General features: G+C 40.7%; 4 protein-coding genes and 1 long non-coding RNA gene across 10 annotated transcripts in view; 1 reads left to right on the forward strand and 4 right to left on the reverse strand.

The window, feature by feature from the left end:
- The first annotated feature begins 667 nt into the window (after nucleotides 1-667).
- Nucleotides 668-39,655, forward strand: acbd6 (acyl-CoA binding domain containing 6). Its single transcript, XM_037770386.1, has 8 exons — nucleotides 668-1,307; nucleotides 3,378-3,442; nucleotides 4,077-4,173; nucleotides 7,390-7,463; nucleotides 12,380-12,485; nucleotides 16,684-16,773; nucleotides 35,725-35,755; nucleotides 38,767-39,655. Exons 1-8 carry the CDS (start codon nucleotides 1,029-1,031, stop codon nucleotides 38,919-38,921), a joined length of 897 nt encoding a protein of 298 aa, XP_037626314.1. The 5' UTR covers nucleotides 668-1,028; the 3' UTR covers nucleotides 38,922-39,655.
- Nucleotides 39,656-46,792: 7,137 nt separating this feature from the next.
- lhx4 (LIM homeobox 4) lies at nucleotides 46,793-61,097 on the reverse strand. The gene is made up of 6 exons (XM_037771180.1): nucleotides 60,376-61,097; nucleotides 54,875-55,046; nucleotides 52,092-52,294; nucleotides 51,336-51,490; nucleotides 50,526-50,697; nucleotides 46,793-49,690 (listed from the first exon to the last, which is right to left on the reverse strand). Exons 1-6 carry the CDS (start codon nucleotides 60,452-60,454, stop codon nucleotides 49,302-49,304), a joined length of 1,170 nt encoding a protein of 389 aa, XP_037627108.1. The 5' UTR covers nucleotides 60,455-61,097; the 3' UTR covers nucleotides 46,793-49,301.
- A 1,097-nt stretch (nucleotides 61,098-62,194) lies between these two features.
- On the reverse strand, nucleotides 62,195-67,472 carry LOC119487924. 5 transcript variants are annotated; one of them, XR_005206818.1, is made up of 6 exons: nucleotides 67,058-67,472; nucleotides 66,269-66,395; nucleotides 65,951-66,056; nucleotides 65,553-65,768; nucleotides 65,171-65,288; nucleotides 62,195-63,086 (listed from the first exon to the last, which is right to left on the reverse strand). It is a non-coding gene; the product is annotated as an uncharacterized LOC119487924 (long non-coding RNA). The 5 variants fall into 5 exon arrangements; XR_005206819.1 differs by having other exon boundaries at nucleotides 66,269-66,475; XR_005206821.1 differs by lacking the exon at nucleotides 62,195-63,086 and adding an exon at nucleotides 63,426-63,455.
- Nucleotides 67,473-72,348: 4,876 nt separating this feature from the next.
- On the reverse strand, nucleotides 72,349-107,781 carry qsox1 (quiescin Q6 sulfhydryl oxidase 1). The gene is made up of 13 exons (XM_037770053.1): nucleotides 107,252-107,781; nucleotides 103,416-103,516; nucleotides 101,234-101,282; nucleotides 100,958-101,060; nucleotides 99,286-99,376; nucleotides 98,871-99,016; nucleotides 94,566-94,700; nucleotides 94,353-94,482; nucleotides 86,775-86,897; nucleotides 84,425-84,563; nucleotides 82,562-82,738; nucleotides 75,303-75,464; nucleotides 72,349-74,323 (listed from the first exon to the last, which is right to left on the reverse strand). The coding sequence occupies exons 1-13, from the start codon at nucleotides 107,547-107,549 to the stop codon at nucleotides 73,542-73,544; spliced, it is 2,436 nt and encodes an 811-aa protein (XP_037625981.1). The 5' UTR covers nucleotides 107,550-107,781; the 3' UTR covers nucleotides 72,349-73,541.
- Nucleotides 107,782-110,121: 2,340 nt separating this feature from the next.
- cep350 (centrosomal protein 350) overlaps nucleotides 110,122-144,179 on the reverse strand; it is a 37,748-nt gene continuing 3,690 nt past the window's right edge. Inside the window, exons 2-38 of one of the 2 annotated variants that reach the window (XM_037769177.1) lie at nucleotides 142,732-142,817; nucleotides 142,546-142,589; nucleotides 142,264-142,372; nucleotides 142,014-142,179; nucleotides 140,112-140,767; nucleotides 139,831-139,944; nucleotides 139,183-139,311; nucleotides 136,927-137,046; nucleotides 134,913-135,640; nucleotides 134,654-134,772; nucleotides 132,501-133,531; nucleotides 132,106-132,247; nucleotides 130,995-131,164; nucleotides 130,634-130,820; nucleotides 128,813-128,997; nucleotides 128,538-128,701; nucleotides 127,999-128,109; nucleotides 127,707-127,847; nucleotides 127,401-127,540; nucleotides 127,176-127,283; nucleotides 126,874-127,076; nucleotides 126,440-126,654; nucleotides 125,936-126,214; nucleotides 125,697-125,846; nucleotides 124,520-124,680; nucleotides 122,246-122,368; nucleotides 120,385-120,629; nucleotides 120,085-120,284; nucleotides 119,637-119,787; nucleotides 118,945-119,105; nucleotides 118,616-118,749; nucleotides 118,046-118,107; nucleotides 116,057-117,942; nucleotides 115,099-115,623; nucleotides 114,322-114,468; nucleotides 113,754-113,876; nucleotides 110,122-113,481 (exon numbers count right to left, since the gene is read on the reverse strand). In XM_037769177.1, the coding sequence (XP_037625105.1) occupies nucleotides 113,311-113,481; nucleotides 113,754-113,876; nucleotides 114,322-114,468; nucleotides 115,099-115,623; nucleotides 116,057-117,942; nucleotides 118,046-118,107; nucleotides 118,616-118,749; nucleotides 118,945-119,105; nucleotides 119,637-119,787; nucleotides 120,085-120,284; nucleotides 120,385-120,629; nucleotides 122,246-122,368; nucleotides 124,520-124,680; nucleotides 125,697-125,846; nucleotides 125,936-126,214; nucleotides 126,440-126,654; nucleotides 126,874-127,076; nucleotides 127,176-127,283; nucleotides 127,401-127,540; nucleotides 127,707-127,847; nucleotides 127,999-128,109; nucleotides 128,538-128,701; nucleotides 128,813-128,997; nucleotides 130,634-130,820; nucleotides 130,995-131,164; nucleotides 132,106-132,247; nucleotides 132,501-133,531; nucleotides 134,654-134,772; nucleotides 134,913-135,640; nucleotides 136,927-137,046; nucleotides 139,183-139,311; nucleotides 139,831-139,944; nucleotides 140,112-140,767; nucleotides 142,014-142,179; nucleotides 142,264-142,372; nucleotides 142,546-142,589; nucleotides 142,732-142,813 (9,582 nt within the window). In that variant the 5' untranslated portion in view covers nucleotides 142,814-142,817 and the 3' untranslated portion in view covers nucleotides 110,122-113,310. The remainder of the gene's footprint in view (nucleotides 113,482-113,753; nucleotides 113,877-114,321; nucleotides 114,469-115,098; nucleotides 115,624-116,056; nucleotides 117,943-118,045; nucleotides 118,108-118,615; nucleotides 118,750-118,944; nucleotides 119,106-119,636; nucleotides 119,788-120,084; nucleotides 120,285-120,384; nucleotides 120,630-122,245; nucleotides 122,369-124,519; nucleotides 124,681-125,696; nucleotides 125,847-125,935; nucleotides 126,215-126,439; nucleotides 126,655-126,873; nucleotides 127,077-127,175; nucleotides 127,284-127,400; nucleotides 127,541-127,706; nucleotides 127,848-127,998; nucleotides 128,110-128,537; nucleotides 128,702-128,812; nucleotides 128,998-130,633; nucleotides 130,821-130,994; nucleotides 131,165-132,105; nucleotides 132,248-132,500; nucleotides 133,532-134,653; nucleotides 134,773-134,912; nucleotides 135,641-136,926; nucleotides 137,047-139,182; nucleotides 139,312-139,830; nucleotides 139,945-140,111; nucleotides 140,768-142,013; nucleotides 142,180-142,263; nucleotides 142,373-142,545; nucleotides 142,590-142,731; nucleotides 142,818-144,179) is intronic. The other variant, XM_037769178.1, reaches the window with a different exon arrangement.

Below are 144,179 nucleotides of genomic sequence, written 5' to 3' on the forward strand. Positions count from 1 at the left end.
CATAACAAGACTCAGACTGGATCACACAGGTCTTAATGGCACTTTGGCTTTAATGGGGAAAAGGAACAGTGACACGTGTGGGGATTGTGGTGTTAAAGAAAATGTGCAGCATATCCTAATTCATTGTAAAAAGTATGAGGCTGAAAGAAAAAGACTACAGGACCAAGTCAGAGAGGAGGGACGTGATTGGGATCTGATGGGGATACTGGGAACAGAGGGTGAGGGGGTTGAAGGCACCAGGAAGGCATTATTAATGTTCTTAAGAGACACAGGATTGGTGGGTAGAATTTAAGAGTAGGAGTAATGTGTAAATGACATGATGTTACACACTCTTGTACAGTCCAGCCCATCCCCCCCCCCCCCCCCCCTTTGTCATACCTCTCAATATTTGCACTATCTGTTTATATCATGTTTATTTTTGTTTATAGCTTATTTTGTAAATTGTACATTTTATTCTTATTTCATTCTAACGTTTTATCTATTCTTTTGTTATTATACTGTTTGTCTTGCACCAACAAAGCCAAAGAAAATTCCTAGTGTATACCTCTTACACCTGGCAATAAACACCTTCCTGATTCTGATTCTGATTCTGATTCTGATTCTGATTCTGATTCTGATTCTGATTCTGAGGAGGTGGCGGTATGCACCTTAAAGTTGGTTGCGATCCGCCAGAAACCGAGAGAAGAAGAAGAAGAAGAAGAAGAAGAAGAAGAAGAAGAAGAAGAAGAAGAAGAAGAAGAAGAAGAAGAAGAAGAAAGGGATGCAACCGGAACCTTTCTCTTAGCGAGCAGGAAGTTTAGCCGGCGGTTTTATGTGACAGTACCAGAGACGGACCAACGATAGAAACACATCCGACCTGTCACGGATTTCTTAACGATAACGGATTAAAAAGCGGAAATCTGCGCTGAAATACACAACAAATCTATTGAAGCCGGCTCCTCTCTGTTCGTCTTTACCGTTCTTCACTCGGATCTCCGGAGATCGTCGCCTCTGACGGTTCTCTAACGTTATAAACAATAACAACAACAATGGCTTCTGGGTCGCCGTCGTCCTCTCCGGACACTGCGACGGGATCAGGAACAGACCCAGCTCGGCCAGACACAGGGGAGCCTCTCGGTGGAGCCGGGTCAGACTCGGACTCGGACCTGGGTCTGGGTAAATTTGACTGCAGCGGTATGGAGATGGGGGACCGGCTGGAGGGAGAAGATCTGGAGCGGGAGTTTGAGTCAGCAGCTGACCGAATACGAGATCTGGTCCAGACGGCCAGCAGGGACCAGCTGCTCTACCTGTATGCGAGATACAAACAGGTGAGTGTCGGATTAACATGGCAGAGAGGTCAAAACACTGCTGCTGGTTTACAAAGCACTGAATGCTTCAGGGCCAAAACACATTTCTGAACTTCTGCTATTCTCTGAACCATCCAGACCTCTCAGGTCATCTGGATCAGGTCTGCTTAGTGTCCCCAGAGTCACAACTAAACATGCCTAACAGAATAACAATTAAGTAAGATATATTTAGTAAAATTAGTAAATAAGATAAGTAAAATAAAAAGGTAAAGTAAGCTAACAAACAGAAAAATAAGTAATATTGCACACAGTGAACAGTGATATTGCACACAGTGAACAGTGATATTGCACATGAGAATGTAAAAAGTAGTATTGCACATTCTATTGATATTATATTTGTACTCAGTGTCCAGTGTTTTCAGCTATAGGTGTACATATGAGCAACACTGTCTCTACACTGGCTCCCTGTCTCTCAGAGAATTGATTTCAAAACACTGCTGCTGGTTTACAAAGCACTAAATGCTTTAGGGCCAAAATACATTTCTGAACTTCTGCTATGTTCTGAATCATCCAGACCTCTCAGGTCATCTGGATCAGGTCTGCTTAGTGTCCCCATAGTCAGAACTAAACATGCCTAACAGAATAACAATTAAGTAAGATATATTTAGTAAAATTAGTAAATAAGATAAGTAAAATAAAAAGGTAAAGTAAGCTAACAAACAGAAAAATAAGTAATATTGCACACAGTGAACAGTGATATTGCACACAGTGAACAGTGATATTGCACATGAGAATGTAAAAAGTAGTATTGCACATTCTATTGATATTATATTTGTACTCAGTGTCCAGTGTTTTCAGCTATAGGTGTACATATGAGCAACACTGTCTCTACACTGGCTCCCTGTCTCTCAGAGAATTGATTTCAAAACACTGCTGCTGGTTTACAAAGCACTAAATGCTTTAGGGCCAAAATACATTTCTGAACTTCTGCTATGTTCTGAATCATCCAGACCTCTCAGGTCATCTGGATCAGGTCTGCTTAGTGTCCCCATAGTCAGAACTAAACATGCCTAACAGAATAACAATTAAGTAAGATATATTTAGTAAAATTAGTAAATAAGATAAGTAAAATAAAAAGGTAAAGTAAGCTAACAAACAGAAAAATAAGTAATATTGCACACAGTGAACAGTGATATTGCACATGTTGGACATTAATATTGCACACAGTGAACAGTGATATTGCACATGAGAATGTAAAAAGTAGTATTGCACATTCTATTGATATTATATTTGTACTCAGTGTCCAGTGTTTTCAGCTATAGGTGTACATATGAGCAACACTGTCTCTACACTGGCTCCCTGTCTCTCAGAGAATTGATTTCAAAATACTCCTGCTGGTTTACAAAGCACTAAATAGTTTAGGGCCAAAATACATTTCTGATCTTCTGCTATGTTCTGAACCATCCAGACCTCTCAGGTCATCTGGATCAGGTCTGCTTAGTGTCCCCACAGTCAGAACTATACAGAACTATACATCCAAATATCTGGAACAAGCTCCCAGAAACCTGCAGGACCAACTCCAACTCTGAGTTCTTTTAAATCAAAGCTTAAAACGTTATTGTTTGCTGCTGCCTTTTATTAAACCAGATAATGATCTTATACTGCACTAGAGCTTTTACTCTTGTGTGTTATACTCTATTTTAGCTTCTATCCTAGCTTTTATTTTTAGCTTGTTTTTATTTTCTAATCTTTAATGTTTTTATAACTGTTTTAATTATGTCTTAATGTTCTTTTGCACTTTGTCGCAATGTTATTGAATGTTTATGTAAAACACTTTGAATTTCCCTGTTGCTGAAATGTGCTATACAAACAAAGCTGCCTTGCCTTAACCCCCTCAAATACTGGCACCATGTGGTTTTAGATAAGAACCCCATACACTGAATGTATATACAACGTCCTTGTCTCATCACTGATTTTTGACAGATGAGGTGAGGTAGGCCCAGATACCTCTAATGTTATGTTATCATCTGATGTAATTAGATCTGGATAATACTGGATCAGAGGAATAATTCAAACTTGTTTTCTTTTCAGGCCAAAGTGGGAAAGTGCAATACAACAAAGCCTGGCTTCTTTGACTTTGAAGGACAGAGAAAATGGTATGCATGTAGCCTCAAATTGGAAGACAGTTTTCAATAAATAATGTGTACATTTGTATAAAATGTTACAGGAGAGAGCACTTAGATAGATAGATAGATAGATAGATAGATAGATAGATAGTAACTTTATTGATCCCGAGGGAAATTCAAGTTTCCAGCATCACAGTTCCATAGTGCAAAACATGTTAGTAAAAAGGCAGTAAAAAGGTTAGTAGTGTAAAGTACAAAGTACAAAGAAATATACCAGATATAAAAATACAATGAGATGAAGAAAACTGTTAAAACTGAATATAGTGCAGGGTAACAGCTGTGATACAGGACTATTAAAAAAGTGAAAATAGTGCAGGGTAACAGCTGTGATACAGAACTATTAAAAAAGTGAATATAGTGCAGAAGAGACTGTTAAAAATGAATATAGTGCAGGGTAACTCCAGTAGCTTAGTCTATGAAAGTGCACTGTGTCCTGCATTCCTATACACATTTCACATGAGTTAATGTGCACCTGCTTGCATGGAGAGCTCATATTAAAGTTTCTTGTCTGTTATTTTGATGTTTTTTTCTACTCTGAAATACTTTGTAAAACATTACGACCCATGGTACATATAACGACTGCAGGTTTATGATTTCATTACAGGCAAGCCTGGAAGCAGCTTGGAGACATGGAGGCGGATCAGGCAATGCAGGAGTACATTTCCTGTGTCAATGTGTTAGACCCTGAAGGTTGCACAAAGGTAATAAGAACAATTTCTGAGAAGTCAAAGCTGATTCCCAACACCAATATTGATTATAAACTACTGTATATGGTGTATACAACTTTGTATTGTTTTGAATCCTATTATAGTGGATTCAGCAGGGTGGGAACCTGGAGGTTTAATAAAACCTTCTTAAGTGAATGAACATCACAGACGGTAAACTAGTTACAGATTTGGTGAAATGAAGTCAGATCTTCTTTGCAGCGCTCTTTTTGTCCTGCTTAAAGGTCGATGTCGGTGGAGTTTGTCACTTGTGATGATACTGAACTGAAGGTCAAATTCATCCAATCAGGTCAAAGCTCCTATGTTCAGTGAGTTAGTTATACATTGCCCACCAGATAATAATAACATCTTGCTAAATGGCAAATCCTACCCACCGTCATGTTCATTAAAACTAGCCTTTAGATTTGTTTCAAATAAGTATTCGACTCAGCTCTGCAGGTAAGCTGAAAAGGATGACAAATATAGAAACATCCAATGTCATTGAAGCCCTTTTAAGATGCAGTGCAGTTGTTTGCCAGTAGAGGTCAGTGTCACAGTGTCATTCTGTCCCAGGCCTTTCAGTGGCTCTTTATTCTGGATATGAAGCATGAAAAATACATGAGAAGGTTATGTTGTCTTGCTCAATAGCTGACATTTTTGGATATGAATAATGCAAATAAGTGTCAGGGTATGGCCGTTGAGATGTGCCCGTGTGTATGCCGACATAAGAGAGACAGTTTACATCTCTACACGCTCCCGTGTCATATCATTCATTCGTGTCAGGAGAGTTGTGTTGCCATGGACAGGCTGTCCTTTGGGGCAGCAGCAGGAGCATTCAGTTACAACAACAAATGTGAACTGTCTGCTTAGCTGGGAAGAGTATTATTATTGGAACATTAACAACAAGCTGTGATTTTCACATCAAAATGTGTGCTGAGTAAAAATGAATTTAAATATTAAACAAGGCAGACTGAAGTAGTTTTGCTTTGTCTACACATTAAGGGTTTGAGATGGTTGCCATTAGGCCAACAATAAGGAAATTGTTTTCTGAATTTAGTCTGCATTGTTTTGGAAAAGACTGGACCATTCTGCTAAGTTTGGGGAATTTTCATTAATTACTAAAACCAGATAAAATTTGATGACCTGAACCTCATATTTATTCGGTATTTGAGATCAAAATTATTACTAGAAAGAAACTGAAAAACAGATTGTTGTACCACATTGCCATATATGTCAAGGTTGTGAGGCTGCAGCTTTAATATAAGTTGAAAGGTTGAATTATATATATTTGAGGGCTGCAACTAATGATTGTTTTCATTGTAGACTAATCTGTTGATTATATTCTCGATTAATCGATTAGTTGTTTGGTCTCTAAAATGTCAGAAAATGGTGAAAAATGTCAATCAGTGTTTCTCAAAGCCCACATGACGTCCTCAAATGTCTTGTTTTGTCCACAACTCAAAGATATTCAGTTTACTGTCATAGAGGAGTAAAGAAACCAGAAAATATTCACATTTAAGAAGCTGGTATCAGAGAATTTAGACTTTTTTTTTTTTTAATTACTCAAACTGATTAATCGATTATCAAAATAGTTGGCGATTGATTTAAAAGCTGCCAACTAATCGATTAATCGATGCAGCTCTAGATTTATGTATATATTTTGTATACCTAGTAGTAATGGTAGTAGCCACTAACACATGTTTCTTTCCAGAAAGTAAAGAGATTTTGATGTTTAAAGTATTGACATATTTAAAATAACTAGAAGAAACTTTATCTAGCTGGTCCCTCGTGTTGGGGCTACAAGTTGCCATAGGTTGTAATTCCCACCTGAATGGGAAGTGTGTGTGTTTCCTCTACAAGTGTAGCATACGCTCCAAACAGAGGGACAGATTCACAGTCACATAATGCTCTACAAGCACAGCCCCAGAGAGATGGAAGTAGGTTGTGTTCTCTAGAATTGAAAGGCCAAAGAATACATTTATGTGTGCCTTAAGAGGCCTGTCATGTCCTGTGTGACCTACTGTACTGTTCTTTCCATTTTCTGCTTGTCCTCTTGTTTCCCTCACTTCTTCCTTACTGCACCTTTTCCTCTTTGTTCTCCACCTCTATGCTACTTGCTTTTCCTCTATTAATCTTCCCCCCACCCTCTTGTCTTCTGTAACCCCTCCACTCTTTTATTCCCCCGCTTTCTTTCCTCTCCTTCCGCATTTATGTCTCTTTAATAGCGTCACTGTCAACCACGTGTTCAATCCTGACACATTCTTTTCTCTTCGTCCGTGCTGTTGGGTAATACGCGGCACTGACTCTGCCCCCCAGCTGCACAATGCCAGCAGAGAGCCCGGCAGACAGGCCAGCAAACGCACAAATGCCCCCCTGAAAAGAAGCTGATTGTATTAGTGTTAACAAAGCGCCATAGCATGGCAGTGGCTATTCTTTTGGGGAGCACAGTCAAATGGTGTAAGTAGGAGTGCATAGACAGAGGAGAAGTGGAGAGAATAATAGCCAGAGTTTGACCTCTGTTCCTGCCTCAATTGTTGAGCAGACACTGGCTTTATATTACATTATGCTGCAGAGGAGCAGGGCCAGTGCATCAGCGAATATTCTGAGTTTCTGAAGTGAATTAGGCCATCCCCAAAAGTGCACGCACAGTTGTTTTGCTTCGCTTGTCATGTTCTCCCCACTCTCTCTATTTTCTGAAATCAGATTTGTGTGGCTTCTTTTGTGGGTTGAGGTTGGTCCAGCGAAGAATAGGGTAATAAAGTCTTGGCTGAACTGAATGTAAAACACAGAAGATTAACAAGAGTCACAAATTATATATTTTATATTGGTCTTGTGCATATTGTTGGGCATTTTATTACCTATGAGGTCATGTCTAAAAGCCCCAGAGGCTTGTTTCAAAATGACACATTTTGAACTTCATCTGTCATGCATTCGCTTTGCAAAGGCTATAGGTGGAAATCTATAGGTACAGTGAAAAGATGAACCTGACCCTTTTGTATTGCATTGAGCGCACAGAACAATAAGGCCACCTCTGTCCATCTGGGATAGCAGCACAGGCTGCAGAACTAGACTAGTTTGGTGTTTCACACTAGCTATTATTGAACAAGAAGTAAGTTTGTGACCAACATCTGTATTTAAAATGTCATATTTCAGTTTTAACTGTATGTAAGGTGGATATTGTTTGTTAATGTGTGATTGTCTTTTATTTGACAGGAAAGACGAGGAGCAGAAAGAAGATCGGGCTTTGGAGCAGCAGTCAGCTCTCTATACCAGGAGGAGATGATCAAGTATTTACATCCAATCCAACCATACATCAGAAACTGCCTGTTACATTGATTATGCAAGGAAAGCCTCTTGTAAGGTTTCCCAGACACACATTGTGCATTGTTGACTCCACACACATCTCACACACTCTCTTTATTTAACTCTGCGTTATTAGGTTGTGTTTTCAGAGACCCAAAGCATCTAAATGCAATCCCCCACTTCTTGATAGTGCTGGAACACACTCAGCTTTTTCCAGACTCAGTTGTGAATCACTACTCATTTAATGCTAAGGTCAACTCAATCCAAGTCTGGCTTTGTTAACTGCTGGTCCTGATGCTGTATTTGACTCTATTCAACAGACCGTAACTGCAGTCAGGGCCCGGAGACGTCATACAGTTCTGATTTATGTTAATGAAATATATTCTCCATTTACTTCTGCCTGGCAGACTTACTCAAGCTTAAAAACCTCATCTTCATTTCAATGAAAAAAGAGCTCTTTTGGAGATGAAAATGAGATGTGTGAATCCTGCAGGTCTTCCTCCTAAATGGCTGTATGTCATTAGTATGCACGGTCTCGGGAAAGAGGCGGCCAGAGTCTCCCCTTTTTAATTACGTTACGATTCGGGGGGTACTTTTGGGGGGAGGAGGGGTGATGAAGACGTGCCGGGTACAGCGGAGGGAGGCAGGTACAGCAGGTTTCCCAGAACGATGCTCCCCTCGGTGATATCCAGTAGCAACGACGCCCCGCGGGGGAAACCAGCAAGGAGGAAGTCATTAACACGGCACGTACACACACTTATGCACACGTGTGCACACACAAACATACAACTATACGTCGACGCGATTGCATCCGAATCCATGCATAACCTGCCGGAACTGTCACACTCACTGCTCTGCTGCATTTCAATTTCCTCTCTCTCTCTCACACACTCTCTCACACACACACACACACACACACACACACACACACACACACACTCCATATTAAACAGCTAAGCACCTGTTAACCAGACAGAGAGTTAATTGCATTGCTCATCTCGATCTGTGTGTGTGTAGTGTGTGTGTAGTGTGTCTATCGACAACAGCAAAAAGCAGGATTGATTAGCAATATCCCTGGGCTACTGAGCTGATCAGTGTGTGATTGAAGAGGCTTTGAATGCTACATTTGTAATTCTCTCACCCACCTTGAAAAAGGACTCTGATAAACACCGGAGGCTTTGTTGTCCGGACACTTTGCTGGAAGCTGCCGCTGAGTTATTTGAGTTCTCATTGTTTCCCGTACTTCCGTGGAGCTCGGCCACGTTGAGAGCGTTAACCGGGGTCCTATAGGGGATGTGATGACAGCTTGTGTAGGCCCGTGTGTGTGTATGTGTATGTGTATGTGTGTGTGTGATGGATGGTGTGGCCGTGGTGTTGATCAGCGAAGCTCAGGCCAGGTAGATGAGTGTTCTCCACCACTGTGGCCAGTTTAGCCTGATGGATGAAGGACATATCTGCCAGTACACCAGACTGGACACACACACACAAGCACACAACACTCTCTCTCACACACACACACACACACACACAAAACCCTTGGTAACCCTGCTGTTGTGATGACAGAGTAGCCCGTGACCTTCCCAGCATGCATTGCGGTGCTGTTGATGTCACGTCGTTTATAGGACCCACATTAATCATTTGTTTGTTTATAGCCTATGTGTGTGTGTGTTACTCTCACTGTGGTATGGACTAAATACAAGGTGTTGGTTGTGTTTGTGTACATTCACATGTGAGCTTATTTTACCAATTGTGCGTATTATACAACCTCACACCACATTAGATGTGTACTCGTGCTTTATATATATGTAAGGACGTGTCATGCGCCCGTCAGGCCGGCCCTGTCCCAACCATCGACGAAAGACTGATGAGCTGGCCTATTGATTAGTTGCCGGGGAGACGGATGGCGGCCACACATCAGGGACACTCGGGGTCACCATGGCCATCAGACAAGGAAGTGGGTGTGGCCCAGCGCGGAGACTCATGAATAAACATTGTGCCGGTAATCAGGAGTATGTAAATGAATGTGCTCATACATAACCCAGCAGTGATAAAAGTGTAATGAGTTATTCATAATTCATCACAGGCTGATGAGGAGATGGCGGGAAGAGGGAGGGGAGGAAACGAGGGAGAGCCGGGAGAGATAAAGCGTGTAGATGAAAAGCTGAAGAAAGGGAAGTGCAGAGGTTCATTAAAGAACAAACAGCAGACAAAACTTTGTTTGGGTGTCCTCGCTGTAAACAATAAAATGTGTTCATTATGAATCAGAAGGGTTTATCTCCCCTAGAGGTAGCTTTAAGTTGTAGTTGATCCAGCTGTGTATGGAGGGAGGGGGCAGATGTTGGAGGGCAGTGGGTCACAGTGGAACAGAGGAGCTGTGCTAGTAAAGGATTCTCTGATTCAATTGTTGTTCTTTGTATCAAACAGATACACACAGCCTATCAAGCACTTACACATTACAGATATCTTGCTAGTGATGCTGCCAACCGTTTTTTTGTTCCTATTCGTTGCAATTTTAAGTTCTGCAAGTAGGTAAACACAGCCTCCTCCTCTTCATGCTCAAAGAAGTCAGGATAAAGACTTTTGGAAATGCTCAGTAAACCATTTGATTAGTTGTGAATTTGAAAACAAGTCCAACAGTGACTGTTCGTTTTTTTGGGGTTGGCACAAACAAGGATTTCCCAAAGGAAGTTGTTTAGCAGAGGTGGTAAGGAGCCCAGATAGGGCTGCAACTAACGATTATTTTCATTGTCGATTTAATCTGTTTATGTTCTTGATTAATCGATTAGTTGTTTGGTCTATAAAATGTCAGAAAATGGTGAAAAACGCGATCTGTGTTTCTCAAAGCCCAAAATTACCACCTCAAATGTCTTGTTTTGTCCATAACTCAGAGATATTCAGTTTACTGTCATAGAGGAGTAAAGAAACCAGAAAATATTCACATTTAAGAAGCTGGAATCTGAGAATTGACTTTTTTTCTTAAAAAACTACTCAAACTGATTAATCAGTTATCAAAATAGTTGTTGATTAATTTAATAGTTGACAATTTATTAATGAATTGTTGTAGTTCTATAAGTAGCCCAGATAGGCTGCAACTGAAAATTATTTAAATCATCAATTAATGTGTCAGATATTGCCTCAATTAATCGTTTGGTTGATAAAATGTAAGAAAATGGTGAAAAATGGCCATCACAGTTTTCCAAATCCCAAAGTGATGTCTTCAGATGTCTTGTTTTGTCCAACGAACAATCCAAAACCCCAAAGATATTCAGTTTACAATTGTAGAAGATGAAGGAAACCTTTGGCATGTTTTTCTTTTATTCAAAAAAGGACTTGAACAGATCAATTGATTATCTAAATTATTGCAGATTTGATATGTTGATAGAAAACTTCAATCATTAAATAAAACACAATGTTGTGTGAAATAGCCCCTTTGCTCTTTTAACCTTGAAGGTTTTCACAAAAGTTCGTCACCTTTTTCAATATGACTTTTGTGCTTGAATTTTCATAGCCAGACCTCTTTATGTTCATGCAGAGTAAGGTAACTGATCCCCTAACTATAAATGTGTTAAGGCCACATACTCAACATAAAGCTAAACAACATCCCCAGCCCGCGGTGTTTCCTGTGTGACCGGAGCCAGGTGTGTGTTGTGGGATTTTTGAGGCCCGGTGCTGCAGAGCGAGACAGGAACTGGGGGATTTGGCCTTGGGGATGACTGACTTACTGCGTGGGAGTGGTAGAGCGGCTGGTATGCGGGGTTTCTGTCAGACAATAGAGCACCAAATTCAATTAATCTGAATGGCCGGCATTGGGTAAGAGGGGAGGGGAAGGCGTAAAGCTCTAAATGAGATTTCGCCCCTTCTCTCCCCTTCACCCACCACCACCACCGCCGCTGCACCCTGACTCCCCCAAGCACTCACTCCTGTCCCCAATGCCAGGAGGTGATTAGAGACACACAGATATAATCAGAGGTGGGATGGGATGTGTGTGTGTGTGTGTGTGTGTGTGTCGCGTGCCAGTGTTCCCGAGGGATATGGCACGTGTGGCTGCTGCTTGTGTGTGACACAGAGAGAGTAGTTATGTGTTTTGCGTTATCTGTTGCGTCGCTGTGTTTGATGACTAAATGATCTAGTAGCGTGGTGTTTGCTTTCCTGGACGTGCACACACTTCACACATAAAGCAACTTGAATTGACACGCAAGGCAGTTAAAGGGTTACTTCACCCAAATTACAGAAAACACATTTTCTCAGTGTCCCTGTTACTCTGGATCATGGGCTACACATACTATACTATACTATACTATACCATACTATACCATTTTTCTTTGGTAACAAAGTAGTTCCAACCGCTGCCGACCGGGTGATATCCTCTATGTAAAATCATTGTAGATGTATATTTGAGGGGGTACACACCTAGCCTAGTGAATAATTAGTGTGGATAGATGAATTATGATTGTAAACAACAACAAAAAAAGCTTCCATCTCACCTGTATTATCTGTAAACTGGCAAGAGAGGTCGAGTGGGCAAGAGGATGGCTCCTTGCTCCTCTTTTTTTGTACATATGTGTCATTTGTATATCTGTATGTTTACGCCATCTTGAAAGGATGGCATGAAAAATAAGTAAAAAGAAAGTACTTCCAATGAGAACTGTTCATTGTGAGGTCTGGATTATTCAGAGCAACCAGGACACTGAATGTTTAAAGAAATGTTGTGTGCACTACAAACAAAATCCATTCACCTCCATTGTGTTGGTGTAGAGGCTCCTGAAATCTAAGACATATATCTCAATATCTGAGCAAGTTAAACCAAAGAAAGCAAAGTCTTGTGATTGTTTAATCACAAACAATGGTCCATAAAGATACAATTGACTGAATCTTTTCTCTGTTTCTGTTTCACTCTCAGGGAAGAGGATAAGAACATCTTTGACTACTGCAGAGAAAACAACATCGACCACATCAGCAAGGCCATCATCTCCCAGAAAGTGGAAGTCAATACTAAAGACGAAGAGGTAACTACACAACGCAGTGCTTGGAGTTACAGTATGCCAACTGAAACTGTACTGTTGGCATGTGAGAGATGCTATTAATAGTGCTACTGTACATGAATGTATTGTTAGCATGACAGCACTGTAATATCATAGTCTTGGTATGTGGCAACAGGGGGCAGAGAGAATAGCATCCATCTTCAACCCCTATGTCAGGAGATCTTCACCTTGCTGAAGTGCCCTTTAGCAAGGCGCTGAGTCTGTATACCAGCCAAAGGGTTATTGTTATGTGCTCTGACCCCTGGTGCAGGAGGGCAGCTGAAAATGATCAGCGCAGTATGATGGAAAATACAGGTCACTGGGGGATGGTTCACGCAGCTCTTTTTGCAATCGTTACATAATGGTTTCAATGATCTGAACCACAAACACATGGGAACCACTCCTCAGGCAGAGATGAGTAACAGCTATTACCATCGCGAGGTGTTTTCTGGATTGACCCCGAAATCCATTCATCTGTCCCCGATTCATTATCGGCCGGGCCAAATGGCTCGCTCCCTGCCTCCCTTTCATCACGGCCGTCCTTCAGATAAGCAGGCGGCGGCCGGTGAGTTCCCAGTCAGAGAGGCCAGATGGTGGAGGGACCTCGGCAGAGAAAGCTTTGTCTGGCGTTGTTGTGCTCCTGCAGCGCAGCTCGCTCAACAGCAGAGGGCAATGGTGAAGTTTCACATCAGCAAGAAGCCTGATCTGAGAGAGGCAGGAGGAGCCCCTTCCACAGTACTCACTCTGTAGGTGTGTGGCCTGATTTCCACGTGTTACATGTTTTCTAGTAGTTGCCAACAAAGCCAAATAGACTGCAAGTGTGTGGATGATTTTCAGAACACTACAGGACATGCTTGGTTAATGAACTCATCCTGTCATTCATGCAAACTCCACATTCCTCTGAGGTTGCTCAGCCTCAAAGGCTTTTGTAAACTTATAATTAATAAACAGCCATCTAGCATCACAATTATATTCAAGCAACAATAAAACAAAGACAAAAAAATCCAGGGAACCAAAGGAATACAATTGTTTCATTGAGTCATTGAGCTAAGATTATTGTTTATAAAGTCACGTGTACTTCAAAAAATCATTATTGGGGGAAAACAGAATGGGAGTTGATCCTTTTTTTGTATGTAATTCATATAAATTGGATATGATGATGTTTTTTTCTTAAACGTAACGAAATAATTCTGTTTCTTTTTTTTGTTTTGTTTCAATTTCATAGTGATTTTAAGCCAAACCATGATGGGTTTTCTTTTACTAAAACTAACCAAACAGTTTTTTTGCGTTTTTTTTTTTCTGTCTCAATTTACAACGTTAACCACGTGTTTAAAACGGTGACTGTAATCCGGGAGAAAATATGTTTCCCTCGACACGTAATTGAGAATGCATTTTAGTTGTATGGGAACATAATTTTTTAGGAGACAGGGTTGATAAATTTGTGATTAGTTAAAGAAGGTTACAGTTTCTAATTGAAGTCCTAATCACCTCTGGAGGGCCTGACAAGATGCACTGTTTGGATATAAATGAAATAGTTTCATTATTTATTGCTTCCCAAAAGAGAGGACACGGGTGTTGACCTCAAATAAAACCTTTTATTAACTATTCTGAAGCAAGGTAAATATAATTTATTATTTTGTGTTGCATTCCTTCACTTTGGGAGATGCTAGCCCATTTATATAATTACTTTATTTGTCATTAATATGTTCTTTTTGATCGCTTTAATCGTTGTTGCTCTTCCAAAATCATCCAAATGTTTGTAGTTTATAACCATTCCAATCTAATTAGACTTTTTCTATGAATGTGGTTCATTTCTAAATCAGGAACAATTACTCAAACACCAGAGTATTTGACTCTAAAGTATTAAACTTTGTATTTGTTCATTGCTGCCACCAACCAACTTGTAGGTGCGTGAGAGCCTGAATAGTCTGAATACCGCTCCAAAGCAGTACTAGGAGAAGTGTGTGTCATGTGTTGGTTAAGTGAACCTGCAGTCAAGGCAAAGAAGTCTAGAGATGTTTATTATTGACCAGAATTGTGGAAACCCTCCATAAATCTCCAACAGACAACATCTATACACATCTGTACAGAAACTGAATATAGTCTGTTTGGTATTTAAGATTGGGATACATTTGTATGTGTATGTATGTCTCTAATGTGATTTTACCATTATATTATTTAGAGCTGCAACATTAATTTTATTAGTTGTCAACTATTAAATTAATTAGTAGCTATTTTGATAATTGATTAATTGGAGTATTTTTTAAGAAAACAAAGTCTAAATTCTCTGATTCCAGCTTCTTAAATGTGAATATTTTCTGGTTTCTTTACTCCTCTATGACAGTAAACTGAATATCTTTGAGTTGTGGACAAAACAAGACATTTGAGGACGTCATCTTGGGCTTTAAGAAACACAGATCGACATTTTTCGCCATGTTTTGGCATCTTATAGACCAAACAACTAATCGATTAATCGAGAAAAAATAATTAACAGATCAATCGACAAAGAAAATAATAGTTAGTTGCAGCCCCAACATTACTGCATGTTGGCATCTTTCAGACGTGCAACACAATTGCATCCTTTTTTTGCATACTTGCCTACACTACATACTTAACGTTTCATACTAACTCAAACATACAAAACCACAAGTGTGTATCGGGGCACAGCCAAGAAGAGAGGACAGAGAGAAGAAGACACTTACATACATTTAGAATTTTGTGACCAGGTGTGCATGTTGTGTTTCTGGTTAGAGATGTTCCTTCCTTTACCACAGTAACTGCTAATCTTTCCATACAATAGTGTCGTCCTTTTCAAAAGAGCAGAATGGAGGCTTTTACTTATCTGCCCACTTGAGCAGAGAGTGCTTCACATTTATCACCTGTGGTTTTCCTTCCTGGATGGGACTATATCAGCCCTAATCACAACAGACCCTTCTTAATGGCCTAACTGGCTGGCCCGAACTCTGAATGTTTCTGTTAATGGTGTTTTCTCTGCTTTGAATGCTGCACTTATTCTATCTGACACATTCAATGTTTTATTAATCACTGCAACTCACCAAAAAGCCCACTTAATTTGTGTGTGTGTGCAGTATCCCATTGGAAGTAGTAAACTCCGGTCTTCAGCAGGCAGCAGAAACACCTGGAAGAGAGCAGGAAAGAGAGAGAGTGAGTGAAATAAAGAGAGAGAGCAACTTATTGGTATTCTGGCACGGCTCATAAGTATCCATTTTAACATGCAGCCACGGTGATCAATATGATTTAAGCAACAGAATTGAACTTGGAGAGTTTGCTTTACCTAATTGGCCTCACTGAAAAATGAGCTTGCGTGGTTTTATTAGAACAAGGATCTTGGACCTAAGGAGTGGATTGTGTGTGAGTGTATGTATCTATGTGAGATAGGGGGTTGCTGGTCAGGGGGTTGCTCTTGTTTTGTGCACAGCGTCCCATCAATCAAGCTTTACAGACTGTGTGCAGGTTACTGCGATTTGTCCGTGAGCCCTCCTCAGTCTGTGCTTGAACCACTTTACTGCTCTTCTTTGCACACACGTTATGCACCGACACAAACAGACACACACACACACACACACACACACACACACACACACACACATGTCATCACTCTGTCCAAAGATGATTATGGACCTGAGGCCCAAAGGCTCTGAGTTCTGAATGGTCGTGCATAATTTATTTTGTCTGAAAGCAAAGAAACGGATTGAAGTGGAAGTTAACTCTAAGGAGAATAATGAGGAGGAGGAGGAGGAGGAGGAAGCCAATTTAAACATACCAGTGGTGGTAAATGCTGAGTTGTACTTTCAAACTTTTTTACATGCCATTTAACCCCCCCTCTTAGTCGATAAGTCGTCTAATCGGTCGTTTTGGTCTTCGTCAACTAAGATTTCTTGAGTCAATTAGTCATTTATGCTTTTTCATGCTGAATGTCTTATTTCTAATAAACATGTGTGCACATGTCTGGTAAACACAAGATTTAAAGTGGTGCTTTTGTGTGATTCTTTGTGGAGAAACTCAGTTTTACAGATCTGTCGATTTAAATCAACTTATCAATTAGTCGACAAATTCATATGAGTGTTAGACGACTAAGAATTTCTTTGGTTTAGGACAGCCCTAATTTAAAGTACGCCAGTTCCTACAGCAGTAATCATCTGATGTGTGTTTGTATCTGCAGGGCCGGGTTCTCCTGCACTGGGCCTGTGACAGAGGACACAAGGAGCTGGTTTCTGTATTACTGCAGCACAAAGCGGACATCAACAGTCAGGTGAGCAGCATCTGTTTCTCTTTCTAAGATAATTAATCAGTAAACAAATGAGAGGACGCCAAACAAGGCCCTCTTGATTGAAATTGTGGGATGGCCCGGGCTGCCTCCACTTAGTCGACTAATTGGTTGTTTTGGTCTTAGTCGACCAAATTAGTCAGTTTTAGGCTTTTTTTCATGCTGAATGATTCCAAGAAACTTGTGAGCATATTTCTAATAAACACAAGATGTAAAGTGGTGCTTTTGTTGATTCTTTGAGGAGAAACTCAGTTTTACAGAGCTGTTGATTAAATCAACTAATCGATTAGTCAACAATATTGCATGAGTGTTAATTGAATTTCTTTGGTCAAGGACAGCCCTAAGAGCGACTTTTTATAAAGTATGTAACCAGAATGTCTCATTTGAAGTTATTGGCATTAGAGAACAGTCCCGCCTCCAACTTCAGGCTGTTTTATATCCTAGTTTCTGTTTTATTTTTCAGATTACATTTCTCATTTTTAACAAACATTTGTTTTGTTAGCATTCAACAGCTGCAGCTCCTACGAGTTTTGACCTATGTTCTCCTGTATGGACTGGAAACACCAGTATTGTTTCAGCTTTTCAAAAAGATCGATGAAAGAAAGCCTCTATGGGGAAATACATTGTGGAGCAGCGACTTGCCCAGAACTGGAACGGGACTTCAGATCTCTATTACGTTATTAGATTATACCTCTATCATTGCATAAATTACTGAGCTTGAGAGCTTGAGCCAGGGACACTTATTTTAGGTGGCGGAAGAACATAAATGTTCAGGCAGTGCAAAGTTTTTTCAATAACAATACTTCAATGTGATGTGATGCAACATTTTCTTGCTCCAGGACTTGAGTCTAGTGGCTGTATTTTGTTCTAGAAGTCAGTACAGAGTATGAAGATGTGTGTTTGAGTGTATAATAGATGGATTTAGGGTGTTGTATGAAAGGAAAGTCACAGGAGCCTTCTCATTCCTTCTAACACTGCTATGCACACATGTGCATGTGGCAAGGCAAATAGTGACATCTCCAGCATCCCCATTGCCCGTCTCTTTTCTCTCTCCATCCCTTCCAGAAGGTCACCTTTAATTCACTTTGTGCCACAGACAAATCCCCCAGGGCTTTAGCAGACAGAGTTAGCCGGTAGCTAGCCTAGTGTTTAGCCTCGCCGAGGTTTAGCAGCATCCAGGAGGCTTTAGCTTTTGGCGGTAAGCTGGCTCAGCTGCACATCGGAGAAATTACTCCTCTTCCCTGCCCGGCGGCACGACACAATGCAGTTCACTATCGGGGCTGCACACTGAGGCTTTAACTGTAAGGCCGAATCAATTGGAAGTAATCAGGCAAATTGTTTTACGTTGCACAACCCACATAATCAGGACATTTCACAAATGACTTTCTCTTTTGTGGTCATGCATGGCCCCTTTTTGTTTCAAATGCTCGCAGCCAGGGAGGGGGGGTGGATTTGTGGCGAACGGTTCATGAAAGACTTAACAGTGGGATAACTACGAGAACACTTCACTAATGATTTAGAGCCATATCAAGATAATAACAGCAGAGGAGGATTGATGTATAGACGGAAGCTTTTGTCCTTTTGGAAGATGTAGATGTATTTACAGTCATGTACCTATCACGAAAATATAAATTGATATCTCAATGTGCCAAGATTTGTCAGCAGTCAAAGAACATAAATCTTTGGCCAGGTAGTGATAATGGGAGGCTTTTATAGATGGAAATAATACAACTTTTATCTTGAATAATTTGTAATAGAGCAAACAGAGACACAATTACGTAATCTAGAGACGGGTTCCCAACCAGGGGGTCCCAACCCCACGGGGGTCACCTAAGCTTCACAGGGGGTCCCAAGGCCTTCTTGGGTTTTAGGTTTAAGGCGTGTAATGGTGCCTTCAAATGAAACTCGTGAGCTTGTGTTTACAACATGGGAAGTTGTGTATATACTATGCTTGGTGTCCCATTGGGCAAAAAATCCATAACAACCTTTCAGCATATTGTAATTCAAGTCATCTAAGAGAAAACTAGACTTCTGCACCTCCTCATGGCTCTATTTTCAGGCTCCCGTGACGGGAGACTTTGGCCAATCACAGGTCATTTCAGAGAGAGAGAGCGTTCCTATTGGCTGTGCTCCGGCTGGTGGGCGGTGCTTGGTATTTCCTCAACTGATCTCAACATAGCTGCCGTGTCACAAACTTTCTCATTTTACAGCTAAACAGTACACTACAAGATGTTTCTGAAGACATTTGAGTGGAGAAATAGACATTACAGTAACAGAATATTAGTTCATATTTGATCAGCGCTGCCTAGTTTGACCGTTTGATGGGAGTTCACGAGTGATTGAGACAGCAGACTCCAGATCAGCTCTGATTGGTTGTTTTCCTCCAGTCTGTGAAATCCTGCAGGGTGACATTATGAGCACCGGAGGATACAGAGGAACATGATTTTTTTCAGATTACCTGTCTCATGCACTACTGTTAGGGTATAGTGACCGTTTTATAAACATAACTTTTTTTAATCAAATTTGCTCCATTTCTACCCACTGCTGCTTTAAGTCATGAGAACAACGCTGCTAAGCAACGGCAATATTAACGCTACTGTCGGCTTCTAGAAGCCACAGAAGCTAACAATTTAGCAAGCTAGAAAGTGGGTAACATAATGCAGTAAACACGACAGAGGAAAAAGTTGAGGCTGTCGGGAATATCAACATTTTCCTCAGACATATAAAATTACGAAGAAAAACAATATATGACTAAAATTACAATATAATAACTTATTATGCACCGAAAAATGTACTTCCATGGCCTCCGCCATTTCTGACAACGTCAACAAACACGTCACAAGTCTTGAACTCGGGGGCTTTCAGAAACTTTCCACTTACGAGGTAGAGGAGGCGAGACGAGGAGGAAGAGGGGTGTTCATATGGACTTAAGGAACGAGGTTGGGAACGACAGATCTAGAGATTTCAGGTCATTATTTAGTCCTGTTCTGCTTTATAAATGTGCCTTTTTGAGCAAATATGTTTACGCCAAGGAAGGAAAACCTAAAAATTCTGTTTCAGAGGGAGCGCAGACATCCTAAACTCATGCATCAGGACCTCATCACCTGCCTGTCTCTCAGGTGTTAGAGGAAGCTGGCCATGGAGTCGCCTGAGTATTAAAGACACTGGACCTCTGCAGCAGAGTTACTGGTAGCAGATTTATGAGGTGGCAAAGAGGTGGCTGAGAGAAAAATATAGTCCGCTAAATCATACCACTCTGTCGCAATGCCAAATTATCTCACTATGTAAAGCTTACAGAGCGATACGCTTCTCATTAGAACCTGCTCGAACATCCTTTTGTTTTGTTTTACTTGGGGTTAAGTCGTCGAGGAAAGGAAAAAGGAAGAGGAGAGGGAAAAGGAAAGTTCGTTATATTAGAGAAAGATAAAAACTTGATGGAGCAGCTTTATGTGTCTGTCCTTTTCGCCCTAAGCCCCCGTCACATGAAACAAAGAGTGTTCATGAGAGGAATAGAGGAATGTTTGGGTTGTTTGCAGGCTATTAGAGCGACCAGTAATCTCTCTTGACCTCTACCAACTGCCGAGCAACCAGTAAATAAAGATCAAACATGATTTATGCTTAATTTGTTGATTAAAAAGGGGAGGGGGGACTTTCAGAGTTAAAACAAAAAGTATTATTATTTGCTTGGCAGAGGAGGAAAATCGTTTGAAATTAATCAACTGATTGTTTTAGTGAATTGTTCCCAAACCCTGGTAACCTGCATTAAAGGCTCGTTTGATAGTTAATCCTGGATCAAGGCGGGGAGGGAGGGACTACAATAGGTAGCTCTGTGTGTGTGTGTGTGTGTGTGTGTGTGTGTGTGTGTGTGTGTGTGTGTGTGTGTGTGTGTGTGTGTGTGTGTGTGTGTGTGTGTGTGTGTGTGTGTGTGCGTGTGCGTGTGCGCGAGTGCGTGCGTGCGTGCGCGCGCTCTGCCACCTGCCAATTGTAGATGAGGCACCCGGGGTCGGTGGCGTACATTAACCCCCGTCCTCGCGGTATCACTGCTCCCTCAGCTAATACATCCGGAGAAAGTGGGGCACAAACTGTAGGAAAGCCGACAGTAAAACCTCACTTAATGTAATAATGGAAATTAAGGCTTAAACACGGGACGTATAGTGTGTGTGCTAGAATGTATTTAAGAGTATTAATAAGGCCTCAGATTAAGTTTAGGACATTCCATCATATCATGAAAACAGATCCCACAGCACAGATTCATCACTAATTAGGGTTTAGTTTTGTTCAACTATAAGAAGTATAATTGTTTTAAAGACATTACAAATAAGGCAAGATAACAGACTGCAATGTTTTATGGGCAATGACCAAAATACGTCTCTGTAGCAAAAGCTGACATTGAATGTTGCGTCTTAGTTTCTTAGTTTGATTTACTTTTTCTCCGATCAGATATAATTAATAATAATTTTGCTGTTGTCAAGATAATCTCACTACAAGGTCTGTTTAGTTGCTGTTCTGGAGCTTTCAATCAGATCACATGATCTTCTTCAGCAGATGGAGTTTGTTTGTTTGTGGATGTTTACATTTTTTTCTGCGGACATTTCCACTCTAATTAACTAGACTACATTATTATTATTTTATAGAATTAAACACAGTTGCATTCAAGAAATTTGGCTAATTGTGTTAAATAGATTTAAAAAAACAAAAACATGTTTTAATCCTCAAAGAGAGGCTTCAAAAAAGGTGTTTTGATATAGCAACCGAAACCAGCTGTATTACAACTGGTAACAAAAAATGGCAATACCCAGCACTGATTACAAGTAACTGATTCAGTTAAAATGTGTTTTTACAGGTGGTGAAATAGTGGTGAATTATCATTTTTACACTTCATTTCCCCTCGTTTCAAGTCTTTGTGCTAAGCTAAGCTAACCGTCTGCTGCCTATTTACCGTACAGAAGTGAGAGTGGTATCAATTTTCTCATCTAATTCTCTACAAGAAAGCATTTTCCCCACAACGTTGAACTTTTCCTTTGAGAAAAACTTAAACGACAAAAATGAAAATGGCTCAGATATTTGGTGATTGTTTGTTTCCGTTTGTGTGACTAAGAGTTGAGGATTAGGTCCTGTCATTAGTTTAAACATTTGTTTCTGTGTGTTTCCGCTGTCCCTGTGGTCATTCTCTGTCCAGACGGTGTAATCCCACACCGACACAGGTGGAAATCCCACCTGAAACCCTCCTCTAACCCTCCCAACAAGCTGTACGGTTGCCATGGAAATATGCATTTATAGAAGGGACATGCCCATTCATGGGAACTGGAGTCAAAGAGGCAGGGCTTTGGTTCGGAGGTGCTGCAGAGCTAAAACAAAGGTCAGGAATGGTCCTGAGTAGATTAATACAATGTGTGGTTCACTGAGAGGGTTAGAGACAGAGAGGGGATTAGAGGAAGGACAGGTGAGATGCAGGTTAACACAACACAAACACAATAGGAAACATTGTTAAGGTTTAAAGTAGGTGATTGGAGGAAAAGGCAGTGCAGGTTTTTTGGCCATGTCTCTCATCCTTTTACTTGACTCATATCTGCTTTTTTTCCCGTCTTTCTGTCTGTCTTCATCTCTCCCCTCTCCTCATCACTCTCCCCTCCCCCCAAAGCTCCCGTCCCCTTCACTCCATCCCTCCCACGCCTCCGCCTCTACTTTGTATTAAAACAACATGATCCATGAGGCGGGGAGGGCGACTCGCAGCACCGCTAATTCTAATTAATCCAGCGTGGTAGCACGGCCGCGGCAGGCCCCAAGCGCTCCCAGTCTATCAGATAGAAATTCATAACTTAATTGAGGTCAGAGCCTCGAGCCGGCAGAACAAAAGTCTCCAGCCAGGACCAGCTAGATCAATAGTAATAAATATCTGACTGGGCGGGCTACAATTGGTGGCTAGAGAGCACAAAACAAGTCTCATGCACACAGTCTGCATGTAGAACCTGCAGGGATATCTGTTTGTTTGTGTGTGAGGAGTTCAAGACCGGCAGACTAGCATATCTTATTAAATTTACATGTTCTTTCATTTCTTAAATGTACAGTTTTATTATTTTAATTAGATTGTAGAAAACTATTCTCTTACTGGTATCATGTTTGTCTGCTTGTGTGTAAAATAGAGCGAGGGAGCTCTGTGCATACATGATGTGTGTATGGCTGATTTGTAGTGGCATAGTTTCTGTTAAGGTATGGATCCATTGATTTGATATTGATGTGAGTGGCGTGTGTGTGGACTCGGGCTGTTGATTTATTTATATAATGGAGTAAAACAGTGAATTAACGACAGTGTGAGATCTCAGCTGATAAATGTTAACAGATGTCAGTGAAGAACTTTGGGAATCTTAATAATATAATATATTATATATTTCCTCTGATTTCATGTAAGTTGACCGGCCGGCCTCGCATGCCTTTTAGTGCGTTTTCATGCATGTCATCGTACCCCACTGGCTATCTCACGGCCGCCGCTCTGCATTGCGCTCATACGGCGTTTACCGCTGATAACGCTGCCCCGACCAACTGCGCCATTGTTGAAGCACCACCCTCCGGTTCCCCCTCAGGTTAACACTGTTAGCGCTGTCAGCGTTGTTGCCATCGTTACTAGTCACTGTTAGTGCTGTTAGCATTGATAGCTGCAAGCCGCCGGCTCAGCCGTCTCCATGTTGAGAGCCTTGTAGAGGCAATAGAAATGCTCCCAATCTCGCCTTCAGCACCTTTAAAGGATCCGTATCAGAAATGTTTGTATATGTTGTGTATTTATGTTTAAAAAATGAAAAGTATTAAAAGATTAAAAACTCAAATATTGACATATACATCAATACAGACAGACAGATACCAGTTACCTACCAGTTAGTTACAATTAGCATACCTCTTCGGTGCCACTTACTGTAGTTACAGTTACCTACTAGTTACCTATGTAGCAGTTACAGTTAGTTACCAGTTAAGGCTACAACAAATCATTATTTTCAATATCGATCAATCTATCGGTTGTTTTATGGATTCATCTTTCCGCCTATAAAACATCAGGTATAATTTGCTTGATTTATAAACCAACAGTCTAAAAACTAAATATATTTAATCCACAAGTTAAAGATTCAAGATTGAAATGACGATGACTCTACTATCAAAATGTTTACACATTTGTTTAGATTAATCGTCATAAATCACTGACAGTTTGGTAAGATGTACACAAGTTAGTACCTGTCTTGAAGAAAACCGTTGTATCTTGCTAATGAGTTCAATAATCTGGTGTTTCTATAAAATAATGCAGATGTACTTCATGGGAAATGAATGGGAAAAAATATAAAACGTCAGACTGTCGTATAAATATGGACTACTGCCAAATAATTACCAAATAGCACCAGGCTGCTCTTACTCAAAGGAAAAAGTGTGTTTCCTAAATAAGATGTTCATGGTTGTGCCAAATCCCCGGCTCACAAATCACAGAAAATATTCCATTTTAATCAAACTGAACAAATCGTAAGCATTAGCATCCGTTCATGCTCATTTTTCACGAAAAAGCATAGTAAACCTGTATCAATATTTATGACATTTCATATTGAAGTCGCAGCATTCAGCAAAAATTAAATGCTGCAACCTTTTATTGTGGATATTATGCAGCTGTGAGCATTTTAGAGCTCAGCCAGCAAACAAAGAACACTGAACCATCTCATCTGTGTCCTCTACTGTGGTGTCAACTACTTGTGTGATAGAAACACACACACACACACACACACACACACACACACACACGGTGGTTGATTGAAATTCTATGGTGGAGGCATTATTACACGTTTGTATCCCTCCCCTTTCCCAGCACTGCCTCCTATAACTAATGGCTCAGTCAGGCCAGTCATAACAAATATCCAGCAAGATTCGTCATAATTGTGTGTGTGCGGCGCGCATGTGTGTGTGTACGTGTGTTTGTAATTGTGCAACCTATCCCCCAGAATATATAGGGTCTTTAAGAAAGGGAAGGCAGCGAGGTGGGAAAGTAAGAAGACGGAATATATCGAGGATTCGAAGAAAAAAATTTGAGAATAAAATAGGATGGAGGCAGAAATAGAGCAGGTAAACAAAGATACGAGACGGACATATACTGTTTATACCGTAGTGTGTGTCCTTTTCACCTCACTGGGTGTATTAGGACATTATCGACTATCTTACAAATCAATCAGCATGACGTTTTTATGGCAGTATTATATGATAAGACAACAACTTTATACATCAGGTATTTAATTCACTGAATAAGCCCAAAATAGACATTCATATCTGGTTATTTTCGCCACAGTTTCTCAACAGATTCAACTTTTTCCAGAAATGGTATCATGCTATATATTGATACCACAATATCAAATTACATTTAGTAGGGTTGGGTGATATGACCAAAATCTTCTATCACACGATATGCACGATTTTGAAAAAATATCTAATTGCGATTATTTTGACTGTTATTGCAATTGCGATATGGTTTGCGATATTAGAGGGTATGATCATTTTTACATAATTATTCTCATTTTCATTGAAAAACATACTAAAATCCTCCTGCGGTTTGAACATTGTAGTAGGCCATATTGTGATTTCGATCAAATTCCGATTAATTGTGCAGCCCTAATCACGATATAGGTACTTTCGTATTTCGATAATGATATATATCACGATATAGCATGTTTTATGATATTGCAATAAATAAATAGTCTATATGAAATAACCACACGGTAAAGCCTATTTTTGTATACACTTGTGTGAATTAAATACTTGAAAAGTACGGAGCTTTAGTGCAAAATGAACAAAACAGTTTCAAGTGAAATTATAGGGGAAAAAAATTATAAATATTTCCTGCTATACACTGACTACTGTATGTTTACATGCACGCACACAAATACAGAGTAATCAGATTAGGACAATAGTTTATTTAACTACACTTGGGTATTACCAGAATTCTTAGCAATTCAGAAATTCTGAGAAATTTGAGATTGTATGTGCTTATAATTATCATTTAGACCAGTAGTTCCCAACTTATTTTCCCTCAAATCCCCCCACTTGTGTCTAAGAAAAGCTGAGGACCCCCCCATATTTTCTGACGTCATCACCCAAATTGTACAAATCCTTGAACAAAACCCTCAATTTGAATAAGGTGTTTCAGTGTATTAAATGACTGTCTTATTTTTATTAAATCAACTGTCTGTAATGAATATAACTCGCCAGCTTAACGCCAACAAACATGGATATTTCGTTAGATAAAAACATGTTGTGAATTTTGGAAATGACTACATCTGTCTTTTTCCAATACATTTTGACTTTTGGTCTTTACAACGCTCTGGAGTTATTGGAAATGTTTGGATCACACGAGTCAGAAACAATCCTACGCGGCCCGGACCCCATGTTAGGAACCACTGATTTAGGCAACGTAATTGTGCATCACGATATCTCGATATATGATTTCATCACGATACGATTCCATTGAAAGACTATACATTATCATATTGAATTATCACCCAGCCCTAGAGATTTGTGTCCATATTGCCTAACCCTAGCAGAGTAGAAGCAAGACAATAGGCAGAATGACTGCGCACATGCATGTTCCTCTGCATGTGTCCACAGCTTGCAGCATATAAAATGGTACCCATTTAGCTGGACATAGTGTCCGAGCTACAGTGAGCACCTTCACACACTCTCATGTCTCTGCAACAGATTAATAGTGGACTCTGAGACACTCCCACAGCTTAGTGCACACATTAATGCAGATATTTAAAAAAGCCATTCCTTGCTTCCTCTTTATAATAGGCCCAAGAGTAATTTATTGCTCCTGCATTTTCCAATGTGTGTGTGTGCCTTCAGTATGTACCCTTCTGTTAAAAGTAGAGGAATTGGAACACACCTTGTTATACTACACACACATAAAGGCACCACACACACACACACACACCACTTGACGTTTTATACGCCACACTGTAAGCCGCTCTTATAGCATTCATATTTAGTACTTGCCGCACATTAGCTGGACTCGATGAAATGAAAGCTGTTGCCGCGCTGTGTTAAAAGGGGCTATCGGACATAGATACAGTTATGAATCTATAATATGAGCACTCAGAAAAGAGCCAGAGACTTGACAGTAATAGTGCGGCCTAAAGAGCCATTCCAGCAGGTAACAGTCCTCTTTGCCATCATCAGCTGTTGTTTCTTTCTTATTGGCCACTCACTGGGCCTTGCCTACACTCAACTATTTGATTTCCATCGTTCTTAACCGTCCACATAAATTGTCAGGAGCATTAAAGCTGTCCTCGACCGTTTCAGACAGAGGAGGGGGGGAGAGGAGTGAGAGAGTGAGAGCTGGATACAGACAGCGAGGGGAGGGGACGGGGGTGAGGAGAGAGAATAAACAAAGTAAGTGTTTTGCCTTCCATCAGTCTCCCGCAGTACTCAGCTTTATGAGTCCCTCACTCCAAATGCCTCAGCCGCAGCCCCCGCTGCCCGGCCAATTGATTTTCATATTACACTCTTTTATGTATTTATTTATTTCATATATTTCTTTTTAAACATCATCGATGAGACGCAGGAGGACAGACGGGAGCCTCCGGCCGATGTTAATTCCCAGTCTCAACCTCATCCTCCTCTCTGATGGCTTTAATGGAGGCTAAGGTGTCCCACGGGAACAAGCAAGCTCAGCGACACGGGGAGGGGAGGGAAGTGTTGGAGGGGGAAGAAGAGAACAGGGATTTAGAGAAAAAGAGAGGCTTCTTTTGTCTAGTGTGACAGAGAGGCTGGAAAAATCAGGCTATTGTGGGCAAAGGTATGTCCAGCCATTTAAAGGAGCTTTTACACTCAGATCGAGCTTCAGATACTCTTATTACCCTTTGCTCCAGACACACAGGAGTTGTTTTTGGATGGACGACCTGTGCTGAAGTTAAGGTGTGTCACACTTTTAGGCCTCTTGAGATCTCTGACATTATAAATATCTATAATCCCTGGCATCCTCCAAGACCCTCTGTCAGTTCTGGACATGTGAATCAGGACATAGACAGGATTTCCCCCCAAACTGTGATGTTACTGATGGCAGCTATGGGCGTGAGGGAGAAGGGGGGGGATCACCTGAAGGACACTCCCAGGAGGTGTGAAGGACGGGGAGTTTGGCGTCAGGCTAATTTGACCGTGGGTTGCAGTGCTCACACGCTGAGTGGCAAGGTTACCTCTCCCTGCTCAGAGAGGAGACCCAGATTCAATTAGGGCTGGCCCCGGTCTGCAGATCCTTTTATCACGGGGGGTCTTCCCAACACACACACACACACACACACACACATCTGACGGTTAACACACACAGCAAACGCAGGGGAAACACAGGCCTTTACGTACAATACCTACTTACACACAATACATATGTTTGTATGATCATTTCTTGCTTCATCTAGGGATTTCAATGACGATTCTACATGTACAAGTTTTTAGCTTTATATCCTACTTTCAGGATTGCTGCTGGTTTCATGAGATGGATCCATCACAATAGACTTTTTTTCTACTTTTGCCCTTCGTCAAAATTAAGTGATCATAATGCAAGTTGCTGTAGACTTGAAAACTCTTCCTCATTGTTGCATATGGTGATGATTTGAGAGTTAGCTGCTGTGTGATTAGAAAAAAACAGATTTACAATAACATTATGAAAAGTATTGTGTGAATTTGGTGGATATTTTTGCATCCGACTTCTGCTCTATAGACCCTTTTTTTGACGACGTCATGATTACGTCACAGTGTTAGCTGGAGGCAAAACAAAGGAAAGACTGGAGGCAAACACAAATCACATCAGAGAAGTTGGCTAAAGTTGCATCAAAAATGTCATCTTGCTGTGTTGTTGGGTGCCAGAATCGATATTCCATGCATTTGAGATGACAAACTGTGATTCGAGGCTCTAGCGAGCTAAAATATCCGCGAAGCCTTTCAGAGATGGAGAGAAAATGTTGCTAATAGTTTAGCCTCCTGCTAACCGTAGTCGTCACGCAGCGGTGAGCTCACGCTTCCCTCTAAACTATTAGAGGAAATGTTGGAAAATGTTTCTAATACGCTAAACTATTAGACAGATTGGGAGAAAATGTTGCTAATAGTTTAGTGAGTGACTGTACACATTCAGAGAAAAGAACTATTCTGCCTACACTCCACCATAGCTGACTTTAAAGTCTCAGATGTTAAAGTTTCCTTAAATGCAACAACAAGGGAGTATTTTCAAACTGCACAAATATGTAACAATGACTTTAATAATTAGATATAGTGGACCTAATGTTCTCTGTTATAGATTACCTACGTCAAGCAGGTTTCAAGTTGCTGCAAATAGATTTTCTCACCAGATCGCATGCATCAAAACAAAACAAAAAATCAAGGTTCTGTATGTTTGGGAACATGGTAAGCAGAAAAGTCTGCAGAATTAGTAATAAATGTTGTAAAAAGTGCTGTAAGTTGGTCGTGTCTGGCCCGTGATGTCTGGTTCCAGATGGGACCCTCCATCTTACTCAGATCTGTGTTCTGCTCTCTGATTAATGGCACCTGCTCATCATAATGCTATCTGCTGGAATCTGCATACCAATGATCCCAGTCGCCTATCGATTCACCCCTCATCTTCCCCACACACACACCCTGGAGACTGATCCACACACACTCGCATCCCCTCTCCCTCCCCCCAACCACTGTCATTATAAAAGTCAGCAGCTGCTGCATGCATTGATCATAAATCATAATTGCTTGTCCATTTTTCCCCACTTGTTTAATGTTGCTGTCAGGGACAGTAGGGGGGAGAAAAGGGGGAGGCGGGGAAAGGATGCGAGGAAGAAAAAGCCCTGAGAAGGTTTAGTGAGACAGAAAGATGAGAAAGAGAAAAAGAGGTGAAGGAAAAGTTGGAGAAAGAGGATATGATGGTGAGGAAGATTTTAATACAGCTAGTGGCCATTTGAGGAATAACAGCTCAGGACGTCTACATTAGCTTTTTGTATTCAGCTATATTGGTTTCACCTTTTGAGGAACATGTTGAAAGTGTCTTTCTTTTAGTTTTGCAGATAACCCGCTGCCTCTGAAAGTGTTGTGCTGCTCACTCTCGGAGAATAAAACCCTCCTCTTGTATTGTGACGTAGCCTAAATGTTTGCCAATCATCTTGGCTAAGGTCTTGTGTGTTTATAGTAATTACACTAATGTCTCAAAATGACTGTAGCGATGATTTATCGATGTTAAATTCCAGGACCTTTAAGTAGTATTTTTTATTTCCAGACAAAACATTTGTTAGTGAACGGCAGTGATGAAGCCATTATGTGCCGATCATGTTTTGTCCATCTTAAAATGAACACCACTTAAGTTATTGTTACTGTTGAGACTGACAGCGTTCTTATTACTAAATATTAGAAAGATAATGGGCTTGATTACCCACCATATACCAAGAAGCACTGGAAGTTGGATTGGCTGGTATTAAACAACGTATCCTCATTTAACGGCTCGTATGATATCTTACGAAAAGTTATTCCTCATTTTTCATGCGTTTTACTACGAATGTCCAGCAACACGTGACAATTTCCCCCTGTTACATGCATACAGTCTTTTTCAAAATAAACTTCCATCTTCACAGGAAACAACTTGGTTAGGTTTAGGCAGCAAAACTACTTGAGTTAGGTTTAGGAAAATGTTTGGGTTAAAATAAGTACGATAATGGCGTTACTTAAGTACGGAATGACAAATAAGTCAACGTTTGGGTTAAAATAACTATGGAAATGGCGTTACAGAAGTACGTAAGTTACATGACAAATAAATCAGTGTTGACTTCTTGTTTCACATGGGGTATGAACACCGGTCTCCTGGGCGAAAGTCCGGTGTTTTTTGACCCACCCGTCCACTCCGACCTCCTCCCTATGCGGCGTTTGTCGCTCTTTATACTTTCTGGTTCACAATTACGTGGATTACATACAAATTGATTTTGTGTGATATGTACTGTACCTACTACAGTGCATTACTTTTTGTAGGTATAGCTTCGAACGGTGTATGAAACACTCATACACACTGTGCTTTCTTCAGCCTCAGACCTAAGACAGTGACAGACCTTTAACTTCTAGCCACAATCCCTCCTCTGGCTCGGACACAGACAAACAGAATGAAAGACAGACTGAAACCTAGTTTCAAGAGGAGATGTACTCAGGGGACCTCTGTGTCCTATTTGTATCCCTGACTGAGTTGAGTATCCGCCACAGATATGCCCTTGATCCCTCCACGTAATGCTGGTGTAAACAGCTTGGGCTGAATGTTTGGAGTATTCTTGTCCCGTCGTCCGAGCTCCGTGAAGGCGGACAGATGGAGAAAACAAGTTAAACCACTTTCCAGAAATGAACACAACATCTGTGACAATCCCTTTGTGTCGCAGACAATGTTTTATTTGATCCTCGTTGGCCTCAGTCTGAGTCTGGTCGTTCCTGCCCTCTGTTAGGACAATCTGACTGAGAAAGACACACAAATGTACACACACACACGATCATCTTTCATTGGACCAATTTTGGAGCAGTTACAGTATTATTTTGATCTGTAAAGAAATACGACTGTGTGCCTATAATCTCCCTACATCCTTGATTTGCTGTATTTCTCTTTCATCCATCTTGCTTCACATCATCTGTGTGGTAGAAATGATAGATCGGTGTAAGTTAAATTCAGCAAAACTGCAATTGTACTAATAGATCAATCCCTATCCATGCTGCTCCTAAGCATATTGCTCCACCCCATTAGGGTGATACACTACACAGTGCTGGATCTCTGCTGCTGCTGCTGCTGGTATTGTGCAAGCAGCGGCTTTATTGAGCACTCTGCTGACATCCAGCCCAGCATTTCTGCACCGCAAGGGGAAACTTTGGATGACATGTAAAAGCAGGGGGTTCGGTGTGACATGCCTCCGTAATGGGATGGGAACAGGGGTGCACCAGATAGAGGGGGGGAGGTGTGGGTGTAACTGCAGGTATTGGGGGAGAGTGGTGGGATGGGGATGGGGAGGGGAGGGAGTGTCTCTTCCAGGCTGCTTCCAAAGCAAATGGAAGACAATCCAATTTCCTGTGATTCCATCAAGCCTCCGTCCTGGATGAAGGGGCATTAGGGAACACTGAGAGGACAGGCCGCTGACCCCTCACATGAACATGCAAGAAGCATGTACGCCGCGCACACACACTGGCGAAATGTTTCCTAACAAACATGCACGTTTTGCTTCAAGTCTCACTGCACTTTAAGGCATCTATATTTTGTGCTTGTGAATTATTAACCATTCATTCATACTTTTGTGTATGTGTGTGTGTGTGTGCTTGTTGAACTGCAGATTAGCGCTCGCCGCAGATTAGGGCTTAAACCCCTTACACTTTAATTATAACTGTATGTATTTATGGGCATCAAGGTCTTTCACTTGGCCCCCGGCTGTAAACATCTGTCACTGCCCCATTGTGCCCAGTCTTTTGTGTGTGTTTGTGTGTCTGTGAAAATTAGTTAAGTATGTTTTTCCCTCCATATGGCAGAGCATGCCCGTTTTATTTTTACAGAAAATGCCCAGACAGTAAAGTTTTACCCTTCACGCAACTAGGGGTGTAAGAAAATGTTGATACACACGAGTATCGCAATATTATGTTGTGCGATATTGTATCGATTCTCCAAAACGCTTTATCGATTTTTTTATTAACCTCTTAAAAATCTGACGGCATCATATGAAACTAGAAAACCTAAGGAATCCATTGATACTGTCATACTAGCTTGTCGAGAAGGAGGTTAAATAATGCTCCAAAGTTACGCTAAATTTTGGCGAGGAAAAACTGACATGGCCATTTTCAAAGGGGTCCCTTGACCTCTGAAATGAATGAAAATGGGTTCTATGGGTACCCACGAGTCTCCCCTTTACTGACATGCCCACTTTATGATAATCACATGCAGTTTGGGGGTAAAACCATGTAGTTTTTTTGCATGCAGTGGTGGTTTCTGGTGTGTTCTTTATACTATGACAGTTTTCCTAAAATTAAACTTGAAAAAATGCAATATATTGCCTTACTTACAATATCGCATGATACATGTCATATCGCCAGATTCTTGCCAATACACAGCCCTACACGCAACTCTATATAAATTTGTCAATTCAGTTTCTCTCTCTCTCCCCCTCTACATCATCGTGAGAGACAGACATAATGTCCTCAATACATCACAGGTTGCGATTTGACTCGCAGACAGACAGCATTGTTGTCTTGGGTTAACTACGGCACGCTTTCCACGCTGGTGGCGATTTGCATCTGTGCTCTGTGATCCACCCAGAGGGAATAGAAAGCTCTAATCCAATCAGCAGGTCCCTGAAGTGCTGCCCCGGAGAGAGAGACACACACAACAATAGGATCACTCTGCACCGGGCCCAGCTAGAGAGGGAAGACAGGAACAGGACGAAGAAGGAAAGGAAAAGGATAAAGATTGAAGAGGAGACTGAATGGGAAAGAGAGAGAAAGGTGGATGTGGTAATGAAAGGAGAGAGAAGAGGAAAGAGAGGAGTGACGGTGGGCGAGGTAATGAAAGAAAAGGAGACGAGGGAGGTGTGGTTTGGAGGAAGGGAGGTCAGAAGAAGAAGAAGAGGAGGAAGAATTGGAAGAGAGTAGCAGAAGGACACAGAAGTAACCAAAAACAGGAAGGTGCACGAGAGGATCTGCTGTTGGAAGGGCAAAGGTGGAGAGACTAATGAATAATTTCGCCATAACAGTTTTAGTAATTTGGAGGTATTTCCACTGCGGTGACATTTTACGGTAAAGAAGGAAATGTCACTGCGCCTGCTGGCTTTTAATCTGTCTCTGAGCGTTGGAGACCAGCTTTGTGCGTGGCTCAACGACTGCTCTTGTTCTGGGACTGGAGGCAACAGTTTGACCATTTATCATCATTATGAGGTGCAAAGGCAGGCTGGAACAGTGATTAAGAACTGAATCTCCTGTTGATGATGCCTGTCATATATTGTGTCTTATTTTACCTGCACACACACACACATTTCCTCATCCCTGTCCCCAATCCACAGTACGAACAAGAATTATATCTCTACCATTGACCCCTTGCCCCCAAGTATCATTTTTACCGCACCCCCACAAATCCACATGCACACACAATCACACACACACATGCACGCAAGAGACTGATTTTCTGGTCACCCTCTGACACTCCTGAGCTGTTGTGTGTCAGGGTCACATAGCCTCCATGGTTAATTAATTTAAAAGATTAAGCTGTAAATATTCAATGTATTTCTTATTGTTAACAAATCACACGAAAAGACCAAAACCAACAATGACTACTACTAACAACTTATTCCTCTGTGCCATAGACCTCCATTGTTGTCATCAAAAACACATAAATAAGCCACATTCTGTATACCATCCTGCTGCTGTAAATACTCATTAATCCGCAGCTGAAAATAGTCCCTAAAAACGACAGTGCCCAGCTGTTTTAGGAAATGACTGAGCCTTTTTTTAAGATATACTGTAGGTATTCAGCGGGGCTGAGTGCCACAGACAGTATAGGGAAGTCAGAAAGTCAGATGGACTAATGCTGCATTCATGTCATATTGTTCAGAGGCTGAGCATCATTACAAACAGCTGCATGGAAAAAAACTGCTCACAACCGAGTTAGATATCTCCCAATTGATGTCTAAGGTCCAATTTTAACACTAATAGAATCAATTCAGTTCATTGAAATGAAGCTACACTGTTTGTATCTGCTTTCACTTGTTAACAAACCACTACAGATTCGTAACACAATAACAGTGTGTCTATTTAATAATGCATGAACACTACCCAAGCAACAGGATGATGGGAGGTTTTCCTGTTCCTCCCATTCTGCCCAAACTAAATACAGCATATTGCATTGTTGTTTGGTGACAATTAGAAAAATATGGAATCACCAGCCTTAGGACCCTATTTAAACCATCTATGGCGCAGGTGCATTTAAGGCGTGTCCAACTCCTCTTTTGCTAGTTAAACGGCACATAATCTAGGCTCAAAGTAAGGTGCGAATGGGTTGTATTAAGTCTCTTGACTAATCATAGGTGTGTTTTGGATGTAACATGAATTAAAGGTGCAATTGCACCTGGCACATTGCTATTTAAATGGCAGATTCAACAAATTGGAGAAGCGAGTGGTTTTCTGCTGAGGAAACGGACCTGCTTGTGCGCGAAGTGAAAGCGCACGAGCAGATGTGAACCTGCCCATGTAGGCACATCTTACTATTTGAATAATGCGGCCTTTTAAATAACAGGAAGATACGGCGCCAGACTTTAGACCAGGTTTTTGTTGGTCAATGGTGCAATCGCTTTCTGCTGCCTCAAGATAGCAATGTGCCAACAATGCAATTGCAGCAATTGCTACTTACACAACGTGGGCGTCGGGCATGAAAATGACAAATGCGTCGGTCTAAAACTAGCAATGATTGTTGCGCTGTGCGAGTGAGTGTAAGATAGAGCCCTTAATCTTAAAGACTGTCTAAGACCTTCCATCTAGTTTCAGTTCTGACTACAACATGTGTCGGGGAGCCGTTGACATGAGGTTGAGATGCAGAGTTGGGACCAACACTGGTCTGGGGTTTTGGAGCATAGATACGTACTGCTGGAGGCCCCTCCACTGTAATATGTTGAGTTTCAGTAGCTTATTGGTGCAGGTTGATGAGAGCTGCAAGTTGAAAGATTTGATTTGCAGGTCATGTGTTTCTCAAATCAATATCTAATCAATGTCTCATAATTCGCCTTTTGTACAATGAAAACGTGGCACCTTTTGTCCACAGCCAACCAGTAGGAGGTGATTGGTATTTTAGTAGCTGAAAGTTTTCCTGTTGACTCTTGGGGAGTTTGAGCAAAGTAATTTCTCTCATATATATTTTGTTATATGATATTATTAAGACTTGTTTTTGTCTTACAGGATAATGAAGGACAGACAGCGCTACATTATGGTAAGAAGGCCCCTCTTATTAATCTCTACAGTCCAAAATGTTGTATACTCACTTTAAATTTATTTTCTTTTTCTGCTATAAAGCTTTTTGTAAGTGTATTTATGTCTGTTTTGCAAATGGTAAATATCTCATTTTGGAACTTCACATCTATCGTACACTGACATCATTATGTTTTGTGTGTGTGCACGCAGCTCTTTATATACAGCAGCTTGTTTTTCGCTCTTTGCCAACATTTGTCATCTTTCCCTCCTCTTCCTCCCACGCTCTCTCCTCCATTCCTCATCTTTATTTTCTACAGTTGTTTTTCACCCAGTTTCTCTTATTCTGTGGGTGCATGTGTGTGTGTGCGTCCTTTGGTATGCATGTGTGGATTCCTGTCTGGTTTTGTTCTGCGTGTGTGTGTGTGTGTGTGTAATAATCAGCAGGCCTCCCAGAGGAAATCAGCACCGGTCCTTAGACTCCCCTGACCCTCTCATGCCCCAACTCACATGTCCCTGAGGGGCGTTTCCCCCGTCCTCTGAGTGTGTGTGTGTGTGTGTGTGTGTGTGTGGCTGCACCATCTGTCCCCCGGCTCGGTGGCGTTGGCAAGTTGCATCACCCACCGGCGATCTGCACACACAAACACACTCAGCAGAGGAAGCCCCGAGGATGAGGCATAAAAAGATGACTAATAAACATAAGCGATGAACTCCGAGAGACAAATAGCAGAGAATGAAAATTCATTCCCACCTCTCTTTGCACAGGGCCACAGTGGCTGGCAAGTGATTAATTGAGGGTTTACTGCTCACCATAAATTGTTCTCCTCCTCTACGGCTCCCCCGGGGGCTGGCCACTTTTTACAGCTCAAGGCCCAGGCGAGACACCCGCCACGCGCACACACACACACACACACACACACACACACACACACACACACACACACACCGCTGGCTAAATAAAATACTGTTTAGAGCAACAAGAGGAGGACTGCAAGCGTGGCTGGAAAAATAAGCCAAGCTTTGTTAGTCTAAAAGATAAGTGGTTGTTGTAGTGTTTGATACACACACACACCTCGTGCTATTCATAGAGCACACACACACTTGCTTACACATTCCGATGTATCATCATATCTCATGCACACACACTCCCGCCAGCCACCCCTGGGCTGGAGGTTAAAAGGCCTGGCTGTCAATCACTGTGGCTGCTGACATCAGCGATCATGGCGTAGCACAGAGTCCGCTCTTTAAGAGGAGCGAGCGATTGACACCGACAGAGAAGAGCACTCTGAACAAGAGAGGAAGAGAGAGAGGATGAGGGGGGGGCGAGGGTGCCAGAGGGGCGAGAGGTGCATCGGGAAAGCAGGAACCTGCTAACTGGGTTAAGAAAGTGCAAGCCTCCCCCGCTTCCTCCCCCTCATACAGGGAGAGAGAAGACCCTTTTAGTGGGGCACAAATTGCCAATGGGGCAGAAATGAAGTGTTTGAGAGAACCACAGGTCCAGGCCGGTGTCAGTGCCGGGCCTGCAGATGGGCTTTTCATTAACTGCAGCACTGTACATACTGTGCTGGACTACATTACATAGAAGAAAAGGAATGAGGCAAATTTACTCAAACCTGGTTCACATCATCATAACAGCCTGAAATGAGCTGCAGTGATCCATCAAATTCCCAATTATGACATTTATCCAGGTAAGAATAAATGATAGTCACAGTGTAACAACACTCCTCTGCTGATTACAACTCCATTGTTCACTCGTACTCAACAGCTGTACTATCGTTCAACATACCTTTGTGTGAATAAACGGTAGAATGTATTGGAGCGGCGACATGGAGCCGGCTTTTACGGGCCCACCGAACTTTTACCCACAGTAACACTGTGCTTCACTCCACCCACACTACGTTCCGATCCGACCCGACCTGCCAACAGGTGCCTCTTATCACCTAAACACTGCCAGTGTCCTGCATCACAGGTCCGGCCGGACCAACCACCACCCAACGTCAGTTCCACCTAGCTACACCAACATCTAGACCAGGGGTCTGCAACCTGCAGCTCCGGAGCCACATGTGGCTCTTCAGCCCCTCTCGAGTGGCTCCCTGTGGATTTATAAAAATGGAAATGAAAAACTGTTTTTTTGTTTACATTTTCATTTTTATTTATCATTGTTGTAGGTCTATGGTACGACGGTACGACGGAGTTTTAGGGCCACATTGAGGAAAAAATAAATCTGAGATTTAGAGAATTAAGTCATAATATTACGAGAATAAAGTCACAAGATTATGAAAAAAAAAGTTGTAATATTATGAGAATAAAGTCAATATTATAAAGTAGTAATTTTATGAGTTATTATCTTTTTTTCTCGTAAAGTTATGACTTTATTCTCGTAATATTACGACTTCTTTTCTCGTAAAGTTATGACTTCATTCTTGTTATTACGACTTTTTCCCCCTCAATGTGGCCCTAATACTCCGTCGTACATTTGCACTTTGGCCCTCACTGCATTAGACTTATATACTATATACTTAGACTATAAACTGTGTTACCTTCATCACACTGATCAAATGTTTTGCGGATCCACATATAGTGGGACACGTGGTCACCCTACTAACATCAGCATGCTAACATGCTCACAATGACAATGTTAAAGTGCAGCTGAGGTTGACAGGAATGTCATTAGTTTTGCAGGATTTGGTCATAAACCAAATTACTGGACAAAGTACTTTTGACCTGATGGTGCTAGATAAGAAGTCAGAAGCTCACCAAAGGATTCATCCTCCATCCTACCAGGATTCATCCTCTGGGAACCAAATTTCATGGCAATCCATCAAAGTGATGGACCGACCAGCAGGCCAACATAGCCATCCATACAGCCGTACAGCTGCTACATGTAGCATGGCTAAAAAGCTAAATGCTTTGCAGAAAGTTTGCATAAATATTTGCTTTTTTTGTCCTCTACTTATTTTTTTTTCTCTTCTTAACTGTTTTCTCCTCCTTATACTGTAACTCCTTCATTATTATCCTCTCTTCTTTTCGTAGCATCGGCGTGCGAGTTCGCCGACATCGTGGAGCTCCTGCTGAACGCTGGAGCCGACCCGTCCATCAAAGACCTGGAGGGCTCTCTCCCCGAGGAGGTCACTGAATCCAGCGCCATCTCCTCTCTCCTGCGTCAATACACGGCTCCGAAAGGCTAGATGGCCCAGCCGCCACCACCCCGGTCCCAGCCCCCTGTCCTCGTCTCATCCCCGCTCCACTCGTTCTCCCGTCCTCCTCATCATCATCCCTGAAGAGACTGTATTCATCCCCAACAATTAGTCGACTCAGATTGCAACAGTTTTATTTGATTATATTTTCAAATACTTGAGGTGAGTTTGGTTTTGTTAACTACAGGGTGTAAACTTTAGCCCTTCCATTTGATGAGACACATGAAATTGAAGCACACCACATTTATTTTCATTCATCTAAATACTGTTTATTGACTTTATATGCCCAGTAGGGTTGGGTGATATGGCGGTTACTGTGAATACTGGTGGGGATTTTGCTATACTGAGTTAGTTCTACCTTGAATATCTCTTGCTGTATTCGACCAATGTTGCAGATCAATGAGCAGAACAGCTTATTGGCAATATTGGAATGACAGGATTTGTGCATCATTGTGATGAAATATCTGAATTTGTCAGGTATTTAAATCACTGGACGAACCAAAAAACAGACATTCCCATCCACTTATTTTATCTGTAAACGGAAAATTCATACTGTGATAAAATATTTTATACATATCACCCACTCCTACTGCCCAGGTCTGACAATCAGCCAGGCCTTTTAGTCTGGGTCAGCCCTCTCTGACCATCTGTTCACGGTTCAGTTGTTACGTTCAAGGAATGCTTTAATCATTTGTCAATCATTACATTAAAGTCTTCAACAAATACTGACTTGTTCTCTGCTCATTAGATCAGATAATGGTGTGGTATATGCTCTATTGTATTCTAACATTCATAATACAAACACACACTGCAAGCATACAGTGTATACTGCTGCCCTTGTATGAGTAAAACCTAATCTCACATCCCACCTTAGTGAGCACCACATGGAACCTAAAGCAAACATTATCCATACAGATTAAACTAACTGAGCCAAGTTAGCATTGATGTACCTTTTTAGAGCAAATGTAGTTTTGAAACACAGATACTTTATGATAAGCTTTATCAGAATAAACATTTGTGTTAGAGTTTAAATGCTTTACAAAATATGTAAGTTGCGTAAAGCATCCTCCACAAAGCAAAGAAAGAAATTCAGAAAATGGAGGAAAACTTTGGGGGATCAGACAAAAGATACCCAGGACCAATACCTGCCTTAAAGACAGCAAGATCAAAAGTCCAGAGAGAGAAAATAAACGGGAAAAATATATAATTGCATCACAACAATTAAAACAGGAACTCTGCTGAGACCAATGATGCCTCCCACAAGAGTCTACGACAAACAGTTCATGAGATTGGCCATGGTACGTGAATCCATTTAGAAGTTATGCGCCTTTTTCATATATAGGCCACTCAAACTGCCATTCCCCCTTTTTGCCAATTGGCATGGCAGACAACTTCACACCCACACACTTGACCTCCACCCTAATTTCAGCCTCCAAGGGTGAAAACTGTGGCCATCAAAGGGTGGGGAAATTTTGTGGACCAACCGACTGACAGAGTGCTATATAGCTGCTGGTCGCAGCTAAAATGTTCAAACATTACCGTGTTCAAAGGCCAACCAAGTGGTATATTACGATACAAACACAAGTCCAGTGAGACCCCAGTTATTTGGCCTGTCTGTAATATAGTGCTGTCAAACTAATGATAACACGTGGCTGGAAATCGTCCTGCTAATTAACTATGTGACACATTAAAACATGATTAAAAACTGCCTAAAATGGAAATACTTGTTTTGCAGTCCTGACACACAGCACACTGTTGTTTTAATCCATAGCTTTAATCCACACTTCGACCCAACTGGCCCATCTTCATCGTCCATCACAGCATACGCACAGCATACTGTTCATTGAACACAGACCTCTACAACCTGCCTCCGTAGTGTTATGTCATATAGGAGAGATCTGGATGTTCTCCAAAAATAACCAACACATGGTCTGAGTCTAAATCTGCTTTACTCGTCCTCAAGCCCCTCTGATCAGCACATTCTCTCCGCCTCAGCTCACACACACACACACGCACACACGCACACACGCACACACGCACACACACACACACACACTCCACCAGATGAGAATACACTAAATCTGGATCCTGGATCTTAACTACAGCTTCACCAAGATGCAAATGCACAGTTAGTACACAACAGCAGGGACAAAGCTTAATCCTTTACACTCTAACACGTACACTCCCTTGCTCCACGCCTGCCCTCATCCCCCCAATGTTTGAACTAACTGTAAATCTGCCTCGACACAAGGCGTTAGATAACCGCCTCAACATGTCTGGATGCAGCCTGTCACTCACTCACAGGTCTATGACAGCAGTAGATGGTCTAACCGGCATTGGTAGTCATCGCCAGGGGCACCACTTCAAATTCAATTCTTGTCCTGACAGCTGTTGTACAGTGGCTTCACCGAATTGAGATGCGAGTGAGCTGTGCTATACATGAGGTGAATTAAAATGTCTCCGCATGATGTCTGTATCTGCATCCTTGTCCTTCCCTCCTTCACAAATCACACGGAAGAAGAAGAGAGCTATTTTTTTTCTGAAAGTATCATCATACACATTTACAAACTCCAGCCACAGAGCCTTCCTCAATGAAATTTTCTGCCTCTCCCGTCATGAATTTTGAGGAGGAACCCTGCATGAGTTGAGAGGAAACCTTTTGAGTATTCAACCTGAGTCTGAGACATGATGCGCTACAATCCCACAAAGAGACGACCAGAGACCATCTTGTTGTTATGAATTCCATCCGCATGCAGCCATTAGGCAGTTGGTGTATCTCTAAAGCCTGTTTGGGGCGCGTTGTTGTCTCCTCGTTGCTTCCTAAACCCCGTTATACTGGCTAGAGGTAAGAGAGGGTGACGGCAGTCGTGCTTCCCCCCCGGCTCGTCTGCAAGACTCTGACACTAAGCCCATTATGCTTCCATTATGGGGCTTCAATTTTCCTCTGAGCTTTTCACTTTTGACACCGCAGCTCCCTCCCTCTCCAAACCGCAGACTCGCCCCCCCCCCACCCCCCCAGGCCCAATATTGTTCAGCCGTTGTGAATATTTATGTATTTTTCGGAGGTGAAAAGTAATAAACTTCATTTTCTCAAGTAGTAAACTTAGATACAGTTTTGAGGTACCGGTACTTTGCTTGAGTGCTTCCATTTTGTGCAACTTTATACTTTTACCATAGATGTATAATGAAACCCGGATACTGTGCCGCCGTTGAGCCTTGCTTTCATTTGTTTTCAGTGGCCACTCACGGTATTGCAGCTAAAAGTCTCCCATTTTCCCCGTAGACCACCATTGTAAAAGAGACGTCTATCAAACTGTTGACAGGACACCTCGAACTGCAAACAAGATCGAGTATGACTCTTTCTATTATGAAGTTTTGATCCATGGAGGTTTTATATTTGTAAAACTTTCCTCAAGCAGAGAAAAGCGATTTTAAAATCGGTGACGTCATCACAATGTGAAGTCTATGGGCCGAGCGTGAGCTCGTGGTCGGGGCCAGCAGGAGAAATACTACTGCTCATATTCAGTGGGTTGCATAACCCGAAAATAAACCTGGAAGCTAGAAAACTTTGGGTCATGTCTAGAAGAAAACCCACAAAGTTGTGAAAACTTGCAAAAACGTGGAAAAGCTTGCAAGTCTCACTGCCCGACGACCAATCCTAACGTTAACCATTCGTGGTCAATGCCGAACCTTAACCATCTTGCGAGAGTTTCCCAAATTGTGGGTTACCTTCTAGACCACATCCATGTTCTAGGCACAACCACTTTTTTGGCGTATGTGCCAGGTGACCAATTCCCATTGGAATGAATAGGCATCATCTTGGGGTCCGGTATCCAGTTCTTATAAATACATCCATTACTTTTTTCTACATTATATTTTGGAAGGAAATAAGGCTTATTATTCCCCAACAACTCTTTATCCCTAAGATGCATCCCCATGTTGAATAGTAGGCATATTGCTCTTGTATATATTAAATTAATTATCTAATTAGGAGATGATAACTGGACATGTTTCGTCACTTACTGTCTATAAGTAGGGCCACATTTAGCTGTATTTATGATCAAAACTTAGCAAGTTACACATTTCAGTTCACATAAAAAAATAGAAGAGCAGGGAATGAGTGTGTTTACATGTGCATGAGTATCCTGGTTATGATCAGGTTTTTGGAGTATCCCTGTATATTTTGTGCATGCGAACATCGTATCCTTGTTTCAGAATCCTTGCTAAACTCTTATCACAGTTTTGAGAAGCTTGAATATGCTAGCTGGAGTATATACAGTGGCACGTAGACACCTTGTCCAGGTTTCTGATCCTTCTCTGCCAAGTTACGTCGTAGTAAGTCAGTAAAAGAAGAAATATGACGGTAAATGATGTAATGTAATGATGATCAACAAGCTGAAGTAAAGGGAAAGGCTGACCTCAGTAATGCAATGCAGATCATAAATTGTGTTGTCACTCTTGTTTTCCATTACCAGTGATCAGATGCAGGCTCTAAATACAAAAGAGTTCAGACAGCCGGACGCCAAAACGCGTTCAACTGTTGAGGTAACTCAGTCAGTGAAGAAACGAGTGGCTGAGATGTTGAGAAATCTGATGAGAAACCTGGTTACTGTCAGAATAATGAGTTCAAGGATATTACTACTAATTCAGAGTATTTTGTTCTGTTATTGAAAGCTGTGTTTTGTTGTCCGGAACCTGCGATGTATTTGCGGATGTGTGTGTGCACCTCTTAAACAATTCCTCCTGAGGGACTCCTCCATCTCTCCTCCTCATCACTCTCATCACTCTCCTTTTCATCTTTCTCTCACCGTCATTCTGCATACTGGCTCTCTCTTATCTTTTACCTCTCTACTCCTTTCTCCCTCCTGTAAAAGCAATACCATGTCGTTGCTTTGGCCAGCTCTTAATGCAACCCTTTACCCCCCTTTTCTCTTTACGCTGCACCCTGAGCAGCTTGGGTGGGAACCCAACAGTAAGCAGAAATCCCTCTGCTGCTGAAACACTTCCCACTAATATCAGAGGCCCATTCACTGGTGGCCAGGACTGTGTGTATGTGTGTGTGTGTGTGTGTGTGTGTCAGCTCTAAAGCTTTATGTGTAGTTTATGGTGATGAACAAGCGTTTCTGCCATCCACCAACACTGAGGACCGGAGCTTTCAGACTTCAGATAAGCCGACAAACAGTAAAGACTCTTTTTACAGCATCTGTGTCACACATACAGACATGAAAACCACTAGAGGCCGAGGCCTTCAATACAGCACATATATTATCATCACTCCAGTATTTATCATGGTTTCCTCAGGGTCGGGAACCCTCCTCCTTTGGTTACGTGTCATCTATCCGATATGTGCAGCAGGATAATTATTGAGTGGAAAAAGGCCCAGTTTCACATTAAAACAGCATTGAGCTCACAACCTTGAGGGTGTCATTGAGAGGCCTCTGTTTGACTCCAGCGTCTCTTTAAGACTCACTCCGTCATCCTGCAGATCATTGTTCACCGCGGGCCCGATGGAGTCGTTTGGGGAGAAAAATGCCCTGTCTTGATGCTGCGAGATTGACTCTCGGGCCAAAACAAATCCTCTCTATTTTGCATGTTAATTTATTCCCTTTCTGCTTCAGACGGAAAAAAAAACTGTTTCCTTCAGGAAGTTTGTAATAAAAGCCTTGCGATCGATGATAATGGCATTTGTGCTTGTGTTTGTCATCTTCGCAAAAGCAACAGTGGTGGAGTTCCCACAGATTTATTTGTATACTAGTGCTGTAAGTGGCGTGTAAATTATCCTAACTGTCTGTGTGGCTTTTTATCTTTGTAAGGCCGTACTATTAGAGCCTATCCATTAATGCCCGTAGCCCAGCCAATCAATGCTTAAATAAAAATCAGCTCAATTTGTAGCGTTTTATGCAAACGTGCAAACTCCGACCAGGCTGACTCTTTGCTTTTTGTTTTTATAATGTAACAGGAATAGCTAAAACACAAAGGAATCGATAACACTTAAGTTTGGGTTAGGTTGGCCTGCTCTCAGACAAGTGCTGCACATTGCTGCATACAAATGAGTTTCATACAGATGTACACTGTGGTGTAATTTCATTATAATTCTATACATAGTTAGCCAACACCATAGTTACAGGGAATAAATCCGCTGTAACCTGAGAGGTTTTAGCGATGCAGCGAGAACAATAGCAAAGGCCGAGCAGCCACACACACAGTTTATGGTCAGGGCCATAACTAATAATGAGGTCATGTCCTCCGTATTGTTTCAGGAAATTTTAATAACACGTTTTTCAGTTGTTATTATCAGGGTATTTGATGCCTTTATTAGAAAGCAAACAGTAGAAAGATTGCGGGAAGTGAGGGGAGAGAGAGATCGGAAATGATGGGCAACAAAGGCTGCCAGCTGGACACAAACAAGTAACATTGTGGTTCATGGTCGGTAACTTAAAGAGAGGACCTATTATGCTTTTGTGCTTTTTCCTTTTCTTTTAGTGGGTTACATAGTTTTTTGTGCATGTAAAAGGTCTGCAAAGTTGCAAAGCTCAAAGTCCACACCAAAGGGAGTTACTCTCCCCCACAGAAACACTGCTCCGGACCTGCCGGAAACGCCTTGCTTGAAGTCCCGCCTTTTCTTCCGTAATGTGGTGATGTCAACAAGTAACACATCTGCAGCTGCCCTTACAGACTATACATTGTTGCATGCAGTATGCGCCTTGACATTGACCCTCTTGCTCATATATCTGCTGTGCAGAGGATTGTGGGTCAGAATAGCCAGAAAGCATGCTGCAAAATATGACCGGATGTATTAGGATATCCTGGTATTTATGGCCTACTGCATTTGACATACTATGTATTGGGACATACTAAATCTTTTCCTGGCAATACTATGATAGTATTGGTATTGGAACGCACAGTATGCCCGCTAACATCTGCATGCTAGCATTGTCATTGTGAGCATGTTAGAATGCTGGTATTTAACTCAGTACATCCTCACAGAGCCGCTAGCATAGCTGTGTAGATATTATCGAAATTTGATTTTTTTTTTTTTTTTTTTTAAATGAAAAACAAATATTAAAATTAAATTTAAAGTATTTGGTATTCCTCCACCAGAATGACAAATGTGGAGCAGCAGTGGAGAGCTTTGAAACAGCCTCAATAATACAAAATTATAGAAAACATCTTTGGTTGCTAGTCAAAGTATTTCCTTAGGGGTGTAAGAAAATGGTTCTCATGACCTCAGTGGTTAAAAATTCTGGCTACAGCCCTTCATTATTGTCTGTTTAGCAGCTTGACATATTGACATACAAGCTAACTGCCGGCATATGGGCCATATTCCCTCTTTGCCTGACCACAAAGTATATTTTCCCATATTTCACAAAGCACTCTACAATTAGTTAACAGCACAGGGATTAAGGATAGATTTGACGGTGCAGCGCTGCAATCTGCTGCTGCGTCTCTTTAGCACTGAGAGGATCAGTGAAGCCGGCGAGGCATCTGTTTCTCCACTTGTTTTATTTTTTCCTCTCTTTCTCCTCTCTCTTCATGCATCTTTCTTGTCACCCCCCACCCCGAGAGCGAGAGAGGAAAGCAGCATCAATCACTGTTAACTGACTGACCACTGTCCGCTGGTGGTACTAAATGGATCTCCACAATTGAATAGAGGCCTAAGTGTGTGGTAAATGCTCTCAATGGGTAAATGAATTTGCGGGTTAACTCGCCCTAAGAGCGTTTAGATAAGGCAAAAATAATAAAAACACCTACAGCAGATATTTTTCTTTTGATATATTGAAAACAAAGTTCAGCTGAAAATCTTAACTCTCACATTCATCACCACAGAGCCAAGTCTATTATTAAAGAGAAATGCACTCGAGGGTAACCCAAAGACAATTCAGCTTTATTTTCCTCATATAGATTTGACTGTACACGGTTCATACCATTACACAGAAGGCATAAATGAATAAATTCAGTGCTCTCTTTTACATCTTTTTCAAAGACACATGGCAATAATAATAAATAGCGCTCATGAAACAAGACGATCAACACGTTTTCAAACTGTACAAAATTTACAACAATTAAGATGCAAACTTCTGAGGCAACACAGACTTAACAAAACTGTAGTGGTAATGTGTTACTGTATGATTTTCACTTAACACTTTAGATTATAGCCAGCAAATATTGCACTGAAAATAGTTTGTACATACGAAGTACCAATGAAACACTTACTGGGTATCTCTGGAAATAATGGGTAACAAATTTGCATTTAGAGTAGAGGAATAGAAATATCTTCCACAGAGATAAACAAAACATTAATTTTGGACCCGTCAAAAATTTTAAAATGATTAATTCACAATCATAATAATCTTTTTTAGGAAAAGCAATACTTTCATTTGACACCTTTCTAAAAGCTTTGTGGATGAATTATTTATTTTTTAATTGTTTGTCTATGTAAAAAAACTATCAATAACACCTTTAAAGTATAACATACTTTTAAAATAAATTATACCACAACTAATGTCATTGAAATATCAACACTGTAACCCTCTTATTCCTTAACCTATTGTCATTTTCCCCTGTACTTATATTTCAATCCCAGTATAGATACACAGTAAGTATTTCATTGATACCATGTATTTATTTACTACATAATTACGCTGCAATTTGTGGGCTGTAATCCAAAGTGTTACCTGACTTTCTTAATGGTGTCACTTTCTGTTTGTTGATTTGCTTTCTGGCTCTTAAATAAGATGCTCTGGTAAAAAAAGAACTTGGCAATTTTTCACGAAAAGGTGACCACATAGATAAGATTTCTTTTCTTCAATTGATAAAACAGAAATTGTAGTAAGGATGTGTTTTTAAGCAAACCTTCCCTCTACTGGTTTTGACATGCTCAACAGGTCAAATCAAACTATTAGAAGAATAGTTTGCATTTCAGGAGAATCAGAAACTTCTAGTGAATCAGTCTTCTATCTCTTAAGATGTAGCTGATGTAGCCTGAACTATAAGAAACATATCAGTCATGCCAGCACTGCAGCGACAGTAGGGTATCGGCCCTGATAATGGGGGGCTCTGTGGTAATCCCTCTGACATGGAGGCTAGGCAGAGGGAGAACAGATTGACAACACATCTGGGGTCAGTAAGTAGGTTGATAGCAGGCAAAGCTAGAGCTCTGCAGTAGATTACCAAGAGAAGCCTGGATCAGACTGAGGAAACACAAGAGCCAACACAAAGGGACTTTTTATCTGCGTTCCTGCTGCTAATACTTGTTGGTGTTTTCTTGAATGTCAAATTAAATGTTTTGTATTTGTGTAACCATTTCATTTGCTTAATAATATCTGCAAAGGAGTCTTATAAATGGACATCTGCTTGTCTTACATCTGTGCATTCAACAAAAATAAATTAATAATTTAGATGTGTGACATATTAGTGGTGGTTAGAGTTGAATTTGTCCAAACCCTAAACTTCTTGACTGTCCTCCAACACATGAGCTTTGATGCCTGGTGTGTCTGGATCATTTAATACTGACAGACGTCCGCTCTCAGACAGCTTTTACACAGACGAGAACAAGTCAAGCACCTATAAATATAGAAGAGAGACCTGCTGTGTAGCAAACAGTGTTCGCCCTCATTCAAACAGAGGAGACATCAGTTTCTACGGACGGACGGATAGACGGACGGACAGATAGACGGACGGACAGATCAACGGCCATCTACTTCCTAATAACTTGTAAGCTTCAGCAATACATTAAAAAAACATCAGCATGGTTCAAAATTCACACTTGTGCCACTGTTCTTGTAAATTTCTCTCCCAATGAAACACTGTGTTTTTGCCTTGTGCATATGTCTCTCCTCTTTCTCTCTCTTCCTCTCTCTGCATTGCTGTCCATATGTGTAGAAAAAGAAGAGGAGAGTAAAGTGCATTGCCAATGTAAAAGGCTTCGATATGGCCAGACAGCAGTCCTACTCATCGTGAATCAGAAGCATGCAGGTGCCTCCTGGGTCTCATAGGGACTTTGATCTAGATTGTAGCCCTATTGTTGTAGCTGGGATGGTTTATTTTGGGGGACAATGTTACCTCCCCTGTGAGCGTTAATCCACCGAAATCCAGTCTCATTCTCAGAGTGAAAGGACAAAATAAAGTCAGGTGATACCAAAAAATTGTATGATACAGTGTTGAGATTGAACATTCAACGGCGCGGAGGTGTTCTTCACTGCTTTTGTTCGGACTACACCGATACCTCACCGTTACGACTGCTGAGGGACTGAGTCCTTTCTCCTCTTCTTCACCCAAAATCACAAAACATACCAGTCTTGGAGGGTGATAGAAAGAAATGTAAAAATGTTTTGCCGTATCCCCACAGCGATCTTCTGCCGTGTTCGAGACTCAAAACTGGGAATGGTCCATCTCGTCCAGCCAGGAGGCGGGGCTGGTGGGGAAGTCGGGGTATCCTGTACTGCTGCCTGTGGAGAGGTCTGAGGTCGGGCCCCCCGCCATGGCCCTCAGAGCCTGCCCCACGCCGCCCGGTCCGCCCTGCACCACTAGACTGTCCATGCTGAAGCCCAGGTTGTTGAGGAGAGGGGTGTGGCCGGGTAGAGAGGTGATGGAGGAGGGCGACTGAGGGAGACCGTAGGGGCTTCCCGCCCGGATGTCGTGGTAGGGCTGTCCCGCCGCGTCGACAGAGAAGCCGCCGTTCAGCACCGCGCTGTTGGTCACGTCACCGACGCTCCCATATAGTCCGTTGGCGTGGCCGAGATCCGACAGTACCTGGTCGTCTGTGGAAGAGACGCCATCACATAGCATGAGGGGTGTAAAAACTTTGACACATCAACAGTGCTGTCAACCGCAAGAGCATTATATAGTTGTTATATTTCAATACAGTTAAGTGCTTTTATGGGTGAGATTTATCGTGGCAACGTTATGTGGATTTCACAGGTACAGTAAGTGGACCACTAAGTATTTGATAAGCATTTGAGTTTTGTTGGTGAGAAAGGAGGTGCTTTACTTTCTTCTCTGACAAAGGAGATCTGTATGTGTGTGATTACTGCAGCACAAAATATTTGTTTCCATCTCAATCCGTCCCGAGTGGCTTCAATAACAACAATGCCCCAGAGCGCTTTCTCTCTAATTGACTAAAAGCCTCACATGCTTTATAGAGTTTCTGTCACCATGTTTTCATTTCTCATAAAAATGGCCTTCTTTTTAAAAGTGGCTGGAAGACTTTTACGACTACCCAAAACGGGTTTTGTGAACATTAAATAACACAGGGATGTCTAAAATGTCGTTTGCATCCCACTAAGGACGCTCTCTCTTTTCCAATAAGCTCCATCATGGCAACAAACGGAGGCAGGAGGATGCGTCAGCGGCCACGGCGAGGTGTGAGGGGAATGAGAAATGAGAATGCCGTCTTGGATCTTTCTGACACCGTGCATTGAACAATGCAAGAAAACAAATGAATGGCCACAAAAACGCATTCAATTGCTGCTGCAGCGTATCATTTAGCAGCTTTTAGGCTCCCTTAATCCCATTAGCACGACAGCATGACTGACAATTCCCTTTCAGGAATCTCTCTCTCAAGCACTCAGTTGAAGTTGCCCACACATTACGCACCTCTGAAGCTCAGTTCACTGTCACTGAGTCCTGCGTCGTCGGCCGAGCTTTCCTTCTCCACTTTAGTTCCTCCTCGGCTGCGTTTAACACTTTTATAAAACTGAGTCCAGCGATGTCGACCTGCATCTTTCTTCAGACGCTTTTCCTTTGCTCGCCGGTTCTGGAACCACACCTGATGGAGATAATACCAATTATTATAGTGACAATAATAACTAATATTGTAATTCATCATTCAAATCATCATGAATAATATTTTTTCAGTTTAATCAGACATATTCAACGATTCATGGTATTTCATGAAATGTTAGAAAACCATTTTCTTTGACACAAAATAGTTGTGAACACATTGGAATACATGGTGGAATACATAACAAACTAAAATTGACATTATAACAAACTAAAAAAATTACTGTTCAAAACGGTGTTGTATAAATATTCACATTTGAATATTAAATCAATAGAAAAAGCAATAAAATCGTGGAAATGTTAAAGCAGAGAATAGAGTCCTAAAAAGAGGCTCAAAAACAATTAAAGTTACCTTTATTACGTTTAATAGAGGTAATGTGTTTGCATCGTGTCTTTGCATCACCTTTCAAATAAAAAAATATAATCTTTTTAGCTCCAAGGTCTGATAATAAAGGCCATACAGGGCTAAAACATAAAGTGATGAAGCTTAATTATTAAAAATCGTAGGTAGTTGAAAGATGTTCAAATCAGGATGATATGATGTTGTTTTTTTGCTGCTTTATACAGGTTGCAGATAACGGACAGCTTTTTGCAGGAATATGGACAAAAGACGAAGCCCTCTACCTGCACAACTCTCATGTCCAGCCCCGTCTCCGAGGACAGCTGCTCTCTGACGTGGCGGGCCGGCTTCGGCGAGTTTTTGTAGGCACTTTTGAGGGTCTCTAGCTGCTTGGCCGTGATGGTGGTCCTCGGCCGCTTGGTCCCCGCCTCTGAATCATCTGAAAACATCATTACAAGTGTGAGTGACTTCTTCTTACATTCGTCACGTTGCCTTAACAGTCGTTGCCCCCTCGGCCTTTGCGTGGAGTGTATGCGCGTTAAATGAAGTGAATGGTCATGTATGGAAGTGTATTATTGTCCTTGTGCATCTGTCCCCCTCCCACAGCAGAGGACATAAATCTACACAGCCGGAGTGCCAGAGGAATGGAGTTATTGGAGCCACACCATATAAGAGCATTGCTTCACTTTACATAATCAATCAAAGATGCATGGAAATCTCAGAAGAGAGGGAGGGAGAGAGACAGCATACACACCCAGACGACAAACAACATAGATCCACAGTCAGTAGTCATTTCACTGCATTACACAGTGTACACAGCTGGATCTGTCACATCCTCTACTGTGATTCTGATGTAGTTAAGGTAAACCAGGCTGAATCACACAGGCTGTGTCTGACTGTATGGATATAAATGAGTCATGATTGTTGAAACAATTCGAAAGTAAAGTTTCGACCTGTGTTTTTCTTTTAAATTGGCCTGATTTTAGTTAAGTATCAGCTAATATTGTGTGGCTAGTATTTTGGTTGCATTGCAGACCTACCGTTTTGTTTCGCGGTCTCATAATCCACCTTGCACACCAGCCTCCCGTCCTCCATGAGGTAAAACTCGTCCCCGGTGGCCAGCTGTCGGCTGCACATGATGCAGGCGAAGCAGTGCAGGTGATACACAAAGTCCTGTGCCTTTCGCACGACCTGCGTCGGAGGGATCCCCTGTTGGCATGATGCACATTTTGTTCCAAAACGCCTGCAGGAAAACATGAAGAAGAGAGCTGCCATTAGAACATTTGATGCAAAACACCAGCAGGGTAGACTGACATCCGTCTCTTATTTTATGCCCATTTTACAGGCTGGTGGAGATAGCGAGACCAACCAAGATTAAAATTTCACATGCCAGACAGATATTTCCTCAACTGTAGCCAAGAATGATGGCACCGTGTCTGTATTAATAGAAGCTCCAGCTGTTGTAGAGGAAAAAAATCGGCACTGGAATGCATTTCTGTTAACGATAGACCTGTCCGCAGGTTGATGGATGGAGAGGATCAATGCACTGTGGGGTGTGTGTGTGTGTGTGTGTGTGTGTGTGTGTGTGTGTGTGTGTGTGTGTGTGTGCATGTTTATGTGTTTGCAGATGAAGTACTGAGAGCTGAGGAGGAGGAGGAGGTGAAGGAAAAGGAGGAAGAGGAAGAGGAGGAGGGGTGCTCACAGTAAACACACCCTGAGGAAAACCAATAAAACACTGACTCAGGAGAGGCTTTATATCACACAACCAACCCATAGAAATAAAAAAGAGCAAGGTGAAGCCTCCAAATCATTACTGGGAAGCATACACCACTGAATCTGTGCGTCTACGCATGTGTGTGTTTCTGTGTTTATGTATGTGCGTGTTCTCACAGCACAGAACATGCAACCGTCCCCCTGCCGTCCCCCGGGGTCGGCTAACACTGTTAGCGCTCAGTGAAGATTCCAGAGCTCTTTAGGTCTCATTCAAGCTTTGAGCATTAAAACCTTTCAAACATGATTTAGTAAAAAGCCCCGGATCTGCTGATCCTGTTTTGGATAAATGTCAAACTCAATTTTCTTCTGTAATGCCTCAGAAATCCAATCGTTTGAGAGAAAGAAAGGAAAAGGAAAAAAGGGGGAAATGGCAAAAATATTGAAAAAGAAAAGGAGTTTTTGAGCTCTTGTTTTGAAATGCTGCTTCCGCTCATGATGTCAGCACAAAACAGCCAATTATGAAGGCTTATTATGGCTATTATGAATACCATCAGCTGAGTAATTGGCCTTTCTCACAGCAGATATTTCCACTTGTCAAAGTAGAAAAAAGCAAAGGTATAACTAATAACAATGGCGCTGTTCAATTCAAGTGTCCCAGTGAGAGAGACAGTGAGCCAGTATGCACGATACCTGAACCCTGAAATCAAAGCAGCTAAATGGTATTCAGCCATCATTAATTTCATAATTTGCACCTGTGCTTTCCCTACTGTGACATGTCAAAATGTCTTCCTAGAAAAAAAGGCCTAACCCATTTATATCAGACCAGCAAAGTGATAGGTGTTTAATACAAAATCATATTAACAATTTAGACAAAAATAATTATTAACTCAACCCAGACAATAATAATAATTAACCAAAATATTATAAATATACTGGCTCTCCCTGTGGATGTTTTGGTTTAGAAATAGATAATAATGTCAATAAAACCTTTACATTTTTTTAAATAACTGGATTATTTTTCTTTCATTATAATAAAGCATGACTTTTCAAAAAATGACAACAAATTCTTAGACAATAACATATAAACGAGAAACACTGGATTAATGCTAATATACTACTTGTTTCGAAGTTGCTATTAGCATATTAGCATATAGACGAGAAACACTGCATTTATGCTAACATGCTAATAGCAACTTTGAAACATGTAGGCTAACGATTTAAAGGTCCTATATTGTAAAAAGTGAGATTTTCATGTATTTTATATTATAAAGCAGGTTTAAGTGATTTATAAATACTGTTAAAGTATCAAAATACTCAATGTACGGAGAAATACACATAGCCCCTATTCAGAAGCTGTGCATTTGAAACAAGCCGTTAGGATTTCTGTCCATTTGTGATGTCACAAATCGACAATATTTAGACCATTTCACAGTTTTAAACGTAAACATACTAAATGTGTCCCAGTTTATTTCCTGTTTTAGTGTATGTGAATAACATCAACTGACAGGAAGTAAACATGGACCCAAGCTGTTGCCTAGCAACGTAATTCTGTTGCCATTCAGTTGAAATGCACTAAAACGGAGTGTTTCAGACAGAGGGTAAATACAGGCATATTCAGACAGACAGTTTTGGAAAAATAATGTGTTTTTTAAACATTAAAGCATGTAAACATGTTCTAGTAGAAACACAAAATACAAACATGAATCTGAAAATGAGCATGATATGGGACCTTTAAGCTAATATTGCTAGTTTGCTAATTTAGATAAGAGATATATAAACCAGTAATGTTTTTTTTGTAAATATCAAATAAAGACAAATTATTCAAAGACTTGTTCCCGTCAGAAATATCCCATTTAGTAACATTAATTAGTGAAAAGTAACCAAAATCGTACTTTCTCTGGGTGCAGCTAAACTAAATGTTGCAGTTAGCCGTTAACCGTTAGAAGTTGACCGTTAGCCGTTAACCTTTAGAAGTTAACCGTTAGAAGTTAGCCGTTAGACGTTAGCCCGTGTTTGCTCTCACAGTTCAGGCCAATAACTTAAACAGAAAGCCTTTTGGTTAATTATGAACAAATGTTTATGACTATGAGAAGAGAAATGAGAGACTGACTTGAAGAAATCGTCCTTGCAGTAGACGCTTCCCGCCCGGGAGAAGCATTTGTCCGCCAGCGGAGTCTGACAGTCGGCGCACTTGAGGCACTTGGAGTGCCAGTGACGGTCCAGCACCTTCAGGATGAACTTGTCCAGGATGTGTTGACTACAGCCGGCACACTGAGGGATCTCTGCGGGTTAAGGGGAAACAGCACCGTGAGTAAAACACCTGATATCTATAGTAATACATGTTATCAGACAAGTGTTGTTAAACGGTAAAATAACAGTTTCATACATGTTTACATGTTTACATGATTTAAATCACAACTTTGCACGTGGGTTTTTTTTCATCCATCATATCCCAGCATGCAGTTCGGTCTTGAAAAGCACAATTCGTCATTAGTGTGATTTGTCTCTACATTAAACCTAGATTTATACTATGGATATTATACAATAATTATGATATTCAAAGATACAAATGTATTTTTAAAATTGTTGTTTTATTATTATTATTACTATTATTATTATTATTATTATTATTATTATTATTATTATTATTATTATTATTATTTTATTATTTTATAAAGGTTTGTTTATTTTATTTGTTTATTTATTCAACAATTAGTGGAGTTATATTTTTTTCAATTATTTTTTACCCACTTTTATCTCACGAATTTCTTATTTTTAATCATTTTAAATTATGAGAGTTATGAATTAGATTTTTTATTTTACCATCTTTGTTAAACAATAAAAACAGGATGCCATGTTAAAAAAAAAAACAATTTTCAGTCACTCAACAATTAGTGGTTATTTTTTTATTTATTTTTTTTACCCACTTTTATCTCACTAATTTCTTATTTTTAATAATTTTAAATTATGAAAGTTATGAATTTGATTTTTGATTTTGATTTTTACCATCTTTGTTAAATAATAAAAACAGGATACCATGTTAAAAACAAACAACAAACAATTGTCAGTCTAGTTGTGTATTTGAAGCGCTTTGTGAAATATGTCCGTCATTGTCCAAGGTGCTGAACTCGGAGCTGTTTCCCAGCAGAGATAAACCTACTGTACTTTTTGACATTCATATTGATTTTTATTAATTTTGTTTAACCGGTTCTGTTCCTCTGAAGCCTGACCATCTCTCTTGATGGTTTTCTGGAGCTATCAGGGTCAAGACGAGATTCAATTTCATTTCTTTTTTTTGTGGTTGTGAAAAACACAACTGGGAAGCAGCAGACCACAACCACATGTGCACATACTGTATATACAGAAACAGGGAACCAAACCGATTCCTTAATATCATCTAATTCTGCAGCGACATCGATCATCTACAGTAAACTGCACATTTCAAAAAGTGAAATTGAATTAATGAATCAATGAGAATCAAATGTTTATCCACAACAAAATGCATATTTCCCCTCAAAGCTGGACCTTAATAATAAACAACCAAATGCCATAATTTGGAAATGTTGTACAGGAACTGTCGGTTTATTTTATACACATTAATCATAATTAAACTTATCATTTTCATTGCATTTAACAGAGAATCAAACCGTGATTTATATTTTGACAAAAAGGCCTCGTCCTATCATATAAAAAACAACATTAAATCTTCTTCAATTGTTCTGTAAATAACTGTGCAATCTTTTTCTAAATTTCCTCTCGCGGCTTCACTTAGTCAAACATCCACATGATATCCGATAATGAAAAATCAATATCGAGGAGAAATGGAAACGCCAGTATAATATAAACACACACACAAGAGCTGCGGCAGCGAGACAAAACATCATCTAACAACAACAACCGTCTACAGCTCAAGATGCCTTCATCTCATCACAGCATATACAGTCTGCAAAAATACAAAGCTGTCGGGTTATGCAACATGGAAGCTGTCTGCACACACCCACATTTAATATATATAATTTAAAATGCATGTTCAGCCCTTAAAAATGCAGGATATGCAATAATTTTGTGCTATTTTTTGCAGCTTTAATTTGTGACATTTGTGACTAAAATGAACGGTTAAATGCACAGTGAAAAAAACAGACTATATAGAATATTTTCGGGTTTTTATGAGGAGATAGAATTTCATAACTTGCAGAAAATATCCGGCCTATCTTGCAGCATAAAAACCACCAAATGACAGCGATGCACACAATAAATAGAGAAACATTCCTGCACACAGGATTGCAGGCTGGACTGGCTTTGTTTCACCTCGATAATTAATTAATTCGTACAGGGATGATAGAAGAAATTATTAAGAAGGGATTGCACTTAAATCTGTGTCTTGTTCTTTTTTGTTTTTTTTTTAAATATGAAGAGAAATTAGAGGCGTTTTAAATATGTGGAGATAAGTGGTGGGTTGGATGAAGCTGAGCTGAGAGAGAGGTGGTGCTGAAAGGAAAGCAGCACGATCTTGGCAACGACAGAGGGTCCACCGTCCAGCTTCAGTGTGTGTGTGTGTGTGTGTGTGAGAGAGAGAGAGAGAGAGAGAGAGAGAGACAGAGAGAGAGAGAGTAAACCTTGTTCATTCAGGAGGTCTTCATATCTTGCTATCTGTTGCCACTCCACTCTTTCAATCCTCTCTCTACAATCCAGCCTCATCACCTCCATCATGAAGTGAAACACATTTTCAGTCCAACAGCCAAACTGCTTTAACAGTTTTTTTTCCCCCTATATAAGAATAAGTGCAGTCTGGCAGCCCTCTCATACTTCCAATTGTCAAATGATTTGTGGTAATTAAACGTGAAGTAAACACTTTATATCCCAGACTAATAGCCTGCAGGTTAAGGTTTTTAGGTGTAATTGCCCTGAGTCAGCAGAGCACTCTGTCCACGGTATAAAATACATGTTTAGATAAATTCTCTGTTGCTTTTATATTCCTGGAATAATCCAGGTTTAAATCCAGGATGAATGCTGTGGCTGCAGGGGGGCTGAGTGGCAGGATCTTTATCCAATCTTTTAATCTGCCTCGATTTATAAAATTAAAGAGCATAAGCCGACCACATATAGTCTCTTTTTTCCTTTAAATACTCTTCTGAACAGGCTGCAAGGGACTCTAAAATGACAGTTATTCTATTTCATCTGTATTTTAGTTTGCATTTTTGTTTGTTTACACTAAACAGGCATCAGCAATGTGGTGCAAGGAAAATATTATTTTGTATTTTTGTTTAGGGAAAATGCTGACACATTAGGCTTCCAAATAATAATAATAATAATAATAATAATAATAATAATAATAAGTATTTATATTTAGGGTTAATTCTACCACACATTTGGTTTCCAAAAATAATAATACAAATTAATATTATTTAGTTTTTTTATTTAGGGTAAATTCTACCACACATTTGGCTTCCCAAAAAAATAATAAAAACACAAATTAATATTATTTTGTATTTTTATTTGGGGTAAATTCTAATACACGTTTGGCTTCCAAAAAAAATACAAATACAAAATAATATTATTATTATTTTTATTTTTTTGGAAGCCAAGTGTGTGTTAGAATTTACTATAAATATTTACAGCTACAGAAAGGAACAATTTTGACCAAACGTTTTATTATCAATGTTTTGAAACCAAGGAGCAGTCCAGTAATTATCTCAATGTATTATTCCATTTAATTTAATTTTTTTTGTTTTTTGGTGGTATATCCTATTAAAGTAGCTCCATCTGTACATTTGACTAACTCGCCTGTGAATAATTAGGTCAGAGGAGCAGAGATGTATCCCATTGCACTTCTATCTTGATTGCACGATCAGATTATAAAGAGCCTGGGACAGATTAACACTCCGGGACGAACAGATGTAAGGTAATTCTCCCCTTTGATGCTACAATAAGATGCTGAAAACTGATAAATATTTGGTCTTATCCTGAATAAATTATGGCACAATGCTGCTTTAAAATCATCCTCAATTGTAAAAAATAAAATAAAAACTGATATCTAGGCCTTGCTTCAGAGATAAAACTACAAAATAATGTGCATCAGGCATTTATTTGACCCAGTAATGAATGTCAATCACAGTCAGTGTGTGTTTGTCTGATGAGGTGATGACAACTGCGTCTGATCTCTTGACCATGAAGTCTCGTTTACAAATTAACAGCTGGCTGCCTGAAGGCTTCACTGTGAGCAACAAACCTGACTGCAAAGTTTCAGGCAAAAAATGGAAGAAATGAAATACTGTTGCTTTAAATGACAGAAATTATCTTATTATTCAAAAATGGAAGTTTTGTAGATAATCAGCAAGTGGGATGGTGGGAGGAGAATTTATTTATTTTCTTTTTTTCATTGAGCTAGAAGACTATGTAGGCTTAGGTGGACTCATGGTTGTAATATTAAAAGATGCATCAAGTGCTGCAACTAATTATTATTTTCATTGTCGATTAATCTGTCTATTATTTTCTCGATTAATCGACTAGTTGTTTGGTCTATAAAATGTCAGAAAATGTCGATCAGCATAGAGGAGTAAAGAAACCAGAAAATATTCACATTTAAGAAGCTGGAATCTGAGAATTTGACTTTTTATTCTTAAAAAAATAACTCAAATCGATTATCTAAATAGTTAGCGATTAATTTAATTGACAATTAATCGACACATGTTGCAGCTAGGTACATAGGCAAGCTCTCTCTGTTATTGTTATTCTATGTTCATATTTTATAAGCTAGTTGTAGTAGTCTGATATATTTATAGTTTATTCTAATATATTCTTTATATTGTGTTTACTATAGATATTAAACTGGAGAAATTAAATACTGTTGCTTTAAATAACAGAAATTATCTTTTATTTTTTTTAATTCTAATTATGGGATGAAGGTGCCATCTTTTGCACTATAAAGTGTTGCATCCTATTGCAAGACTATACAGCCTGTGGAGATTAATTGGTTCATGCGTAATGGTCGTTGCTTGGCTTTGAGGCCAATAATCAGTATTATTACTGACTGCAAAGTTTCAGGCCAAAACTGGAAAAAAATAAATACTGTTGCTTTAAATAACAGAAATTATCTTTTTTTTTTTAAATTCTAATTATGGGATGAAGGTGCCATCTTTTGCACTATAAAGTGTTGCATCCTATTGCAAGACTATATACAGCCTGCAGATTAATTGGCCATGCGTAATGGTCCTTGCTTGGCTTTGAGAAATTAAATACTGTTGCTTTAAATAACAGAAATTATCTTTTTTTTTTTTTATTCTAATTATGGGATGAAGGTGCCATCTTTTGCACTATAAAGTGTTGCATCCTATTGCAAGACTATACAGCCTGTAAGAGATTAATTGGTTCATGCGTAATGGTTGTTGCTTGGCTTTGAGGCCAATAATCAGTATTATTTAAGAGGAAATATAAGCAGCATGACACATCACTGGCCTGTACGTGACAATCTAAGACAGAGAGGTCCATCCTCCTCTCCTCCTCATCCTCCTCCTCATCATCTCCACTACAGCAGCACATCAGGTTGCACTCTCCAACCGGTTTCTAGATTGATAATCAACCATAAAAAAAAGGATTTTTAAAATGTCTTACGTTGCAGTGGCACTCCGAGAATCTCCGGTAAACTCTTTACAGGACTCTCTGTCGGTAGGACCGCCGCACTTTGCATCATCGTGATCCAAACCCGGAGACAAACGCACGCACATACACCCGCATATACCTCAGTCCTGTCTCCTGGAGAAAAACAAAAAGTATATATAGATGCTGCAGAAGTGGAGGCCTCTCTCTCTCTCTCCTTTCTGCATGCAGCTCGTCAACAAGCCTCTCTATCCCCTGTTAGCTCTCTATTCCCGGGGTGATGTCCGTGCCGTGCCGTGCCGAGCTGTTTTTTGGAGTGAATCAGACATCAGACAGGCTGCTCGGTCCATTCAGCTCTGCAGGCTGCAGGGGGGAGATGACGTCACCGCGGCAGAGGCGCACCGGGGGCCAATCAGAGAGCAGGAAGAAGAGGAGGCCCCTCGAGGCAGGAAAGCATCCTCCATAGGTGTACTCAGCGAGAGGAGGAGGAGAAAGCAAGAGTCTGACATGGTATATATGAAAAGTGTCTCAGGAGAGGCGGGACCTTGTTCCTGCATGTGGAGACCATAAATAGCTCACTGCAGTGGCTCCTGGAGGGGCCCCGGACCAGCAGCAAGAAGTCACTCATCACAATATATAATAAGGCTTATTATAATGCAGCCAGGATATGAGGAACACTTTATTTTAGGAATCAAGACAATTTATAAAGAAAAGGATGAGAGTTGTCCTTGCAGGTTTCACTGCTGCTCACCCAGACACTAAATATCTCCAACATGCACCAGGTTCTTTGGACAAGATTCAACCCAAAATGGAAGTTTTGTAAATAATCAGCAAGTGGGATGGTAGATGGTGATACAATGAGGAGAATTTAATTATTTTCTTCTTCTTCTTCATTTTTTTCTCATTGAGCTAGAAGACTATAGCTATATAGGCTTAGGTGGACACATGGTTGTAAATATTAAAGGTGCATCTAGTGCTGCAACTCATGATTATTTTCATTTTCGATTAATCGATTAGTTGTTTGGTATAAAAAAATGTCAGAAACTGTCGATCAGTGTTTCCCAAAGCCCAAGATCACATATAATGCCATATAATGCAGCCAGGAAGATGAGAAACACTTTTATTTTAGAGACAATTTATAAAGAAGGGATGAGAGTTATCCATGCAGGTTTCACTGCTGCTCATCCAGACAATATGAGAAACCAAAATATCTCCAACATGCATCAGATTCTTTGGACAAGATTCAACCCAAAATGGAAGTTTTGTAATGTTTTATAATAAGTTTTATAATGCTTATTATAATGCAGCCAGTGAAGATGAGGAACATGTTCACTTTTTATTTTAGGAATCAAGACAATTTATATAAAGAAAAGGATGAAAGTTGTCCTTGCAGGTTTCACTGCTGCTCATCCAGACACTATATGAGAAACCAAATATCTCCAACATGCACCAGATTCTTTGGACAAGATTGTTCAAGAAAGTGGAAGTTTTGTAGATAATCAGCAAGTGGGGATGGTGATGCAATGAGAAGAATTTAATTATTATTATTTTTCATTGAGCTATAGAAGACGTAGGCTATATAGGCTTAGTTGGACACATGGTTGTAAATATTAAAGGTGCATCTAGTGCTGCAACTAATGATTATTTTCATTGTCGATTAATCCATCTATTATTTTCTCGATTAATCGATTAGTTGCTTGGTCTATAAAATGTCAGAAAATGTAGATCAGTGTTTCCACAAAGCCCAAGATGACGTCCTCAACTCAAAGATATTCACTTTACTGTCATAGAGGAGTAAAGAGACCAGAAAATATTCACATTTAAGAAGCTGGAATCAGAAAATTTGGACTTTTACATATACAAAAATGACTCAAATCAATTATCAAAATAGTTGGCGATTAATTTAATTGACAATTAATCGATTAATGTTGCAGCTATAGGTAGGTGTATAGGTGTATATGCAAGCTGTCAACATCTTATTGTTATTCTATGTTCATATTTTATATATTTTTTAGCTAGTTGTAGTAGTCTGATATATTTGTAGTTTATTCTAATATATTATTTATATTGTGTATACTATATATATTGTATTTATTGTTCCTGTACATTGCCTGGATAACCTGCTGCTGTAACACAAGAATTTGCAATCAGTAAAGTGCATCTATCTACCTATCTATCTATCTATCTATCTATCTATCACATATTTCCCAAAAAAACAATCCATTCATTTCCCATTAAAAACAGCCCTCTTATATCAGTTTAAACAGTGAAAAGATGGCACACTGAGTTGTCACGAGCAGCTATATGGGAGTAAAAAAGTGCAGCCCCACCACATGCAGCAGTGATATTATTGGGCACAATGTCTGAGTCAGATTCGCAGCAGCTTCACCTGCAGGAGCTGCTGTTTCAGCCGGATGTGTGTCTCAGTGACAGGTGGATTAGGAGTCTGGTCGCAGTCCTCCTGACACTCTTCATTTCAGAGCCCATCGTCTGAGCTGCTCTGAGCTGCTCTGAGCTGCTCTGCCGGAGAACATATTCCCTCCGGAGGGCCGCTAGTTCAGCCTAGATGAACTCAATCTTCGCTTCCAATTTACTTCAAGCGTGGAAAAGAAAAAGCACAACAGTGTTTCTCCACCAGGTCGGTGCGCCTCCAAAACCAACAAGCAGGTTTGTTTCCATCAGCAGAGAGTCTGTCTGCAGCTCACACCACATCTGCCAGGACACATCTGGATGCAACAACACAACTGAGTTTATTTGGAGCAAGAAATTTCATTTTATTTTATTAAAATTTTAGTTTTTTTTCTAGCACTTTAAATGTCACAATTATCATTGTATCAATTCAAATATATACCATAAAAAAATGATAGTTATAAACAGATGCTCTAGAATTAGTGTTAACCTCAGAAAATGTAAATAAAATATGTTTTTGCCAGAGAGAAGTGGGAGAAATGGACAATGTTTACATGTCAACGACAAGATGAGGGAATGAACCATTGAATATGTCATAGCAATAAGAAAACTTTGTAGAGACAGGGCAATCTATATCCTTTCATGTTTTTTGTTTCGTTTTATTGTTCTATGTGTTTGTTGTCTTTCTGTAATGGAAAAACAATAAAAATAAAGTATATAAAAAATATATTTTTGCAATTGGAAAAATATTTCCACCAAATAATATTGAAAACATTTTTTTTTTAAATTATCAGTGAGTGTGTATACAAAATACAAAAATTTGTGTCCTGCTGGAAAATTAAATACATTAGATTTTGCGTGTCTCTAATTTAAACAAGTAACATTTTCTCTGCTACATGAGGCTGATTTGTCCTCCAATCTCTTCCCGTATATTTCCAACTGTTTATTCTATTGTCTATTGACGCCCTTTATATACTGGAGGGAGCCACAATCCCATAAGCCGCTCGCTTGTGTGGTTCATGTTTCAGATGTCATTTAGTAAAATGAAAACGCACATCAAGCTGATTAAAAAAAAAGGAGGCTGGTGAGATATTACAGGAGTTTTATCCAACAACCTATTCAAAGCTGCAGGTGTCCCATCCATCCATTCCATTCCATCCATCCATTCCATTCCATCCATGGCGCGCGCATGTGTGGCAAAGGACTCATCTTGTCTTATACTTTATTCTCATTATACACTTTTCCCCTCAAGATCATTCAATTTATTCAACTATTCAACTATTCAATTACTCTGATTGTTGGTATCGAGACCCCCTTTAGCTGCCCTCCCTGGAAAACAATGCAGATAAAAATGCTCTTAACCTGTCAGCAAAGGGCAACACAATTAGAATAATTGACGGATGCAAAAAACGCAGTTAAGAGAAAAAGAAGTGAGAGCGCACATCTGGTTTAGTGGGACACTAAATGACGTTTTTTCATCGTTAAATGAGATGGCAAAAAAATAAAAAAAAAGACTAAAATGAATTGCAAAATAATCCACATCTGATATTTTAGGTGTTTTAAAAGAAATATTTATCCTGCACAAGATGACAACAGGCATTTAAAAGATGAAAATATTAGGAATTAGGCTGCAAAAATATATTTCTAGAACAAAGAATTGTTTACTGCCATGGCCTTTACGCATAAATCAAATTTAACTAATCATTTTCCATCCTTAAAACGATGCACTCCAACACAACAAAGGCAAGCAAGAATAATGATGAAATGATTAGAATAATGCACTTTTCTGAGAGGTGAAATGACTGATCTTTGTCCATATATGAAGGTGCTATACAGTAAGAGAGGAAGAAAAAGCTGTATAGAGGAAGCAGCAATAATTCACGCAGAGGGCGACTCCTTTGCCATCGCTGTTGACCCGCCACCTCTAATTAGATCTAATATTTCAGTGGACGACTTCATTGACATGTTGAGATCCACAGATCCATCTTATACTGAGCAGAAAAATACAGAAACACATCCATCTAGATGCAGCAGGACGAGCAGGCTTTATATGTGGAGAATAATAATAATAATAATACAGGTGTTCTGTCATAAATCTGCAGCGTATAGGCCTTTAGGTTTATCCTGCAGCCAAAACATCACATATTTAATTTATTATTTTTTTAATGTGTATATAAATACAGGATATATATGCATTAATATATTTAACATTATTTCCAATTTTACACAAAAAAAAAACAGATGGTGACGCACATGCATTTTGTGTGCAAATGACAGCAAAACTAATTATAATTCACTGCACATCAATAAAAACTAAAAATTTCACTTCAGGGAGGATGCATATTTAAGAGATCCTCTCTATGCTCTATGCAAGATATACAACAGCAGCGTGCAGACCTACCTAACCACCGCTCCACGGTGACTGTCTCCTCTTCCTCCTCCTCTTCTCCATCATGGAGAATAATAATAATACAGGTGTTCTGTCATAAATCGGCAGCATATAGGCCTTTAGGTTTATCCTGGAGCCAAAACATCACATATTTAAAAGGATTTATTATTATTTTTTAATGTGTATATATAGGATGTATGCATTAATCTGTTTAACATTATTTCCAATTGTACACAAATATCAAATTAGCACAAAACAGATGACAAATGCATTTTGTGACTTATTATAATTCACTGCACATCAATAAAAAACTAAATCTCACTTCAGGGAGGATGCATATTTTAGAGATCCCCTCTGTGTTTGCAAGATATACAACAGCAGCGTGCAGACCTACCTAACCACCGCTCCACGGTGACTGTCTCCTCTTCCTCCTCCTCTTCTCCATCATGCAGCTGAAGGGTTTCTCTCAGACAAAACAGTCCACAATGTCTCCGACATCCAACAACAACACGAAGCAGCGATGGCACCGTGTCCCTCAGCGTTTGGTCGGCTCTCAGGATGCAGAAGAGGAGCAGCAGAGAGGAGAGGAGAGGGAGAGAGGAGAGGAAACCTGAGGAGAGAGCACCGAGGAGAAAATTAAATTGCACTTGGGGGGCAAATTCTATTAGGGAATAGTTATTGTCTCCTGACAGCTCCTGTCCATTTGGGTAATTAGTCGAAGAGATTGGTTGAACAAACGAAATCTATTCCCATTCAGAAATGATATTTTCCAATTCCCTGATTGAACCTGACCTGGTGCTGCTGCTGGAAGAAGAGAAGAGGCGCTAATAGGCTCATTGGACTCAAATCACTTGTCCAGCAAAGCACAGCACAGCAAAGCAGAGCTTGGTGAAATAATCTGCATGGAGAGGTGTTTCATTAGTTTTAAGACACAATGGTGAGGCTAAGAAAGGCTGCACTTGTCAACATTACATTTCCAATTGTATCATTATTATTATTATTAGTAGTAGTATAACCCTAGTAGTAGTAGTAGTAGTACATCAAGACATGCACTGACAAACTCTGGAGATATATTTTAAGGAATCTCTCTGGACATAATTTAGTAATTACCCAGTTTAGTTTTTGAGTCCTGTGATTCACTGGCACCTGCCCAGCAAGGTGTAACCCTGCCTGCATGCTGCAGTGCATGATGGGATTGACTCCAGACCCCCCCCCCATGACCTTCATCAGATAAGGCCTGGCAAAGCAAATGAATGAATGACTGAAATCCTGGATCCAAAAACCTTCACCATGGAAAGTATTGATAATGACTTGTTCCTTTGTGAGAGAGAGAGAGAGAGAGAGAGAGAGAGAGAGAGAGAGAGAGAGAGAGAGAGAGAGAGAGAGAGAGAGAGAGAGAGAGAGAGAGAGAGAGAAAAATGTCATATTGATTTAAAAACCCTGTAAACAATCATTTCTGAGTGTGATTGTGATGAATGTGAAACAAAGTAAAAACATGCATCTAAAAAAAAAAAAAAAAGAATCATTTAATCAGCCTTTGAATAAGCAAATGTGCAAAAGTAAGTTTTTGTATGCAACCGTTATTCCGGGGCCTTCAAGTTGAGGGTCTCCCAGAGGAAACCTTAATTTTCAAGAGTGTAATTCAGTTTGCATTACAACTCTCAGAGGACTGACCAACATACATCTTAATTAAAACTAGCCTGACAAGTCAATTTTGCTCCAACTTTATTGTAATTAAATGAAATTCATGCATCAAAAGGTTGTTTTGTCCTGTGTCAAAAACGAATGTAAGACAATGCACTGTTGTGTTCAGAGGTATAAAAATATGGAATGGTTTCCCAACAGACATTGCACATTTAACAAGTAAAACTGCTTTTAAAAAAGAGTTTAAAGAAATACCTGATAGCCCCTCTCCAAATACGACACGTTTGGCTCCATAATATCTGACATAATATCTGTGTTACATCTGCTTCTTGAACTTTATGTTTCTTGTTAACCTGTCTGCCTTGGAGCTGATCTCTCTCTCTGGGTTGGGTATGATTGTCTGCAGGTGTGGAGTCAGGGAGGAGCCACCAGCTGGGCTACATCACCATCACCAAGATCTCCTCACAAACCCTGCTCAGACATCTCCACCCTGCCAGTTCGTCATACAGTTCTCTTTTGCTTTTTTGAATAGAGTTTGGTTGAAAAACTGAAAACAAAAGAAATACAGTCCCTCAGAAAAACCACAGACCTTACCGAGGATAGTTAAATGGTGTTAAAGTGTAACTTTTTTTAATGGAGTTTGGTTTGGACGTTGGTTTATTGAAGGTTCATTCTTTCCCCTCGTCTACACTGACAACTTAATTTCCAGCTACCCAGACCTGCTCCTCTCTGCCTCATCTTCTGCCAGGTTTTTGCAATAAAAGACCGTAACTGATTTTCTGGTTCCATGGTGTTATCTGCATTTGGTTTCATTAGTTAATTTCCCCGTAACAATATGATCATTAATGAAGAACTGTATTGTTTCATTTATATTTTGGCAACTGTATGCATTATTTTTTATGGTGCTGCTGTTGTTTTTAAGGTGTGGGTACTTGTTGTTTTGTTGCTTTTGTCATTAGTAGTTTTTTTGTTTTTGTAGTTTGCTTGTTTGTCTTTTTCTTTTTTTGGTCAATTTTTAACTTGTTATTTTCATTAGCAGTTTTTCTTGTTGTTGATTTTCTTGTTTCTTGTAGTTTGCTTGTTTTTCTTTTGTTGTTTGTCCCCTTTTTTGCTTTGGATTTTAATTACATATTTGATTTTACATTGTGATGTAGTGTTTTTGAATGGACCCCAGGAAGAGTAGTTTCTACCTTGGTAGTAACTGATGGGGATTCTGGGTAAATAAATGAACTGTTGTTAAAACATTACATGCTTAGGCGCTATGTAAGATGTCCCGAAAACCCCTTTTTGTTACTAACAAATAAACAAACTAAAGCCCTTTATAACTCAAGATTTCCGGTGGAAAGCGAGGAGTGAATCTTCCCTCTTCAATGACAGCAGCCGAGTCAGCTGAGTGAATTAAAACAATGTGACTGACAAGTGTTGGATCTCCTCCAACTTCATCACCTACACTTCCTGTAAGCTATATATGCTTACTCTGGAGGAGGAGGAGGGGGAAGAGGAGGAGACCAGAACATGAAACAGAACAGGAGAGAAGAAGTAAAGGTCACAGATTTCTTGGAATTAAAATAGTGCAGTGGAGCATATTATCAAGGCCTAAATGCAGTTGATAGTAGGAGGTTATTGATCCTCCCTCCCTCCTGTCCACACGTCTGCACTCTTCTGCTGGGCACAGACAAACTGCAGGGACTTCCAATTTGCTAAAATCAAAGATTCTCCTTTAGTCATTTAAAACACACACTACACAAACCAACATGGGAGGATAAGCAGTCACACAGCTAGACAGATATCGATTGTACAGATACACACACTCGCAGTTTCTTTTGGTTGAACGCTGACTGTAAAGTGACAGTGTCTCCTTGGTACAAACAGCATCCTGACACACTGATGGTGATGGTGGTGAGATGGGATGTTTGGGAGCTGAGCAGATGAGCGGGGGAGGGAACGCAGCAGTAAAATGAGATGGATCTGACCCTACTTGACTCCTGCCTTTAAGAGGCTGAATGTTTAAAACTGAAAGGGGATCTGGCTTAGTTTGGATGTGATATATACCAATACCATATATTAACCTCTTTTTCATAATTTATTCACCGCCTCCCTCTCCTCCCCCCTCCTCTCTCTCTCTCTCTCTCTCTCTCTCTCTGTCCACAGCAGGAAGCTTTATAGTATTATTAAAGTCAGAAAGAGAGATGACAGAAAAATGCATCAGGCCCCTCCTGCATTTTAATATCAATAGCGGAGAGGTAATAAACATCGAGGCAGAGAGCACACAGGAGAGTAGCGACTATAAAACCCCACATTGTCTAATTTATGGAAGACAACAACAGGGCAGCAAGGTGAGCTTTTTACCCTTCAGTCCGTGCTTTCATAACACAACAATGTCTCAGAGAGCAACATTTGTTGAGCAGAGAATAAACACACAAAAGAAAAAAGTTTTGAAGAAAGTAATCTGGACCATGTTGTCCCTGGAGGAGGGGGATGAGAAACTGGAAATGCTTCCAACAATGTGTAGTTGTCTTTGTGTTCACAAGTGTTAAGTTTAGCTTTCACTTTTGAAATGTAGTTATTTTAAGCCAAAACATGTTGTTCCCAAAACTTAACCAAGGTGTTTTGTTGCCTAAACCTAAAGAAGCCTTTTTGTTTTTCTTCAAAATGTAACGTAATGTCATTCAGTTTTTTAAGATTTGCTTTCACTTTTAAAGCATAGTAGGCCCCTACTGTCCCACATCAATGGTCCTTGTAGAGACCGATAACGCTTATTTAGTGGCCTGATAACAGTCGAAGTTGGAGGTTTTAATCATATCACATGAGCTTCATCGGCAGATGCAGTTTGCCCAGTTTGTCATGGAACTGTGTTCAAATTGCTTTCTTCTTTTTTAAAAAAAAACACTCTTTTTTTTTAGCACTTTAAGGGCTTTCGGTCTGTGATGCCTTAAAAGTTGAGCTTCAAAGTTTGTTCTTGACCTTGGAAACAATGCAGTTTTTATTATAGCTGTTTTGTGATTGTCGATTTTTAATTTTTCTGCGATCAGTCTGCTGCAAACCAAGCCAGCTATTATACTACAGTAGCTGTATGAGTCTAATGTGTTGCTAAATAACCTTTAAATTCATGAGGCAATGTAACTAATTTGTACTCATGCATTTTTACAATATCTTTGCTCTAACTCGGTATCTCATAATTTTTATGATTTGTAATCATAAAATAATCTGTATCAACGAATTCCTCATCCAACTCTTTTTTCACAATTGCCTCCATTAAAACTTCAGAGGGTAACTCGCTGTCTTCAACCTTTGTCTGAAGTTTGTTTAGCTTGTATCTGTGCACATACACATAGTGAGGCCAGAAGACACTTTATGGTGAATTTGTCACTAGTTTGTGACAAATTAGGGCCAAAACTGTAACTTCATGGTTGGCCACGGGCCAAAAGCATACACTATACATATTGTATTGTACTGTTGAGATGCAAAATGGTTCCCAAGTTCCTCTAATTAAATATAATTTTAGCTTTTACATAGTTAACCCCTTAAACCCCACCTGCTGAAAACAATTGGGCTATTTTACAGTCATACTCAATTTATGTAATTCCAAGACTGTTTAGGGACCCCAGCATGCAGAAATATTCAAACACACCATTTTTAGAACAGACAAAAATAACACATTTATACTACATTCAAAGAGCTGCATTGTTTTTGCCCCAAACTGCATGTAATTATCATAAAGTGGGCATGTCTGTAAAGGGGAGACTCGTGGGTACCCATAGAACCCATTTTCATTCACATATCTCGAGGTCAGAGGTCAGGGGACCCCTGTGAAAATGGTCATGCCTAAAACAGCCTGCTACAGCCTCCGAAAGACAGTTAAGTCTTCAGACCGATCCCCGCTTCAAAGTTTCATGAATAACTTATTAAATAATGTCTGTTGTTGTGTGTTTCATTTGATCTGTAGGAGCGACCCTCAAATTGAATATAAACACGATAAAACTGATTCTTCTTCTGCCGCCAGACAGATAAAAGAGCACAAACAGCTCTGAACGTGTCCTGATTTAAATGTGAAGCGTCTGTCCTCAGTGTGAACCGCTCACCTCAGCCTTGGCAGAGCTGCAGACAGATATTACACCGCTGCCAACTTCCTCATTAACCATCATTAGTCTGAACCAGCGTAACACCTGCAGCTCACCGATGCTCAAGGCACCTGATAAAGGGCTTCTGTATAGTAAGCAGCACGAAGCATCGCCGACCCCAATCCTATAACAAACACAAGTAAACATTTAGACAGATTAACAGATCAGATGTGTGGGAGAAAGGTGCTTAAACCAAAAGACAAGTCATGAATGTGTTTCACAAAATAGTTACTAAACACAGGACAGTTTGAGAAGGAGACACTTCCTCCTTTAGTTTGACAGTTTCCCAAGTAAAAAAAAAAGCCCAACTTGATATTAAAATGTGTCAGGTGATATATTGGATAATGTTTGAAAAAGGGATAAATAACATGCAGAAGCTTCCCGGTGACAAACTGTGCTTTTCTCGATCCATTCTGGCAATCATAATGTGTCACTGAGGGTCTAATTCAAAGTATCTGAGAGTTTGATTAAGTCACAGAACCACAGCTGCTCAGCCTTGATGTTCCTCTGCTTTAATGTACGGCTATTAATCAGCCTATTGTGTGTGTGTGTGTGTGTGTGTTGTTGGAGGAATCGACTGCTTTAACTCAACTAATTCCCCATCAAAACCTGTCATAGTGCTGATGCTGAAAGCGTGGTTTGGATAAAGAGATGGAGTGGGGTTTCGGGTGAGATCAGAGTGTGTGTGTGTGTGTGTGTGTGTGTGTGACAGGTGGGGGGGGTTGGAGGTAAGGGGCAAGAGTCAAGGGAATTCAAGCCGATGTTCCAGGAAACACAAAGCTCAAGATCAAGCATCGGTTGTCCTTCAGATGGGCTGGTTGTAATCCGGACGACATCAAACCCTCGTCTTCCATCCATCCATTTATCTCTCCTCCCTCTTTCTTTCATCCACCTCACCCGACCATCTCACCCACGTTACCCTCCCCGGGGGTCTGCTGCTGCTGCTGCCTGCCCCCCCCGCGGAGCTCACCTCCAAGTGTGTGAGGGAAGCCCCACGAAAGCCGATTGCATTTTAATAAAGTTTATTATCTGCGTGGAGCTAATCCTCAAGGGTAATCTCTCCCCTCTAGTCCTAAAGGAAAGCTGGATTACTCACTTGCTATAATCCCAATGAAATTGTTAGGATTTAGCTTGCGCTGCACAGCAGATGGCAACAGGCTTTTTTCCTTCAACCTTGGATGCTTTAACCCCCCAATTCTACATGCAACACCCCGCTCCTCCTTGCATCATGTCCTGGTAGTCTTGGTCAAAACAAAAAAACAAACAGACACTTGTTTTTGAACAACATCTGGGAGGGTCTCGAAAAATAACTTTGACGGCTGAGACAATACAGATGGGATCAATGTTTACACCTTCTCTGTAAATTCATGTTTGAATCCATGCCTTTAACTAGACCTCCCTCGACAAATGACATGTTTTAATGAGTCCTTATCAAAAATAATTTTATTGATTCAGACGGAAGCAAAGAAGCAAACAGAAAAACACAGTGTTTTTGAAGATGCCCAGCCGAGGCTTTACATCGTGGACACAAGCCAAAAACAAATCCCGCTTATTCTAAAACCTTGTCCAGTGTGAACATATGCGTCGCTCCACAACACTTCATAACAAACAACCAGAGTATATGTGGACTCAGCAGTGTGATGTAATATACAAAGACGTGACATAGCGCTCAGTGTCATGTACAGTAAACCACCTCGAAGGAGCTGAACAACAAAAGGCTGATCCGCTCTCCTCTGGTGAAAGTTAGCGTGGACCTGCTGCTGGTCCAGTCACAGTATTCAACAATATGATGCAGCCGTCAGGCCGTCAACAAACTGCAACAACCCACAATGTATTTAGGGACTGGGACTGTTTTTTTTAACATCTAATTAATAAATGAAATGCGTAAACATTTGATTTAATTCTTGATAAATTGAAAAAAATGGGAACAACAGTTCATCTGTAATTTAAGATACAACAGATCATTTTTTTTTAAATCAAAGAATAACCTATTTGAGTATTAAGTTGCAATGATTCAAATATTTTTATGTGTAAATATATAAAAATTGTGACTGAAATAAAAAAAAATTGGTCACACACTACAGAGAAGTAGTGTAGGAAGCCTTCACCCTACTGTGAGATATATACAAAAATTAAATAAAAAATTACAGTTACAAATGACCATAACTTCAGTAAAGCAACAAAAATCACTTCGTACAAAAAAATGCATTGGTTGCATTAACTTCATACAAATTAAAACATTCAATTAATTTCATATTCGGTTTAATTTTATCCTTCATATGTGGTCAAATGAAAATCAATAATGGATTATCCTTAACTCCAAACAGAAACCCACTTATGGAAATATACATCTATATGCTCTTGAAAAGCTCTGGAGGCCAGATTAAGTGTAACGTTAAATAACTGACTGGAAGATAATCAGCTAAATTTTCCCTTCTCCTCCCCTCCAGTGAGACATCACCCACACATCCACCACATGGATGCCTTTGGCTGCAGGTAACAGTTAAGTGGACCACCTAAGATCGTCCTAATCTCGACACATCCCCTTACAATAACCCCAACCTCAGCCTGCATGAACCTAATGAACGTTAATGACTCAAATTTGGACACACTTTGGTTCAGGGCAGGGCTACTTTGGCCCGCCGTAGCCTGAAGCGGTTTTTGAAGAAGAGGTACATGGCCAGAAGACACATGGAGGACAGGAAATAAAGGATGACACACAGGCTGATGTCCACTTTGGAGAATCCAATGCTCAGCACAGACATCCAGCGTCCCCTGTGGCTCAGCTCGGCCTCCTCAGCAAAGTACTGACCGCTCAGTTCTCGCTTCTGCAGCCGCTTTCTCTGCTGCCCCACATCCAGCGTTTCAAAGTCTGCTTCCATTGGCTGCAGGCCCACCATGCCGAGCCCCGCGTCCAGCTCCATGCCGAGCCCGAACATGGGCCCGGGCTCCTGCTCCTCCTGCCTCTGCAGGGTGCGTTGTTTGACCCGGCTGGAGGCGGCCACCTGCAGCGCCTTGGCCTTGTAGTGCTGGTTGACGAATGAGTCCAGATCCACGATGTCCTCCTGCATCTCTCGCATCCTCATCCCCACGATGCTCGGCTTCCTGCGGGCCTGCCGCGGGCCTCGACCAACCTCCATTCCAGGTTTGGCCCAGGGGGTCGTCTCCGATGCCTTACCCTCTATCTCATCTGTTGCTACTCCTTCCCCACCCTCCTCCTCTTCTTCGTCCTCGTCCTCCTCCTCTTCCTCTTCTTCTTGCGATGGCAGAGGATCCGTCATGGAGTCCGAGGCCTCCCCGGCGCTCCTCCCTACACGTCTCAGAGATTCTAAAGCTTGCTGCCGACTCGCATGTTTTTCTCGTTGTTTTGCCAGGATCTGACTTTCATCCTCGAGGTAGTCTGACAGGACGAGGAAAAGAAAGACACAGGGATGTCATTTCTAAAGTCATCATCACCTCTAATCTAGACTCAGATGCTTTACTAATCATCCTCTGCTCATCTGAATAAATGGTGAACCTCACTTCAGCTCAGAAACTCTTTCTACTACTGTCCACAATTAATACCGTACATTTAGAGAAGATTTGATATGATTTAGAGAGTAAACTCTAACAAACCCAAATTAAAGGTCTTATTGATAACATTTTTATGTAGACAAATATAAAAAGGGTGCCAAATAAAAGTCTGACTTTTCCTGAAAAACATTATTAGGATTGTGAATAAATCATTTTTAAAATTTTGGCGGGTCCAAAATGAATGTTTTGTTTATCTCTGTGGAAGATATCTTTTTTAAAGTTATTTTTTTGGGGGCATTTTCCATTTTTATTGACAGGACAGTGGATAGAGTCTTGAAAGGGGGGAGAGAGAGAGTGGATGCGGAAAGGGCCACAGGCCGGATTCGAACCCGGGCCGCCGTGGTCAGGACCAAGCCCTGATACATGGACACCCGCTCTACCAACTGAGCTAACCCAGGCGCCCTCTGTGGAAGATATCTAACGTTCAATTCACACTTCTAACGATGAGTGAAAGATATAATGAACAAGGAATTTGGGTGGGTGACAGTGGGATTATCTAGGCTCGCTGTTATCATTTTTGTTGGCATTACTGTTCCTGTTTTTTACATACTGAGAGTGGGAATATTTTACAACACATCCTTAAGCGTTATGTTAAACAGAGCAACAACTGAATCATTGGACATGTTTTTATTGAGCAGCTTGCTTCACATACAGGTAACAGAGGAGAGACACAGGTGGATTTCATGCTCATTGAGCTCTAGACCGTTAACACAGTCATGTAGATGGAAGAAATACATTTCTGTACTTTGGTAGTTGGTGAGATATGAGCTCTCTTCAGAAAAAGAAACGGTGGCGTTAGGCTGTACCTGTGAGGATACGGCTGGATGAGAAGTAGGACATGAGGAAGGGGAGAACCTGCTCCTGGTTCCACCTGTGCTCCCCGTTGTCCTTCACCGTGTGGCAGGCTGGACACATCTCTGGTGAAGGCCACTGGATCTTTGGGTAGTTTGGGTCTTCACTCAAATCACCTGCAGAGATACATGCAGAGGTAATTAAGGGTTAATGTATTTTACAACAGAGTTCTTATCACTTTAGTACTGGGACAAGATCAAACACAGGAGGATTATTTGTGAGCGTTCAAGAGTAGATGGGTGGTTTAAATTAAAAATCCTGTATTGTGAGAGCCACAGAATTAAACCTACTGACATGTGTTATTGGCTCATGTCTGTTTTTCTATAAATCTATAAGTACGATTACACAAGCAGAGTCAACACTTGATTATTTCCACTTTGTGACATTTTATACATCTATTCCACTACATTGAGGAAAATGTTACTCCACTATATATATTTGACATAAATTAGTTACTAACTTACTTAACTGCAGAATATTAAACATGATTAACTCAGATAATATGATGCATTGCTATTAGTGTTGTCATGATACCAGAATTAAGACTTTGATACAATATTCTGCCCAAACATCTTGATATCGATACTGAAAAGATACCACGGCAAAAATCTAAAACATCAGGAAAAGTAATGGAATAATACATGACAAAACCTGGAACTTAAAATAATTTTTTATGAATTAAAAATGTAAACATGTATTAATTAAAAAAAGTACACAGTATGCAGTAATGTGATGTCGCTGTACTTCAGTTTATGTGATTTCTTTGATGGTAATCTTTATATTTGCATCCAGATACCACTTATTAAACAATGTTTAAGAAAATCTTTTTTTGTAAAACAGCACCTCCGCTGGTGCATTAGTAACAGTTTAGACAGAGAGTGTTACTGCAGCACGGAAGATGCATCGCCAGCGGGTGAAAGCAAATCCCAGATTCACGCTCGTTTTCAAACAAGCTTTCTCCGCTTGGTGTTTCACCTCGCTATATTTTGCGTTTTTTCGGCACTGCGTCCACCACTGTCGTAGCTTCCTCTTGGTTGCATGCTTATGATCTGGCCGCTACGTTTCCATAGAGGTTGACGCCCAGAAACGTAGCACGCAAACACAGCAAAATGAAAAGAAAAGAGCAAATCCAGGCAGAGGGCAGGTTCTCTGCAGATACAGACACCGTCACACACCTCTAGTGGGTCATAAGTGATGATTTCGAGGGATTAGTTTTGTATGAGTCTTTAGGAAAATCCTACTCATTGTGCCTTTAAGTACACTGGCTGCCAATACTCATGAAGTACATGTTTGAATGCAGGAATCCAACTAAAGAGGCATATTTCTTCCGCTACTACAGCTTTCCCACACTATTAAGTACCTCACTAACTTATAGTAGACAATATACAGAGCCATGTTCCAGATCCATTGCTACATACAGGAAACACACCACGTAAAGCGCCCAGTCAGCTGCTTTCTCCATTGTTGTTTCTTTTATTCTCCTTTTTGTTGGTGCATTGACTCGAGGATGTAAGTGCTTAGAGGACTGGATGCAATCTGTGTTTGAACCCATTTGATCTTGTCACAGTGCTCGTAAAAACTAAAGTGCCTATATGCATATGTGTATGTATGTGTTTAAGTGTGTATATGTAAATCATCTGTCTGTGTTTGTGTGCATGTAATCTGGGGATTGATATTTTTTTGTGTACGTGTGTGTATGTGAGTGTATGACAGGGTCTAACAATGATCAATGGGCTTCTGGGATGTCCCAGTGGGAGGGGTGGTGAGATAATAGATGTGGTCAAAGTGGACAGCTTCCCCACATGTACACACACACACACACACACACACACACACACACACACGATCCCTGTTTTCAGGCAGCAGACCTCGGTGCTCTGGACCACCTGTCTCGTCCCCTCACACCCCTTTGAAAGCAAAGTCCAATCTCCAAATTGAACATGAGAGCAACAGAGACCCCCGAGGGGAGCTGCCCTACTAATGAATTAGAAACTTTCTCCTTTAACATGTTTTTTCTTTCATGTGGCCGCTGCCCACTAACGCCCCTCGTCACTCAGGCACAACAACACGGCGTCCATGCAAACAGACTGGCAGAGGAACAGCAAAAATACTCATACACAACACACACACACACACTCTGCACGAACGCTCACAAGGACACACACACACACACACGCACACACACAGGGCAGCATCTAGTAATAAATTGCTTGTTGTCACCAACAGGCCATTGTGCATGTGTGTGTGTGTGTGTGTGTGTGTGTAAAAAAAGGAGAGCAGCAGCAGCAGCAGGTCTGTCACTTTACAGCGCTGTCAATTTACATCCTCCACCACCTCCGTACCCACTCCCTCCTCCTCCTCCTCCTCCTCTTCCTCCTCTTCCTCCTCCTCCTCCTCCTCTCCGCCGCTCAAGATTAATCTCAGTCATATGCATGTGTGTATGTACTCTGCATACAGTACTTTACATAAAGGATACATCAATTTTACTGTGTCCTGAATGGGCTGTGTGTGGGTGTGTGAGGGGGCTTTTACACATTTCAGCAGGTGAGATCACGCACGCACGCACGCACGCACGCACGCACGCACGCACGCACGCACGCACGCACACACGCACACAATCACGCACACACCACAGATGCCTCAGATCTCGTTCCTTATTCTAATCAGCTTGCCACGTTTGCGGCCAGGGTGACTTTAGCCATACCAGCCATATTGAGATTGCCACAATGGCCTGTCACGGAGATGTCATCACCGCCGCGCATACATATTCATTAGGTATAAATATGTATTGTTCAGCACGTCAAACTAGCTTCCTCAGCACTAATTCTGTGAGCGAGGATCACCTACGCCATCATGGCTGCTGCTGGGGAGTGGGCATGATGTCAAGACATTTTGTGCTCATTTAAATAACCGAGACAAAACCTAAACCAGGACTTCTGTTTATCGTATGACAGATGTAACTCTCTAATCTACAACAGGCCTATTCAACTACTTTTTTTGAAGGGCCAGATTTGACAAACACAGAAGTGCTAAGGGGCTGGACATTTACATTTCCTATGTCTGATCTGCAAAGATACTATATTAAATGTCAAAATAATGCACCTTTTTAATCTTAATAGGGTGTTCAGATATCGGGCCGATACTGACTCAAATAGCTGGATCAGATATCGGTGACAACGGGGCTGATCTATTAAATTCAATTCTATGTTTATATACTATATACATTATATACTGGCATTTTAATTCCTGTTTGAGTTTTGACCAATTTGTTGCTGCATTAAAAATGTTCAAACTTGAATTATAATTCAGTACTCGGTATCGACTGATACCCAAAGCCCAGGTATTGCTATCGGTATCCAGACTGAAAAAGTCGGATCTGTGCATCCCTAGTTTTTAAAAAAACATTTTTTAAAGATTATATTTTTGGCATTTTCAAGCCTTTATCGATAGGACAGTGGAGAGTTTAGAAAGGGGGAGAGAGAGGGAGGGGGCGACATGCGGAAATGGCCACAGGTCGGATTCTAACCCGGGCCGCCGCGGTTAAGGACTCAGCCTTGTTATATGGGCGCCCGCTCTACCAACTGAGCTATCAGGGCGCCACGGTGCATCCCTAGTTGTTTTAATAAACAAACTGTTGTATTTAAAATCTTTTTTTATTCAGTTTGACTCTCCTAAATTCCCTCTGCTTAAACAGCCTGGGATAAAACTTTTTAACTAAATAAGTATTTCTTCAAGACATAACTAATGAATGGGCTAATTAGCCTCTAAATAAAATGTTGATTAACTTAGAATGTTAGCAGGTTATTTATATAAAAACACAATGACGTTACTTTTAACAGTCTGTAATGGCGTTAATAACGTGAGTGGTAACGTTGATGAACGGGAATAAACTCTCTTATTGGAAATTAAAAAAAATAAATAATTACTTTTTTCATATTTATAAATGATCAAAGAGCCCAATTGAGATCATTAAAGGGCCAGATTCAGCCCACCCTCCGCAAATTGAATAGGCCTGATCTAAAACTGTCAAATAGCAGCACTAAATGTGTAATTTAGTTTGTTTGAAATCATGAGAATGAGGATTACACGATCTAATTTCCATCGTGGTGTACAAAGGAAAAGGAGAAGTTGTTTGCACACTGAAATGTGGAAGCTCCCAGAATATGTACAATGATGCAACATTTCGACCTAGAGGTAACTTATTCTAAGTCCCAGCACAACAGAACATAAAGGAACAGATGGCCATTTTGGCTCTGAACATGACATTGAGATCATTGAGGCTTGGTTGTTATAAATAAATCTGATGTACCACACTGAGTTGTAAAGCTCTGTCCTTTAAGGGAAACCATCCGAGCTGTCGGAATTGCTGTTTCCCAACATGTGCCATTGAGTTCAAGCCCAACTGAACACTAACTAACTGTGGTTTGTCTTACACTCTTTAAACAGTTAGTTCCTGATTTAAGTCAAAATTGTGCTAATTTTCGACTTGCTTCATTTAGTCAGATTTTGTATCTGGCTGTTGTGACGACCATCTCCACCCTGGCTGCCTTGGTTTGTGTTTATTCAAAGAATACCCAGTCTAATAAATACCAGTATGTAAGTGTTTTTTATCCTGTGTGATGAAATGCACAAAGCCTGTGCCGCATGTGAACACACAGTCCTGAAGGCAGCCAGTCTGTAGAAATGTGAATCAGTCTCAGCCTGTTGACAAGCAGCAACAGGACTGAGCTGCCACCGCTCTTAATTCTACTGCCGCGAGGAGGCCGAGGGCCCTGGGGCCTCTTTGTTGCCAGCTAAATTAATTGTTCGGACGCTTTACAAATAGCTGCTCTTTCATGCATGGCTGCTCCTGAAAGGAGGGGCGGGGGAGGCCTGCTAAAGAGCTCCACTTTAGGCAAAGGGGAGAGGAGGGGTTGAGTGGATGGAGGGATGGAGTGTGTGCTCTCCTCAGGGAAACGCCGCCACTCATTGCTACAAACACAGACAAGCCCCCGTCTCCTCCCTCGCTCTCCTTCCGATTCACCCGACTTATCCCCTGTGGACCCCCGACTCACCCTCCACCATGACTAACTCCCCCTGCCACACGCCACAACTTGACCCATGCTTGGAAACGCTGTGTGTGTGTGTGTGTTTGGGAGGGGGAGGAAAGGAGGGAGAGCGTGTGTGGCTTGTGTCATGGTGTTTGCCACCTGCTGTCACACAATACCTTGGGAATTATGTGTGTGTGTGTGTGGGCAAAAAGAGGGCTGGTTCCTGGGGGACCCATCCAGCGAGGATGCTGTGCCATTACTTGTCAAGCGCAGGATATGAGTCCCAGGGGACGGTGAGTGGAAAGAGAGAAAGACTACAACAGAGATAGAGGAAGAGAGGGAAGACGGATGGATGAAGGTGGCGGGTTGAATAGTGTTTAAGTGTCTGGGGAGCAGACACTCGCGGGGACGGGTGTCCTTCTGGCCCCTGCTGTTCAGGACACAAGCTGTCCCTGAGATAGGAGAGGGGGCAGTCAACACAAACAAAAGATAGTGATTTAACAAAGTGGGCTGTTAATGACAGCCCTGTGCCTCATAAAATCATATCAACGCAGACAAGGGAGGAGGGACGCTTAGGAGCTGTTTAATACTCTCGAGACGGATGTGCAGAAGTGTAATATGCTGATACAGCACGGTCAAAAAAGAGAGAAAACTTTGTATAGTTATATGCAGAACAAGAAAAGACAGACAGGTCTCACTGAGAAACTAAAAAAGTGCATTCTGATGCAAAAAAGAAAAAGTGTACGGCTGTGTACAGCGTACCAAAAGTTTAACAAGTGGATTTTTATGCTGCGTTTAAATATAAATTCCTAGTCATAGATTCCTCAAAGACGCAAATCACACAGTGGAGTGAAGGGCTCCAGACTTATGAGGACAAGGTGAAAGAGCAGGATTTGGGCATATAAGTCTAGAGAAGATATGAATAGTGGGAGGATAGTGGGCTGTGGGAGCGAATCAGAGTTAAGGGTGTGAGAAGGATAGACGATGGAAGAGGGGATTCAGGAGAAAACGGGTGAGGCAGAAGCAGCAGATGATACTTGGAGGACTAAGACGGGGTGACAGCTGGTGTCTGATCTGAGGATCCATCCTTCCTCCACCCCTCACCCCTCTTAGTCGTATTACGAAACACTAACTGACTATGAGAGGAAACTGCAACTGAAAATCTTTCTCAAACATTGAGTAAGGTAATGCTTAAGATCCCAAAGTGTGGACACAGAGAAGAGGAGTGTGGAAAGAGTAAAGGATGTGATGGAACTAGTGGGAGGGACAGGGATGGCTTAGCTAACTAATGCCGCATTTCCACTGCATGGTACGACACGGCTCGACTTGCTTTATGGATGCTCGATTATGGCAAAAATCATAATCATGAATAACTTTGTGCTGTTGTAAACAATGTAATCAAAAACACGTTGGTTTTATAGATATGAATGGCTATGATACGGCAAAAAAGTCACATCTACAAAGCATTGTAAACAAATCGGTGTCTGTGTTTCAAGACGGGTTGGATGGGTTGCCAACATAGCCATACCAAGGTTGACAGTCACGCCGGGAGCAGGGAGCTGGGTCCCTCCTGAAAGGGAGAGAGGGCACAGCGAGCACTAAACGGAGAGGTCCAGACGAGGGGTGCAGTGAAGCGCCACCTTCATCCTGGGCCTTTCCAGGCCAATAAACACAGGACTTTCAACCAGAAGACCGGTGTTTGAGACCGTTGTTTTGTTTTGTAAGTTACATTAGTGACGTTTGGACGTGTTTTCTGTACTTTTGTTATGTTGTTTCCGTGCATATCGTACTTAGTTTACGTACTTATTTTAAGGCCAACCATGATGTTTTTCCTAAACCTAACAAAGTGGTTTATTTGCCTAAAACTAACCGAGTGGTTTTGTTGCCCTCTGCTGGTACTGGTGTGGATGGAGGCTAACAGCTCCATATCTCAGTACAGCTTCGTATCGCTCCATATTCACTAAGCCACCCACACGTTGGAGCGATCCAATCACATCGGAAGGATTTGATGTAAATAGTAATTGTAATTGTACAAAGATGCTATAACAGCTGTTTCAATGTCATTTTAATGACTTCACACTGTTTACTGCAGCTGTAACTGAAATAATAAAAAAGAAAATTACATCTAGTTTGTACCAAAAAGATTCTGCAATCTAGCTACAGATGTAGGTGCTGACTCCTACCTGCCAGTCTGTTGTTGACGCGATTGTGTCTTGACCAAAGCCACAGCACCGCCATCGACAACGTGTTCACCTCCACCAGACTCTCACTCGCCATAATCTCAAAGTGCTCGGCACACCCCCTGCAGCCAAAGAAGTTGTGGACGTAGTTTCTCAACGCACTCAGCACCTCCTGGGGATCTGGAGGGGAATGACATGTTATGTTGTCAGTCAATGATGAGCACCAGTAATCTGATCAAAATGAGAAACAATTAAAAATACCAATACCACAAATTCCTTCCTAAGATCATGTCAAAAACAAACTTTATTATTTCTACTGTTTTTGTTATTTTGTATGTTTTTGTGGTAACATGTAATGTTACTATATTGGTAATATGAGTAAATGCAAAGGGGAAATCGTGCATAAAATAAATGAATAAATACATTTAAAAATAAATATAAAATCAATTTTAAAAAAGTGCAAAAATAAATGAATAAATAAAAAATAAATCGACAAATACGTATATATTTTTTAAATTAATAAACATAAATACATAAATAAATGAAAGGGAGAATTAAACAGAAGAGTAAATAAATAAGGGAATTAATACAATGATAAATAAAGTAAATTAAAACAGAAATATCAATTTATGTCCCATATAAAAAAATAATAAATAAATTAATGGCTACATTTAATGACAAATGTATTTATTTATTTGTTTATTAATCGATTTATCGAGTCATTTATTTATTAATTTAATTTTTATTTTGGCAGGTTCCATCCTCCAACAAGTTGAAATCAGTCATTATCTCCAATATAAAGCACAATCACCTGCTCGTGTAAAGCTGGTTGTCTCTCTACATTAAAATATGCAGTTAACTAGCGCTGTAGCCTGAAAGCTTGCTAATGGCATTGTGTGTCCACAGCCCCCTGGATTCCCACGGTTATGTGGGCCAGGAGTCACAGAGAGCTGGGTTAACCCCATATTGAGATGAATTATCTATGCGAATGGGATAACCCAATCTGGAGATTAAACACAGTTAACCAGTTAACCCTCTGTGTGAATGGTGGCCATGCTGTTGTCTCAGGACTTCAACAGTCCATAAACATATTTTCCTGCTTTTGTTGTCGGCTTAGCAGAACATTCAGATGAACCGGACTGACGGTGGGAGTGTGTCTGGGAGTGTGTGTGCTCTTTATGGAAATAAGGATGGTGTTCAAAGCTTTACTGATGTGTTCACACCTGTAATAATCTATGCAGCATGTGTATATGAATGAATGGAGCTTCATGTTATGGTCAATACTGTACAGTATGTGTGTGTATCCACCCATTAAGCTGGTGGTCTGTGGGGGGCCAGATGGACACCCCTTTTGGCCAGTCCATCTGCAGGTCACATGATGGTCCGTAAACCTCGGGATTAACCTCTGTATGTCTGTGTGTGTGTGTGTGTGTGTGTGAGTGTGTGTGTGTGTGTGTGTGTGTTGAAGGGAGATTAACGTCCCTGCCAGGAGTAGAGCCTCCGGTCATCTGCCTGTTTTATTAACCACTCACATTCCACTAATCTAACATAATCCCTTTTCACACAATTAGGCTCAATTTTAGCTGTGAAAAAATGGCAAAACATCTCAAAAACAAAAAACCCTCAAAGAATTCTAGTCAACACTTCATCGTATTTGTTTGTATTTCTGTATGTGTGTTCAGGCTTTTCTCTGTGTGATGTTAAATCAGGTCAGTGTGGAAAGAAAGCAGTCCAGCAAACATTCCTGGGCTAATTTGTTTACAAAGCTTCACAAAGCCCTCATCCTCAGTCCGCCCCCGGTCCTCGTGAACTTTCAATGGACCTTTCCATTCACAAAAATACAAACTCTGTGTGTGTGTGCTGTACCTGTGCCTCCTGCGTTCTTGGCCTGGACGGTGAGAACGTGGAAGAGGGTCCACACCCCGCAAGGGTAACGTCTCAGGTGAGGTTGTGAACCCTGACAGCCCACCCACCTCACTCCTTCAGGCAAAGAAGCATCTGGAGACTGATAGAGAGAGAGGAAGAAAAACAGACAAACACAGATTACCGACAAATGGGAAGCAGGAAAGATAGAAAAAAAGCTTAAAGGATCAGTCTGGTGATATTCTACATTTTCTTATTGACAACAAATCCCACGAAAAGACCAAAACCAACAATGAATTGATCCCACTAAGTATTGTCTGTGTAACCAGAGCCTGAGATAGCTTATTGCGCCTCTTGACTACAAGTACAAGTAGCACTGGTTGGGAATCACTATAACAAATGCATTATTTAATCCTGTTGAGTAATGTTTCTTGAAAAACTATGATGCCCAGTTGTTTCAGGAAATTTTGCCTTTAAAAAAAAAATGAAAGAATATATACATGACCCATTTTTAATATGTCTTCAGTGGGACTGAATGTTTAAGGGTGCTTTCACGAGCCGACAGTTAGTCAGTTTTAATCAAAGTCTGGTGCATGTCAACCCCTGATGTGGTTCCTTTGGGCAGTTGTGAACGCAGTAATCATACTCTGGTGCAGACCAAACCAACCGGTCTGAGACCGCTTGTGAGAGGTGGTCTCAGAGTGTTTCAAAGCAAACCAAAACGCAGGCTGCCTGTGCGGGCATTTGTTGAGATGGACACAGGTAAACAACAGGTTAACATGAGTGGTAGAGGACTGTCTTGGACTTCTTTAGAAGTCATCTGCTGACATCTGGGCCGAAGTGAACATACAGAATATGATAAATAAAGTCCACAAAAAAAATGACGTTCATAAACTGGAGGAGAATGGATTCATGCAGAGTCGATCAGTGCCGAGTCAAAGTGAAAAACCTTTGACAGCAATATTTCTTTTTTTTTTAAGATTTTTTTTCTGGCTTTTTTTGGCCTTTACTGGATAGGACAGAGTGATAGACGGGAAAGGGGGCGAGAGAGGGGATGACATGCAGCAAAGGGCCGCAGGTTGGACTCAGCTTTGGTACATGGGGCTGCCCGCTCTACCAGGTGAGCTAACGGGGCGCCAATATTTTAAAGTTTGTGATTCCCTGCATAGAAGTGGCAGCTCTCGAGACGCTTTAATTTGTGCACTGTGAAAGTGCCCTAAGTGCCACAGACAGAGTAAGGAAGTTGGAAAGTACTGAGAGACAGACTAACACATTAATGGTTTTGACCTTTTCATGGGATTTGCTGACAATAAGAAAAATGCCTCGTCCTTTAAAATGAGACTACAAAGATTCTCTAAAAAGTAAACCCTGTCCAGCATCTCCCAACCTGTTCAACTAAATGAAAGCAGTTCTACGTAGTTTTCTTGATCAATAAGAAGTCAATCCCAGGTTAATGGCTCGGCCCTCCACTAATGAACAGAAGCTATCCAGACCTCTAACCACGAGCCACAGTTGAATCCAATAACATATTTTCTCTGACATAAAGTCGTTTCTCTCGCTGCACTGCATCGCCATGGCTGGTGTGATTGACAGGGTTACTCACATGTCAATAGTAAAGATTTGGTGTGTGTGTGAGTCCATTTCCTCTGAGGCGAAGTCTATTCATACCTTCCCATTGATTCATTGATCAATTGATTTGCCTGCTAAAAGCTAATGATGTAAGTAAGTGACTCTTTCAATTTGCGAGGGGCGGTACTGGAGGCATGCAGGCTTCATTCCAAAGACAACAGCACATAGATCCTCAGCTATATGTGCTGGCACCGACACAAGGACAAAGTACATATTGAAATATCTGGATATTTATAAAAGATACTTTTACCTTACTCATGCTGTGGGGTTTTATAGAAATTTCCAAGATCACGTTTTAACATGTTTTTTACAGGATAGGCATCACTCTGGAGCCTCTGAGGTGGTTTATGTGTCCAGACCGACAGGTGACCTTGACAGACGTCCTCATATCAGTCTGGGTGCATTTCATGATGCCCTGCCCTCTGTTCTCCCTGCGACTGTTTACATGTCTTGTCCTCTCCCTTCCTTTCCCTTTAAGATGCCTGCTCAGGCTCACAAATGTTCTTCTTCTCAATTTTAATTAATGCACTTCCTCGATACAGCATGTAATGGACAGACCACTTCTGAATCCAATGAATACCAAAGATGGAAGACCGACTTAAAAAGTTAACTAGGAGTACTTTGGATGTTGGCTTGACTGACAATAATGAGCCCCAAGTTCATCGCAATATTGATGCATAATGTGAAAAATTATTGGATATTTAACTATACTGTCTTGACTCACCTGAGCCGAGTTATCCAGCATCTCTTTGAATGCCTCGTAGGAAATCTCATCACCAGTCTGGTTCTCTAGCCAAGAATTTACAGACTTCAAAAGGTTCATCACCACTGGACGGCCTGGGAAGTACTGCAGACATAAAAACAACAGAGCACAATGTATTATATGTGTTAACTTACCTAACTTAAGAAATTACATTGACAAAACTGTTGATTTTGGAGTAGATGAGATGCATATTGATTATTTTTTTATGTCTGAAAAATGGTGAGAAATGCACATCACATTTTCCCAAAACCCCAAAGTATTCAATTTACTATCATAGAAGACATGAAAACCCAGCATACATTCACATTAGACAAGAAATCTGTCAATTGAGTAATCGATTAAATCAACTAATTTCAAATAGTTTATTGAGAAGGAACCAAAACTCCTGTGTACTGTCAGTTATGATATTTCTGTTAGTAGATTACCATTAGATGAATTCAGTTACTAATGAATCTTCACTGATAAAGTAGAGTTTATAAAATCTAACACAAAGTTAGTCTTACAGCTCTGATTAATTGTATGTTTTAGTCAGCACATGGAAATCTAAATGCTAAAGAACAGAGGTGTAGACTCGAGTCACATGACTTGGATTCGAGTAACAAATTTGATGACTTTAGACTCAACTTGACTAAATCAAAAAAGACTTGTGACTCGACTTGGACTTTAACACTAATGATGGCTTCGCCTGAACCTGAGCCCTTTGACTTGAAAATACTTGATTCCTTCCTCCAAGCCCAAAGATTAAAAATCACGTTATTTATAAAGTGTGCCACAAATAAATTCAATCAACTAACATTAACGCTATTTATTCCCAGCAAGTAGACAATTTATTCCTCAGATCCACTTTGTTTGAACCGATCCGACAGCATCCAATCAAGTTGCAGGAGAGAACCATGAAGAACCAACGTTACATTACTGAGCGCCAGTTGGAAAAAATTAGACCAAAGATGATTTTGTTTGTAAACAAAAACTATGGGGTGGTCAACAAAAAAACAAATTGCAGTATACAAAAAGTGCGGGTCGAAAATTACAGATGGAGAAATAAATAGCATTATATTTGGTGAAGAGCGCATTCTGACTGGTTTAGAAGTAGTGGTTTAGTTAACTTTTGATTTGCAAAACAATGACTTGGTCCCACCTCTGCTAAACAGTTTCCACAGCATAAATATTGTGCTAATGCTTTTATATATGTATCTTCTATTTATAAAAGCTTGACGACCGTGTTACCAGTTGCTAACTCATCCTCACAATATTTAGAGGTGTACATGCTGCACAGAAGTTGTGGTTTGGTTGTTTTCCCTTTAAAGAAACTCACTAAATGTGGCTGCAGCTGAACTTAAGCCTCTTCCTTCATTAAGATCTATTTCCTAAGCCACTAACAACCACTTAGCCACAGTCTACTCAGTGCTTCCTCCTGATGTGTATTTACATCCTGTCAAACTAGCATTACCATGGTAACAAGCACAACTGAGAGAAACATGATTCTGTAACTAGCAGAGGTCGGTACACGAAGAGAGAGAGGAAATCCAGCTGATGGGTGTCTGAGACCAGTGATGACAGAGTAAAGACAGACACAGACAAACGTGTCTTCACACATACGATACTGACAATAGAAACAGCTGATGTCTTCAGAGAAGAGCGCTTTAATACATTTCAGCTAAATGTGCTTCCTATTCTTACTGTAAGCCTCTCTGTGGAACAGTTTATGATAATGGTCCCGTTTCTCAGAAAGAGACACAGCAAAGGGATCAAGCTTTTTTCCAAGACTTTCCAAGCCTCGTTGTGTTATATAACATTGTGTCAAAACTCTGTTTTCCATTTGTTTAAAACGAGATGATGCATCTCAAGAGGTTTATCCTGATATAATACATTTCATTCAAACAACAGGCAAATAGACAACTTCCATGGTAACTTTTGTTTAGCTCTGCAACTACAGTCACGATTATTTTCATTAGCGATTGATCAGCTGGTTATTTTTTTTTAATAATTGATTTATCATTTTGTCTATAAAATGCCAGAAAATATTGAAAATACTTATTATAATTTCCCAGAACCCAAGGTGACGTCTTCAAATTAGGGCTGCCCTTGAAATTCATACAATTTTCACTTTAAATCTTGTGTTTACCAGAAAATCCTTCAGCATGAAAAAAGCATAAAAAACAACTAATCAACTGAAGAAATCTTAGTCGACTAAGACCAAATTGACCGATTAGTCGACCAATCGACTAAGAGGGGGCAGCCCTACTTTAAATGAGTTGTTTTTTTTGTCCAACCAACAGCCCAAAACAAAGATATTCAGTTTACTACCATGTAGGACAAAGAAAAGCATCAAATATTCACATTTCAGAAGCTGGATCCAGCCAAGGTTGGGCATTTTTGCTTAAAAAAAATGACTAAATCAATTATTGAATTATCAAAACAGTTGTAATTTTCTGTCGATCAACTATGACTAATTGTTGCTGCTCTACTCTATTTTTTACTCATTTTTGAAAGACAGAAGAAATTAAAAGTATCACTCTTGAATCATTGTTCTTGTCAAAGTACATGGGGACTACAAATTTCTACAACGTTGTGGTGAATCTGAGAGAGAACAAAGAAAAGAAAAACAGAGAAAGCAGATGACAGATAGAGCTCAAGTCATCCAACATGTGGACCTTTTTTGATTTGCATCACTGAGTCTTTTATAAATTGGCCTCCACCATGTGTTCAACTAAATACACCTGCATACACTGACAAGCTTGCATACGCACACACACACACACACACACACACACACACGCTTTTGAGTCAACAGCTCAGCCGTCTATTCATCGCCCTCTAACAGGATCTGTGTGTTATACCCTGACCACTTAACCAGACCCCCAGTGATTTACTTAAACCTCCTCGTCCAAGGCCAACAAAGTCGTGCTCTGTCCGACGTCCTCCCCTCTGCACCAGAGACCTCTGGACCCCATGCAGCGCCTTTCACCTTTCATCAACTTAGCCTGCAGAAAACTGGGTCGCCGTGCGTAAACAGCTGAATTTCAACATATATCGGTTAGTACTGGGCCATTAAAGCACCACTTCAACAGCAAACACACACACAACATTGGTGACAGCAACAACATGACCAATTCAATAATCAATTACCAGATATGAGCAAAAACACAACTATTTTATAAATCCCTACTGATCATTTATCATCTGCTATAATTGCTTTCAAAATTGTTGCAGCAGCAAACAGTTTGTATTTTACCAGCAGATATCTGGCTCCACACACGCACACGAACACAACACTAAAGGTGGGATGTAAAGAGCAGACAAAGGCCTCTGATGTGTGCTGCTCACTGCTGGGAAAGTGATATAATAGGTTTATAGGGCTGGATCTGGGGTCCGGATGCCAACCGGTCAGAAAAGCTCATTAAACAGCCGTATGAATTTAACCAGAAGGAAAAACGCAGGTGTTTCCCACTAATGGGTTTAACTCTGCATCACCAGAGCAACACTATTCATGAGCTCTCAGGGTCTGCTGATCGCCGAAACACTCAAATGTTCACCGTGTTCAACAATTTGTACAAGCAACATTTATGTAGTCAGATATTGGTCAGTGTGCTCGGTTTTATTATTACTACACATCTTTATTTTACATTGATTTCTCTTCTTCTTAACCTCCCTGTTGGACTCCCTGGCCTTGATCCTTGATGGTGCACAATGTCAATCAATATACCAAATATATATGTTGATGAATTATGTGTCAAGAACAGTGACAGGCATTGAAGGAAAGATATGTCAAGTCACAGCCTACACTTTCAGGCGACAGTTCAAATTGAATTGAACAGACTTGCAGTAAAAAATGTGACAGCAAAGAAGTGTAAAAATGTTTTATACCAAAAATAATGCTGCCTGTTTTCCACATTTAAGATGTACCTAGAGAACACTCCTCTCCTTCACGACTACTCACTCTTGGAAACAAGTGCAAGTGTAATTAATTATGAGAGGTAATAGTGATGCTCCTTTTAGATGATGCAACAAGCATCACAGTTACACAAGAACAACAACTCTACTGGAAACTAGACACTTTGTAATATCCAATAACATTTAAAATGTCGGCCATTTAATCAAGTATTGGGAATACCTAGTGATTCAACTGTAAACACTCTACATTTTATCATCTCTTCTAGATATCTCCCTCTACATTTGTTCTCTCTATTTTGACAAAACACACACAAACACACACATCCCTCCCCTCCTCTAACCCTATATCCCTCCAGCCCCCATCCCAGTTGGACCATGACAATCCCCTTCACCCCGGCAATATGTCATCCCTGATCCGATTAGTATCAGCAGCACTTGAGAAACCGCTAGCTCCTTGTGGCGAGGGTCCCGAGAGGGAGGCATCTGTTAGCTGCAACAGGGCAGACCAGGCCAGGCGCGGGACAGAAGACGGGGTGAAGCCCCTTGGTAATAATCTAACTTCAATCCACCCGGGGACGCATGGGGGGGAAGCATGGGGGGACGCTGCAGACACGAGCCACAGAGTGGAAATCACTACTGTCAATGAGGGGAAACTACAACTGGAAGCAGTCAAATTATAGCTTATTAAAACAGTAATATGATCCATACAGCTGGTTTTAAGAAGAGCAGAGAGCATCTTTGGTAATATGGGTGTATGTGAACATTGTGTCCTGAGCCCTGGCGTGAGAAGAGCGAAGCCTGCGTCCCTTTAAACCAAAGCCCCCCCTCTCTTAATTCTTTGTTTTATTCCCCGGACCCTCTGTCCCCTCTGGGCTGAAGGGCTTCTTTCAAGAAAAGCAGGATAGAGGTGTAATCCTTAAAAACCTCGCTGTAATGCTCTCATGCTTCCCAAGATCCACTTTTTTAATCCTCATATACATGTAGAAGCTTCATAAATCCGGCTTCAGCCTGACAAGACAGTAAATCTAGTAATATTATGACCGGAGGCACAAAAAAGAAAAAACACCCATGTTTACATGTTTGGGTGGAGATGCAATGATGGGATGATTGTGGATTGAAAAGAAACAAACAATTCATGGAATTACAATTCTTGGAAAAGAACAGTGTATTTTTTTTAGGTCATGTTAGAAAAAAATGAATACATGACGGAGCTGAAGCAACTATTTTGATATTCAAGTAAATTTCAAGTAAAAATGCCAAAAATGTGATGGTTCCAGCTTCTCAAGTGTGAGTATTAGTTTTCTTTCATGATAGTAAACTCAACTATTTGGGTTTAGGGCAGTTAAGTCAGCCAAAAAAAGAATCTGAAAATGCAATTTTCTGACATTTTATAGAGAAAATGATTAATCAATGAATCAGGAAAGTAACTGGAAGATAAAACAATGAAAATAATAATAAAATAAAGTGGCAGCCCCTACGCACATGCACAATGGCAAGCCCACGCAATATCACCCATACCAATACACCCCTAATGTATGCAAATACACTCTCCACTAATTATTCAGTTTAGTAAAAATTAAAAAGTACGTCATGATTGAGGAAATGTGTCACCAGGGTGAAGTGATGACACTCACACTGTGGTCAGGACACCGTGAGTCACTTTCACTCTAATTTAATCACATGACTCACGCGGGGAGTTCAGGTGTCAGATTTTTACATATTACGTCAGTAATTAGGAAGAGAAAACAGCTTAACAGAGATCATTTCATTATCAATCAGCAGTCATTCGAATATAGACGCAAAACAACAGTAGAGAAAAGAAGCTCAGAGTTCTTCTAACCTGAAAATACAGTTAATTTTCTGGTATCTAGCAAATAAACTGCATCATATGAAACATAACATAAAAATGTTACTCATTAAATATGTGTTTGCTTTTCAAAGTGCACCAAATCTCCATCAATTCTGGCTTCACATCTTCTTGCCCGTCTTACATTAACTGCTCCTAACAAGCTGACTGAATGAAAGGATTCGGCCTCTTTGAAGCGAGATCGCTCAGTCAAACGACAATAAGGAGCGTCACAAGTCGCGGTCGGCTGCAACAATGACGGCCTCCTCAGCTACACAAAGCCCTGCTGAGAGCGGCTGGTCCATCATGGTAGGGGGGACAGGCTAAAAATACCACTGGGACCTGCCGCTATTGACTAAACAAACTGGAGCTAATGGGAGGCCTCAGTGCTCTGCCCCCCCAACACACACACACACTGATACACACTAGCTTGCTACAACGCCTCCCTAGAGAGTGAGATATAATCAGAGAGATTGGTGGCAGACTAGGGCAGTGAGACAGCCAATAGGGACGGGGGTAGCAGGTCAGGCCTCATCATCACAACATGTTTGCCTGGCTGGCACACTTCAGCGAGGAAAAGAGGGAACGAGGGAGGGATGTGATCAGTAGTGGAAAAAGATGGAAGAAAGCAGCTGAAAGCAGGAAAAAGTATGTAAATAAAAGCAGATAAATCAAACAAACATGAGACCCTGGAAAAGAGTATGAAAAGAAAAGATGGAAGAGAGCAGAAAAGGAGGAGGTGAAAGACGATAGGAGGTCGTTTTGGTGAACCACAGAGGGCCGCGGCATGTCCACAAGTGTTTACAGAGATGCCTGTGTGAAACCAAAAGTAGGAAAACTACATGAAGGAGGAGGAGGAGGAGGAGGAGGAGGAAGAGGATGAGTAGTGTCTGTGTCTGTGTAAAGCCTGCGGGCAGCGAGTGGGTGGCAGCCACGCTTCAATCCCCCTGGGAGCCAACATGAAGAGGGTCAACAACACCCGAGAGAGTGTTTGTGCTGCTGCTCTAGTCAATGGCATCCACCTCTTCTACTTCCAATAATGTGTGTTAAGTGTATGTGGTGAAAAACAAAAGTGCTTTTGACAAAACAATTAATTAGGTAAATTTGCTAAATAATCTAATGGATTGTAAAAGAATAAAAAAAACATGTTATGAAGAGGGGAGTTTGAGCTAAATGCTGCAAAACAACAGCTCAAATCTACAACGTGATCAGACATTCTGCTGTCTCACTCTCCATCTAGTGGTGACCTGCTGTAACTACATATTACTGTCAACTATGCTTCGCATTATACTCATGGAGCTGAAAATATGTAAAGAGGTTCATCGTTTTTGTTTTCTGACCAATTTCCAGACAATTTACTCATTTTTTATTTACAGAAACAAATCAGTTTTATGTCCCTATGCAGCCAAAAAGGTGTTTACAGTAAACAATCCTCTGTCCCCTGGTGACAAGGACAGCTAGGAAAAATGTTTCCGATAATAGAAAGTGAAGAGTAAAATGAGGGGATAAGTGAATGAGCTGCTTATTATGCAACAGAGTCCTTCCAAATGAGAAAACAATGAATAAATCAAAAGCAGCATGTTCGCACGGCACAAGTGTTATTTCTTTAAATTACCTGGATTTTGTGTTACTGACTTTGTTATCCAATCACCTGTTTCAATCTTTCTAATATATTAAATAAACACTGAAAATCTGAGCTAATGAGCTCTAATCAATGCATATCATTTTGTTCACACATTTCGTGTGTCTTGTGTGTGTGTGTGTGTGTGTGTGTGTTCTGCTCTCTGTGGTAACTTTACCTTTGCCAGGACAGAGATGTACTTCTTGAGAGACGTCAGGGCCTCTCCTCTGATGACAGTATGAGCGGCCACCTCCACACGCAGAGAGTAGTGCAGCGCTGACTCCAGGTCCGCCATGTACACCCTGGAACTGGGCACACAATCACACATTTCATGTCAACAAATATTTAAGATGAGCACACAGAAAGACAGAGCAGTGTGTATTGTTCGTACCTGTTGAAGGGTCTCCCGGACTCCTCTGTGCTGTTGGAGAGGACCTCTGCTTTGACCGGAGGAGGCTTCCCTGACCGCACCACCCCCGGCAGCCTCTGGAGGGCGTAAGTGTAGAAAGTGCGAGCCTCAATGTTGCTGAGGGAGAAAAGGACAGGTGAGACTGACCCTTAGGTCACTCAACATAAACTATATAAGCACAAAAATGGACACAACACTCTTGCTTTCCTGTTTCATCAAGACAATGACCAAAGAGGTCCATACAGAACTGTATTTCCGGTTTGGTGTGAAAGAATTTGACCCATCCAACACCTTTGAAGCATGGACTGAAACGTTGACTGCAAGTTAGACCTTATCTCCATCATCACAATATCAGTGGTCAACCACACTAATGCTCTTGTGGCTGAATGGGAGCAAATCTCTGCAACCTGGTTCCAAAAGCTCGTATAACGCCTTCATAGAAGAGTGGACGCTGTTACAGCCAGATGTTAATGCCCATCGTTTTAGAATAAGACGTTAAATAATCACATGTGGGTGAAATGTTTGGCTGTCCACACACTTTTGTCCATACAGTGTACATGTAACCCAGTTTGTACAGGCATGTGTTAAGAGCATAGCTCTAATCCTGCGAGGAACCTGAATCAAATGCACAGTTCTTTTTATTTCAACCTTTTGTTTCAGCAGTCCACTGCCATAAAAATTGTTTTATGACCTGTATTTTTTTGTGGCCATATATTTTACACACTTACGGGAATACATTTTAAATACTGAGCAGATGGTGCCAGAGTAGCGTGGAACTGAGAGAGAGATCGCTGATCATTTAGCCGTGTGATAACCCTGCAACTGGAACCACAGCCATTAATGTGCTCTCTCTCTCTCTCTCTCTCTCTCTCCCTCCACCCCTCACATCCTCCTCTCATTTGCTTTCTCCCCTTGTCAGGGACAGAGAGAGAGTGAGTGAAAGAGAGAGAGAAAGAGAGAGAGAGCATCGTAAAACTGGAACAGGATGGTAATAAGGAGGATGGATACTCTGGGCCCACGCTCACTCACACCAGCCCGGGACTCAATTACACCTGCGTGTCTGGTGGGAGTGTACAGATGTGGAGGGAGAGCCATTCATCCAGCGATCCCCAGGGCCGGCGGGCAGGCAGGCATCAGGGTGGGCTGGGAGGGAATGCATTCACCTGGGACCAGCACACATTACATGCATGACGGATGTGAGACGCCCCCGCACACACACAGACACACACACACACTCTGTGCTCTCCCAGGATCAATCAGACATTCAGTGATGATGGGAGGCCATCTGTCGCCGTGTGCGGCTGGGGCTTGTTTGGCAGGTGAAGCCAGAAAAGCAATGGCATTGTTTTCATGCAAGAAATTAAAAAACCTCCCCTCTGTACAGTGATGGAGATGAGGGGGGTTGGAAGGGGAGAGATGGAGGGTGAATAAATAAATCAGCAATAAATCATTTCCTTTTTGCATTTGTCAACTAAACGGAGTCCTCTTTGCATGCCAAGTTATTGAAACAGCCAAACAAAGAGGCAGAAACAGCAGATGAATTTGCAGGGTGAGGAATGATCAGCGCCGCTTTATGATGGTGAATAATGGGAGTGATTTTGATGCTCTGATCCCATTAAGGGGCCAGATGTTTAAAAGTATTCTCATGAATAGGGTTCAGATAATGAGCACACGATGGAGGCTTACGGCAGAAAGCAAAGTTGTCGCGTGTGGAACAATAGGAACCAAGGGGAAATAAACTTGGTGTTTGTGTATTTCAGATCAGGCTGAATGGAAATTACTGTGAAAAGTTTGAGGTGTTATAGATATACATAAAAGTATCAATATGTACCACTTGCTTTTAAAAATGTTAGTTCCTCAATATGCATTAAAACTGTTTGGCTCACTGGTGTATCCTGCATGTCTGTATCTATTCTTAATTTTCCTAATAGGGATGGAGAAATATTGTTTCTTAAACCTACATTGGGTGTTGCCCTTTCTTTAGGTCAAAGCTACTGTGGAAAATCTAGTAGTTAAAGCTTTGTGTGGAATTTGTAAATGCAGCCTGTTGCACTGACTAATCGTATGCTGACTGGTGGATAGAAAAACACATTCATTTATAACAGTAGCAACATTGTTTTTCCAGTTTGTACCAGTGTACTGTCTTGTTCTTCACAGAAAACAAAAGGCAATTCTGGACGTTCTTAAGTGGAGACACCCCAACGTTCTGTCATGCACTGGTCAATTTTAAGATTTTGGGCTATTTTGCTTCCATAACATGTCTTCTTTCAAACTAGTGGAAAAAAAACCCCATCAAAAATACACATTCAGGTGTTGATTTTACTACTATTTGCATCTGTAGATTTCTCTTAAATTCACCAAAAGTTATCATTAAATAATGCCTCATTTGCATAGTTAAACATAATATTTTAGAAAACTTCTAATACAAAACATACGTAATAAGTAATCACTGGGAAGTTTCATGGTGCCATCTATTCATTTTTTTTTTACCCTATTCCCTTAGTGTCTTGCAAAATGTATAGAATTGTATAATCCATATCTGTAAAGGATGTTTTCTCAAAATTAGTTTTTCTCACTCTGAGCCAAAAATCTCCACTTCAGTAGTACTTACATACACCAACCACATCTATATTCTGAAGGTTCTTTCAGAGGGGTTTGTTTATATATTATTCATATTAATGAAATTGATATAATTGATATTAATTACATTTTCTGATTTATGGAGTGATAAAAAAAATACCTCTGTTAAAACCTTTGACTCTATTATGTCAGCAACCTGGCTTTATCCAATGATCAGATTTATTTTCTGGAAATGTATACACGTATTTAATAAGATAATGCCTCATTTGCATATTTAAACATACAATTTTCAGAAAACATCAAGTTTCATGATGATATCTATTGTTAAAATGTTTACCCTATTCACCTAGGGTGTCTCCCCTAAAGTCAAGCTGAATGCATTATTACATCCTGTAGGAGGTGGCGCTTCTTACTGTAGCCATGGTTACTATTACAGTTTGGCACAAGCACAATCTGGCCTTCTCTATTTGCATGTTTAGATTGTGGGTTTGTCATTTTTAGGGCTGTCCCTCCCAAACCAGATAGTGTGGAAAGGAAGTGAACTATAAATCCTTCGGACAGCGAGTCAGTCTGCACCGGCGCTGACTTCTCCTGTAGGCTTACCGCTAATTGGGAAAAACTGTATCAATTAAAAAGTTCTGTCCTGCACACCCACACAGGTGTTTTCACTTATTCTGACTAATTAGACCTCTGCACAGGTGGAAGTTGGACAGAGCTATGATGAAATTACAAGGTCACCAAAGACAATGGTAAGGGTGTAACCTCTCACACCCTCATGGCGCAGTCAGACCAAAATCCGGCTGGCGAAATATACTCGTGGAACAGATAATAAGGGGTGGGTTCGATCAATTCTAATTACTTAATAAAAGAAGAACACACCATCTGTTTTAAGTATGCAGTATAAATAACAGGCAGAACAAGCACGGCATATCCATGGTGACAGATTTGTAGGTTATGGTGGAGAGAGTTGAACGTTTCCCACATTACCTGTTTAAAGGGGACCTATTATGCTTATTTCCAGGTTTGTACTTGTACTTTGTGCTCCTGCTGGAACATGTTTACATGCTCTAATGTTCAATAAACACTTTTTTCTCATACTGGCTGTGCTGCAGCAACTCTTTTCACCCTCTGGCTGAAATGCTCTGTTTTTGAGTTTTTTTGAGTTTCAGAAAGTTCAGGAGCGGTGTTTCTGTGGGGGACAGTAACTCCCTTTGGCCTAAACTTTGGGCTTTGTAACTTTGCTGACCTTTTACATGCTCAAAAAAACGATATTACACACTAAAGGAAAGGAAAAAAAGCACAAAAGCATAATAGGTCCCCTGTATTATAATGTAGACTGCCCTCCATGCCCGTGTGACTTTACACTAAGGAGCTAGTGAGAAACACCCTTAATACTAACTATACGGTCTTTGTAATTTGTATAAAAAAACAACTGTGGTTGTATCAACTGATTACGGAAATGTAAACACACCACATCCTTTAGCAGGGAGAGACCTAACAGACACTACTACTACTACTACTGAGTGTTTGTAAAAGCAAACGTAAAAGCCTTCATGAAATGGTGTAACAAATCTCTATTTTGTTATATCAACATTAGGGATACAATAGACATATATATGAAAATGTAGAAAACTAGAATTATTATTATCATCATAAATCTCTATAATACATAATAAATGATGTCTATTTGAAAAGAATAATACTCACACTTTGAGTCTGGTGAAGTTGCCTCCAGGAGAATAAAGGTAGCAGGATGGAAACTCAGTCACTCCCAGTTTGGTTACTAGACTCTCCTCCGTGCTCAGGACTCTCCGCACTGCGACGTTCTCAAACTGTAACAGATCCAGGATTACCTGCAGAACACAGAACACACAAAAAAGATTTTACTCATGTCATATTTCAACATATTAACTTAGTATATGTCAGGTTTGTCTGTAATGTCCAGTCATTTCCAATCAAACATTACAACAGCTTATTTTGACCACAAATTTTCTTTCAATAGGTGGAGAGAAACCATATTCAGTATTCCTGAAAGCATGTCTCTTCTGCTGCTCAAAAAGAAATAATATTCTAGAGGAGAAAGAAACACACGGATCAGGTTGATGGAAACAGGAGCCGTTACCTCTCGGCCGATGTAGGATTTAGTGTCCTCAAAGATCAGAGCCAGGTGTTGAACGTTGTTGGTCTCAAAGAAGCTGTCGATCTCTGCTTGGCTGGAGAGAGAGATGAGCAGAGCAGTACAAGCTACGATAAGCCGCAAAGAAACACCCAACATCACCAATAAATCTTAAAGGGATCAGCAAAGCAAAAGGAAGAATTAAGTAAGTGCAGGATTTTATGGACATATATTATCTTAAAACAAAAAAGACGCATTCAGAAATTAAATTGAGAAGACGGATTTTAGAGTTGCCTTTAATCTTAATTCTTAATCTTAATTAAGATTATTTTTACCTGAAGAGCACCCAAAACCACAATCATAAACATTAAAACTACTGTGTGATATCTGGTTTCAAGTATTATTTCCACTTGAAAATGTTCTTTTGGTTGAGAAAAGTTGTGAAGTAAGAAAGCATGATCAAATCCACTGATAAAAAGCTTCATGATTCTGCGAGGAGCAACGCTGCTTCCCCTTTAAATCTAAAAAGAAAAAATAAACTTGACTTCCTGCTTCCTGTTCCTGCACCACCATGGTAATAATAAACTGTATGTGAATACATGCATCGCAGTATGTGGTCAGAGCAGGGTGGCCTGGTAGTGCAGACTCTTCTTCTTCTTAGTGGAAACATTTTGCTCCCTCATTCTGTCACTGCTGCAGCAGCAGTTTATAATGACATCAGATTAAATGATGCCACATGATGGAAATATGTGTTTCTACAGCAACAAGAGCACAAGACTGCAACAAAGGATTGAATAAATACTGTGGCTAAACAAAACTGTGGGATTATATGAATACAAGAAAACAGCAGTTCAGCACATGTAAAACTAGGATTTCCGTCTCTCAGTTGTATGCCTCCGCAACCAGTCAAGTTGCAGTTTACATTTATGTCTGTCCAAAATGTCATCATTTTATCCTGTTAGACATTTGTGTGAAATTGTCATAATTAGCATATTAATTCTTAAAAAGGTATAATATGTTACATTTGTCATTTGACATTACAGACACCACCACAAGCCACATACTTCTAGTGGGTCATAAGTGATGATTGAGAGGGATTACTTGTGTATGAGTCTATACATAGTTTTTTTTTTTTTTTTATTTCCTGCATATTATACCTTTAAGTTATAGCCAAAAAATGTGTTTTGTGATGTCACAGTGAACTTTGACCACCAAAATCGAATAATTCATCCTTGAGTCCAGGTGGACGTTTAAATCTGAAGAAATTCCCCACAGGCGTTCCTGAGCTTTCACAAGAATGGTACTGATGGACAACCCGAAAAACATAATGACTTCGGCCACGGCTGTCGCCAGTGTGGAGGCATAATAAAAGTGTGAGATAGGTAGATATGGGAGAGAATATGGACTCAATTACATTTAGTCTTACTGTGTATGTAACTAGGTTTAAAAATTACCATTATTATTATTTGCAACTTCCTACTAGACTGCACAACTGCAAAAACATTACTAATATATTGTAAAATATAGTTCTACATATTTTCTTTATCAAGATGCATGTTGATGTGCATGTCATCAGTAGAGCAGACAGATTGACAAACAGATAGATTAACCTTTCAAAATGGTTATACGTGTGTGTGCGTGTGTGTGTGTGTGTGCGTGTGTGTGTGTGTGTGTTTACCTGGTGGGCTCCAGTGGAGGGCAGGCGGGGGGCCAGGGCTCCTGATGACTTTCCAGTTTGTCTATGATCCTGTGACGGAGCACCCGAACATCATGAGTGGAAGCTGGAGGTCAAAGAGCATCAAGAGGACATTATACACTGCAGTTGATTATCATTCCCTAATGATTACCTGAACATGTATACAAACAACTGCAAATTCTCTATGAAAGACCAGTTTAAGGATAGGGCTCCTTTATTTTTCACTGGCCTGCGTTGCCCCTGTGTGTGTAGTAGTACCTTTAAAATGCTGTCCTGTCGATTCAGCCTTGGAATAAGCATGGAAGAACTGCAAAGTGAAAGAGAGAGAAAGTTTGGGTTACGTAGGAAGTTGGTGAAGAGAAAGAGAGATCAGATGAGACGGCCCTCACACGGCCATGAGAGAAGCAAAGCGACGTTGTGTAATGTTCGGTGGGTGGATGGGGGGAGGGGAGGGGCAGCTTTCCCCTCTGCCCGCCTTGACCCCTAAATCCTTCCTGGTTAAAATGAGTCGCAGATGTTAAAGCTCCATTGTGTGTTCAAACAGAAGGAGCTCTTTGTTTCATTGGCTCTCGCTGGATGACAGAGAGTCTGAAACACACACTACTGCTGACTAATCAGATACGCTACAAATACAAATGCAGATGTTTGAAGCTGGAGTGTTTCTGCTGATCATGCAAAAGTGAACTCTACTGGGAATAGACTGTTGCATCTACAGCATCGAACCCAATCTGTCTTATTCACATCCACAGCTTCAAAAATGATCTATAAACCCTTTTATAATAAGCCGCTCTTACACATTGAACACAAAATTACACTGAAATCTAAAACTATTACTTTTACAAGGAGAAAAGACCCCCGCTGACTGAATAATAACAATAATTTTCCAAAGTTACTAAATGACAATCGCCCAAAAAAAGGTTATTTTGCTATGTACAATTGACAAAAATGCAGAAAATTAATCAACTGCTGAAGAAATTTCAGTGTTTATTTATAATGGCTTCAGAAATATAAAGAATATTAAAATCAGTTTAAGAAATAATCACTGTTTAACAACTTAAATACACTAATAGGTAGGATAGATGGAGTCTGATCACTTAGGGGATAAAAAGTTAAACTCTTGAATTTACTCTGGTTTATCAAATATCTTTGTAAAGTACCTGCAAATAAGTCTTTTGTTTCCACACATGCTTATGCACATTATACACTACATGCTAATCAAAATCAAACATAACGTATTAGTGTTGAAAAAAGGGAGCTCACAGACAAGTTCGAGGAAAACTGTGAACATTCCTGATTTTATGGTCACTTCAGAACCTGTATTGGAGTTGAATGGAAGTGAAGGGACTAGAAATGGTATGTTTTCTGAGTGTAATCTGGTGTGCTGCTGCCAGATAGAGAAACCACACGGCTGAAATATGGTGTTGTTTCTGATGTATTATTTTATTCAAGTCATGTAATAAAGGACAAAGAGAGATAAAGAATGTAGAGCTGCAACAAATAATTGATTAGTTATTTACTATTAAATTACTATTTTGATAATTGATTAATCTGTTTGAGCAATTGTTTAAGAAAATGTGAATATTTTCTGGTTTCTTTACTCCTCTATGACAGCAAACTGAGTATCTTTGAGTTGTGGACAAAACAAGACATTTGATAACGTCATCTTGGGCTGTAGGAAACGTTTTACCATTTTCTGACATTTTATAGACCAAACAGCTAAACGATTAATCAGGAAAATAATCAACAGATTAATCGACAATGAAACTAATCGTTAGTTGCAGTCCTAAAAGAATGAGGGCTTTTTTAAAGTTTTTCTTCAAAAGCACCTGCTTCTCTCTCTTTCTAATTAAGGAAAAACAAACAGAACCTCGTCAAATTAGGGCTACAACTAGTGATTATTTATCTTATCAATTAGTTTGCCGGTTATTCAAGTTGACAAGATGACAAAAGTACTGAAATGTTTTCAGTTTAGTATCGTAGAAGACTACAAAAAACAGCAAAAATTCACATTTGAGAAGCTGCAACCACTGAACTTTTGCTTAAAAAATTATTTAAAAAAATGAATTGATTATTTAAATTGTTGCTGATTAATTTTCTGTCAATCGACTAATCAATTAATCAACTAATCATTTTAGTTTTACAAATACCTCCATCAACCAAAAACACAACAAATGTTATTATTACATGCTTAATCTAGCTGTGTTTTTCACAGAGCTAGATTAATATCTTTTAGACTGCCTATTATAAAATTATTATTTGAATAATAGCTAAATAAAATTAAGGCTGAAGACTTGTTCCAATACTTCTGCAACAGTAGACACAGTAGTCACATCTGTCCCTTTACTGTATAAATAAGTGAATTCTCCTATAGCAGCCGTCACGAAAGGAGGGAGGACACAGTATGTGGGCCTGTGTAAACAGTTTATATACTGTATAATACCTTTATGGTGGGATACGCTCTGATGCTGAAGCCAGAGCACACCTTCCTGTTCTCCTCTGCGGCACAGTCGATAGCTGCCAGGTCCACAGCTGGCTTCCACTCTGAAGAACAGACATCAAATAGAGCCACAGTAAATATTTAGTGTACCGTCTACTGTTTCCCTGAACAGGCTTGTCCTTGTGCCATGCATGCCAATATGCACTTCAGTATATCAATAAAGAGCTGCACCTGATGATTATTTTCAATGTCAATTAATCTGTCAATTATTTTCTCGATTAATCGATTAGTTGTTTGGTTTATACAGAAAATGGTGAAAGATGACGTCCTCAAATGTCTTGTTTTGTCCACAACTCAAAGATATTCAGTTTAACGTCATACAGAAGTAAAGAAACCAGAGAATATTCACATTTAAGAAGCTGTAATCAGAGAATTTTGACTTTTTTTTCCCTTAAAAACGTACTCAAACCGATTAATCGATTATCAAAGTAGTTTCCGATTAATTTAATAATTGACAACTAATCGATTAATTGTGCAGCTTTATATCAATATACAAGAAGTCCATATTGTCAAGAACAAAATCATATTTAATTGAATAGAGCGTATATAAATAACTGAATTGATCATTTTAGATGTTACCAACATGTATATGTAGTTTATAGACATCCACAGGTTGAGGGTTGCCATGATGCCAGTGATATCATCTGTATGTAATCCTAATTTATCCTGTATTCTCCTTCAAACATCAGATGGATGACCCTCCTATTAAGCATTTGATAGCATGCCAAGACATCAGTTGTTGACAGTGAAATACCCCATGACTGTGTCAGGCTCTCCTGCCATCATCACAAACTTTACCCTCCCAACTATCATCTTAATTATATTAATTCTCATGGCTCTGTGATATTTATTTTGGCTCACGAGCTACAGAGACAGTTGAAGGATGTGTGCTGGAGCCAGAATAAAAAAGACATTCATTAGATCACATCATCATGCTTTAATAAACATAGAAACAACAGCTTTCACTGTTTCCATGCAGATGATAAAATAATACAGGGAGATGTAACCATTAAAGCTAATTAATTATTAGTCCTAACTGTGAGACTTTTTGTTGTCTTATCATGTGAATAAAACCATCTCTGAAAAGTGTTAAACAATGTGATTATATGATTATATTGCCATTGTAAACAACTGCAGCTACGTGACTTGCAGCAGCTCCGTATACCAACCTTAATGTCTCTCGCCAGACTTTTATAAACCGGAGAAACGGCAACAAACTCATCACATATAGTGTAGTTCTAGTACAAAATAACAGAATTGATCATTTTACATGTATATTGTAGCTTATAGACATCCACAGGTTGCGTGTTGCCATGATGCCAGTGATATCATCAGTATGTAATCCTAATTTCTCCTGTATTCTCCTTCAAATATCAGATGGATGACCCTCCTTAGCATTTGATAGCATGCCAAGACATCAGTTGTTGACTGTGTGTGACAGTGAAATACCCCATGACTGAGTCAGGCCCTCCTGCCATCATCACAAACTTTACCCCCTCAACTATCGTCTTAATTATATTTATTCTCATGGCTCTGTGATATTATATCACTCTATATCACTGACATGCACATGCTTCCTAATAAAAATATTTGAACTAGAGACAGCTGAAGGATGTGTGATGGAGCCAGAATAAAAAAGACATTCATTAGATCACATCATCATGCTCTAATAAACATAGAAACAACAGCTTTCACTGTTTCCATGCAGATTATAAAAAATACAGTGAGATGTAACCATTAAAGGTCCCATATTATGCTCATTTTCAGGTTCACACTTGTATTTTGTATTTCCACTAGAACATGTTTAAATGCTTTAATGTTCAAAAAACCCTTTATTTTCCTCATACTGTCAGCCTGAATATACCTGTATTCACCCTCTGTCTGAAATGCTCCGTTTAGGCATTTTGACAGAATTGCAAAAGAATTGCAACAGAATTGCGTTGCTAGGCAACAGCTTGGGTCCATGTGTACTTCCTGTCAGCTGATGACATTCACATACACTGCAACAGGAGATAAACTGGGACACATTTAAAATGTTTACGTTTAAATCTGTATAAAGGGTCTAAATATTGTATATTCGTGATATCCTGAATGGACAGAAATCCTGACAGCTTGTTTCAAATGCAGAGTTTCTGAATACGGGCTGTGTGTATTTCCCCGTGGATTGAGTGTTTCCATACTTTCACAGTATTTAAGATAAGATAAGATAGAACTTTATTAAACCCGAAGGAAATTCTTGTGCCAGAGATTGCTCAAAATACAACAAAATTACAACAAGTTCAAGTGTATAAAATAAAAAAGTACTATTTCTAGCACCAGTGCCTAATAAAATAATAATTAAGTAAGATACATTTAGTAAAATGAGTAGATAAGATAAGATAAGTAAAATAAAAAAAAAAGTACAAGCTAACAAACAGAAAAATAAGTAATATTGCACATGTTGGACATTAATATAGGACTTCCTTATAATAAAAAAACATGAAAATCACACTTTTTTTTATAACATGGGACCTTTGAAGCTAAATAATTATTAGTCCTACCATGTTTGACTGTTTGCTGTCTTATCATGTGAATAAAACAAGCTCTGAAAAGTGTTAAACAATGCAGAGTGAAATATGATGATATTGCCATTGTAAACAGCTGCAGCTACGTGACTTGCAGCAGCGCTGTATACCAACCTTTAATGTTTCTCGCCAGACTATTATAGACTGGTCTAAATATTGTATATTCGTGACATCACAAATGGACAGAAATTCTGACAGCTTGTTTCAAATGCAGAGTTTCTGAATACGGGCTGTGTGTATTTCTCCATGGATTGAGTGTTTTGATACTTTCACAGTATTTATATTGGACTTAAGCCTGCTTTATAATAAAAAAACATGAAAATCTCACTTTTCTATAATATGGGACCTTTAAAGCTAATTAATTATTAGTCCTAACATGTTTGACTGTTTGCTGTCTTATCATGTGAATAAAACAATCTCTGAAAAGTGTTAAACAATGATTATATTGCCATTGTAAACAGCAGCAGCTCCGTATAACCAACCTTTAATGTCTCTCGCCAGACTCTTATAGACTGGTCTAAATATTGTTGATTTGTGACATCACAAATGGACAGAAATTCTGACAGCTTGTTTCAAATGCAGAGTTTCTGAATACGGGCTGTGTGTATTTCCCTGTGGATTGAGTGTTTCAATACTTACACAGTATTTATATAGAACTTAAGCCTGCTTTATAATAAAAAAACATGAAAATCTCACTTCTTTTAATAATATTGGACCTTAAAAGCTAATTAATTATTAGTCCTAACATGTTTGACTGTTTGCTGTCTTATCATGTGAATAAAACAAGCTCTGAAAAGTGTTAAACAATGATTATATTGCCATTGTAAACAGCAGCAGCTCCGTATAATCAACCTTTAATGTCTCTCGCCAGACTCTTATAGACTGGTCTAAATATTGTTGATTTGTGACATCACAAATTGACAGAAATTCTGACAGCTTGTTTCAAATGGAGAGTTTCTGAACACGGGCTGTGTATTTCTCCATGGATTGAGTGTTTCAATACTTACACAGTATTTATATAGAACTTAAGCCTGCTTTATAATAAAAAAACATGAAAATCTCACTTCTTTTAATAATATGGGACTTTAAAAGCTAATTAATTATTAGTCCTAACATGTTTGACTGTTGGCTGTCTTATCATGTGAATAAAACAAGTGTGATTATATTGCCATTGTAAAGCAGCTACGTGACCTGCAGCAGCTCCGCATAACCAACCTTTAATGTCTCTGGCCAGGCTCTTATAGACCGGAGAGAAGGCGATGCAGTGTCCGCACCATGACGCGTAGAACTCGGCTAGTATCGCTGCTGAGGAGTTCACCAGAACCGCCTCCGCGTTGTCCGGACTTAACACGATGACTTGGTCAGACGCGGAGTACAGTCCACCAGCCTCCACCACAGCAGCAGGAGGAGGGAAAAGGAGGCAGAAACATAACCAAACTGCGGGTATGTTAGTGGGATATAGGAGTATTTCTCCGGTAAACCGAGACGTGGCACGGCCGCAGCGCCGCGCCATCTTCCCCCGTCAGAGCCGCTGATGTTAATAACCGTAGCCGTGTGGACGGACCAAGTTTTCACCTCCGTGTCACAAAACTTGACAACTTTTTCTCTCCCTCTCTTTTCCCCCGGTAGTCAGCAGGCTTCATGGGTCCTCCCCTCCCAGAAGAGCTCCTACTAGTCCTTTAAAACACTCCTCTCATCACAAAGCACACCCCGCAGTCTGTACTTTATCTCCATGTTTCTCCAGAACTCCACTGAAACGCTGAGTTGAGTTAAAGTGACGCAAGAGGTTCAGTTTGTTTTGGCTCCCTCGCGGCTTTCATACAGGAAATAAACTTAATAACTATTAGTATTGTTTAGATTTAAATTAGTTTGAATAAAAATATTAGCTGGGCGTTAAAACATTCATTCTTAACTTCCACAATGAGTTTAATACATATATAAACAAATAATACCTTTTATAAAAATAACTTAAATTTTTTTAATAAATTAATACAAATAAAATAATAAAAAAAATAAAAGTCACAGTATATCTATTGAAAAAGAAGCATTTGTGTAATATTTCTGGCAAAAAAAATAATATATATACGGCATGAGATGAGGTTGAAATCACAGGTAACCTTGAGTTATGATTTTATTTTTATTTTTGTATGTGTGTCAAAATAAAAGCTTTTGATTTCCTCTTTACCTAGAAAACTTTAGTAGTAAAATCACAATCAATATTAGTTGAGCGTTACACATTCATTCTTAACCTTCACAATGAGTTTTAATACATACATAAACAAATAATACTTTATAAAAAAAAAACTTAAAGGGACTGTTTGTAAGAATTAGAAACGCTTGTTAACAGCGACACCTGTGGCCGTTAAGTCAACGAAAGTCAGCGTCGGGCTCGCGCTTGTGCTCGCTCTAAATGGACATGAACGAGCATCGCTCAAAACAGTGAGGCGACACACGTCAGCTAAAACCACAATATCACTCTATATTTCACCTGCTTGGCAGTAATGTTAGCTGACCAGACGAAGGTCTCTCCATGAATCAATGCTGATCCTAGTTTTGACTTTTCCTGCCTCAGCAGGAAGAGAAACGTTATCGTCTCCGACCACAGTTGGAGGGAGAGAAGGGCACCCGGTTGGAGACGATAACATTTCTTGCTGCGGAGCCCCCGTCACTTCACAAGACACGGGAAACGTCTGTTGGTCTGGAGGAGCTGCAGCATTTATTTCTTCACAAACGTCCACTGTACATTCACTAGATATTCTCAGAGCTACGAAGTCTTCGGCAGTGTGTAGTGTGCGCGCATGCACGTGAGGTGGAGCGAGAATGAGTGCGCTGTGTGAGTGAAGGCAGCCAGAGGAGCAGAGGAGCAGAGACTCCGGCCCTGGAGACCAAAGCTACAGTCTCCCCCGCGTACTCCGACCGCGGCCAACACTGTTTTGCAAGACGGGCTTCACTAGATATAACTTTGTGGTTTTGGTGCTTCCATTTAGTTTTTGTTGGAGTCAGAGTCTGAACAGCGTAGCCACACGAGCGCGCATGGGAAACCGACCCGGTAGATTTATACGTGTAAAAAGTTACAAACAGTCCCTTTAACTTTAATAATTAACTACTTTTTTGGGGGGTTTCCAAACGCATCACACGGCTTTCCTCAATGGATGGAGTTATCTCCATGACAACCGATGATGAACACCAGTGCCATTGAATAATGGCATGATGAGATGAGGTTGAAATCACAGAAATGCTGGTAAGTGGACCTTGAGCTATGATTTTATTTTTTTCTTTGTGTATGTGTCTCAAAATAAAAGCTTCTGATTTCCTCTTTACCAAGAAAACTATAGTGAAATCATAATCTCTGTTTTTGGCCATATTTAAATTTTTTATAAATTAATAAAAATAAAATAATAAAAAAAAAAAAAAAAAGTATTTCACACAGAGAATATTTAAGATTGAAAAAGAAGCATTTGTGTAATATTTTTGGCTATATATATACAAATATTACAAATATATATATATAAATGTATAAATATGAATATATATATATATATAAATATAATATATAAAATATAATTTTATGTAAACTAACCATTAGCACCAGAGAACTTTAATATCCTTAGTCCATGTCTTTGTATTAAAAGGCCATTAAAAAAAATCAATCAGGGCCTTAGCCATGAGTTTTTTTTAAAAGTAAACATTTCTGTGAATTATGTGAAAAAAATCCATAAATTTGTTTATTTTATTATCTCTGAACATTATGTTCTAGTTGTTTTTTTTTGTCTAAAAACAGTCACATTTTAAGATTTTTATACTTTGTAAAATCCATAGAAATAGAATACTAAACTCCTTTTCACGTCATATAACTCCCACATTGCCATAAATGTAAGTGGACATGACAGTGGTGTCCTCAATGGTTGCTGCAGCCCGGCGATCGATCAGTTTAGGAGTAACAGGTTTCAAATCTCCTGTATTTGCAGTTTTGAGGAAGCTAGCAGAAAAATATTTGGACAGTTAGGAGGAGATTCCTTTGAGCCTGCCGTCAGTGCTGCAACAACACTGTGCGGCAACCACCTCAAACACATTTCAAGTCGGCATTCCTTTACAAACAATGAAAGCTTTATTTACAATTAAATTTAATTTCAAAGTTCATTTAGTTAACAAATATATATTTTGCACATATTTGCAAAGTAAACAGTGTTTATCTTACAACAATCGTTCAGGTTACAGTAACAGTGGGTCAGATAGGATAGACAGTATATTTACACCCATAAAAGAATTGTACAAGTCTTCAAGTGCACTTGGCGCACACTCACAGCACATTATTATAAATATTCATAAACATTTCAAAAGATGAAATCTAGTCTGACTGGGTTAATTTGATAATCAAATCTTTTGTGCCGACTTTTTTAATTCAGTTATTCGCATCAAACTCTATTAAAAGGTGAAGTTGCTCCATCTCCCAGTGAAGCAAAGGTCAGAGGTCTGAGGTCAGCTCAGACCAGCAGATAGAAGCAACTCCGTCCTAAATCTACAGACTACAGCAGAAATCTAAGCTGTTTGGTCCATACATATGAAGCAATGCATAAGACCAAGTACTGCATAGTTACAGAGGGGAACTCAACTTCCTCCCACATACAATCAATTCAAGAGGACAATCCTAGAAGGTTTGCAATAAAGCTTTGCAAACAGTGTTTCTGAAGTACTAATCATGTCACCATTACAGTTACATACTACAGACCAGAAATACAAGTCATACAGCATGGAGAGGTTGGTGTCAAATGTTTTTGGTCTTTTTCTACATTATATAATTTACAGTTTGAACATTAGCAACTCTTAAAACATTGACGGTAGAAAAAAAGACTCAGTTTTAAGGTCACTTTAGCTCCAAACAGTCAGTGAAGATTAATGTCATTATGAGTTTGTACACAGTTTGTTGGATCAGTGAGGACTCAAATAAGCCCTTGGATACAGTCCTACATGCTCAGTCTCATCAGCTCTATGACTCACACTGTGCGTGTGGAGGTGGAGTGTCGACAATCTAGTTCCTGATACAGTTTATCAATAAAATGACTCAACTGTGTCTATTTGCACAGATGCAGCAGGCAGGGTGACATGGAGAAGAAGCAGGTCATATTTAAGAGTGAGCTGTTAGCATGACAAACATTTCCTCAGGCTGAGGCACAGAATAATGAGAAGGTTTAAAAAAAACGTTCTCAACTCTGCTTCAATACAGAAAGCTTGATAAGGCAGAAACTGAAGTAATGGCAAACCGGTTTAGAAGGAAGAGCAGTCATTTAAGGATCGTTTACAAAACGGTACAGCAGTTGGAAGAGACATTCAAAGAAAATAGGTCCAAAGGATGTTGAGACATCAACAAAGTTTGTTACAAATCCACAACTGAACTTAAAAGAGGCACTTAAACTGAAAGACTACCTCTGTTGTCTGGCTACATTCTGACGGCTGGTTTGAGCTTGCTGATTGCTGTGGAGCCAAAACTTTCACAGCAACAAGTGGAGCAGATAACCATGCTGCTACAAGACCCGATGGTTGTTGGGCAAATGTTCAGCTGGCAAACTTTACCAGGGCAACTGATGAAGAAACAAGACATCCACAGGTGGACAAAATGGACTGTAGGATAAGTAAGGCTCAAATCCAGCATTTCAGTTCTGTCTTATGATGCCATTCTGAAAATATCAAATCTTTTGTGTCCCACTTGCATACTATATATTCTGTGTATGTAGTGTGTTTACACGCTAAAAAAAAGACCAAATGAAATCTAAAATTGGACATGTTTCTCCCCAAATGCTAAAACAAAAACAATGTTGAATGGGGTGAAAAAGCTTCAGTTAGAGCACAGAAAAAGTAATAAACCGCAAATCATTGGACAAGCATTTTCTTTTCTGATTGTATGAGATAACATAAGTGTACATGTAGTGCAAAAGTGGGACACGTCGACCAACCGGACAGCTGTGGCCACAATAAAAGTCACACAGAACACTTTTCAATGAATCATTAACACTACAACGTTTAAATATTAAAACAGTTTTCTCCCCATGTTCTTTTTCTGGTTTCAATAGCGTCCATTAAACCTCCTATGTAATATATTGCTGTGTTCACATTCACATTTCTGTTTGTGCTTTTTACAGTTTCATTAGATGTTAAAATCTGTTCTCTACATGTTGACAAGATCATTTACAATTCACAATGTTCCTTACTCCTCTAATCACACAATAAATAATATAACTATGGAGGCAAACTGTTTCATACAATATCTGATCTCAGTGACGCTCCAATACAACGTAGTCTGACAATATTTGATCTGAGACAAATTTCGATTGTTTTAGCTCTCATCCAGCACATTGGATTTAAAATTCAACAATGATAATAAAGTTAAAGTGTTTTGTAGACATAGTCCCCCAATTTAAAGCCAATGCAGCAGGACAATGATTCGAAATATACAGATGAAGAGCCTGAAGACCAAACCTCAGGGAAAAAGTTCCTGAAACAAGCAAGAAGTAAAGATGGCTACAATCTCTATGGGTCACAGACTTCAGCCTTTTTTTTTTTTTAATTTAAGGCAGGCATACAGACCCCTTAAATGAGGTTCTGATCACCCAACATGGATGTAAAAACCCTCAAATTACACAAAAAGTTTAACCTCATAGTCATTGTTTAATTTCAATGAACTGGATTACGAAGCCAACACACTAATGTGTCACTGTCAAATCACTTATGGACTACCCTGTATACTCTTTATCTGCTACTCTGTTTACAATTTTTGAATCCATATATATATTCACTTTAAGATTCAATGCAAAATATAACCTACTTTTGTTCCAGGTGGATTTTATATTACAGTCCCATATGGAACGATCAATTTAGCAGCATTAATGGACTTAAGTGCAGACAAATAGCGCACACAGTACATCCTATCGAAACATCTACTCATTCTCCAGCTGGCGTTTACAAAAGGACCAGTCCGGGAGGTGAGAACTGAGACTAGGTGGTGGTTAAAGTTTAAGAAGGCTGGATTGCTCAAGAGGCGTTTTGTGTGTAGAACAAAGTATATAACCACTACAGTTAGCTGGAGCAAAATTCAGCAAATTAATGTCACAGAAATAAGTAGGAGTTGTTTAGCGGAGAGGTAATGCTGGGACTGAAGGCATCTGAGGGTTGCTATTGGCACATCAGCTGGTGGAAGACCGAGCGGCGGAGTTCACTGGGGTGGGGAAAGACTGGGATTGAGCTAGAGGTTGTAGTTTAAGATCTAAGCAGGAAAGCTGTCAGGAGAGGGCGTTTTCTCTTTTGGCCCTCTTGTCATAGATTAGCGTCAGCACGTTTGCAGTGTCCTTCAGCAAAGCATCAAAGATGCTGTCTGCCAGCTGCAGCTTGACAAACAGCTCGTCCTCGTCATAGTTGACCCACTGGGCTTCCTCCTCATGGAGTTCCTGAACCTGAGAGACAAGCAAGGTCAACTACTGTAACATCCTCTTATTCTGAAATACAAGTCAAATGTTTTATAAAACTGCTGTTGTCATCTAAGAGAAATAAACAAACTAATATTGACTATTGTCTGAAAGTAGAAAAAAAACAAAACAGATCAGGTTGCACAGGACAAACAAGACGGAAAAAATGCAATTTGTTTGTATTTAACTTGTGACAGTAAAATGTAATCCCGACATGAAACTGCTGACCTTTAAAATCATGTACAAAAATAACTACCTACCAGAATGTGATCGACTCTGTCTCGCTTCTTTTTGCCAAATTTGAGCATCTTCTGCCAGTCAGTCTTCTGGCTGTGATCTTTCGTCAGACCGTACAGTTTCAATACTTCTGCGGAGATGAATTCCTGGGGCACAATGTAAAACGAGCCATCAAGTCATGAGGTGTTAAAAGGCATTGCATTTGATTGTGACTTTATTACTGCACTCCATAACATTTTCAGATAATTAACTAACCTAGTTGCCTTTAAAGGGATAGTTTGGGTGTTTTGAAGTGGGTTAATATGAGGTACTTATCATTAGTCAGCTTATTACCTACAGTAGATGATGGTCGGCACGCCACCAGTTTGGAGAAGCAGACAGGAGTTACCACACAGAAGCAAAGCAACGTACTGCGGTGGACGGGGCCGGGAGCAAAACGTATTTTACCTCATACAACCACACTTCAAAGACCCAAACTATACCCTTAAGATAAGGCAATTAGAATTTGTAAATATAGTAAGTAGTCAGGGTGTTTGTCTAAGGTAGGTACTTTAAAGACACATACTGTAAATGTAGCGTCTCTTTCTGTACCTGGATTTTGGTGAGGTCTCCTGGTGTCTTTACTCTGTGGAAGAAGGAGGACTTGACTCGCCGTGGTTTGACCCACTGAGGCTGATCGGCGTTGGGGTCCTCAGCATAGATATCCTGAAGCATCTCCCACGTCAGGTCATACACAGCCTGGGGAGTGACAGAGAGTAATGAGATGCAATGTTTAATTTGTAATATTAAATAAACCTGAGCTTAAAGCTGTAGGCGGTTCTCAGGCTGAGTAATCATATGTTAGGTGAACATAAATGAGTGAGATACCATGTCAAAATGTGAGAAATACAGTATGTACTGCTCAAAAGCTCTAGTATTTGCATTCAAAGCAAATTGGACCGCCTGAGGTAATATCTGGAGCAAGAGTCTGAAGTTTGTCAGTAGCAGAGTGATATCTCATAGTTGTAAGACAAAGGCAACTGAAATGGCCGTCTTGAAAACATCATCTTGCTAATCAGAGAGGAATGTGCTGAATAATGGAAACTCGGCTGGCATTTAACCTCAGTGAACTCACTCAGAGTTAAGTGCTGTCTTCAAGACAACACTTCCAGTCTGGCTGCTGTCGGCTTAGTGCTATGAAGCAGGACAGTTGTGTGCTGATTATCATCAGCATGATTGGTAAGGGGGTGAAAGGGAAGTCAAGGATGCTTGTCTTCTCTTCAAATATACATATTGTGGTATAATACAACATTTTTCAGTGGGCTATACTGTATGTATGGTTGTTTTTATTATACTTCTTTTTTATGTTTTGCAAGTTCCCCTTTTCACCTTTCTGTAGCTGCGGATGCAGAGGGCCTCTTGGTCCTCGCTGCTGGGCTCTTTCCCCAGATATTCTTGTGAAGGTTTGGGGTTGGGCAGTTGTGAAAGGGTCAGTGCTCCCTCCTTCCCCAGGGCACAGCTCTCCCAGATCTCCTGAGTGGCTGCATGGACCATCTTCTCCACCTCTGTGGCTGAGTGGGGCACCACCATGGCAGGCTGCTCAGGTAGTTTAGGGGGCAAGGGGAGAGGTAGCTCAGGTCTGGGTGGAGTCTTAACCTGCTGTTCCCCACCTGATAATGAGACCAGCCCCCCCAGAACTGCGCCGGCTGATGAGTCAAAACTCCCCAGCCTCGCCTCCTCCTCTTCCTCTCTTTGTTTGAGTCTCTGCTGTTCTCTACGGGAGCTGAGGCCAAAGTCCTCATCGAACCAGTCCTGATCGTCACCCAGGTCATCTAGCAGCTCGCGGCTCAGTTCCAGCTCTGCTAGTCGCTTGGCGAGCTCTTCCTGACCGCTGGCCCCCAACACCGGACTCTCCTGTTGTGAAAAAAATACAGGAAAAAAAGTTAATTTAATGCTCACTTCCAATTTTAAATTAGAACTGTCCATAAATATGAATATCTAACTGCACTGTGGCAGAACGAGTCCCATTATAAATCATGGTTTAACACTTTTTTTTTAGCCTTAAAGATTATTCTTTCTTACTGATGTTTCACACAAAAAGGTTTTCAGCAAAGCGCACCAAATTCAATAAAGTCTGTCAACACAAAGTTGAACTTTGGATGAGCACATAGCGAAAACTAGGTCCTCCAGGTCAAATCAACAAGTACTGTTTGCCAGTAACTCGATAATGTTATTGCTGGTGTTTCCACACAATGGAAATTCCACAGTTCAATCATGTACAGCACTAACACATATTTAAGGTTTTTGCTCACTGACAGTGACGCTAAAGAATCAGAAATATACTCACGGGTCGGTTGCACAGCTCTGGAGAAGACAGCTCCTCTTTTTCTGTAGGTAGGAAGAAAGGTAGACCGTCTTTTTGTTGCACTGAAGGGAACCAACCATCTTCTTCTTCTTCAACATGTTCACCAAACAGGTCTCCATTCATCTGGTTGGCAGCTTCTATCTTCTGCTCTTTAGCCTTTTTAATTTCAGCAAACTGCGTCAAAGTGTCTTTCACAAAGTTGTTGAGGAGCTTGTCTGCAAATGTGTCCAGTGAGTCTCTGTCCTTCTGTGTCTGTCCCTTATCATCCCTGATATCTGTGGAAAGATCGGCAGGACTAAACTGGTGCTGTGAGTCTATCTCTTCTCTCTCAACAAGGGTAGTAATGATGTCCTTCTGACTCTGCTTCCTCAGGCCAATGTTGTCCATATCAGAGATGAGAAGGGTGGTTGGTGCATCTTCAAAATCCAACATTATGTCCCTAGTGTTGCCATTAGAAATGGGAAAGTCTTTGTAATGCTGTGAATTGAGGTGGGATCCAGTCTTGTGAATAGACTCATCTGTAACCTTTTTATCTCCATGGACCTTATTAGATGTTTGTTCATTTTCACTCTTCAGATTTCCTTGTTTTGGAGATTTGTGCTCATCCGTTTTACTTTTATCCCCACCTTTATCTGACAGACCATCAAAGGACGAGTCCTCATCCTCCGTGGTGTCTGTGTAGACCTCAAACTTATCCGGCAGGTGTGTGATCTTGTCTGGAGGAGCGAAGATACCGTGGCTCTCGTCGCATTCAAAGTACACCACCCCATCGTAAGTGCCGTTGTTGCTCCCCTCGGACTTATCCAACTCCACGCCAGCCCAGTAGCCGTTAGCAAAGCTGGTCGGACCTTTGAATCTCAGAGTGCCAGGCTGAACGCCACCAACAAGAACCCGATCGCCGATGGTAAAACTTGGCATTTCATCTCTGACAGGAGAGAGAGGGGTCTGCAGAGGAGAGATGGGTGGTGAGTGGCTGGAATTAACAATATCCTTGTAATATTTGGAGTCTTCTGTGTGGTTATGAAGATCCAGCAGTCTCCCAGATAAGTGGCTAGCTCCACTAGTCCCTGAATGGTGACTCAGTTCTTCGGCTATTTCCTCCTCAACCTCCTCAACCTGGCTGTCATACGGTGATGCTCTGCTAGGGGAGTCCTTTCTCGAGGCCTTGATCTCAGTAGGGGCAACTGAGATTTGAGAGGCAGGCCTGGAGCTATGACGCTCCTCCCTGGGTGAAGAATCCACTGAAGACTCAAAGTCATCGTGATAACCATCTGCTATGGGAGAAGAGGCCTCGACATCCTTTATGGGTGCCTCCTTCTTTGAAGAGAAGGCGACCGAGTCAGGAGAGCAGGAATGGTGACTGGATGCAGAGCTTGGATGAGGTGACGTTTTGAGGTCCATTGCAGCCGAATGTGACTTGGAGGAGATAATATTAGATTTTGCAACTTCCTCAGCTTCAGATGTTTCCCTCGTCTTTATTTGTTTATCTTGTTCTAGGCTAACAAATACATGTTCTTCACTGACGGAAGAAGAAACATGTTTCGATTTAGACAGCTTCTCTTCTTCCATTTCTAGTTTGAGGAGACGTTCAGACTGTTGATCCTCAAATGTGGAGCTCACTTCCACCTCCAGCTCATCCTGAATGTCAGATCTTTGATACGACACAATGTTCTCATCCCCAGACTCAATCATCTGTGCCTTAGAGGAAGGTCTTAAAAGCCCCTCTGTGGACAGGTGGCTCCTCGGTCCTGAGGGCGGACACTCTGGGCTGCCGTATACTGGAGTTGGAGTGACGGTCGGTGGGTCTTCATCAGACAATTCTTCAGGCACTGAGGTGGATCTACTGTGATCAGGTTGAGGAAGGGCATCTGTCATAATGGGAAAGGGTCACATTATTATTGGAACATCCACATAAAAACACATTTTCTAAAAAGTAATGTATATATTAGTTATGACAAGTATATCACTCACTGTGATCTAATGAAGCATCAATTTGTGTCCTTTCGGAGTCAGAGATGTTGCTGGTTTCAGACCTGAGAAAGGAGGATTTGCTTTTAATTGAACAACAATCTTTTCTAACTAATATTATAGTATAGGATATGTTGTCATTAGGGCTGTCAAAATTCACTAAATAACGCGTTAATGCAAATTCGTTTTAATGCCACAAATTTCTTTAGCGCATTAACGCAACTTGCGATTTTTAAGATTGAAGCGGGCAACCATGTCATACTAGCTTGTTGCAAGCTTGAGTTTGCCATGTTATGATTTGAGCATATTTGTTATGCTAAATGCAGTACCCGTGAGGGTTTCTAGACAATATTTATCAATGTTTTGTGTTGTTAATTGATTTGCAATAATAAATATATACATACAGCTGCATAACGCAAGCATATTTGGCCATGTTTATAAGAGTATTAAATACTTGACAAATCTCCCTTTAAGGTACATTTTGAACGGATACAAGAACTTTCGATTAATCGCGATTAACTATTTGAATCGATTGACAGCCCTAGTTGTCATGTTTACAGTTGTTTTTGGTACCTGTGAGCAGGTGGTTTAATACTGGACTGCTCTGCGATTGAGGTGGAATCTTTGATCTGGGACTTTGTATCAGGTGTTGAGTCTGGCTTCTTGTTCAATTCCGCCTTAGTTTTCTCAATGAAGTTGTTATAGTTCTGAAAGGAAAACAGGAGAATAACAGTTAAGATATGAAGAAATCTGCTTATAGAGTACATGGATAAACACACATACGCACACATTAATAAAAACATAATCATCTTTTTGTGTTTGGTTGAATGTTCAAACTACATTTGAATATTCAGACAACCATCTAGAAGCCCACACACACACACACATTTATACACATTTACCTCCAGCTGCTTCAGTAGGCTGGCCTCTTGTGCCTTCAGGCGCTCCTTGTTCCTCTTCTTCTGCTCTTTCTTCAGCTGGTAGGCCATAAACTTTCGCTTTCTGAGTTCTTCCTTCAGGGCATTGATACGGCTCTCTATGTCACTCTGGTCTGAAATGGGTTCTGAAGGCACATTTTGATGATAAATCAGTTAGAATGTGAAACCGGTGCCAGATCTCTGATTAGCAGGGGGTAATCCAACTTTGTGCCCACTCGAACTCAAACCCAATTCTTTGGAGATTAGTGTACATTTTCTTTAATAAGAATGTGTTTGATTCATTTCGTGCATGTTGCTTTGGCTTGAACACAATGAAGACATGGTATTACAAAGATTAAAGGTTTAAACTGGCCTGAAAAGGAGTAAAACACATTCAGCTACGATGCTGGGCCAGCAGAACTGTCTTTGCTTGTGCAGTAACTAAGTCCAAAGCAAAGTGTTCCCTCCTCCTATCACACAGCTAAGCAGGTTAGGTATCAGGGAAGTGCTTGCATAATGTATTCCTGGCAGCATCACATTATGCCGGACTACACAGCGCCAGCAATATAGCTGCATTACATCCTCTCTCTCTTCTTCGCCCCCTTCTATCTTCTCTGAGAACTACCAGGGACTATTGTACATTCAGTGTATGTGTGTTTAGTTATCGGGTAACTCACCAGTCTGCGTGGGCATGGGGGATTCAGCTGGCTGGGTGCGGGCCTGGTTGGCGGTCCGGGAGGAGGAGCGCAGTTGCATCTTGGTTTTGCTGCTGCCATCTGAAGGAGAGGCAGCAGGGCTGTGGCTGCCTTTGAGTGGAGACTGGGGAGACTAAACAGGAGGAGGAGGAGCGGAAGTGAAAGGAACATTACTTCGGGATGTAATATCTGAGTCAGATGGTCTAATAGAGGCATGCCTGGATTAATATTTTACAAAGACAATGAACTAACACATACGTAGTCACCCCCTTGAATGTCCCTCACACAATATAAAGCTTTGCATATTTTCAACACTACAAATAACCCCAACAACATCTAACAGACACTCAAAATTAACTCAGCTACCATCAAAGAGATGGGACAAAACACTGAAATACAACAAAGGAAAGAAAACCACACGTCTGCGTACTTGTCTGCTAGCTGACTGGGAAGCTGAACTGAAGTCCTGGCTGTAATTCGCAGGGCTGCTCTGCACGGAGGCCAAAGGTGTTTCAGGGATCAACGCAGGTTGAACTGAAGATGAGCTTCCTTGTTGCTGGGACCCCGGTCCCTCTGTGTGTATACTGGACTCAGGTGTCGCAGAGGAACAGTCGCCCTCACTCACATACTCTGAAAACATGTAAAACAGATAAACGTGAAATTTGTCCAGATTCATTTTGACTTGATTTTGACTTGATTTTAAACCTGGCAAAACCAGCTGTTGCTTCACCTTTCTCACTGTCAGTTCTGGGCTCTGAGCTTTGATGGTGACTGGGGCTGGGGCTAATGTCGGAGATCTCCTTTTCCTGACTCCCTGCCGTGTCCCGAGGTGTTCGTCTGTCCCATACAGCCAGGGCCTCCTTTTCCATCCTACGGACCTCTGCCTCCTCCTGGTCCAGACGCTGTTTCCACTGCAGCAGCTCCTCGGCATGGTGACGCCTCTGCATCAGCTGCTGCTCCCGCTTTGTCAGGAACCTGGGGAAGAGGATGGTAAGAAAGAAGGGAAAAAAGAAGGGGGAGATGAGGAAGGAGTGGAGGATGATGGTGAGGAGATGGAAAAATGAGGGAAGAGACGGGAACAAGATGGGCAGTGAGGGGTAAGGCAGTGAAGATGGAGAGAAGAGACAAAGATATTTAACATAAGCAATGTTAAACATGACATCGCAGAACCAAGCAGACCCAAATCACCTGTACATTAAGTTATCACTGCAAACTCACCTCAAACCTCAATACATACACACCCAATACATGCTTTACTTATTTCTTTCCCTGGAAGAATCATCATCCAAATAAAGAAGTGTACAAGCACCCATCAAATAAACGAGCATAAAGTGATGACATGTCACTCGGGAGAAAAGGAGAGCGGGAAAATAACAGTGAAGATGTCAGATTCATGCATCAGACTGAAACCCAGGGGTTGAACGCTGATCGGGTGCAGTCACAAACACACCTCGAACATATATAGCAGTTACACGAAATAGAAAAAAATCCAAGCATAGGCAGTCACATCTGTATGAATATCTGTCTTTAGTAGACCAATGAAGATAATGAGGAAACAGTCTTTTTGTCTTGCAAAGCCAACAGAATTTGTAATTCTAAAATCCAAGTCTCTTATACATACATATCTCTACAGATGCCTATCCGAATAAAGGTATAGCTGTTGTATAATGTGGTCCCCCACAGCTATGGGTGCCATTACAGTGCAGTATTATTTAGCCTTGATCTAATTTAGAGGCCTTTCTCTTGACCTAATGTATACTGATGACAGGCCAGATACTGAAGAACCAGACTGGGGGATTCTCTTAGTGCCTTCCCAAACTCTATTACAGCCAATGGCCATCTGTACTTATTATCCAATCCTATGCAACAGTTACCTAATAAAGAGGGCTAGTTAAGATTTACTGGGCTCATTAAAGAAATAGACCACTTGATCTCTGGTCTGCAAAAGTCCTTTACTCCCACGTCTTAGTGTGGTTTAATCTCTAAACGTTTTGCATCAACGACTGGGCTGGACGGAGCTGACCAGCCAGCGGACACAGGACATTGAAGTGAGATGCACTGCAACGTTCATTCCAAGAGGCAAGAAAGAAAAAGGGGAAGAGTCACAAATTTAAACACCACAGAAATCAGTGAAATCCCAGTAGTCTGAGATTCCCATCCAACAAGGAAGGCTCCTATTGAAATAAACATAACCTTCACAAAACAAAATGTTACTCATCTCTAATATTCTCCATTTAACCATTTGGGGGTTTTTGCTCCACAACCAGAATGCTTTAATGCACACAGTAATGGCAAAACTGGCATAAAAATGACATTATATTTAAAGTGAAGTTATGAAAAGGTTAGTTTATTTCAGCGAGGCAGCCTTCCTTGGGCACTTTTCAAGTTTTCACTCAAACTCTTCCCCCCACAAACTCCTTCCTGGAAACAAACCAACACATCCCATCAGTCATCATTCACCGTCCCACCCCTACAAGGTCCCAGTGCCAGTGGACGAACACAAGCATGTTCCATGGGGTAGGGTGGGGGTGAGGCAGGGCAGGGCTAAGTGGGAGGTGCCAGAGTAAGAGATAGAGAGCACTGTACAGTACCTGACCAACTGGTTGTAGATAAAGAGCTGGAATTTAGGGTGGAGATTTGGAAGACAGACACTGAGGGAGGCCCAGTGGTGGGCCGTGAACACAGAGAGGAAGTAGTGGACAGGAGAGCAGTGTCTACAACACACAAGCACGCAACAGACAAAGAGTCAAAAGAGTCACACAAACATGGGTATGGAAACACATAATGTAAGAGGAGGGAAAAACATTAAAGACACAAGAGACGTAGAGGGGAAAGACACATAGAAAGAAAGGGAGAGAGAAGAGTGATATGAGCAAATGTGATTTTATTGCACCCACGGTGTCAGTCTGTCAGGTTTCTGTTAGTATATGGCTGCTTTAAATGTTTTGGGAGAACATGTTTAGCCAGCATTGAGCGTGGGGGGTTAGTTGGGGGTATGATCAGAGCCTGCTTATGGAGGGGGTTAAATGTTATGTTAAAGAGTTATCAGTAACCCTGATTCTTAAACAAATTACAGTTTGAGGTAACATTTACAGCCTTAGATGAAGTGATAACAACTCTGTTAGTGTGTTATGTCAAGATGAATATATAGCGGTAACAGAGAATGACAGAAGGAAGGGAAGAAACAATTGATAGCTTATCAAAAATGGCAAACGAGCAAGCCAGTAAATGCGTGATAAGACAAATATCTAAAAAATGTTTATGTTTTTGTTAGATCACCGTAATCATTTTATTTTGCAGTGATTTTGAACTTCAAATGTATCAAAAATAACGCGATAATGCGTTAACGCTAAATCGTTTTAACGCCACTAATTGCTTTAACGCATTCAATCTTTCGTTGGATGTAGCGGGCTCAGTTTTAAAGCTCGAGTGAAGATACTGGCAATAACCATGTTATATTAGCTTGTCGAGAAGGAGGTTAAATAACGCTCCAAACTTACGCTAACTTGTGGCGAGGAAAAACTGTCATGGCAATTTTCAAAGGGGTCCCTTGACCTCTGACCTCAAGATATGTGAATGAAAATGGGTTCTATGGGTACCCACGAGTCTCCCCTTTACAGACATGCCCACTTTATGATAATCACATCCAGTTTTGGGCAAGTCATAGTCAAGTCAGCACACTGACACACTGACAGCGGTTGTTGCCTGATGGGCTTGATAAGAGTATCAAATACTTGACAAATCTCCCTTTATGGTAAATTTTGAACAGATAAAAAATGTGTGATTAATTTGCAATTAATCACGATTAATCATGGATTATCATGCGATTAAATATTTCAATCGATTGACAGCCCTAGTTGCTAGTATAAATTTAAACAAATCTAGATCTAAAAAATGTTGAAGTGCTACCGTGGAAAGCCTGTGATTTATAGCCAAGTTATAAATCCTAAACCACAGAACAATTAACCCACTTGTTGGAGCTACCCGGTCATGAGAGGCTCTGCTATCACCTGACCAAAGTTGCTGGCCAAGTCTGGAGAACGTACAGTACAGGAACTCAAAGCACATGTACTTGTGTGTCCACTTTACAGGGAGGGGTGTAATAAAAAGTACAAACAATGTTTGACTCATCTAGAAAATAATTAGGCCTCTGCAATTGAAAGGTGCAGTATTAAGATTACATAGTATTACAAATATTTGAGACTGTTTAATATTGTTTGATGTACTTTCTTTAAAACATTTTTTAAAACTGCAACAGATAACTTTAAGCACAGATTCTCCTTCCATGTACTGTTACAGGTTGTACACATCTGAAGTTAATGGGGTTATTTTAGCAGCGAATGTGGATTCTTATCTAGTTTAGAGGGAGATCAACATGGAGCATGCTTATCTTCACATCCACACATTCACACATCCACAGCATTTTAGACAGCAAAGAGACGATGGCATGCACTGATTAGTTTTCATTAGTTTAGTTGTTAAAGTTGGTAAAGATCCTTTGTATAGAATTAGATCTGTGACTTGTCGTGGTATAATGAAAACAAAAAATGTCACACCACTGTGCAGTGGTGTTATGCAAGAAAGTAGTAATAACAGATCAAAGTCTGTATCAACATATACTATGTGTTCAGGGGCCAGGGGGGCCAAACCAAACCCCCCCCCCCCCCCAAAAAAAGTATTCCTTCTGTTTTTAGAAACAGCACAAAAGAAGGAAATGTCAAGGGGAAAGCCAGCAGGACACACCCGGAGTAAGCACTGTTAAAAACACTGATAAGGGAGCATGACGTCTGATTATTCACTTGTCAAATTGCCAGTAAGCAGAGGGAGCCCAGTTAATATATGAAAAATGAAATGAAAGTCTTTACTTCTCATCCATGTGTGAGCGCATCTTCTTGAGCTTCTGCATGATGCTGCTGGTCTCACTGCCAGAGATGGAGAGCGAGGGAGACGGGCTGCGGATGTCTTCAGCATGTCTAGTGTTGGGAGAGGCTGCCTCGGACACAGGGGTTTCTGACACAGGAGTCTCCTGGGGGATGGATGAATGGACATGCAGGCAGGCCAAGTATTAGTGAAGCCAATTTAAAAAAAAAAAAAGCTTAAGAGGAACATGGCAGCATGGTCTACAGTTATAAGTATGCTTTCTTTCTTGATTCCATTAAAGATTCAACTTCTGTACAACAAACAATGCTGAAATTAGGGCTGGCAATTAATGATCAAAATATTTAATCGTGATTAATCGCAAATTCATCAGACATTTTTTAGCTGTTCAAAATGTACCTTAAAGGGAGATTTGTCAAGTATTTAATACTCTTATCACCATGGGATTGGGCAAATATGCTGCTTTATGCAAATGTATGTATGTATGTATTTATTATTGGAAATCAATTAACAACACAGAACAATTACAAATATTGTCCAGAAACCCTCACAGGTACTGCATTTAGCATAAAAAATATGCTCACATCATAACATGGCAAACTCAAGCCCAACAGGCAACAACAGCTGTCAGTGTGTCAGTGTGCTGACTTGACTATGACTTGCCCCAAACTGCATGTGATTATCATAAAGTGGGCATGTCTGTAAAGGGGAGACTCGTGGGTACCCATAGAACCCATTTTCATTCATATATCTTGAAGTCAGAGGTCAAGGGACCCTTTGGAAATTTAACAGTTTTTCCTCGCCAAAAGTTTGGAGCGTTATTTAGCCTCCTTTGTGACAAGCCAATGGATTCTTTAGGTTTTCTAGTTTCATATGATACCATATATATGTATCTTCACTTTAGCTTTAAATCTGAGCCCACTATAACATCCAAAAGATCAAATAGCGCCGGGCCTGACAGCGGCCGGACAGATTTTTAAGAGGTTAAATAAAAATTGCATGTTGCGTTAATGCATTATAGAAATTAGTTGCTTTAAAACGATTTTGCGTTAACGCGTTATTATGGCGTTAACTTTGACAGCCCAAAATGAAATGAAACCCCTTCAATTGATCTGTTCCTCCGTATAGGCCCTGAAGGTGATTAGTGACTGTTGCACTACTCACAGGTGGCGCTTCACCCCCAGCACACTTGAGACGCTCCTTCAGTCTGAGTGTAGAGTTTCTCATCCGCTCAATCTCCTCCTGCTGCTTCAACAACAGCTGTCTTTCCTTCCTGGCTGCTTTGTTGGCCTCCTGAAGTCGCTTGATCTCAGCCTGGGAACAGGAAAGTTGGTTAAGATTAGTTAAGATCACAGTATACCCCAAAAGCTCAATCAATGTCATTAATTTCTGCCTCCACGTACCTGTTCCTGCTGTAGTTTCATCAGAAGGCCCCTCTGCTTCTTCCTGATGGGCGGCATTTTGTCATCCTCTCCTTTGTCCCTCAGCCTCTTTTTCTGGTGCTCCAGCCAGGCCAGCTCAGTTCTGGTCTTCTCTTTGACTGCTTTCTGACGAAGATGCAGCAGAGAGCTCTGGTGCTGCAGTCTCACATCCTCGTCCTTCATGTACTGACGCACCATGTCCATGGTGAACTGGGAGAAGCTGTCCTGTCCGCCAGAAAAGGCCATGTTTGAATCCTGAGACTGAGGGAGAACAAAGGTGAAAAGTTTGAGTTTAGATTGGAGTGACAGAAGTAATTATGTATGAGTGGCCAATAAAACAACAACACATGCTTAACGGGGGACATCCAGGCAAAAAAATAAATAAATAGTCCTACGTTTTACGTCAGTAGTCCCACCCACCTTCCATTGTCAACCACTGACTCTTAAGGATATGCAAATGTTTGTAAGATTGCACTACCCTCTCACCTTTAAGATATTGTGTGCCCCTGAAACCAATGGCATGTTGTGACTGGCTCCATCATCCTCTGACTCCTCGTGGTGACGTGACTTCTTCTCCATAGTTCCACGGCGGTGAGCCTCAGACGGCAGCAGAGAGCGGAAGGAGCGCTCTTCTATCTCATCCTCTGTCATGGACTCATCAAACTTCATGGAGTACTCTGTTGCCACTGACGTACTGTCTCCTGGAGGGCCAAAAAATAAGATAAGCTCAGTGTCAGTGTAATTTTTCTGTGCCTTGTGTACACACAGTTTAATTATGGCAATAAGGTTTTCACATTTTCTCTTACAGTGGTAGTGACATTTATGTAACAGAAGCCCCTGACAGGTGAATGAATTAAAAAACTGGTGTGTGTGTGTGTACGTTAACTTCTAAACTTAGAGCCATGCTTGTCATCCGATACCTTTCTCATCCACTACAGAGGCGATGCTGTCACTGCAGAGGGAGTCGTTTGCTGCTGTAAGAGCTTCCTCCTCTATGGAGCTGCTGCCTGCTTTCCTCTCCGCCCCCTTCCTCAATCTCCCCTCTACTGCTTGTTTTTTCGTCCGTTCTCTGTGGTCTGACGAGGCATGCGACGGGCTATGGTGGCTGCTAGAGTCTGCACCACTGAGGAGAGAGGCAAAGGACAGATTTAGTGTCAATTTAGATTTCTCTTACCCAAATCTAATGGAGAAACTAGTGCTACACGAGAGGTCAGAGTAATACCTGACGTTGGGTCTTCTGAAAGACAGAGAGTCAGAGTGACTGAGGCTGTTCAGCGAAGACAACGGCTCCTCTGTCCTGGTCCTTCTGCTTGACACCTCACTAGGGAAGCTGTAAGAGAGCATGCAGAAGAGACTTTAGAACAGATAATACATTTAAAATAAAAGACAATATGCAGTGTAAATGATTAAAAACTCAGTTCTTTCACAAAAGGTGTTTTTAGTTTACCTGTCAGAGTCATTTTTGTCCTGTCGCTGCTTTGAATAGGAGCTCTGCTGTTCTTCCCGCTCGTCCAACATGGAGGAATCAGAAACATCAGGGGGGACGACCAAAGCTCCTGCTACCTGCGACCGCGCCAATTCTGTCATCTGACAGACAGGAACGCCATATACAAATCAAATGTTTGCATCTTACACCGGATATTAGACTTCCCTCTCTGCATGTTTTGTCATTTCTTTACTGAAACTCAACAATCAATCAGCTTTTGTTGCTAAATGAAGACACGGGCTGTTTTCCAGGCAGGGATTTACTAACCTCTTTGATGTGTCGGGCGGTGTCGACCGTGTACCGCGCTGCCTCAGCCTGTTGACTCATCATCTTTGTAGTTGCCTCCTGGAGGCCCTCCAAGGCCTCTTTTTGATTTGCCGCCAAGTTTTCCTGCATTTGTATGTGAGCCTGGACAAAAACAAGCATGGACATAAAAATACAAGCACACATACCTTGAGAACAATTCATAAGGTGAGGGAGCAAAGCTGTCATTTACAAATGCACATATATAATGTTGCTGTGTGTGTGTGCGCCGGCACATGTGTGTGTATTGTTGTACCCTGGCCACTCTCTGCCGGTTTTCCTCCAGCTGCAGCTGTGTCTCCAGGGCTTCCCTCTCAGCCTTGATCTTCAGCTCGTAGAGGTCACGCGCATGACTCTGCTGCCTGGCCTGCAGGGTCAAAGGTCAGAGAGCAGGTCAATACAGTGCATCAATACAGAAATTAGTGAGGTAACAACCTCTTTTAGTATTTATCATGTAAATCTTATGCAGCAACAATTAATTTAAGTCCCTGATAAATAAGATTATTGGGCATTACTTAATTATGTGTAATTCCCATTTGTATTGTACATTATATCAAGTGCAGATGGTGTAACGTATACATAAGGGCACAGCTTAGATCATTATTATTATTATATACAAAATGTCAAATCATCACTGTGTCAGCAAAAAAGAGAATTATGGAATACGGGTGTAATTTAGTTTTAATTGTTTAACATTAATACAACTTCTGATATGCTAACACTTTAGCAACGGCCAAATATACAGCAGAGCTTCTTTGCAGTCCTTATCTACACAGCAACAAACCCCTTCTTTACCTTGAGCATCTGGGCCAATGACACGCTCTCCTGCTGAGCCATGGACACACCCATCACCCTCTCCACGTCGCCCAGCTGTCGGACCGACTCCTCGATGGACTCCAGGTACTGGAGCTCTGCTGCCATACGCTGCTGCAAAGCAGCAGGTGAATACTGTAGTTCACCTGGGAGAAAGGAAGGACGGATAGGGTGAGAGAGAGATTAATAAAGATTCTAATAAAGTTCTGCTTCACATAACGTCTGCTGTTTATTATATTAATAGGAGCTTTATTCACCTGTGGTCTCTGCTCTACCACTGCGAGCTGTGGTGCCTGTGTTTGGGTTATTTGCCCCCAGAGAGCCACCTCTCACAGGCTCACTGGGAGAGTCTGCTCCTGGAGGAGAACCAGGGTACGGAGAGCCAGATGGAGAAGTCTGTTTGGGCCTGGCTGCTGGTGACTTCTTGCTGTCAAGGCCCACACTACAAATACAATTAGAAAAAGAAAAAAAGAAAGAAAAAAAGCTTAGGTAAATATTGTGAAACCAGACAACATCTCCTCTAAAGTGGATATGTTTGTAGCATTCAGGTTTGATGGGTATCAGATGAAAATGTCACATTTTTCAAGATATTTTTAAAACCATATAGATTCAGTACAATTGTTTTTTTGTTTTCTAGAATTAATTCTAAAATAGTGTTTTAAATCATACACAAGAAAAACTGATGTTACAAGCTTTGCAGAGTGGGTCAACCAAATGATAAAGAAAGAGAGGGCCCCTCTAGAACTGACTGAGGCAGCATACCCGTGCTTTTAGAGGCCCAGACTATGAATGGCTATATTGTGCTGCTCAGAGATGATCAGAGGCCAAGGAAGATGTCTCAAGAGATCAGGATACACTCTTCTTCCCCTTTAAGGATAGCAGACTGTGGCACATTTTTTTCTCCAAGGATAACAACTGATTAATATATCATAATACAACAATATTGCCATGAACTCAATACTAAAACAGTTAGCTGTCATAACAGAAACAGCTTTGAATACAATCTGCCAAAAACCTACAGAACTCATTGAGACCCATAGTGATACATGTGCAGTTACTTAAGAAATAAAACACAGTAATGAACACTAAGTCACCACCAAAGTTAAACAACAACCTGCTTTGTAAATGGTGCTAAGACGGACACAATCCTGCCTGAATGCCTGAATGCCTCCACAGAGTGGCAGGAATCTGCCACTTTGGTTTTAGAGTACCATTAGAGAGCTCAAATGTCAGTACTGGGCACTGAGATTAAAAGAAAAAAAACTCTCCTTTCCTTTGGCAGCAGGCCCAAGCTGTGGTGAAGCTGGCTGACCCGACCAACCACCCTGCAGGCCCCCAAAACAAAATAACCACTGTTTTCTGTCTCGGGTTGAACTGCAGCCTCCTCCTGTTGCTGGGCACTAAATGGCTGCTTTAACCCTCAGGCCTTCAACAGAACAGTGAGACACAAGACTGTTTAGACTGGCAGCCTCAACTAGGGCTCTCCAAGCATAGTTTAGTGATTAGTCATGCCCAGATAAATTAACCTCTGGGTGATAACAGTATATACCAAGTGGAGGTTTTTGAGTGCTTGGAGCAGCAACAGCTGAGATGACCCAGCTGTTGTTTAAATTACATTTTAGTTTAGCTTGGAAACATAGCCTGGCTTCACGGGCTAATTTAAATATTAATTTGTATCCAGTGAAAACAAAAGCTCCAGGAATTAAAGAAATACAATCATGCTGTGACCTAAAGAAACATCTATAACCTACTATATCCAGGACAGCATAAAAATTCTCCAATGTAAGCCAATAGCACCACCTATCTTCCCACAAAGCAGTGTTGCACGGAAGGCTACAGAAAACCAGGAAGGAAGGAAATACAGGAGAAAACGGGGGTAATTCAAACTCTGATACCACTGTCACTTCAGTTTGATATCTTAGAGATGCTTCAACTGAAAAACGCTAACATTGAAACCTTGCCGGTATAAAATGATAATTTAAAAAAGAAACCTTTCAGGTGGAAAGTTTTACAGCACTCGACTAAACCAAAAGTTTAAAACAAAACCAGCTTTAATGTAGTCTGACGAAGATCGTTACCTTTGTTGAGAAAGCCCTGAAGTTTTCCCTATAGTGTCATTAGATTGGACACTTTTGGCCTGGCTGTGGGCAGAGCTTCTGTCTGAGCCCCTCTTCCTGGAGTCAGAGGATAATGCATCTGAGGGAGGTGAGCAGGAGCTCCTCTGCTCTTCCACCAGAGTGGCATCGCTCTGGTCTGATGCTGTGCCTGCAGAGGAATGGAGTAGTTATACTGTGCAGCAGAGGGATTTGTTAACTGCAAAAACACAGCATTCAACCATATAGAGACAATTTTCTTTATTTCCTTTTTAATATTTTTTTCTCTATTTTTAATGAAAATTCAGTCATGCCATGGAAATTATGTAAAAATATTCATTCTCACCTCTTTTTCTGGCAGAGTTCTTGGAGAAGGGCGAAGAGACAGATGTTGAACCAGAGGAAAGATGCGGTGAGTGAATAGATGAGTGAAAGGATGACTGGTGGGAATTGATGCCTCCTGTAGTTTTGTCATAAGGAGACCTCCTTATCAGCTCCTCAAAATGACTGTTCACGCTGACAGAGAAGATAGAAAGATGTATGAACAATCACTTTTAAATAAAATTCAGGATCTGTGACACAACATAAAAACATTATGTCTAGTCAACATGGGATAAACAGTAGAGTTAATCTGCCTAAGAGTGTTTGTACCGGTTACTCCTCATTAGGGCTGCACTATTACTCAAATATTAACCAGAATGAACTAACAGCCAGCCACCAGGGGGCAATCAGGATGTTTTTGGCTTCACTTTTGGAGAGCTGTCATGCCCTGTGATAAACTTTCCTGAATGTTGCGGCTGTAGTCCAGAGTAGAAGAGTAATATGACCTACTCAGTATTAATCATTTTGCCCGTCTGCTCTCTGTTGTATTATAAAGTGCACTGAATTCAAGGTGAAGAAGAACATTAATTTAAGTCATAATTTGATGCAAAGATTTGATAATTAGCAGAAATCTAAGTGAAAGTAGTGATCTGTTGATTTAATTTTGGGTAAAAAGTTTTGGTACAATCTTATTTTGCTTCTAGGAAATGTTCTGTGAATAAGGACCGATCTTATCTTGACGCAAAGATTTGTACTTTAGCAGGAATGTAGCACAACAAGGAAGTGAAAGCCTCTGTTTACTGCAAATCTTCCAACTGTGGGACTACTAAAAAAATCATCTTATATGTGAAAGTGCAATGAAATCATTCCCTAAATAGTCCTTAAAAATCAATGAATAATCATGATAAATAATCGTGATCTCAATATTGATCAAAATAATCGGGATTATCATTTTGTCCATAATCGTGCAGCCCGACTCTTCATTCTAAGAAACCTGCAAAGAAAAATGTATCAACTCCAGAATGCAGAGGGGGAATGCTGTCTGAAAGGGCCGTCTGAGCTTTCTATTTGTGTGACAAGAATGCCATCCAGTGGTCACTTTAAAAACTAACGTCCACTCTTTTTCTCTCTCTTACCTGCGTGAATTGGAGGCTCTCTTTAACTGGCCACTGGCTCCGCTGCTATGTGATGACACAAAGTCATCTTCATAGACGGCTGCGTCTACGGGGCTATTTCCAGAGAGCAGAGGATGGGCAGACGGAGAGTTCCTCTCACTCGCTACAGGACAAGGTGGAGATAAAACAGACACAGGAGAAATATTCATGATCTTGCTTTTGACGGTCAGTATGTTGCACGTGTTGTTAGTATAAACACTACAGTTTCACTATGACAAACATTCTATTTAGCTCTTAAGGTTACATATTTATTAGAAGTTTACCCATAGATACTTCTCACAATTTCTCATCAGACAAGACACACATTTATGTCTCATCACCTACACGTAATATGGAAAACTTAGATGTGAACTAACCTGTAACATGGCCATGAAGATTCTTAGTGAAAATGTTGATTACACTTAGAGGGCTTCCTTTGTTCAGCTCCTCCCAGGCTGCTTTGCTGCCGTCATGCTGTGCAAAGGGTGAGCTGAGGGCCGAGCACCTCGCTGCCTCCCTCTGGAACTCTGACAACCGCTGGTAATCCCATCTTTGACCCGCGCAGTAGTCCACTGCCTCCAGGCGATCTGCCAGTCTAGGCACACGATTGCTGGAGCGGTGAGGAGGGCTCGCCTCGTCCTCAGAAAAACTGCCTTCACTCAGAAGAGGACCCTCGCTGAGGGAACCGGCGCTTGAGTCGTGGAGATCTGTCCGATTCTTATCCTTGTCCTCCATCAATCCACACCCTCTCCTTTGTTCCGTTTTATGTAGTCTCTCTATGTGATCCAATCCATTGACTAGCCTGCTCCTTTCATATGTATAACTGTTAAGAACAGGCCCTGTTACATCAGCAGAAGCTGTTTGTGGATTGATCAAACTGGTGTGTGTGCCTCTCTTTTCCTTCAGTCCCCTGAGGGCGTGCAGGTTGCCTGCTCCTGGAAGATCTGTGCCGTTGTATGAACTATGACCTGTGCAAGTCAAAATCCTCTGGATCCTCAACGCTACGTCATCATTTCCTGTGGCAGCCGTTTCTGCCCAGCATCCATCATCAAGATTAACTTGAGAGGGCCTAATAGCATCCACGTCCATTGAAGTTTCAGTACCGTAGTTGATCCCCTCCCCAGCCAGCTTCCGCGCTTCACTCTCTATACGGTTGGAGAGGGACGCGGCTGTAGCCTTGATGGCCTCGATGCGGGACATCTTGGACCGCGACCTGTTCGAAGGAGCTGTGGCTGGCCGCTCAGTGTGCATGACTTCACCAGCTGCCACCGCGGTCTCAAGCCTGAGAAGCTGAGAGAGGAGATGGTCTCCAAAAGGGTGACTGCTGCTGGGGCCAGTCGTAGGTCCAACGGCTGGGCTCAGACGATCCGGCTGAAGCAGAGAGGCAACTCCAATATCCAAATCATTCCTGCAATAGGGAGAGACAACAAAGAATGGAGCAAGGTTATAATAGTTGTGAATTTTAAATTTTATTATTTTTTAGTTTTGACTTTTCAATATAATTTTAGTTTTCAGAGTGTATTTGCTAGTTTTAGTTTAGTTTCAGTTTTTCAGAAAGGTTTAGTTTTTATATATTTAGTTTTACAGTGGTTTTAGATTATTTTTGTTGGGGCCAGCTATAAATCCACATAAGCATGCAGCTGTAGACATACAAAATATGTGGTTGGAGAACTGTGTAGGAATGTCCATAATGTTTAATCTTTGTGCTACTTTAGTGTCCGATGTGAAGCAATTGTGTTACAGTGCCATCTAATGGAATGTCAAGTCCGTTCAATTTCTGTGGTTCAATGTCACAAGAGATTTCCATTTTAGTTTATATAATAAGTCAAGAATGTTGGCAGGAGGGAGAAAAAGAGGTGCAAACAGCTTGCTTTAAAACAGTGATCAAATTAAACATATGTAAGTGTATTCATCATGCTTGCTACTGAAGAAACAAAAGAACTTTAATTGTGTACACCCAGGATGTCCACAGACAAGATATTTACAGCCATTCTGGGTATTCAGGGTACTGTAAACACAATTCTTACTTGACATCTGTGTGTATTGCAGTAAAATATTTGTGCAGCTATAGTTTTAATGAAGTGAATAAGCCTGATACATAACTGCTAATGGTACCTGAGCATAATGAACAGGATAGTGCATACACTGTAACTGGATGGAAGACTATAAATGAGAATGACTATAATCACTGAATACACACAGAGAAAGACGACTATTATATCTGTTTCACAAGTAAAGTCATTAGCCACCCTCATCTTTATTTCCAGTCAATTATCTGAGATGTTCTTTCATGCATCTAAAATAGGAGTAGTGGGAAAAAAAAGCCACATAAAGGCACCATGTGGGAACAAAAAGTTTCTCTGTTTGGTACAGTCAGATGATTCCCTAGAATTTATCACCCAAACATTATGTCCAGAAGATACCAGAATATGTGTACTGTTATTGTACTGAGTTGTTTGTTGCTTATCTGGGTCAATAAATTGGCAGTGTTTGTTATTCTGGAGAGTGATGGAGGTGAGCATGTGTATACCTGGATAATGGAGGACGTTGCCGATCATTCAAAGACCTGTCACTGCTCGAGGGGCTCTGCGGTGTCTCCAGTCTTTTGTTCTCTTTGTCCGACTCTCCTGAGGGCTGGTACATCGGTCTCTGTGGTAGAACATGTTAACACATGTCAAAAAGTCTTTTCTTACATATTACATTAATTAATTTCACTTAGTTACTCAATCTACATAATATAACTTTCAAATATAAAGAGGGTGCCCATGTTTCATGTGTATGTGCAATACCATTTGACTAAAAGGAGCAGCAGGTTGCGTCTGTGTGGCCTCCTCGCCCAGCTGGGCCTCCTCCAGCAGCAGCTTGGTGTACGTCTCCTGTAGTCGCTTTTGTACTGGGGCCACAGGCACCTCGCTGGGAAGGACCACTGTTTTAGCCGCTTCTTTTTGCTTCCTGTAGAGCTCCTGCAGTCTCTGGTTTCTCCTCTCGGCCTCCTCCCTCAGTGCCCTCTTCTCTTCCGCTTGACGCCTCTTCCTCTCCTCTTGTTGCCTGGAAATGTACTGGCGAACAGTGTCTGCATCGTAGTGTCGCTTTTTGTGCCCAGACTCAGCGGTTTCTGGTTGGTGTGCGGTGGGGCTAGCGCTGCGGCAGCCTCTCGAGGAGCTGCCCGTTGCCACACTAGTTCCCCAAACAGAGACTGGAGCCCTTGTTCGCGACCCTGATCCCCCTCTCCCTCTCCTCCCACTGCTCCCACCCCGGGACCTTTGCCGGGCCCTCTCCTCCATCTCAACTGCTTTGCACTCCAGCTGAAGGTCATCGAGTATCCCCTGGATGTCTGCTGACAACAGGTCCGTGCTAACACCCGCTGGGGCCTTGTCCCGATCTGCAGATGAGGGGGTAGGCGTGGTTGTGGAGTGGCTTTTGGATTGAAATCCACAACGACGCCTTTCTGTGCTGTTAGTGCGAGGCCGTGGGTTTGATTCGGAGCGTGGGTCTGAACTGGAACGGTGACGGGAAGCTGATGGACATTTACAGAAACGCAAAACGTTATAGTCGGTAATTGTTAATGAACTTACTAACACAAGCACACACAATAGTTTCCATGCTAAACTAAGAATTTTAAGAGGAGGCTAGGTTGATGAAACATTGAAAATTTCAAATTTGCTTTCCCTATTCATACTTAATCAGAGGTATGACTGTGTGACCGATCTTTAAACCCTTTTTTTTTTTTTACTAGTAGTAGGCTGCAAAATCCTTTAAACTGTTTTCTTGTGTTAAACATCTTTAATAAACAGGTTAGTCACAGCTCACAAAACACTGGATGCTCCAACAAGTGACTGCAGCAGATTTGAAAAAACTCCAAAGCTAAAGCACTAGACCCAGACAGGATACGCATACTAAATGAGGCTTGGGGGGCAGGCTTGCCATGGCAACTCTAATCTGGGACAAATTGGAAATTCCCATCTAGATTTTACAGTGTCTAATCCTGACAGTGTTTTTTTTTTTGCTGCAGTGAGCCTCTCCCTGCCCCACTCCGCCATCCCCCAGAGTACATGCCGCCTAGACGGAGGGTGGGGGCAACCTCTGGAAATCAGGCCATGTCTAATTGTGCAGCCAACCAGAACAGCCAGTCAATCTCTATTCCTTCCGGTCAGTGGTACCCAGTACAGATGCAGCTAGCAAAGACAGAGGTGGGTGCAGATAGTGTGTGTGTGTGTGTGAGACAGAGTTTATGGCTGTGTGTGACCAACAGCAGCCAAAGACTCTTTATTTATTGATATTCTTTGACAGGCGCTGTTGTCAGTCTGTGGGTCCCAGACATGTAAAACCTCTATAACAAACTAGAGATACATATTTTATAACATCCTCCAATTACATGGATATACTCCATTACAGGTAATAGTACCCAGTGCAGAAATGTATGTGTAATTTTAGAGGTGAAAGTTCGATAGCAACATGAGAAAACAGATAAACGTAAAATGAGGACACAGGATGTCTGAAAGAAGGTGGAAGGTAGACGAGTTAAAGAGGGAAACCTAATTCACACTTTGGTTTGCATGCATGCATGCAAATTATGCAGAGGACATTTTTGACATCAAGCTGACACATTTTGAGGGTCTCTAGTAGAAAGCTAATCACCTTTCTATCTATGTACTTTCTACTGTCTTTCTACCTCTTGACATGCTGGTTAATGACAGTATGTCAATCTGAGTGAGACCAAGCGGGGCCAGCTGTTGGTATCATGAAATGGGCTAACATAGTAATATAAGATAGGGGTGTAGCGGCACGTATAGAAGGTCCCACCTGTTCTGCTCAGTTTGTCGGCTGGCTGGGGTCTGTCCTCCTCCCGGGGCACCTTGGGAACTGGACCTAGTACCATCTTTACCAGCTTCTGGCCCTCCCTCCAGGACGCAGGGCTAATCACTACAGCGAAATAGTTGAACATTATCACCTTAGATGCTTCCAGTGAAGGGCATTGTAATTCAATACAGTTCATATTGACCTCGTGGAACATGGTTGCATGTGTAAGCACATACATGTAGACATGCCACCACCGGAGCAGACTCACTTGAACATAAATATACACATATATTAGAGAGCGGAAAAGACACAAGAAGAAAACATTTGATAGACAAGGTGTCTATCTGTTCAAAATGTAATTTAAAGGGAGATTTGTTAAGTATTTAAGACTCTTATCAACATGGGAGTGGGCAAAAAGGCTTGCTTTATGCAAATGCATGTATATATTTATTCTTGAAAATCAATGAACACAAAATAATGACAAATATTGTCCAGAAACCCTCTCAGGTACTGCATTTAGCATAAAAAAATATGCTCAAATCATAACATGGTAAACTCAAGCTGTCAGTGTGCTGACTTGACTAACACTTGCCCCAAAGTGCATGTGATTATCATAAAGTGGGCATGTCTGTAAAGGGGAGACTCGTGGGTACCCATATAACCCATTTTCATTCACATATCTTGAGGTCAGAGATCAAGGGACCACTTTGAAAATGGCCATGACAGTTTTTCCTTGCTAAAGTTTAGCGTAACTTCGTAGCATTATCTAGCCTTCTTCACGACAAGCTAATATGACATGGTTGGTACCAATGGATTCTTAAGTTTTCTAGTTTTGTATGATGCGAAACGTTATAACGATTTTGCGTTAATGCGTTATTATCGCGTTAACTTTGACAGCCCAGAAAAAACACACTGAAGTTGCTTTGTGGGAGAGGTGATGAAACAAAAGAACTTGTTTTTGTAGTTTGTCCAAATCCCCCCCGAAGTACATTTTCCCCCTTTCCCCTAGTAACCATCTGGCAGATACATGTGTTTTTATTTCACACTGCTATCCCTGCCAATCTCTGCTGCTCAGAGTTCTGCCACCAGCCCACTGGAAAATTACATTTCCACAACAGCAATGCCTCTTTACGTGGGCTAATCTCTAGAGCTCTTTTCACTATGACTGCATTCTACTGAAGAGCAGTTCCTGGTAATGAAGCTGTACATCCACTAACCAAGCAGCTGTTTGTACTGGGTGGATGAGCAACTGAACCTGGCCAGATTTCAGAGGGCTATTTATAGTGCTGTGCCAGCACGAAACAGAGAACAGCCAGACTTTAGAGACAACACAAAAGTTGGAAGAAACCCAAGTAGAGTCAGCTTTCAGGATATCCAGATTTCATTTTTTGGTATTGTACTCAGGCTCTGAAATTAAGTTTTTCCTCACCTGCCGCTGTGGCAGCCGGTCATTAAACAGTTCTAATGGGAACTCAATTTTTTTTGTCTGCCACTTCTGAAATCTATGTAGGACACGTTATAAACCCAGAGTCAGTGGTACCAGACAGTAGTAATATAGAATATATAAGGTAACCTTAATCCCTGACTATTTTTAACTTAAAAATTGCTTTAAGAAAAAAAAATTCTTCATACAGGTAAAACATGTCTGCCAGTGGCAGGTGAGGAGACCTGAAATTTGTACCCAGGTTATAGCAGCAGTATGTGGCTATGATTCTTCTATGTGGGTGTCTGTATGCTGCACAAACATGCATGTCACAAATACTGAACATTTCTTCAGGGATTAGAGTCTTAACATGGCTTTAGAAGCCAACAATGTATCTGGTTCATGTACTGGAACACACGCATGCCTGGTATGGGACAACTGAGTAAATGGAAAGAAAACACTGAATACTGTAGTCTGAACACTTGTTTCTGCAGTCTGTCTGAGGAATGTACGACATTATCACATAATTTAGATTCAAATGAGAGAATTCATGATTATTTGAGGTTTAGCTTATTGCATGTAAGCAAAGTTGGCGCTTTATAAGACTGTATCACTCTCATTGTGGCACAGACACAAGAGCAGCAAAGCCAGTTGAGAAAAACCTTTTAAGCACACCAATAGTTCAACACTGGAGGCTCCTGGTTTTGGTCCGTATGCACCGACCCATGATAAAAAACCTGCCAGATTGTTCCACATACTTAGCTTTCCTACTGTCACTAATTAAAAGTAGATCAGAGGGTAAGTTGGCCCTCTCACATAAAAGAGGATTATCATACCTGGTTTTGCATTTAGATCAGAGGAAGGGGCAGCTCTGTGGACCTTCCTGACTGGTTTGGGAGGCCTCCTCTCTTTGGACCTGTCTGTTCTCTGTTCCTTCTGCTGCTGATGTCTGGATCTGGTGCTCTCTGTACGCAGATGACACAAGCAGAAGATAAGTAACACAAAATGACAAATGTTTCTTAATTAAACAAAAAGTTGTCAGTTGGCTGAAAAACAAGCCCTGTGCCCGGGGTCAAAAATCTCTGATGTTGTAAACCAAAGATCATGTTTGTTTATGTAACACTCCTCTATGGAAAACAGCTCATACACTATTTTTTGTGCATCTCACAGATCAATACAACTCCATGCCATGCATTCATGTGCAATCATTAGTTTGTTAAAGCGTTTTTTCAGACCGCTCTCTTTACTCCACGCCATAGGGGCTTATAACCTGGATTAAAGATCACAAACATACAAGCCCCAAGCATGTCAGAGATCACCAATCACTGCCTTTTTCAACATAAAACTCAGATGACAATCGCCGCTACAAGCCCAGGTCAAAACATAAATAAATTAAAACAATCTGTGACATCCTGACCATATCAGAAAATGTTACAAATAAGGAATGATAGCAACAAGAAGAAATGTTTGTGTCCTATGCTTACCAGCAAACTGTCGTGACAGGTCTCTGTATATTTCTCTGCTGAGGTTATGAAACTCCTCTTCCTTCCAAACCTTCCCATCGGGAGTCCGGATCTTTGTTTCAGTACTGTTGAAACCTGAGAGCGAAAGGATTGAAGTTGTAAGCTGTAGTATCCTGTTTCCTACTATACGGCTAAAATCTGTATTTCCAAAACATCAAGCTATTCATTATCTTTATATGTAAAAAAAAAAGTCAAACAAGCGAGAAAGTTAAAGTTTGTGCTATATCCTACACTGATGGTACCTTTGTATATAGGTGCAGGCGGTGCAGCTGCTACTTTCCGTACTTTGGCTGTGGGCATGTTGCTAGTACCAGCATTGTTACTCCCCACAGCTGCTATAATGGGATGCTCCAGATTACCCAGCAGTTTCTCTCTCTCTGCAGCCTCCTCCAGATGTTGCCTCTGCCTTCGAATACGCTCTTTGAGCTTCTCCAGCTTATCGTCAGGCTGATGTCGCCTGAGGTTCTCCAACCGCTGGGAAGCTGAGCCAGGGCTGGTGGAGGGAGTGCTCTCCCCTCGGCGTGTGGAGCCTGGGGCTAGACATGGGCTTGACTCTTGGCCGTCCATGCCAAGTTGTGCTTTTGGAGTGTTTCCTTCCTCAGCTCCCTCCCATGCAGGGACTCTCACACCTGTGAGATATGACTGGTTTCCAGTAGTCCTCAGGGTGTCCAGGGCTGGCTGGTCATTGAGGTAGCGGACCTCCGTGCTCCCCAGAGCCGAGGAGTGTGTGCTGTCCAGGTCCCTGTCTGTCTGTTTGTCCCTGGTGTCTCTCTGGTAGACCAGCTGGCTGAGCAGAGGATCTGAGGGAGGCAGCGAGGATGGGTACGAAGACCCTGGCGCTGAATGCAGACTGTAGGCTTCCAGCTGAGAGGAGGGATGTGGTGGAGGGGTGGCCTCCCTGTACACAAACCAGATTACATGGGATCAGGAGGATCAAGATTTACTGTTAATTTACCACTCACTGGGTGTACAGAAAAACACATGTATGGGTGGTCAAAGGGAATAGAAGGAGGGAGTGACACTCAAGATGTCACTTAAGTTCAATGATGAAAACTATTGAAAATGTATAACCAGAATGAAAAGAAAATCAAGAATTTTAAAATTCTGGTACACTTCCACCGAACTAACTGACTGACATGTTTGCAGAAAATGATTACTGGTGGCTCTCTAAGTAGAATATCAAAAAGTGATCTGAATATCATGTAGTATTGTGTGCATTTGTTGGTAATAGCAAAACATAAACAACAACTTCTGACAGTTCATTTCCAAGACTTGTTATCTTGCTTAAAGCTGCAATAACTGATTGTTTGGCCTCTTGGGGGCAGCGGAAACAAGTTTTAAATACATTGACCTTTCATCACCTTTTACGTTGATAAGGCAAACTTGTCAGCAAACAGTTGCTTTTTTTTATACATACAGCAAACACAGAGCAGCATTATCACTCGTTTGTCGTGTTAAGTTGTGGTTCTGGACATGTAAGTCCAATATTTATTTTCCTTTAGCTCTGCATTTGGTCTCTATCAAATCTAGAGAACATATTCACATTTAAAATCCAGTAATTCTGACAATACTAGAGAAAAGACTTACGGTTTTACATTATCACTGCAAACAGCAGAGCCCTGAGCTACTGAAGTACCTGTGAGCCATTTAGCTACGAGTTATTCAGAGGAGATGTCAAGAACACATGGTCTCTGAATGGAAGTCTTGTAGAGTGAAGAGCGTTGGGGGACTGACTGTTATTTAGGTGAAAGAGCTCTCCTGGTGTATCAAGTTAAAACAATGAGCTGACGCAATAACTACGATGAAAATATCACAGCTCATTTGGGGAATAAACACCATCTTATTCTGTTGTCATACAGCATACAAACTATAGATTATGACTAGCTTGGTATCATTTTAATACCATTTAAAATAGTAATATCAATAAAATTGTTTTGACATGCATGTGCAATAAAAGCTTTATGCTTTTAGGTATAGTTCTAGTTTTGTTTTTTATAGAAGACTTGAAAAACGATTTCCAATGTGAGGTGACAGATATCCAGTCCTGAGTATGACAGCACACCCTCAAATCCAAATACAGTAATGTACCTAGAGAGAAGTGGCTAACAGTGTTTTATTAATGCATTTTAAAGCAGTATTTCTACCTGTAGGAGGCAAGCGGTTCCCTGAACTCCACACTTGTGTTCCTGCGGACGTTGCTGTCCTGGGTGGCGTTTCTCAGTGGACTGCGTGAGCTGCTCTTTTCTGGACTCTGCTGACTTCGTCCTCTACGCTTTGAAGACCCTCCACTCTCATTAGCTTGTTGTCCATCTGTGACAGAGACAGCAATGTTAAAATAGTTATAGTTAAAGTGTAGAATTTAACTCATCATAATGACATTTTGAAATATCTCACCCCTACAGCGGACCGTCCTGGAGGATTTCTTTTTTGGGGGGTCCATGACAGAGTCCAGGAGAACCCCTGTCCCTGGAGCTGCCTCTAGACGGTTTTCTATATGCCGCAACTACAGAGGGAGAATACACACGTCAGACTCTTTGGGTTATGTGACGATGAAAGGTAGTCATCTTCACCATCATTAGATGTTACAGACTGTATTTCATTAGTTTTATGAAATGGAAATTATTTCTGAGAGGCAAACAAAGTCATTCAGCAGAAAAGTGTTCCAGGTGTACTTACAGCAGCTTTGGACTGAGACAAACTTTTCCATGCAGTTGTCAGCTCTGATGAAGAGGAAGAGAATGAAAATATATTATAACCCTAACCCTAAACAACTCATATGACCGATCTTTCATTTTAAATAAAGTGATTGTGAGAACATTATATCGACACTAATACAACTGAACTGCAATTTTTTCTACACACCTGTGCCAATATTGTGATCGGTAAGCTGCTGAGCAGAGCTTTTAGACACTTCAGTCCTCCTGCTGCTCCTCATCTCTCTCATTCACCTGAAGCCAAGGTTAGACAGAGGAAAATAATGAAAACCAGAAGAGCGAAGGTAAAAGTGGCATAAATGAACTCTCATACTGCATAACTTATAAACAGTCTGGAGACAAAGGCAGTAACATTTCAGCAATCAGGCGGATAAAACCAAAAACTGAAAGACATAGCCTAGAGAAACAAAATGCATCAAGCACTTAAAAACAAGAAAACGACAGAGAGAAACATGCCTTAGAGACAACCGTCTAGATGGCAAGCTGTTATCCATGTGAACAAATTAAAGTACATGTAAGATACTATTTGCACTGTGAAGCATAATTAGTTCCTAGTACAACATGCAATCATTATGACAGCTTGTTGACAGTAGATTAATGTCACCCTGCCATTTAAAACCGGTTCTACAACAGCACATTCCTCACAAGTTTTCCATGTGGGTAGGTAAGCAGAACCCAAGTTTGTCACATGTCAGCCATGAGATGTTTACTTAAAACACCTGTTCATCTTTAAGACTACAATAAGAAAGGATCCAGGGCTATTTTACTGGGTTTGCCCTCTAAAGAAATTTCTTTCTCCAGCAATCATTACAAATTGCTGGACAAACTTCTGCTCTTTGCTCGTAAATGCATCGTGCTAAAATAGGTTAAAGACACTCCACCCACAGTAACATTCTGGTACAGGGAGATATTCAACGTACTGCCACATGAAAGGATGAGTGCAGCCCTTAGGGGTAACGAGGGCTCATTTATTAAGATCTGGAACCCCCGTCCTAGACTATTTACCATCAGAGCTCAAACACACCAGGCCAGTACCATTCAGGGTGGAAGCAAATTATGCCTAATGCCACGTAAAACATAAAATATATTTCTATGATCATCCTTTTCCAGAGTCTGAGGACAATATACTTTACTCTATTAGATATTAGATATTATTCCTATTGTTGTCTTTTCTTTTATATTTATTTTTACAGTCACATTTAACCACTGTATGTTATTTTTTATCAAATGTCCCTTTTCATCTGTTTTTATAATTCATTTATTTGTATTTATTGGTTTTGGGGGAGGGGGGGGTTGACTGTATCTTATAACTGTTGAACATAACATTGTTGTGAGCCTTTTGTTCTGAAAATAATAAAAATATGTTGAAAAAAAAACAAAAAACACCTGTTCAGCGAGAATACAGGTGTCTGGTCCTACCTAGGTGCTATTCAATGACAAAATTATTAACAGTTGTGTTATAATTATGGAAAAACTCCCTGAGACAGTAGTGGGTCAATTTGTTGACAACTTTGCCACTTAAATCTAGGACATTACGAGTGTTTTGCACTCATATTTAACAACCTTTGAGTCATAAGGAGTTCTTCAGAAGTCATG

Source organism: Sebastes umbrosus, chromosome 5 (genome assembly GCF_015220745.1).
Source record: "Sebastes umbrosus isolate fSebUmb1 chromosome 5, fSebUmb1.pri, whole genome shotgun sequence".
NCBI lineage: Eukaryota > Metazoa > Chordata > Actinopteri > Perciformes > Sebastidae > Sebastes > Sebastes umbrosus.

Excerpts from the sequence above, each read along its gene's own strand:
- qsox1 (XM_037770053.1), bottom strand. The coding sequence starts at position 107,549 with ATGGCGCGGCGCTGCGGCCGTGCCACGTCTCGGTTTACCGGAGAAATA. Across the intron at positions 99,017-99,285 it reads AATCCTACATCGGCCGAGAG|GTAATCCTGGATCTGTTACA; the intron begins GTAACGGCTCCT and ends TGTGTTCTGCAG. Across the intron at positions 86,898-94,352 it reads ACATCTCTGTCCTGGCAAAG|TACTTCCCAGGCCGTCCAGT; the intron begins GTAAAGTTACCA and ends TTATGTCTGCAG.
- lhx4 (XM_037771180.1), bottom strand. The coding sequence starts at position 60,454 with ATGATGCAAAGTGCGGCGGTCCTACCGACAGAGAGTCCTGTAAAGAGT. Across the intron at positions 55,047-60,375 it reads TCTCGGAGTGCCACTGCAAC|AGATCCCTCAGTGTGCCGGC; the intron begins GTAAGACATTTT and ends CTTAACCCGCAG. Across the intron at positions 51,491-52,091 it reads TGAGACCGCGAAACAAAACG|ATGATTCAGAGGCGGGGACC; the intron begins GTAGGTCTGCAA and ends TGATGTTTTCAG.
- acbd6 (XM_037770386.1), top strand. The coding sequence starts at position 1,029 with ATGGCTTCTGGGTCGCCGTCGTCCTCTCCGGACACTGCGACGGGATCA. Across the intron at positions 3,443-4,076 it reads TTTGAAGGACAGAGAAAATG|GCAAGCCTGGAAGCAGCTTG; the intron begins GTATGCATGTAG and ends ATTTCATTACAG. Across the intron at positions 7,464-12,379 it reads TACCAGGAGGAGATGATCAA|GGAAGAGGATAAGAACATCT; the intron begins GTATTTACATCC and ends TTTCACTCTCAG.